The following is a 138,924-nucleotide window of genomic DNA, read 5'->3' as shown; positions in this document are numbered from 1 at the left end:
ACACTAGCCTTGAGCACAAAAGCTCAGGGACAGGGTCCAGCCCCTGAGGTTAAGCCCCAGGACTGGCATGCACATGTACACACGCACACACACACACACACACACACACACACACACACACAGCAAAACACAAATCTTTATTGACACCGATAGGCACCCATTTGTCATCCTTCTATTCTCCCACTCTCCACCCACCATCCACCCGCTCTCATTCATCCGTGCCGGTCACTGCGTTTCAACACACCTGCTCAGCTCCTGCTGTGCGCTGTGGGTCAGGTCCCAAGCGCATCCCTTGCTCTGTGTCCTCCGGTGTCTGTGATACAGTGAGGGGATGGCTCCCGGAGCCGGTGACCGGCTGCTCAGTGACCAGACTCAAGCCCAGAGCTGCCGAGCTGTCCCACGTCCCCTCCCCCCAGCGCACATCCATCCCAATGCCCGTGGGCACCTCTGGGCCCGTGCCCTCGAGGCCTGTGTTCCAAGCCACAGACCGATGCTCTCCCTCTGCAGGTGCTGGGCCGGGCAGGCCCTGCAGAGGTGTGCTGCCAGCGATGGCTGGAGGGAGCTGGGCACCGATCCCCACAGGAGCAGACCCACCCGGGACACGAGGAGGACCCCCCCAGGCAGGAGCGGGGCCAGAGGCCGTGGTGCGGCCCCCGCAGAGCCCTGAAAGTGAAGCCCGGCCACCCAGCCGCCTGCAGCCCCGCTCTGTTTACCTTGGAAGGCCCGGCCTCTTTTGTAACATTCTCCCATTGCTGCTGGGAGCTCAAAATACTTTTCTTCGTGGAAAAACAGGGATGGCTCTACAAAGCAATATTCTGGCCAGCGTGGAGGAGCTGGCCGAGGGCTCAGCACATCCTCAGGAAGCGCGGGCTTCATATCTGTCGGGAGGGGGGGGGGTTGGGAGGAGGGAGGGAGGGGGACAGGGCGCTCGGGGTGGCCCCACACGGCCGCAGCCTGCCCGTGGAGGCCTGCCGCAGGCTCGGCCCCTGGCCCTCGACCCCAATCCCCCCCAGGTTCTTTCATCGGTGATGAGGCCGGGGCTCGCAGGCTGTGGTTCTGGGCACCGGGGTGGGGGTGGGGCACTGGCATCCATCCGCTGGGCATGGGGGAGGCCGGGAGACTGGCGGGCCCTGGCGGGCTCTCCGTCAGCCCCAGCGCAAGTCAGGGTGGAGCCTGTGGTCCCCCTGCCTCAGCACCAGGCCCTTAGCATGGGCCTGGTGTAACACGCACGCATGCATGTTCACACCCATGGAGGTATGTGTGTATATGGGTGTGTGGTATGGGGGTATTGCGTGAGGGGTATGTGGGGGGAGTTTGTGTGTGTATGGGGAGATGTGCATATGTGTGCATGGGGGTGTGTGTACGGAGTATGTGTGTATAGGGGTATGCATGTATGCATGTGTGTGTATGTGTGTATATGGGTGTGTGTGGGATATGTGTATGGGGTGTGCATGTGTGTATGGGGTATTGTGTATGGGGTGTGCATATGTGTATGTGTTTGGGGGTATGTGTGTTTATGGGTGTGTGTATGTGGGTATGGGGTGTGCATGTGTGTATGTTTGTATGGGGGTATGGGTATGTCTGGTGTGTATGGGTGTGTATGGGGTGTGCATGTGTGTATGTTTGTATGGGGGTATGAGTGTGTATGGTGTATATGGGTACGTGTATGGGGTGTGCATGTGTGTATGTGTGTGGGAGGTGTGCATGTGTGTATATGTGTATGGGGGTATGTGTGTGTATGGTGTGTATGAGTGTGTATGGGGTGTGCATTTGTGTGGGGGTGTGCACGTGCATATGTGTGTATGGGGGATGGGTGTGGATGGGTGTGTGGGGTGTGCATGTGTATGTGTGTGTGTATGGGGGTATGGGTATGTATATGGGGGGTGTGCATGTATGTATGTGTGTGTATGAGTGTGTATGGGGTGTGCATTTGTGTGGGGGTGTGCACGTGTGCACGTGTGTATGGGGGATGGGTGTGTATGGGTGTGTGGGGTGTGCACGTGTGTATGTGTGTATGGAGGTATGGGTGTGTATGGGTGTGTGTGTGTATGGAGGTATGGGTGTGTATGGGTGTGTGTGTGTATGGAGGTATGGGTGTGTATGGGGGTGGGTGTGTATGGAGGTATGGGTGTGTATGGGTGTGTGTGTGTATGGAGGTATGGGTGTGTATGGGGGTGGGTGTGTATGGAGGTATGGGTGTGTATGGGGGGGTGTGTATGGAGGTATGGGTGTGTATGGGGGGTGTGTGTATGGAGGTATGGGTGTGTATGGGGGGGTGTGTATGGAGGTATGGGTGTGTATGGGGGGGTGTGTATGGAGGTATGGGTGTGTATGGGTGTGTGTGTGTATGGAGGTATGGGTGTGTATGGGTGTGTGTGTGTATGGAGGTATGGGTGTGTATGGGGGTGTGTGTGTATGGAGGTATGGGTGTGTATGGGTGTGTGTATAGGCGTTTGAACTCAAGGCTTTGCTTTTGCTTTTTTACTTGTCTTTCTCCAGGCTGGCAGTCTTCCTCTTGACCATCTCCACTTCTGGCTTTTTGGTGGTTCATTGGAGCTAAGAGTCTCAGACTTTCCTGCCTGGGCTGGCTTCCAACCACCATCCTCAGATCTCAGCCTCCCAAGTCGCTAGGACGACAGGTGTGCGCAGGGGTGCTGCGCGGTGCATTTGATTGTTAGAACAGGAGAGGGATTGCGTCTGGACGCATGCGTCCAGCTCCTGGCCGGGTGTGGGCCTCTGCCTCAGGCGTGGCTCCCAGGAGGCCGGTGAGCCCGGTCCATGTGCGTCTCACTGGGGAGAAAGCGGCCACGCGGCCGCGGGAGATGAGCGCCTGGGGCCGGCCGCTCTCCTCCACTCCCCTCCACGTCAGCGCCCCGCTCCGAGGACCCCCCCCCCCCACACACACACAGCCAGCAGCGGGCTGGCGCTCAGGGCGCCCGACTGGGCCGGCAGCCCGCGGCGGCGGCGGGAAGCCCGCTGTCAGCAGCCCCCGGAGTTGGCAGCGACGCGGCCGTCTCCGAGCCTGGCTGGGTCGCGAGCCAGCCCGGGGACCCTCGCGGCAGCCGGCGCGGGCCGGACCGGGAGGCGGCTGCACTCAGCACTTCTGAGCCGGAAAAAGGCAGGCTGCGGATTGTTTTGGGAAGAGCCGATCATGAGGATGCGGGAGCTGGAGGCGGAGCTCAAAGCGGAGCCGATCGCCCTGCCTGCCCGGCGAGGTCGGGTCGGGCCCTGCTCTCTCCCCAGGAGGCGAAGCCCCACCCCCTCTCCTCGCAGCCCCCCAGGGCCCACGCCCCCCTCGGTGGCTGGGGGTCACCACCCCGCCGTCAGTCATGCGCACGACAGACCAGGGCCCGGCCATCCCCGTTCCACTCTGCCACTTTCTGGGTGGCCGTCTTGAGCCCGTGCCTCCGTTTCCCCGCCTGCACACCAGAGGTGATGGCAGCCTTCATGTCAGCGTGCCCGTGGGGGACCGGAGGACCCCGCTGCTGACATCACAGACCCGAGGAAGACAGACGGGGCCTGTTTTCCTAGTCTAGTGGCGAGATGAGTCATGACCAAGTAAACCAAACAGATGAGACAATCCCCTCTTCGGTTATTCACTCAACAAACATTTTTGAGGTCCAGCCATAGGCCGGGCGGGGGTCCAGGCGTGGAGGACACCGCGGGGTACAGCAGCGCCCGGCCTGCGGTGCTGGGGCTGCAGTGGGAGGTGGAGTGCGATGCATGGGGTTCGAGGGGTCCCGTTGTGGCGGGTGGCAGACGCTGCAGGACGCCCCAGTGTGGTGGTTGTGGGGACTGGAGATGGGGCCACAGATCAGGGCAGAGGAGCCTGCCTCAGACACACGGCCCAAGAGAGGGGAGAAGCCAGCCACAGAGACGCGGGGTCGCGGGGTTCCAGACCGGGGGTGTGGACGCGCAAGGCCACGGGGAGCCGGCTGGGGGTGGGGGTCAGGCAGCAGGCCGTGGCGTTAAGCTTCTGTGGCTTCTGTGCGGTGGCCATGGGCGGCCATCGGAGAGGCGCTGGCCTCGCGGGCGGGCTGGGGGTGGGGGCCTCAGCCCACCGGGAGGGGTGAGGGATGGGAGAGAGCGTGGCTGAAGCCTGGGAAATCCACATGGCCCCGCAGTGTTCTTGTTCCGCGGACACCCGGGCGGGGCAGGAGCGGCGCAGAGGCCGAGGGGCTGGGGCTGGCTGGGGCGGGCTGGCCGCAGGTACGCCAGGATGCCGGGCCTCATGGCCACCCACCCCTGTTGGGCACCTGCTGGATACTGGGTGCTGTGCTTGGTGAGCAAGGCAGCCCCATTTCCAAGCATGAGAAAGCCGTCCCTCCCGAGGGCATGCACCCCAAGGCCAGCGCAGAGGCTGCGGGGTGACCCATGTTGGGAGGGGAAAGAGAGGTGGCCGCAGAGAGAGCAGCCTGGCCAAAGGCCAGCAGCCAGGGAGGACAGGGAGGACATGAGTCCGAGGGTTCCAAATGTTTCAAGGTCATTAGAGGTTGCTGCGGCCAACAGCCGCTGGTTGGGGAGAGGCATGTCACCCCATAACTTGTCAGCCCAGATCTTTTGCAGTTAGTTATTTTTCTGATAGGGTCTCATGCTTTTGCACAAGCCTTGAACTCGGTCCTCCTATATCAGCCTCTCAAATAGCTGGGACTACAGGCTGCCACCACGACACTCGGCCTACGTAGGACTTTTATGCCTTTGAAACCCAGTGCAGGGGACAGTGGGGCTGCGAGGTGTAGGTGTCCCCGAGGACCTGGTAATGCGAGGGCTGCGCCGGCATGCAGCTGAGCACAGCCCTCGGGGACAGAGGTCGCCATGGAGATGCCCCAGTGGGTGGGATGGGCCCTGGCAAGGTGGGCACGCAGGACGGAGCAGATGGATTGAAGAGAAAAGACACGGTAACGAGAGAGGATGAACATTCAGTCCACGCCGGGACCCACGCCCGGCCGTGTCCTCAGCAGACACAAGCCGCCATGCGTGCGACTTCTCTGCTCACCAACATGCCACAGCGTCCTCACCAACAGACGAGGAGCTGTGTGTGACGTGTCTCCCCTGCCCTCCCTCTCCACCCCCGCGGCCCCCGTGCCCACCACGCAGCCACAGGCAGGCCAGCAGAAGGAGCGCGCTCAAGGAGCAGATCTGCCAGGCACGTGTCCCAGAGAGGGGGAAAATGCTTGGGAGTGGTGAGGTCTTGTGGGCCAGAACCTGTGGGTTCTAGACATCAGCGGCCGGGGTTCAAATCCCACCTCTGCCACTGACTGGCTGTGCAATCTTGGGCATGCTACCTCACCTCTCTGGGCTGCGAGATTCTCATGCAGTAGTTGAAGCCACTCACTTACAAGGGCTCAGCACCTGAGGACGATCAACCTAGCCAGGTCCACCAGCCTTCAAGGTTTGCTCGCCTGCTCCTGACTCAGTTCTACTTGTGAGGTCCCAACTTCTGTCTACATGTCAGCCACATGAGGCTTGGGGCTCAACAGGCCGGGCAGGCACAAAGACACTCTCTGGAGATGGTGGCTGCGCAAAGCCGGGGGCAGGTCGGTGCTGTGAGCTGCCCACCCGTGTGCGAGGATCCTGGAGGCGGGGGTGGGGTCTCACCATCCTGGGGACCACGCTCCTTAGGCCGCCTAGACACTGTGTAGTGTGTGTGTGTGTGTGTGTGTGTGTGTGTGTGTGTGTGCCAGTCTTGGGGCTTGAACTCAAGGCCTGGGTGTCTGTCCCTGAGCTTTTTGGCTCAAGGCGTAGCGCTCTACCACTTGAGCCATAGCTCCACTTCCGGCTTTTTGGTGATCCATGGAACACAAGCGTCTCGGGGACTTTTCCTGCCCTGGCTGGCTTCGCAGCGCAGTCCTCAGCTCTCAGCCTCCCGAGGAGCTGGGGTGACAGGCGTGACCCCCCCCCCCGGCGTGGCTCGCGCCGCGTGGACTTGGGTTCCGCGCCTCCCCTGCCTCTTCCTCACGTGCAGCCAGCTCCGCTCCAGCTGAGCGCGTCTATTTTGGGGAGCGTTGGTGGATAATTTAGTGGGCGGAAGCCCCTCGCCCACTCCCTTCGGAGCAGCCCTGAACTAGGGCGAGAACTCCCCTGAAGTGCAGAGCCGTGGGTGGTTCGGTTCAAAAGGACAAAATATTTCTTGCCCTGGCAGTGGGAAAGGAAAGAAACTGTCTGAGGAACAGCTCAGCGAAGCGCCCCGCGCTCCAGCTCTGAGGGCAGCCTGGGTGACTCAGCCGCGGCCGGCCGTCTAGCATTCATGGGCTTTAAGAGGGAAAAACACTTAACTGTGACACCGGGCTCCATAAAAATGTGGTCGAGGCGCATTCTACCCAGATGCGGAAGACGCCCCGGGCTCAGCAGGCCGGGGCACCTGTGGCGCTGGGGCCGGAGCCTGGGTGGGATGGACAGAGGCTAAAATTATCCCCAATCATGAGCTGGCCAGGCAGGCTGGGGTTGTGCTCCGGCCTGGCCCCGGCCTCCGAGGCTGGGCCTCCTAGGGAGGCCTCGGCAGGGCTGCGGGCCAAGGACACGGGCTTTGCTGCCAGAGTTGGGTTCAACTCAGGGCCGGTTGTGTGAACCTGAACTCGGTCTGATCAGCCATAAAATGGGAGCCGCCCCCCCATCCCCCACTCCCACCCCTGCATCCCCACTCCCACCCCCGCCCCCCATCCCCCACTCCCACCGCTGCCCCTCCATCTCCCACTCCCACCCCTGCCCCCCCATCCTGCCCTGCTGCAGAATCGAAGCAGCGCCTCGTGCATGTCGAGCCAGGGCTCTACCACCAAGCTGCAGCCCAGCCCGGGAACTAGAGCTTGCAAGGAAGGGTTTCCTTAGCTCCACGCCCGGCCCCGGCGGCCGCGTCCTCGCTCTGTCTCTCGTGACTCATGCCTGCACCGTGGGAAGGTGGGATCTTTTTTTTAAAGATATATATTTTTAGCATTTATTATAGGTCTCATTGTTCTTAACACTTTAATTAAATAAGCTCGTTTGATCCTTCTCCCAACTGGGTCCCCGTTTTATGGAGGGGGGAAGGGGAGACAGGGCAGAGCAGCATTCTGCTGGTCCGGCCCAGTGCGTGAGGTCAGTGCCACAGGTCGGCCCGGCCAGTGTCGCTCAGGAGAACTTTCTGGAATGCCTGTTTTCTTTGGTCTTGTTTGTGTGCCGCATTGTTCGGTTTGGTAGCTAGCTGCCACCTGTGGCTTTCTGAGCACTTGAAATGTGGATTGGGTAGTCGAAGAGCTTGACTGACATTTTAATTAGGAATTGCTTTAAACTTGACCGGCCCTGGGGGAGCCATGGCCGCCATGTTGGACCGCAGAAGAGCAAGCTCCTCCCAGCCTGGGTGTATGGATTGGCCAGGGGAATGATGGGCAGGAATTCCAGGGCCTGGTACCTAGCCAGGTGCTGAGTGAGGGGCTGCTATTGAGGGCATGATGCTGTGTCGTCACAACTATCTTTGGAAGTCATTTGTTTGTGGCAAAAGGAAGGTGGCTTTCTTTCCTAACTAGGATGAGCAACTGGTGCCAACTTGTCCTGGACTTCTTTGGCTTGAAAACAAAATGTCCTATGCTAGCTGCTGCGGCTCACACCTCTATTCCCAGCCACTGGAGAGGTAGATTGGGAGTGTCACAGTTCAAGGCCAGCTAAAGTTAAAAAAAAAAGTGAGATCCCATCTCAACCAACAAGTAGGCATGGTAGTTCATGTCTATAATCCCAGCTATATAGGAGACTTAGGTAGGAGAATCATGGTCTGAGGCCCACAATGGGCAAAATAAATAAAATGCTGGAGTTGTGGCCTAGGTGGTAGAGCTTCTGCCTACCAAGGCCCTGAGGTCAAACCCAGCGCCTGCAAAAAAATCAAACAACTCCTCCCTCCCAACCCCCTAAAGCCCCCCCCCCCCCAGCCAGTCCTGGGGCTTGACCTTAGGGTCTGGGCGCTGTCCCTGAGCTTCTTTTTGCTCAAGCAAGGCTAACAATCTACCACTTGAGCCACAACACCACTTCTGCCTTTTTCTGTGTATGTGGTGCTGAGGAGTCGAACCCAGGGATTCATGCATACGAAGCAAGCACTCTACCACTAAACCACATTCCCAGGTTCCCCCCCCCCACACACACCGAAAGTCTTTTTTTTTTTTTTTTGCTGGTCGTGGAGCTTGAACTCTGGGCCTGGGCACTGTCCTGAGCTCTTCAGCTCAAGGCTAGCACTCTACCACTTGAGCCATAGCACCCACTTCCAGCTTTTTCTGTGTATGTGGTGCTGAGGAATTGAACCCAGGGCCTCATGCATGCAAGGCAGCACTCTACCCCTGAGCCACGTTCCCAGCCCGACACTGAAAGTCTTGAATGCTGGGAAGTGCTGGCACCCTGAGCAGCCCTGGGTGATTGGGTGAAGAGGCCTTGGGGAGTGTCTCCTTCCATGCCCCACCCTAGGATACGGCAACCCACCCAGAGGGGAGCTCCCTGCCCACTGCGTGCCTCAGTTTCCCTCTTGGAAACCAGGAAGAAGATCCCAGCTTGTAGGGTGGCTGCCCTGAATTCGGCGGTGCATCCCTTCACCTGGCGTGGAGTGGGGGTGGGGGGAGGTGGCGGCCTTCCTCATCTTGAGCTCTTTGGCTCTGACTATGCTGTTCTTTGGGGTTCAAAGTCTCCGGCTGAGGGCCACCCTGGTTGAGATGCGCCGGGTGGGGTGGGCGGGGCTTTCTCAGGCCCTCGGCCTTCCCGGGGCCTCTCTCTCTGGGCCCAGTCTGGGAGTGGCGTGGAGAGGCCACTGCGGGGTGAGGCGTGGGAAACCGGTCCCACGCAGTGAGCCAGCTGCCTCTCGGTGCCTCTTGAAGTTCAAATCCCCGTGGGGGAGCGCGTGGGGCGGGATGAGTCACTGGCTTTTGGTGGCTGCCCACGGTTTTGACCAGGGTTCACGGTAGCATCTGCAGTGGCCGTTTTCAGAGACGGCGTTTGATCAGTGTGTCCAGGAACTCGGGACACGTGTGCTGAAGATGTGAACTGCAGTGGAGGCGGCCCACGCCCCGCAGGCTTTCCAGGGCTGGCGGCCGTGGACGGGGAACCACGTGTGGCACCCCACAGATCTGGACGCTGCAGGTCCGGGGCATCCCTGGCCTTTATTTTCCTGTTTATGGGGAGCACGCATAAACACAGGGTTGCCTGGTTCCTGGCTTTCCCTGGCCATCTCGCTACTGCTGGAAGGTCTGAGCGTCTCTGGAAACCTCGGGTTTTCTAAATGAATCTAAAAATAAACCCTGCAGAAAAAAAAGAAAAAGCTTTTAGTTGGAGAGTTGACACAGGCACTATTATTTATTCCTTTTCCTTCCTCCTCCTCTTCCTCCTCCCTCCATCCCTGGACACACGGGCATCTGGGCAGCAGCAGTGGCCAGGCGGGGCCCCTGGGCACGCATCCAGGGCTACCCCAGACCTGGGGTGCTGGTGTGAACCCCCGGACAGCTTTCTCTGAGGGGTGTGTGCTTGAGAAATGGGGGTGTGGGGGGGACCCTGGGACCTGAGGGATTCGAGGCTGGGGTGCAGGGAGCGCCTGCGGGGCCCTGGGTACTGGAGCCCCCACCCCTTCGGCCAGCGCCTGCCTTGCGCTCCCCCCTCTCCCCTCTCCCCCTCTCTCTCTCTCCCTCGCTCTCTGACTTTTCCTCCCGAACAATCAGGGACTTGTGCTGGCGGCGGGGCCGCGGCGCTGGCCGGCCGCGCGGCGACGTCATGGATTCCTGAGCTGGAGGTTTGCAGGAAAGCCCTGGGTTCTGGCGATGGCGGCGCTCCAGCGGTTTCCATGGCGCTGGGTAAACAGGAGGAAACAGTGAGGGAATCCCGATATTTTACTGCATTGAAAGCCTATAAACACGGAGCGCGGGGAAGGAAGTCGCGCTGCCTCTGGAGTAAGCGGACCGCGGAGCCACCGAGCCGCCGCCGCCGCCGCCGCCGCCGCGCCGCGCCGCGCCGGGAGGGAGGGAGGAGGCGCAGCCCGGCCCGCGCCCCGCGCGCCCCCCGGCCGCCCCGCGCCCCGCCGCCGCCGCCGCCGCCAGATGCAGACGCACGCCGCGCTCCCGCGTGGCCCCTGCCCACCCCTGCGCGCCATGGGGGCTGCGGACCAAGGTAACCGGGGCGCCCGCCCCGCCCCGGCGCGGCGCCCCCTCCCCACCCCGCCCCCCGGGCGCGCCGGCCCGGGCGCACCGCTCCGCGCGGACGGGACCCCGCGCAGCCCCGCTGCTCACCGCTGGCCGCTTGACCTCTCCGGCGCTCGCTCTCGCTCGCTCGCTCGCTCGCTGCCGGCAGCCGCAGGGCCCGCGGCACCGCCACCGCCACCTCCGTCCTGCTCGCCGTCTCCACCCGCAGCCTCGCCGCCGCTGATCCACGCGCTTTCCTGCGGAGAGCCCGCCGGGCGCGTGCCGCGTGCTGCTCCAGCGGGGACGACTCTGCGTCCGGGCCGAGCCGGGGCGCCGCGGCCCCGCGGCCCCGGGGCCGATTTCTGTCCCGGTCTGTTCCCGTGTGTCCGATGGACATCGGACGGAAACCTCCGCCCTCGCCGGCCCCGCGCGCCGGTCCGTCCGTCCCGCTACCCGTCCGATGCGCCCCCCCCCCCCGCCCCGGCTTCCCGCCCCCTCCTCCGGGGTCGCGTTCCGGAGTCCCGCGGAGGGAGGAGGGCCGCGCGTGGGAACTCCGCGGAAGACGGCCCACGGCCGGGCACGGCGGCGCGGGCGGGGCGGCCGGGGCGAACCGGGCTTTAAAGTGGAAAGGCGGCGCCAGGCAGCGCGGGGCGCGCGGCCGGCCGGGCCTGCGGGGCGCGGGAGGGCTGCGCCCGCGCCTCCAGCGGGGCTGAATGTCGGTTTGGTGTCCCGCGTGGCTGATCACAGCTCTGGGGCTGGGAGGTGCGTGTGTGCGCGTGCGTGTGCATGCGTGTGTGCGCGCGCGTGAGTGTGTGTGCATGTGTGCGTGTGCGTGTGTGTGTGCGTGTGCACGTGTGTGTAGTGAGGGACACAGTGACAGTTTCAGTAAATAAATCCGAGGGGCTCCGGGGAAAGCCAGCTCTGAGAGGCAGGCCGGGGCCAGGTGAGGGGCTTGTGTGCGTGTGCGCGTGCATGTGTGTGTGCGTGCGTGTGCGTGTGTCGCCCACTGCCAGCCGAGTAGCGTAGTTTTAGCTGAGTTGCACTTTTGGAAGCCAGATCCTGCCAGCGCGTTCTCTCTCTCTCTCTCTCTCTCTCTCTCTCTCTCTCTCTCCTGAATGTTTTAAAATTGGTACCAGTTTGTCCTGTCGGTGCCAGTGGTCAGGCAGCAGAGGTGTGATGACATAATGACAAGGGAGGGAAAAAAAACCCAAACCTTACACTGTGTCATCCGCAGAAGCGACGTCTTCAGACGGCGACACACAAATTAAGGACGTGGGATTTTTATTTTTTTATTTTTACTGTCATAAAAACTGAAACCCCAGCTGGGTGCTGTGGCTCACGCCTGTAATTCTAGCTACTCAGGAGGCTCAGATCTGAGGATCCCAGGTTCAAAGCCAGCTGGAGGAAGGAAACGTCTCCAATTAAACACCCCCCTCCAAAGAAGCTGGACGTGGAGGGAGCAGTGGCTCAAGGGGTAGAGTGCTAGCCTTGAGCACAAAAGCTCAGGGACAGGCTGGGAAGGTGGCTCAGTGGTAGAGCGCTTGCCTCGTATGCATGAGGCCCCAGGTTCGATTCCTCAGCACCACATAAGCAGAAAAAGCCAGAAATGGCACTGTGGCTCAAGTGGTAGAGCGCTAGCCTTGAGCTGAAGAGCTGAGGGACAGCGCCCAGGCCCAGAGTTCAGGCCCCAAGACTGGCATAAAAACCAAACCAAACTATACCAAAGAGGCCCGAAATTCAGCAGGGCTGTAAATGTGCCTAGCGTCAGCTCAGCGGTGTTGGGGGAAGACAGCTTGCAGAGGGGACACTGCACGTTTGTGCTTGTGGGCTCTAACCCTGGCCACATGCCTTCCTGGTCCAGGTGGAGTTCCCTGGGGGAACTCTGGTCTGGGAGGGCGCAGATTTTGCACGCAAAGTCCACGGCCGCCCTCTCCAGTCTGCATGTGTGAGGATCTGGAGCTCATGCACACTCGTGTGGGTTCCAATGTGGGAGCCAAGGGCCCCAGATTGTTCCAGCAAACCACATTTAGCATGCCAAGGCAACTGGGTACGGAGAATACAATTCTAGTCATCAGAGACAGCTGCCTCCAAACAGGCCGAGCCAAACGCATCAACTGTGCTTTGGGGAAGGGGTGGGAGGTGGGGGGGGGGGTCTCAAGAGAGGAAGATCAATGCTACTTTTAACTAAGGTGCTGACTAGATCTAAGAGGGACTCCAGCCCCACTCTGCTCCTTTGCAGGGGTGAAGTGGAAAGCACAGGATAGAAATGTTTGCATGGTGAGAAAATTCCAAACTTGCCGTGCGGCTTTGGAGCCCTGAAATCCTGCAAGAGGTGTGCGCAGTGTTATCTGAACGGAGATGATGGAAAGTATTTCAGGAATAAACAAACCCACAGGGCTTTGCTCACACCCAGCCCCAAGCTCCCTAACTTCCGTTTGGATTAGGATTTCTCCTTGGCCACCTCCCAACTGTGTGATCTCAAGCCAGTGACTTAACCTCTCTGTGCCTCCATGTCCTTATCTCTGCCACCAATCCTGCGCTGTCCTTTCAGGGTCCTTGTGAGATTCTGTGAGCCCCTAAAATGTCTTGTTCCTCACTGACACTCCATCTATGACCATCACAACTCCTGTGAGATTCAACATGCAAAATAATCAGTGTCCCGGCACTGGTAGCTTATACCTGTAATCCCAGCTCCTCAAGAGGCTCAGGGCTGAGGATCCTGGTGGTTCAATGCCAGTCTGGGCAGACAAATATGACAGAGTCTTATCTCTAATTAACCATCAAAAAGTCAGAGATGGGTCTGGAAGTTGGCTCAGTGGTAGAGCGCTTGCCTTGCATGTATGAGGCCCTGAGTTTGATTCCTCAGCACCACATAAGCAGAAAAAAGCTGTAAGTGGCACCGTGGCTCAAGTGGTAGGGTGCTAGCCTTGAGCTGAAATGCTGAGGGACGGCTTCCAGGACTAGAGTTCAGCCCCCACAACCGACAAAAAAAGTCAGATGGAGGCAGAGCTCAAATGGTAGAGCACCAGCCTTGAGTGAAAAAGCTTAGGGAGACAGAGCGTGAGGCCATGAGTTCAAGCCCCAGGACTGACACCAAAAACAGAAATGCAAACCCCAACCCTGATAGCGAATAGACGTTAGGTTTCACAATGAGACTTTTTCTTTTTTTGAATGGACAAGATATTTTCTACAACCCAAGGTGCTCTTTGACTGGAGCCCCAGAATGACAGATTAGGGTAAGATCGCGGCTTGCGTTAAGATCTCATTAGTTTACCCACGTCAAGGTGGGGATGGCAGCGTGGCTCCACAGCGTGGTTGTGGGCGCTGGTGAAATCCTGCCCCGAAGATGCTCCGCTCTGGGCTTTGCCTGCGGTATTGTCTGGCAGTGAGGATCGGGACTCCAGCCTGGCCTGGTGTCACCGGCAGAGGCCCAGTCCAGTGCGGGCCCACAGCGGGCCCCGGGTCCCAGTCCCAGATGGCACGCATGCCGAGAGCCTGGCTCAGAGTCGCCCGGGGCCATGCCTCCTGCGAATTCAGCCTTCATCCTCCGGCCCACTGGCTCCAATAGGGACTGCCACCCTTGCCCCCTTGGGGGGGGGGTAGGAGGAGGAAGAGGGGTGTGGCAGGAGTCGTCCAGCAGTGGGGCCTTCCTTTGAACCCTGCTTCTTGACCAGATGCTCTGCTACGTTTGATTTTCTTGCTCCATTTTCTGGAGTTCATTATTATTATTATTATTATCGGTCACGGGGCCTGAACTCTGGGCCTTGGCGCTGTCCCTCAGCTCTTCAGCTCAAGGAGAGTGTTCCACCACTTGAGCCACAGCGCCATTTCTGGTTTTTCTGAGTGGTTTATTGAGACAAGTCTCACGGACTTTCCTGTCTGGGCTGGCTTTGAACCGTGATCCTCAGCTCTCAGCCTCCTGAGTAGCGAGGATGACAGCGTGAGCCACCGGCGCCGGCGAGAAATATTATGTTCTATGATCAGAGGCACAGAGCACTGCACCTTCATGGCCCCCCCAAGAGTCTCTTCCGAAGGTCTTACTGTGTGTGGGTGCCTAGAGTCCTGCATCATTAATTGATGGAGTCCCAGTGTATTTTTGACCTAGCTTCCTTTTTTCTTTTCCCTCCCTCCCTCCCTTCCTCCATTCCCCCTTCCCCCCCTCCCCTTCCCAGTCCTGGGCTTGACCTCAGGGCCTGCACACTGTCCCTGAGCTGCTGCTGCTTCTTTTTTTTTTTTTTTGCCGGTCGTGGGGCTTGAACTCTGGGCCTGGTGTTGTCCTCAGCTCTACAGCTCAAGGCAAGCGCTCTACCACTTGAGCCGCAGCACCACTTCCGATTTTCTAGTGTTTTATTGGAGATAAGAGTCTCACGGACTTTCCTGCCTGGGCTGGCTTTGAACCGAGATCCTCAGACCTCATCCTCCTGAGTAGCTAGGATTACAGGCGTGAGCCACTGGCACCCGGCTTCCCTGAGCTTCTTTTGCTCAAGGCTAGCGCTCTACCACTTGAGCCACAGCACCGCTTCTGGCTTTTTCTGTGTATGTGGTGCTGAGGAATGGAACCCAGGGCTTCATGCATGCAAGGCGAGCGCTCTACCACTGAGCCACCTTCCCAGTCCCTCTTTTCATTTTGTACTAACATGATTCTAATTTCTTTTTTTTTTTTTTTTTTTTTTTGGGTCCGGTCGTGGGGCCTGAACTCTGGGCCAGGGCCCTGTCCCTCAGCTCTTCAGATCAAGGCTAACACTCTACCTCTCGAGCCACAGTGCCACTTCTGGCTTTTTTTTTTTCTGCTTATGTGGTGCTGAGGAATCAAACCCAGGGCCTCAAGCATGCAAGGCAAGCACTCTACCACAGAGCCACCTTCCCAGCCCCATGATTCTAATTTCTATAATGCCATGTGGCAGGTGAGGTAACTAAGTGTGTGTGGGGGGGGCCCAAGTTGGTTAGAGATGGGGAAACTGAGGCAGGCAGGGAGTCTTGCTTGGCCTTGCCTCAGAGAGATGAAGGCAAGGTTCCTTCCGCCATGAGGGGAAGGCCATCCTGTGAGAAGGCCTTTGCTGGCCCCCACAGCGCCCCCTGCAGGACGCCCTTCCTGGGGTCAGAAGGGCAGAGAGAGTCAGGCCAGCCAAGAGCTTTCTTTCCTTCTTTCCTTTGCTTGGTTCTAAGCTCCTGGAGGGCAGGGGCCAGGCCTCCTATCTGCTCTCAATGACACTTCTGCTACCCCGGGGGCGGGCAGCTGGAGCGCTAAGTCAGAGGCTCAGATCCTCTGTCTACCACGCAGCTTGCTGGCTGCGAGACCTGGTACAAGTCACCGAATTCAAGTGACTCTGTTTCCCCGCAGGTAAGAGAGGAGCTGTCAAGTGGGAGCCCAGCTCCATTTACCGTCCAGATTGCTGGGATGGGACAGGGAGCTGGGCAGTCGCAGCCTGCATGGGGCTTGTGTGTGCCCTCCGGGGCCGGGGTGCTAGGAGGTGGCCACACGTTGCCTTAGATGGGTTAAATGTGAGAGCCTGGAGGGGGAGAGGGCGCTGTGAGCCGCGGGTGTGTGGGAGCTTGCTGGCTGACCACGGACCCGGCAGCTTAAAGCAGCAGCGTTCACTCTGCAGTTCTGGGGTGGAAGTGTGGGGCAGGGCCTGGCTGGGGGGTGGGGGCTGCGGTGGTGTATCCCGTGCAGCTTTAGCTCCTGTGCTCAGTCCTGGGCCTCCCCGTCTGCTCTGCCTCCTGCCTGCTGCAGGTTCAAATCCGTGCTCGCTCTTCATCTCAGGCCCCAGTGGTGGGCTTAGAACCCCCACTGCCAGTCCTCCCCGCTTCCCTGGGTCCCAGCTGGGAAGATCTGATTCCCAGTGAGGTCCTGTTTGCAGATAAGCTGGGGTAGGGCTTGAGCGGAGTTACCCTGTGGGGTGGGGGTACCAGTTCACAGGGTGAAGTGGGCTCGGGACAGCTGTAGGGGCCAGCAGCCCGGTGCCAGCAGCCGGGATCTCTGCGGTGGCCCCTCCCACCCAGCCCAGCCCACACAGAGCTGGCTCCTGTGGGGTTCTCAAACTGTGTCCCCCTGGGCACTGGGGTTCCGCAGAGAATCCTCCCTCCCCTCCCCCTCTGTCCCTGTCTTTGAAGCATGTGACTCTGCGGACACAGGACACCCGCACCCAGCGTCTTCCTCGGGGCCCCACCTAGATTTTCCATGTCGCTCCTCTTTCACCCTCTGCTTTCCGTGTCCACTGAAAGTCATTCAGCTTGGCCCAGAAATGTCCGGTGTCGGATCCACTCTCTGCCACAACCCAGGATGAGACCCGGCCGCCAGTGCCAGTCATGCATGGGACAAGACCCGCGTGGTAGCATGGGCAGCACACACAACCCGAGCCTGCCTCAGTTTCCTTAACTGAAAACTAGGGTACCAAACATTTTCACGTGTATGAGGGGTACTTGGGGGTCTCACTCAGACTCTGTCAGAAGTGTTTGGAGGAAACTCATGCTAGTTGTCATTTGTACTGTTACTTATCATCCACCCCCCCCCACCCACTCACCTACCCACACAGCCATTCATCTATTCCCTCCTCCCTCCCTTCCTCCTCCTCCCTCTTCACCCATGGGTCTGTATTCAGCTGCAAATCCACTCCCGGGAAGCTGTGAAGGGGGGAAGCGCCCACTGGCCTCTGCCTTGCCACCTCTCAGGCTAGTGGAGGCCCAGGCCTCTGATTGGCTGGCCCGGGTCTTTCAGTCACTTCTTTGCTCTAGCAGTGGACACTTGTCTGACCAGGGTCCCGGGGCTGGAGCTGAGGTTCAGTGGTCCATCACGTGCCTAACATGCGCAGGCTGGGGGTTGGGGGGGGGAAAGGAGAGGAAGAAGGGGAAGCAGAAAGGAAAGGTGTTCTCTTTCCTTTCTTTCTTTCTTTCTTTCTTTCTTTCTTTCTTTCTTTCTTTCTTTCTTTCTTTCTTTCTTTCTTTCTTTCTTTCTTTCTTTCTTTCTTTCTTTCTTTCTTTCTTTCTTTCGCCAGTCCTGGGCCTGAAACTCAGGGCCTGCGCGCTGTCCCTGAGCCTCTCTGTGCTCAAGGCTAACACTCTACCACTTGAGCCATAGCACCACTTCTGGCTTTTTCTGTGTATGTGGTACTGAGGACTCAAACCCATGCGCACAAGGCAAGCACTCTACCACTGAGCCACCTTCCAGCCCATTGGAAAGGTGCTTGTTAAAGGAACACCCCGGTGCTATTAGCAGAGGAGGAAGGAACAATTCTGAGCTGGCCCGGTGCACACATGCGTGCTAGATTAGAAGCTTTGTGTTGTTAGGAGGTTGAGGGATTGAAAGGATTGGGGCGGGTTGTTGTCACCGGCTTTCTCCTGCTGTTGCTGGCATGGCCCCTGGCCTGTCCTGCAGACCCGAGGACCCCACTTCCTCCTGGGACCTGGCTTCAGTGTCCTGGCTGGGCCATCACGTCCCATCCCCCCATCCAGACTCATCTGCTGCCCCCAGAGTGCTTGCTGAATACACAGTGAGCAGTATGGAGGGAACAGAGAGACACCAGGACTTGCTTCCCAGGCCACCCTGTGCCTGGAGCTGGGCCTGTGGCTCTGGGTTGCCACCCTGGGAGCACCCAGCAGGGATTTAGGGTCCCACACCCAAAGACTGTTTAAATCAGAAGTCATCTGTTGGGGCTCAGATAGTAGACCGTTTGCCTATCTCCCCACGGAGTGCTCAGGTGGGGCCCGGGCACAGAGCTCCGTCCCAGTGCGGTGGGAACCCCCTTCACAGAGGGGTCCCTGGCTCCCGAGGCAGAAGCCTGCCAGGGGTGGGGCTGCGCCCCGCGAATGGCTGCGTTCCCAGCCCCCGCCGCGGTGCAGGTGCCTGGCAGCTGTTCAGGAAGTGCACGTGGGACAGGCTGCCCGGCCCGGGGCAGACAGACCCCTTGCTGCAGCTGCCGTCCCAATCAGTGCTCCCGACTCATGAGACTAGCCACAGTGCTCGGGGTCTCCAGGATCCCCCCATCACCCTAGAACTGAGATGAAGCTGGAGCGGCTTGCCCATCCAAACCACGCCCTCAGCCCTGTGCGAAGCGCCAGCGTGGGCGCTGCCTCCGCGTCCCGACCACAGTACAGGCTGCACGCTTGGGCTGGGCGCCGGTGGCTCGCGCCTGTCATCCAGGCTGCTCAGGAGGCTGAGACCCGAGGATCGCGGTTCAAAGCCAGCCCGGGCAGGAAAGCCCTTGAGATCTGATCTCCAATGAACCGCCAGAAACCCGGAAGTGGCGCTGTGGCAGAGCGCTGGCCTGGAGCTGAAGAGCCGAGGGGCAGCGCCCAGGCCCAGAGTTCAAGCCCCACGACCGACCAAAAAAGAAAAGGCCACTGGGCTGGGCCTGAGCCCAGGTGTCAGGAGGACGGGCGTCTGGGGGGAGCGGGCGGAGCTCTGCCCCGGCTCCCCGGTGCCGGGCAGCCGACGGCACTGCGGGAGCACGTGTCTCTTTCCCACGCCGGGAAGCCGCGGGGCCCCGGGGTCCGGCGGGCGGGAGGCCGGGTGGGGGGGGGGGTCCCACCGAGCCCCGGGCCCGGGTCTAACCCAGACCCGGGGGGGCGGGGCCGGCGCGCGGCGCCCCCTCCCCGCCCCCCGCGCGCGCCCCGCCCGCCGCCCGCCCCGCCTCCCCGCCCCCCGCGCCCGCCGCCCGCCCGGCCGCGCGCCCCGCCTCCCCGCCCCCTCGGCGGGCGGCAACAGGTGGCTGCGGAGCAGGAAGCCCGCGCCGCCGCCGCCGCCGCCGCCGCTCGGCTCCGGGCGCGCCCAGGACCCGCTGCGCCTCCCCCGGGAGGAACGCGACCCCCGGCCGCCCCCTCCGCGGTCCCCGGACCCGCTCACCGCACCGCCCCGCGCCATGGACGCCCCGGGGCCGCAGCCCGACCCCGACGCGGGCGGCGGCGGGGACGCCGCGGGCCTCGAGCCCGGGGGAGACCCCCAGGACGAGCTGGACTTCTCCATCCTCTTCGACTACGACTACTTGCCCGGCGAAGGTCGGTGCCGGCGCCCCGCCTGGCGCCCGGGCCGGGACCGGGGCCTGGGGCGCGCGGGGGCCTGGGGGGGGCACTGCCCGGGAGGGAAGGGCGGGGGGAGCCGGCCTGGGGGGGCACTGCCCGGGAGGGAAGGGCGGGGGGGAGCCGCCCTTGGGGGGGCTCTGCCCGGGAGGGAAGGGTAGGGCGGGGGGGGGGGGGGGGGAGCCGGCCCTTGGGGGGGGCTCTGCCCGGGAGGGAAGGGTAGGGCTGGGGGGGGGGGAGCCGGCCTGGGGCCACTGCCCCCCTCCCAGGGCCTGGGGGGGGGCTTTGCCCCGGGAAGGAAGGGCTCGGGGGAGCCACAGGTGCGCCCCCCATCTCCCCATGGGGGCGTGCAGTCCGTGACCTCCCAGGTGGAGGTGCTGTTAGCCGGTTGGGAGAGGCCCTGCGTTCTCCGCCTGTGCAGGGAGGAGGCGAGGGGAGCTAGGCTGGGATCCCAGGAGCCGGGCCTCGTGGTCCTGCAGGGAGAGGCCTCGGCTCTCCTCCCCGGGCCTCGGGTGCCCGGGCCGGCCACGGCCGCCCGGCAGGGCCTGGCGAGCGGGTGGGTGGGGACTCGGTGTTGAAACTGAAGGAAGCAGCCGCGCGCCGGTGCGCGGGTGGCTTGGCTTTGGCACCGGGAGCCAGTTTCCTCTGTGGGCTGCTGCTGGGAGGACACACCCACAGGGGACCTGTCAGGGCTGCTCTGTGAGTGATGAGCCCGGTCATGGTCGGTGTCGGGGCGCGGGGGGCCGGGGGAGCAGGCGCGGCTGACCCAGCTCCTTCTGTCCGCCCGGGTGGGGAGGGGGGGCGCGGGACTTCCCCAGGCCTGGCCAGGGTTCCTCTGACATTTCACGTGTTCAGCAGGAGGGAGGAGGAGCCAGCGGCCAGGAGGGAGGGGGAGGAGAGTGGGGAGGGCCGCAGGAGGATGAGGAGGGTGGGAGGAAGTCCTGCACACAGCCCCACTGTATTTTTTTTTTTTTTATGGTTAGCAGGTTGTCTTGGAAAAAAAAACAGAGAAAAGCAAAACAAAAACCCAACCAGGCTTCCTGATTTTGACAACCCAGCCCAGGGGCTGGCTCGGGGCAGCCTGTTCCTGCCTCCCAGAAGCCCCTGGCCTGGCCGCGCCTGGCACCCGCTGTGCCCCGTGCCCGCTGTGCCCAGCTGAGTTAGAAGTATTAGCTGTCTCCTGATTGGTTTCCTGGCTGCCCATCTTTGGGGAGGGGCTGGCTTTGACTTTGGGCATCACCTTCACTGGGCTTCCCGGGAGAGGGCAATTAGTCACAATTCTGTGTTTTGGCTGGAGATGGAAATAATTAGCCAACAAAAGAGCGGGGTGTTGGAGGATTGCAATCCTGGCTTTGAAAAGATACAATTAGGAATCTGTAACTCATCCCTGCCACCATGTCAGTGGTGTTTCTCTCAGACAAGATGAAAGTCCCCTCGGCCCAGGATTAACACAGCCTTCCCAGATTCACCATCAGCTAACTTTTTTTCTTCTCTTTTTTTGAGGGGCAGGGGCGGAGGGCAAGGATTTTGGGGAGAAATAGTTTCCAAGCCCAGTCTCATGGGAGGTACTTTTTACAGTTGTTTTTGGCAAGTGGACATCAGGTGGTATCTTAACGATCAGCCACGATGGAAGCACAGAGCTTTTTCTTTGTCTTTTAAAAAATAAACTTTAGTTTTGGAACGGTTTCAGATTTATAGAAACATGGTAAAAATAACAGAGTTATCATGCACACAGGCAGGGGTTTCTTCCTGTTTGCAATGTCTTACCTTAGTATGGTACATTTTTTTTATACGTGATGAATCAATATTGTTATTAACTGAAGTCCATACATTTTCACATTTAGAATGATTTTGATTTTCTATGACCTTGACAGTTTTGGTTAGCTATAAAGTGACCCTCAATTAATTCTTTCTTTCTCTCTCTTTCTTTCTTTTTCCCTTCTTTCCTTCCTTCCTTCCTCCCTCCCTCTCTCCCTCCCTCCCTCCCTTCCTCCCTCCCTCCCCCCTCCCTCCTCTTTCTTTCTTTGGAGAAAGCATCTATCTCCTTGTGTGGCTCAGGCTGGCCTTGAATTACCATCCTTCTGTCTCAGCCCTACTGAGACAGGCGTGCATACAGGCATGTACCCAGCTACAATCTGTGCAAGTTGTGTCTTCCCCCATGTTTTTTCCTCATATTACAGTGGAGCCATGGGTCTTGGGGAGGAAGCCCACAAAGGTAAAGTGCCCTTCTCACCCGACGATGCTAAGAGTTCCTGGGAACGTCATGTGACTGGCCACTGCTGGTGTTTAGGGCGCATGCCTGCGTCACGTGATTGGCCCCTGGTGTTCACTTTGACACCCGGCTGGGAAGCTTTCATGGGGTTTCTTAGTCCTGAGCTTTCGGAAGGAGGCGACTGTGTGAGGCCTACACGTAGGAAATGGAGATTTGTGCTCTAGGATCTGCTGGCCAAGCGATGCCCCTTGGTGGAGATCCTGGCAGCACAGAAGACGTGGCCCCTTGGAGGGGGAGAGGGCACAGGGCGAGCTGTGAGCAGCCTGGTGCAGGCCTGGGCCTGGCAGCCACCCTCTGCGCTCCTGCGCCAGTGCACCCCTGAGGGACAACACCTGCCTTTGTTTTGCATTTAGTGACACGCGTGTGGCATTAGCTTCATCCTGGGCATGGGCTTGGGAAAGCCACGGAAGGGAAATGTAGCCACTGCGCAGACGGCGCAGTCAGAGCAGGCACAGGATTTAGGGCAGTCTGGAGGTTGGCTTTTTTGTTGTTGTTATTGGTCGTGGGGCTTGAACTCTGGACCTAGGCACTGTCCCTCAGCTCTCCAGCTTAAGGGAAGCACTCTACCGCTTGAGTCACAGCACCATTTCTGGTTTTCTACTGATTAATTATTAGAGATTAGAGTCTCATGGACTTTCCTGCCTGGGCTGGCTTTGAAGCGTGATCCTTAGATCTCAGCCTCCTGAGTAGCTAGGATGACAGGCGTGAGCCACTGGCACTGGCTGAGGTCAGCTTTTCTCCTGGGTGGTGCGCCCTGTGTAGTGCCCGCCCCCCAATCAGAGAGATCAAATGGCTTTCTCAAGAATGCAGAGCAGGTAGCTAATGGGGCTGAGCTTGGGCCTGGATTCCTCTAGGGTCTCCTCTAGCCCCTGTTGGCTGAGACATGTGGGCAGCGGTTGGCAGGGGCTGGGGCCACGGTAGACAGAAGGGAACAGGAGCAGGCAGGCCTTGAGCGCTGCTTCACACTGGGCCTGGACACTTGCAGGATTCACGTCAAAGCCATTGACAAGGCTGTAATTTGTCACTGGTATTTTACTAAGCTCTCGCTTTTTTTTTTTTAAATGGAAGTGATGAGTTAATATTCATTGGCTCATCCAACTCTTGTGTACCCGATGATCTTCTTAGATCATGGAGGGGGGGTTCCACAGAGGGTCAGGCCCAGCTCTGCCCTCCCTGAGCTAGGGAGGGACTTCCTGGGGCTTCGGGATTGAGGTGCCTGTCTTCTATTACGTTCAGGATGTGTCCATCGTTCCTGTGCCCTGCGAGCTTTATTGGGAACAGAAGCTGAGTTACATCAAAGGCTTTGAGCACGTATGCCAGAGAAGGCTTCATTATCCCTAAGTCTGCTCCCTCCTGGCTGTGGTCGTGGACTTCCGGTGTGGTGTAAGATCTCATTTTCCTTAGGCCGGCCCCACGTTGGCTGTAGGGATACCCTGCTGTAAGCCTGTTCCCTGCTGGCTGTAGCTGCAGACTTCCAGTACAAGGGGCACCCTGTGGCTGTGCATGATTGTCTGTGGTGGTGACATTTCCTTGATAGTGTTTAGGAGGATTTTTTGGCCACATTCACGTGTGATCTTGGCCTGTCCTGTGTGCGTGTGTGTGTATGTGTGTGTGTGTGTGTGTGCGCGTGTGCATCGTAGGTTTTGACTCCTTTTCTCCACAGAGGAACAACTTCTGGTTGCCAGGCCACTTTCCAAAGCTGAGGGGGGCCCTGTGAAGCCCGGGGGCCCCAGTGGTTCTCAGCTGCCCCCACGGCCACTGGGCTCTTTATGCTTTCCACTTCTACCATGATCAGTTTTGATAAGCTGCGTCTTCCTAAGAAACGATCCATCTGCCTGTGTAGAGGGAGCGGCTGCTGGCTGTTGGGGGCCGGGCCTGCGTGCCATTTAGAAATGGCACACCTTTGTAGTCTGCATGCATTCAGTGGATTCTTGCTTGAGAGAGGAAGGTGGGCCTGGGTCTCCCTGGTGGCCTCCAGCAGGGCCAGGATTCCCCTCCTGCCTCCCCCCCATACACTGTGTGAGGACAGACAGGCGGTGGGAGCTCACTGCAGGAGGGCCTTCGCTGGTCAGAGCTGACCCTCCTGCAGTTCCTGGCTGCCTAAGCCCTGGCGCTCACCTCTACAAAGGCCAACAGGCTGTCTCATCACGGCTCGCTGCCCCGTGAGCCACCAGCCACCGCGGTCACCGCCCCTCGAGGAGCTGGTGCAAGTCACAGATGACGCACAGGGATGACACGACCCTGCACACCATGTGTACGTGCAGTGCACACATGGTCACGTGTGTGCACATAGGCACACAGGGCTCCCATGTACAGAAGCTTGCACAAGTACATGCTCCAATGCACACAGATGAACGTGTATGGCACATAGTCACATACAAGTACACACGCGCCCACAGCATGTATGCACTCCAGGGGAGAGCACATGCACACCTCACACATATGCCCAGGGCCCAAGTTCGCCCCTCCCCCGGGGCACTGCCCCTGCCCTCTTCCCAGGCATTCCAGACCATTCTAAGGGGGAGCTGCAGACTCCTCTGGGGCCCACCACTCACGGGATGGTGTGACCTCCCTCCTCTAGCACGCACCCCAGGGGAGTGCTGGCTTGGGCCAGGCCTGTAGGTAGAGAATGGGCCAGTGCAGGCCCCGCCCCCGCCCTGTGGGCACAGCCTGGCAGCCGGCTGGGCAGTAGGGTGCTGGGACACACCGGCTGGTGACAACTAAAAATCAGGTTCTGTAGCAAGAGCAAGAGCCACTGTCCCGGGTTGACCCGAAGGCCGGGCCTGGCCGGGCCTGGGGAGAGTGCTGCGGGGGCAGGGTCAGGCAGGGGGGTGGAGGAAGTGGGGTACAGCATGAGGTCAGGCAGGGGCGCGGAGGAAGTGGGGTGCAGCGGCCCCAGGCACTGACACACATGTCACTCGGCTTCCAAACTCTAGTTCCCTTGTCCTTTAGCTGGCCTCCGGCTTCAATTCGGAAAAGAGGTTCCTCTTGAACCCTTGAAGTGTGTCATTTTGGGGGGTTTCCCAGGGCTCGCACTTTGTAAGATGGTAGGCAGAGCGAGGGGGGTAAACGGTGGTGCTCAGGAAGTGGGGCTCTGCGCTGAGCCACGCACCGCACCGTGCATCGGAAGCGCGGGGCAGACCTGGGCCGTCAGCCCCGCACCCACAGACAGAGCAGCCCCCCACAGCAGCGGGCTGCGTTCGCGGACTGCGTGACTGCGCCATCACAAGCCCGGCACCCGCTCTGCCGGGAGCTCCCCGCGGGAGGGAAGCGGGGTTGTGCAGGCTTCCTCTTCCTCAGCCCCAGGGCAGGCGGGCAGGCCTGCTGGGCGCGTTGTGCTGAAGGCACCGGCACTGAGCCTTGCTGGCTGTCTACCCGTGCCCTGGTGTAGGGCAGCCAGCAGTAACTACTCAGGAGCTCGCGCGGCAGGGGTTCTGTCCTCTGGGAGATGGGCTGCTGCTGGTGATCTGGTCCCTGCCCCGGCTAAGTGAAGTCTCTGCCATGCGATGCCCCGTGGTTCTCACACAAGCTGCGGGGGCTTTGGCCCTGCAGGGAGCACTGATTTGCGGAGCTGCCCTGGTCCCCTGGTGTCCTGGGTCCCCGGGGAACCCACTGGCTCTGGGCAGCGGCGGGAGGGGGGGTGGTGGTGATGGGGGGGGAGGGGGAGAGGAGCGGTTGTGTTGGGCCAATAAGTGAGGGCAGCTGATGGCTGCCTGCTGCCTGCTCTGGACCTGAATTTCTGGACTTGGCTGGCTACAGAGGCTTCGGTGATGGTGCCCACTCGGGAAGGTTCCCCATCCCCACTGCCTTTCCCCAGCTTGGCCCCTCCCCCCAGGGAAGGTGGGAGCCAGGAAGAGGCCACCCTGACAGTGCACTCTGCCCCCAAGGGACGCCCTCCTCCTCCCCACTCCCCCAGGAAATCACCCCAGGCTGTGGGCTGCCATTGCCCCCGGCCCCCCCCCCCCCCCAGCCCCCTCAACCTTAGCCGTAGGTTTGTGATTCTCAACGCGCTGCACGTGCCCTGTAGGGAGTTTGCTGCTGTTTTGCTTAAGGAATAATAAAGGGGAAAAGCATTTCCACTCATTCAGTACAGTGTTTGTTGTGTGGTGCCAGGGTTTGAACTCGAGGCTTTGTGCTTGCTAGGCTAGCAGTCTTCTGCTTGAGCCATGCCTCCAGCCCTTTGAGCTCTGGAAGTTTTGACAGAATCTTGCCTTTCCCCCCCAGTGTGGTCTAGAACCTCGCTCCTCCTGATTTCATCCTGCAGCTGGGATAGCAGGTATTCGCACTGCATCCAGCGACTGATGGAGATGAGGTCTCATGGATATGTTTTACTGACTGGCCTCAAGCCTCCATCCTCCATCTCTGTGCCTCCTAAGTACCTAGGATTACAGGCCACTATCACTTGGCTCCCCGAATATTATTGTCAAACCGGTGTTTGAATCTACAAGTGCAGAACTCAAGTAGGCAGGGAATAATCGCTATCAAGGGTCCAATGGTCAGTTTTTCTCCTAAGTGCCTGTTTTCAGTTGATTCATTTGGCCCGACATCCAAACAGGAACTGGTGCTGTGACCGGGTGACACACCTCTGCATCCTTTCGTCTATGAAGATCCTCACCCGTCAGTTTTGTGGCCATGAAACCACGTCACCCATCTTCCCTGGGCAGCCTCCCCCGTGCGGGTGTGTTCAGGTGCTGTCCTGGGCCCTGGGCCCGTCCTGTTTTCTGGTTGCTGTTTGGACCTCTCCCTTTAGCGCTGAGCTGAGAGCCTGAGGGAAGGGGAGTCCCTTTTCCTGAGCTGGCTCTGCCGCCCGCCCTGCTTTCTAATCAGAGGATTTGGGAAAGAGCCTTTTTCTCTTTTGCAGCTGGGCCTGTTTTAGTTAATAAAATGCACTTCTTGGAGCCAGCCCTGCCCTCCCCTGCCCTCCCCTCCCCTCCCCTCCCCTCCTCTGTGAATTTGAATGGAGCCGTGCCCGGCTGGGCTGCAGGGCCGGGATTTGCAAAGGTTCTTCTGGAAGCAGACCTGCTTGGAAATGCCCGCAGAGGGGGAGCTGTGAAGGGGGAGGGGTGACGGGGGAGGGGAGAGAGCAGGGGAGGTCGCCTGAGCAGTCCTCAAGGCGGGAGGTGGGGTGTTTATGGGGGGGTGTTCATCCTTAAGGGGTCCAAACCCAGGGCAGGTGAGCCCCCCTCTCGTGGGGGGGGGTTGAAGGCGGAGGGCGCTGGCACCGGGGCTCACAAAGTATGCCCGCCTCTGGAAATGTGGCACCGCCATAAAAGCTCTCAGGGAAGAGGAGACGCAAGGACCCGCCAGGGAATAAGGGATTCATTTTAAACCCGAGTCCCTGGCCCGGGCCATGCCAGCCCCGCGGCCTCCAAGGGGAAGTTTCCACTTGGATTTTCAGTTGAGCTGAGAAAGCGAAAAAAAAAATCAGAACTCCAGGCTTTGCCCCCGGAGTGGGGAGCATTCGGGGCACAGCTGCTGCCTGGCAGCTCCCTGCCACGCCCCTTCCGGCCGGCCCGCCACCCTGGGGGAGGGGTGCGCCTCCAGCCCGCGCTCGCTGGCCGCGGCGGTGATGGCTGTGATCTGAGCTCTTCTATTTCGGTGACTTCTCCTGACCAGATCTTTCCTTCTCCTTTTGCTGAGGAAGCTCTCAGAGCCTTGTGCTCTGCATGCCTGCACAGAAGATAGACAGACTGACTGACCTTAGAGTCATAAACTTGACCTCTAGAGGCCCACTCCCTTTTTAAAACCAGGGGAGGGGCTGGGAAGGTGGCTCAGTGGTAGAGCGCTTGCCTTGCATGCATGAGGCCCTGGGTTCGATTCCTCAGCACCACATAAGCAGAAAAAGCCAGAAGTGGCACTGTGGCTCAAGTGGTAGGGCACTAGCCTTCAGCTGAAGAGCTGAGGGACAGAGCCCAGGCCCAGAGTTCAGGCCCATGACTGACCCCCTCCAAAAATAAATAAAACAGGGGAGTCCAGTTAGGCAGCTGGTAAAGAAACTGGGGGCCTCCACAAGGTGCCCCTTCCCCTCCCCCACAGCAGAAAAGGAACTCAGCCAGCTCAGGATGGGCAGAAAGGGGGCAGCAGAGGCCTGGGGCGGGACCCTTCCTTGTCTGGAGCAGAGTGTGTGCACGTGTGTGAAAAGCAGGGTACAAGCCGGCCGTGGTGGCTCACGCCTGTCATCCCAGCTACTCAGGAGATCTGAGATGTGAGGATCGCCATTCAAAGCCAGCCGGGGCAGAAAAGACCATGAGACTCTTTATCTCTAATAAACGCTGTGGCTCAAGTGGTAGAGCACTTGTCTTGAGCTGAAGAGCTGAGGGACAGCGCCCAGGCCCAGAGTTCAAGCCCCACCACTGGCAAAAAAAACCCCAAAAAACAAAAAAGCAGGGTGCAGCCAGTCAGCACTGTGTGCGCCACCGCCCTTGGACACCCTGCCATTCCAATCCCAGTTCCTATTTTTGTGACCTTGGGGGTCGCTCTTGGGTCAGCCTAAGCCTCAGTCTCTGCCTCTGGAGCTCAGAGATGTAGGTAGCACTGAGCTCCTAGGGTGTGCATGAGTGGAGCCTGAACCTGAGCTTTATCCTTTGAATCTGGTGCTCTACCACTTGATCCGTAGCTCTCCTTCAGGCTGTGTGTGTGTGTGTGTGTGTGTGTGTGTGTGCAGGTGCTGGTAAATTGAAGATCAGGATCTCACAGACATTCCTGCCCAGGCTGACTGTGAACCTTGATTCTCAGATCTCTGCCTCCTGAGTCGCTGGGGTTACCTGCATGAGCCCCTGACACCCGGCTTTGCCTAGTCTCATAGGCCACAGGGAGGTAATGCACTCAGAAACTTCTCCAGGCTTCTGAGGAAGGACAGGGAACAGGAGAGGACTCGGCCACCGCTGGCCCCGACATTGTCCCCGTCCTGTGTCCCCCCGGCCTGGTCTGCTGGCAGCCGGGTGGGGACTCACTGCCCAGTGCTCCTCTCGGGCGTCTGGTGGAGGCAGACGGTTGTGTTTACTGTGCATGTCAGCAGCGGCCCGCGCGTTCTGGTTCACCTTTTCCAGAGGTGCCACCGACCGGACGGGGCCGCCTTTCCGGTGCTTTTGGACCTGATGCTGGGGTGGAATTTCTCGGCTTTCGGGGTCTGAGTCTGTGGCTCCTCCGGGTGGAGGGCGTGGTGGCCGATCTTCCTTGTGAGCACACTTGACGCCCTGCGTGTGCGTGTGTGCGAGAGTGTGCGCGTGGCAGGGGAGGCGTGGGGGGCTGCGTGGAAAGTGCACCGAGTGTCACATTGTTTTCTTTCTCGCTTTTGACAGTGGCTTTTCCCCACAGGCTGGCCAGGTGCCGCCGGCCGCCGCCTTCTGGGCTGGAGCTGGCCGGGCCGCGGTGGGGGCCCTTCTCCTGTGCCTTGAATTGCTCAGGTGCCAGGCTGTGGCCTCCCGAGCGTTGCCACGGTGACAGACCGAGGTGTGCTGAGCCCCAGGCCGGGGGGGGGCTGTGTCTGCGGCCTGCGGGCATCCTGCCCCCACCTCGGTGCCCCCCCCCCCCCCCCCCCCGCGCCCAGGGCAGGCGCCTCACCGAGGCTCCCCAGCCGCCTTTCTATTTTGGTCATCCCGTTCTGCTTCCGGAAAGTTCTGCCCACCCGCACTTCCAGACAGAGCGGCTGCTCCTTGCCACCCTTCCTTTTTTCAGAAGCATCCATTAGCCGGTGGGTGGGCTGGCACCACACGGCCCCCGGGCCTGGCTGAGGGTCGTGGTGGGCAGGGGGAGCGGGGGCAGCGGGCTGGCAGAGGCGGTGGAGGGGAGGCCATGGCTGAGTGCCATTTCACTGACGGTCCTGGGGCTTCTGCCCCAGGAGCTGTGTGGGGTTGACAACCCCATCCAGGAAGTAGCCCTTTTCATTGGAAGTGGGGTGCAGTGCTGGGGAGAGGGTGGAGTGAGCAGCCAGGTTGCCTGAGCCTGAGTTCCCGTGCTGGTGCTGCTGCCACTGCTGCTGAGAAGCTGTGTGACTGTGGGGTAATGACTTAGCCTCTCTGAGCCTCGTTTCCCCTACTGGAAAAATGAGACAGCTGCTTTACTGCACTGTAGGGCTCTTGCAACATAAACATATTCCTACAGACGGTAGGATACAGTGCATGTTGGGTAAAGCACATAGTGCAGACGTGTTGGCTATTACTACCTTGCTTATGATGAGTAGCTCACTGAGTCATTCACACTTCAGTAAGACTTAGTTGATCTAGATAGACAGGATGCAGAATATGTAGCCGGGGAAGGGAGGGTGGTGGGATAGGACTCCATCTTCCTCTGATCTCAGCACCCCGGCCAGCAGAACAAACACCCAAGGGCTGGTCATTTTATTTTCATTAAAAAAAAAATCTTGGAAGTGGCACTGTGGCTCAAGTGGTAGAGCGCTCGCCTTGAGCTGAAGAGCTGAGGGACAGCGCCCAGGCCCCGAGTTCAAGCTCCAGGACTGAACAACAACAACAAAAAAATCATCCTTACGAAAGAAATGTTTTTGGAACCTGGGAGTCCGTGGCTCGCTCTTGTCGTCTGGCTGAGGTCTGAGAATGGCAGTTCAAAGCCAGCCCGGGCAGGACAGTCCGGAGCGGGCGTGGGGTGCTCGTCCGAGCGCTCGCGCCCACGTCCACGGCGCGTGTCTTCTGTGTGTTGGGTTTTACGTGGACAAGCGCAAGGCCCTGCGTTCCTCACTGTCCCCCGTGGGGCTGTGGTATCCCCCCCATCTCCAAGTCACAGCGGGGCCGAGGCTGAGGCTGAGGCCGAGGCCGGCACAGTCCGGCCCCCCGGGGTCCGCGTGTGGGCCTCTGATGGGGAGCGCTGGACCCGCCCCTGTGGGCGTGGCCGCGGGGCTCCCCACACCCTCATAGGCCAGTGCCATCCTGGAGCCGGGACGCAGCAGGCCGCGTGGTGGCCCAGGAGGACCCGTCTGTGGGTCTGCGTCTCAGGTTCCCATCGGTGCGGGAGGGGAGCACGTGCCCGGCGCCCGCACGTGTGCTCGGCGGTGGGACGGCCCAGCTGTGGGCCGGGGGCTTCGGCAGGGTCTCCTCGCACGCAGGGCCTACGGGAGGCACCTGTGCGGCCCGGTCACGCAGGTACGGCTGGGGAGGGGAAGGGCAGCAAGGGGAACCGCGTGTGCGAAGCCTAGAGGTGCTGAGGATCTTGATCCCCCCCCCACGGTCCCCCCTCCCCCCTGCTTCTGCCCCGCCCTCCTTTTTGGTCCTGAGGCCCCCAGGGCCGGCCGGCGCCCCTGAGGCGCTGTCCCGAGCTGCCGCCCTGAGCTGGTCAGGTGTGTGGTGTGGAATCTGTCCTATGCCTTCATTTCCAAGTCTCTGCCCTCCTCCCATGTGGGCACACAGACGGACAGACAGACTGTGGGGTCAGATGGAATGTCGGATGCGTTCCATTTGAAGGGATGTATCCCGCTTGGGCTCAACATCGGGGAGCATGAGTTCTATCTCAGTTAAAAGAAAAAGTAGCCCAGCGGGGACAGGATGGGAAGAAGGCCGGCTGGGCTCGGGGCCCTGCACCTCGCTTGAGTTTCGCCATTTCTAGTGCCACGGTGATTTCTTTGCCCTCACCATCCGCTCGTGGGGGTGACCAGGATTTTCCATTCCAGCCGGCAGCGGTGCAGCAGCGTTCCCTTGGAAAAGAAAACGCCGGATAATGGGAGCAGGTTGGGATGGAGATCTAAGGGGACCCCTGGCGTGTCCCTGGGTGCAGGGCCGGTAGAGGCCAGGCAGGTGGTAGAAGGAGCTTCGGGGAATCTTCCCCGAGAAAGTTGGGTGGCTCTGGGATGCGGTGACATCAGCCCCGCCGTGGGGGGCCCTGGGGAGGGGCGCCAGCGCCCCCTCCCCCCCCCCGCCCCTTCCCGGGCTTCTGAAACAGCAAGGCATTTTCAGCCTTGCGAAACTGGCCGTCAGATGCGCAGCACGACAGCTCCCGGTCACCTCCCCAGCGGGCAGAGGGACCCGGCCACGGGCATCTCCCCAGCGGGCAGAGGAGCCGGCCACGGGCACCTCCCCAGCCCGGCAGAGGACCCGGCCACGGGCAGACGTTGGGCGGGGAAGTGGGAAAAGGAGCGTGAGAGCGGATTCATGAAAGGCAGCGTCCACCGCCGCCGCCCAGCCCGTGGGCCCGGCTGTCCCCGCAGCTCCCATGGCTGGATTTCCGGATCTTTCCCAGCCCAAGACGCAGCTTTCCTGCTAAAGTTAGGTATTTTTTCCTTTGGTTGGAGCTGGGGTGGGGTGGGGCGGGAGGCTTTGCCCCAGAGCTAGGCAGAGGAGGGGCAGCCGAGCATCTCAGCCCCCCGTTGGGTCGAGGAGCCCGCGGTTCGCTGTCCTGTGCCGCGTGGTGCTCCCCCCCACGCCCCACGTCAAATCCACAAAACGAGGAACCGTGTTTCTTTTCTCCATATCACACCCCATCTCCCAGCTCCTCAGTCCCTCTTCCTGAGGGAAGCTGCTGTTCCAGAAGGTTCTGGAGAGAGCCTGCCCCGGGCCATGGTAGCCAACCGCTCCCGTGCCCTCCTCCCACCCCCCTCTGCTCCCCACAGCCCGGCCGCCGCCCTCACCCTATGTGACTTCCCACCCTGGGCAAAGCAGCCGCAGGCCACGCACCCCCCCCCCCCCCCCGCTGCTTCCAGGCTTCACGGGACATGGGACGCCGGTGGGCACCCGCCCCCCTCCGCTTTGCAGCCTGGGCCTGGGCAGCGGTGTGGGATGGCGATGGCCGGGAGCGGCTCCCGAGATGCCATGGTGCTGCTGGCATCTTGGAGGATGCGTTCGCTCCACGCCGGCTTTTCTGCCCTTGAATGATGCCCTTCCCCCCGCCCGCTACCCCAGTGGCGTTTGAGCGCCTGCTTGGTTTGGCCCTAGACGGGTACTGTGTGGCATTTACTCATGAGCTAGGAGAGAGGCGGCCGGCCATAAGCTGATCATTCCACGGTCCCTTAATTAAAATAGTAAGAAGTACCAAGCACAGGGCGGATACGCCCGGGAGGGCCCTGAGCTAGGCAGGGAGGTCAGGAAGGCTCTAGAAGCAGGTGGCGTCTTAGCTGGGCTTGTGGGCCTGAGAGGTTTTCAGTCATGGAGAGGTGGGGGGTGGTGGGAGGAATTGATGACATGGTGGGAACAGCAAGTACAAAGGTCCTGGGGCGGGCAGGGATGGGATGCGCTCCCTCAGCTGCAGTCTGAGGAGAGGGAGGTTAGGTAGGCTCAGCCTGGAAAAGGCCACCTAGCCTCGGCGACCATACTTGCCATTAAGAGCTGTGAGAAGCTCTCGTCTCTTGTGGGGACTCTTGCTGGAATGGGGGGACATCTAGACATGGCGAGGTCTGTGGTCAGCTCCGTGCGGCCTCTAGGGCGGCCCAGGAAGGGCATAGGGAGGTGGAGGATAGCCCGGGGGTCCGCCCGGCTTCCAGGACAGGAGCTGACCCTGGCAGAGCTTGGAGTGCACACGGGGTCATCGGAGGCTGTCCAGGGCCCCGAGTGGATGTTTCAGGTCGTGGGCCCTGTGGGCCAGGCCACAGCTCCCCGCCCTGAGTGAGCCAATAGGCAGGGCTGGATTTCATTAAAACGCCGCCCCTGGCCTGGCAGGACGGGTCCCCGGAGCAGGGAGTGAGCTGCTGTGGGGTGAGCTGGGGCAGAGATGGGCTTTGGAGGGGGCAGCGTGGAGGTGCCGGCAGGGCAGGCATGGAGGGAGTTTTGGGGGAGTAGCTGGGGGTCTCTGAAGGAGAGAGGACACACGAAGCTGCCGTCGGGCTGTGGCTGAGCCGCTGGGGGCAGGGGGTCGCCGGACGCCCCGGGTTCCATCCGCACCGGCAGGGCCGGCGCCGGTGGCTCCCGCCTGTCATCCTGGCTACACAGGAGGCCCAGGTCAGAGGATCCGGGTTCAAAGCCAGCCCGGGCAGGACAGTCCACACGTGAGGCTCTTACCTGGGAGCAATCCCAGAAAGCTGGGAGTGAGGTCGCGCGTGGCTCAAGTGGCAGAGCACGGGCCTTGAGCGCCAGCGCTCGGGGACGGGCGCCCAGGTCCTGAGCTCGAGCCCGGCGCAGGTGTGTGTGTGTGTGCACACGCGCGTGTGTGTGTGAGGGGTCCCCCCGCCCCCGCGAGCCCCGCACCCCGGCGTGGCCCGTGCGGAGCCTTAAAGCGCCCTTGTCTTTGCAGAGGAGCCCAGCGCCCGGCAGGCGGCCAGCCCGCTGTCCCGACTCTCCGGCCCCGACGCCCGCCTGGACTATGGCCTCCAGCCCGGGCGGGAGCCCGCCGGGGGGGCGCCCCCCGACTTCCTGAGCGCGGCCAGGCCGGCGGGGGCGTCGGGCCCGAGCCCGCGCATCGAGATCACGCCGTCCCACGAGCTGCTGCAGGCGGGCGCCGCGCGGCCCGGCGGCCCGGACCCGCCGCCCGAGCAGGGCCCCGCCGCGCCCCGGTTCACGCTGCCCGTGCCCGGCTTCGAGGGCTACCGCGAGCCGCTTTGCTTGAGCCCCGCCAGCAGCGGCTCGTCCGCCAGCTTCCTGTCCGACTCCTTCTCCCCCTACACCTCGCCCTGCGTCTCCCCGAACGGCGGCGGGGGGCCCGACGAGCTGTGCCCGCAGCTCCAAAGCCTCCCCGCCCGTTATTCCTCCAGAGCCTCGCCCGTAATGTCGCCGCGGACGGGCCTCGCCGAGGACAGCTGCCTGGGCCGCCGCTCGCCGGCGCCGCGCGCCGCCTCCCGCTCCTCCTCCCCGGGCGCCAAGCGCCCGCACCCCTGCGCCCCGGCCGCGGGCGCCGCGCCGCCCGGCCCGGCCCCGCGCGCGCCCAGCCCCTCGCCCCGGGACCCCGCGGGCGGCCCGGCCGCCGCCGGCCTCATGGACGCCCTCAGCAGCCTGGCCGCCGACTCGCCGCCCTGTGGCACCCCGTCCAAGATGTGGAAGATCGGCCCCGAGCCCGCCAAGGCCGGCCCGCCCCGGCCTCTCTACCCCTCCGACTTCCTCGGCCCCTGCGAGCAGGAGGAGCGGGGGAACCCGCCCCCCGAGTCCATCCTGCTGGTGCCCCCCGCCTGGCCCAAGCAGCTGGTGCCCGCCATCCCCATCTGCAGGTGAGTGGGCCGGTCCTCGGGCCGTCCAGGCCGGGGCCGGGCACGGGGTGCACGCCTCCCATCCCTGCCGCTTGACCCAGAGGATCCAGGTTGGAGGCCAGCCTGGGTGAGAAGTCCGTGAGCCTCTCCCGGCCGGGTGTGGCTGTGCACACCTGCCATCTGGGCTTTCTGACCAGAGAGGGCCTTGGGAAGGAAGGGCAGCAGCCACGCCTCTCCAGTCTCCTCTCCCTTCTGATTGGTTGCTCTCTGGGTCCCCCAGTGAGAGACCACGGACACAATGACTTTGGGGAGGGGGGGTCACACTAACACGTAGGCCACCAGGAAGCTGTGGGTGGCTCAGACACAGGGCGTGGGCAGCCTTGGGGTGTGCTCCAGGGGACCGCATCTCCATACCCCGCCCCTACGGCAGACAACTGAGACCTTCACCTGGTGCTCGGCCATCTCAGCCAGGCCTCTGCTCACCGGAAGGCTTTGAGTCTTTTATATTTTTATTTTACTTTTTGTTGGTCGTGGGCCTTGAACTCAGGGCCCGGGCACTGTCCCTGACCTTTTTCACTCAAGGCAAGCGCTCTCCCACTTGAGCCACAGCACCACTTCTGGTTTTCTGGTGGTTTATTGGAGATGAGTCTCACAGACATTCCCGCCTGGGCTGGCTTCAAACCGCAATCCTCAGATCTCAGCCTCTTGAGTGGCTGGGATGACAGGCAGAGCCACCGATGTCCGGCAAGGCTTTGATTCTGTTTGATGTGCTGTGGCGTGGCAGACAGGGTCGCTTGGCTTTATATTGCAAACTTTGAATTTAGCACAGTTTCCAACATGCACAAATGATAGAAGGAATAGAATCCCACGCACGCACGGCTCACTGGCCCCACGCAGCAGCTTAGGAGACTCCTGGGCGGCCACTGAGGTGGAGATCGAGGCTGAGGGCGGCTTGGGAGGCAGTGGCAGGCAGGTGGGCTCGAGGTTTTCTGGCAGGCGAGGCTGTAGTTGGAAGCTGGGTCCTGGCACTGATGGGGTGGGGACGGGCTCCTCACCTCTGCCTCTTCCCCTGCATCAGGATAGGAGGGGGCAGAAGTAGCCCCTTCCTACCTGCTCCATCGAGTCTTTGCAAGTGCTTAACCAAGTTTCACAAGTGCTTAACCGAGTCTTCCTAAGTGCTTAACCGAATCTGCCTAAGTGCTTAACTACATCTGGCTGAAATACCACTACAAGAAAGGTCTGCGTGTGATACACACATGTGCATAGGATACATACTGCATTACAGGAAATAGAGCACTTTCACTTTCCTTGTGTGTGCGCAGGCTAGTCCTGGGGCTTGAACTCGGGGCCTCACGCTCTTGCCTAGCCTTTTACTGCATCAGCCCCACTTCCCTCCTTTTCCTGGCAGTTAATTGGAGACCAGAGGGTCATGCTCTCTCCTGCTGGCCTCTGAGCGCATCCTCAGATCTCCCGAGTAGCTAGGATTACAGGAGTGAGCACCAGTGCCCAGAGCAGGTTTTCTTGAGAGGGAGGTAGGAGGTATAGCTTGTCACCATCCCCCGAGTATCCATGGCGGCTAGAAACACGCTAGAGCTGGCCCAGAGTGGCATTAGCTTCCCGTGTCCTGTCTTTGTCAGGATGAAAGAGGAAGCAGAGATCACGCGAGTGGGGGCTGGGAAGGCGGCTCATCGGTAGAGCGCTTGCCTAGCATGCTGCCTAGCATGCGTGAGGCCCAGGTTCAATTCCACAGCACCACGTACACAGAAACCAAAAAGGCTTTGGAGAAACAGTGTAGGTGAAACATAAGTAAAAACATTATGGTTTAAAGAATTACATTGTGGATCTAAAATTAAACCAAATACGATTGAAAAAAAAAAGAGCTCAGGTATCTGCTCAGCAACCCAGCATTGATATGCAGAAAAGGGGCCATTTACGTTTGGTGTAGTGGAGGGCTGGTGGTGCGCCCTCCACTGACCTCCCGTCTCCCTCCAGCATCCCGGTGACGGCCTCCCTCCCGCCGCTGGAGTGGCCGCTGTCCAGCCAGGCGGGCTCCTACGAGCTGCGGATCGAGGTGCAGCCCAAGCCCCACCACCGCGCCCACTACGAGACCGAGGGCAGCCGAGGCGCCGTGAAGGCTCCCACCGGGGGCCACCCCGTGGTTCAGGTATGGACTGGGCCGCCGGGGCCCCTGCCCAGGCCCACCCCACGCTTCAGGGCTGTACGCGGGGCCTTCTTCCCTTGGTGCTGGGTGTTCGCCGCGGGGCTTTCACAGCTGGGACGCAGGGAGTTTGCTCTTGGCGCTCTTGGAGGGTTGGTGGGCCCATGCACGTGTGAGAGAGCGGCGCCCGCCATCCTGCTGTTTTATCCGCTTCCTCTCCATTCCTCCATATTTAAATACGTGATGCTATATGGAGCGTGGCCTTGGTACTCGGTTTCAGCTGCAGGCTCAGGAGTGTTTCTTTCTGTTTTCCACCCCTAATCAATGTCCTTTATGTCTATGGATTTCTATCTAACTTGAAAAATTTCCCCCCAAATAAGCAGATGAAAACCTCTAAATAATTACAGTAGAAACATGGATGGTCAGCCGCGCGTGGTGGCTCACGCCTGTCATCCTAGCTACTCAGGAGGCTGAGATCTGAGGATCTCGGTTCAAAGCCAGCCAGGCAAGACAAGACGGTCCCTGAGATTCTTATCTCCCATGAACCACCAGAAAACTGGAAGTGGCGCTGTGGCTCTGGTGGTAGAGCACTAGCCTTGAGCTGAAGAGCTGCGGGACAGCGCCCAGGCCCAAAGTTCAAGACCCATGACCAACATACACACACGCACAAATTGATTGTTGGGTACGATTAACGGGGTGCCCGCCTGTTACCCAGAATGTTTGGCAGGGCAGATTTAAATGAATGTCACTGTTTGTTTGCCTGAAGTGGAATTGCTCCATGATAGGGGCTTGGTGCTCAGCTCAGTGTTCATGACACGCCCAGATTCACTCCTTCACTGGAAACTGAATGATGTGCGCGCAGCCCATGCCCCTCCGCTGAGGTTCAGCCGCCGGGGCTGTAGGACTGCGCCCCGTGCCCCGCTTCCTTCAGCCCTGGTGTTCCCTGCACCCCCGGAGCCATGGCTAGGGCAGGGCTTTGCTGGCGCCCGTTTGTGAGGATGGGGATGCGCTGGGGCCTCAGGGGGTGGGGAGGGATGAAGTGGGGGGCTGGAGGAGGCCTGCGGGGCCTCGGGGTGGGGAGGGATGAAGTGGGGGCCTGGTGGAGGCCTGCGGGGCCTGGGGGCAGTTGAGGGTCGAAGGCTCGCTCGTGGCTGGAGTGGAGATCTTCACCGAGACTCCGTCTTGTGTGAGGCGCACAGCCAAAGCCGGCACGCAGTGGCCCTTCCGAGCATCTAGGGGGGCCAGACCACGCTGCATCCAGGGATAGGAAAACTCAACCTGGTGGAGGGGGGACCGGGAAAGGGTCCTAGTGAAGAGAGAGGGCGTGGCCCAGACACCCTGGGGACTGGGGCTGGGCTGGGCTGTGTCTGGCTGTGTCTGAGGCTGTGTCTGGCTGAGTCTGGGGCTGTGTCTGGCTGTGTCTGGGGCTGTGTCTGGGGCTGTGACTAGGGCTGTGACTAGGGCTGTGTCTGGCTGTGTCTAGGACTGTGTCTGGGGCTGTGACTAGGGCTGTGTCTAGGGCTGTGTCTGGCTGTGTCTAGGGCTGTGTCTAGGGCTGTGTCTGTGGCGATGCCTGGGGCTGTGTCTGGCTGTGTCTAGGGCTGTGTCTAGGGCTGTGTCTGGCTGTGTCTAGGGCTGTGTCTGTGGCGATGTCTGGGGCTGTGTCTGGCTGTGATTAGGGCTGTGCCTGGCTGTGTCTGGGGCTGTGTCTGGCTGTGACTAGGGCTGTGTCTAGGGCTGGGGCTGTGTCTGGGACTGTGTCTTGGGCTGTGTCTAGGGCTGTGTCTATGGCGGTGTCTGGCTGTGTCTGGGGCTGCTTCTCCTCACGTCCAGGTGTCGCTCAGTGTGACAGGGTTAGCCTGTAGTCCCAGCATGACGGGAGGAGGCTGAGTCCCAGGCCCGGGTTCATATGAGAACCCCATCTCCAAACACCCGAGCCGAGGAGAGAGACAAGTGGCAGGGGCCACTCCCCTTGCATGTTGGCTGTGTGCCGGAAGCTTCCAGAATGTGGGAGAGCCGGCGTTCCTGCAGCTGGTGGGTCAGAGGGCCTCGGCGGGCCCCTGTCTGTGCCGGGGGCCGTGGTGGGCGTCACTGGGTCCCTTCCGGGGTGACCTGCTTGCCACTTGACCTCTGCATTCTTCGGGGTCATCCTGATGACAGCAAGGGGCGGGGCTGGTGAAGGTCACGTGGTGCTGGGGACGGGGTGCACAGGGCCAGGTCCCCGGTCCTGGAGGCCCAGAGAAGTTAGGTGACCGTGTGAGGTCACACAGTCGAGCCCGGGGGCCTAGCTCGTGTTTACTGCCTCCCAGACCTGTTTCCAAAGGCTCTGGGCCCCCCCCCCCCCCTTCTGTGGCTGTTGCTAGAACTCAGAGCCGCACGCTCGCTCGGCTTGCTCACAGCTGGTGCTCAACCCCATCAGCCATGCCTCCAGGCCACCTTTGTGCTGGCTCACTGGAGATACAGTGTCTTGGGGATTTTTTTTCCTGCCGGGGCTGGCTCCCCATGGCCGTCCTCCAGGACTCAGCCTCCTCCATAGCTAGGATTACAGGTGTGCGTCAGTAGTAGCGTCAGCTAGAGTATGCTAAGAAGCTGAGCTGCTTGATTCCGTCCAGGGATGACCTTGGGAGTGTGCTGCGATGGCAGGATTCAGGTCTCATGGCTGCTTCCTGAGGCAGCCTCTGTGTGTGGCTCTCAGGCAGTTTGTGTGGATGTTGGGCTCTTCCAAGCCCCTGCCCTAGACACCCCAAGGCCCTGGGGGCCCCAAGTGTTCACGATCTTGTCCAGAGATACAGATGGGCTGGGCAGAACACACTCTCCTGTGGTTTTCAGATAGCATCCAGCTCTACATTCTGCTGTGTGGTTAAAACACAAAACAGAACATGCAGCAGGAGGGGTGCAGTAGGGGCGGAGGTGACCGCAGGTGGCAGAGGGCTGTTTGGGTGACGGGGAGCTGTTCCGAGGAGAACTTCCCAAAGGGGTGGGAGTTGAGGAGAGTTCTGCGTGCCCGTATCTTGGGGCAGAGGGGAAACAGCCAGTGCAAAGGCCCTGGGGCCGGAGCTTGCTTGAAGGTGGGCCTGGCCTCAGAACACAGGCCGCGGCAGCAGCGCAGAGTTCAGTGTTGACAGCCAGTGTGGTTTTTAGGTTTCCCAGGGGGTTTGCCATGACCTAAGACCGGGAAACCAAGCTGGAGCCATGGGCCAGGCCAGGCCAGCGTCCCTGCCTCCACCTCTGACAGGAGGGGGAGGGGGAGGGGGAGGGGAAGAAGAGGAGGGAGAGGGGCCTCCTGCAGTCTGCACCACAGCGGAGGTCAGCAGGCAGTGACCCCCGAGTTGTGTAAAAGAGTGGGAACACCCCCCAAACATCTGCCTTGGTCTTTCCGTAGGAACGCAGTCCCTCAGCCTTTGCCCAGCTGTCCACCTGCTCCTCAGCCCCCGCCAAGCCCTCCCTCCCCTCCCCCGACTCTGGGGCAGACGGAGGACGGCAGGGAGGGAGAGGGGAAAGAAGCCTCGTGCCTTCCCCCCTCCCTTCTCCCCCGCCCGTGCCCTTTGACCTCACCTCCTGGGGTCCGGGCAGCTGGGGGGTCCGGGCAGCTTGGGGGGGGCCAGGCAGCTCGGGGGGCCAGGGTGGGCTGCATGCGTTTGGGGCTCAGTGTGCAGTGCTTTCCCGGGGAGGGGAGGAGCGTTCCCAGGGCTCGAACCCAGGGCCCGGGCACCATCTAGGAGCTGTGTGGCGCTCTACCCCTTGAGCCACAGCTGGGCCGGAGCAGGCCGGATGGGGCTGGTCGTACTGTGCACAGCCCGCAGCAGCCGGCCTCCAGTCTCACGCCGTCCCCTGGCCGACACCCTGGCGTGCGTGGGGCTTCCAGCGTGGGCTGCCCCTGCCTGGGGTCCCAGGTCCGCCTGGGCCTCCCCGGTAGGAAGTAGGGTCCAGACCCCTGCCTCGGGCAGCCTGGCTGGGTTTCCTGTTGTGCTGGGCACCCCGGGCAGCCTCCTTGACCTCTCTGATCCCGTGTATGCAAAGGCCAGGGCCGGGCTCTGTCCCCAGCGCCCGGGGCCGAGCTGCCCAGGTGCCCGGATGCGGCCGGCCTGAGCAGGCCTTGGCCTCGGGGGGTCACGTGGGTCCTCGACCCCCGAGGGGCCGCACCGCCAGCCCCCTCCCCCCACGCCGGCCGCACAGACGCTGCCCGCTCCGCCAGCCGCCGCCGCGGCCTCTCCACGGCTGCCAGGCCTGGCGCCTTGGCACGAGGAAAAAGCCATTCGGAAGCCAGACAGACGGTGAGCAGAGATTTTATTTCTAGCAAGTTCCATCGTCACCCCCCGGGGAGAGTCAGACTGCGGCGGCTTCTCCCCGCTTCCCCGCCCCTCGGGCACGGTCCTTCAGCACCCACAGAGGCCCGTGTGCAGCCGGGAGCCGGCCAGTGTGCAGCCGGGAGCCGGCCAGTGTGCAGCCGGGAGCCGGCCCGCCTCTCTGAGCCTCTCCACGCTTGCCTCTGCCGGATGCCCTCCCCAGGGGCCTCGGTAGCACCAACGTGACGCCGAGGCTCCGGAGCTCTGGCTGCCGGGAGCGTAGAGGTGTCGGCCTGGGGACCTCAGGGCCACGAGCCGTTGCTGGAGCTCCAGCCAGCACACCTGCATCTCAGGCAGTGGGATTTGAGGAAGGGAGACGGAGGGGGGGGGGGGCCTCTGCCTCGCTGGGCGAGCGTCTCCCCCCCCCCCCCCGAACTCCCTGAAGCTCTGCCACGGCTCCTTGGCTGAATGCAGGGCAAAGGGGTCCAGATGCCGCTGGGGTCAGGGTGCTGCTTGGAAGGGGAAAGGCCGTGGGGAGCGCGGGGTGGGAAGGCTCCGTGGCCCACACCCATCCCAGGGAGCCGGGGAGGGGGAGCTGCAGGCCGGTGGGGAGCTGGGGGGCTCCGTGGCCCACACCCATCCCAGGGAGCCGGGGAGGGGGAGCGGCAGGTCGCCTGCGACGCCCCTTACGCAGACCTCCAGGTCCTCAGGTCGCTCACACGCAGAGCGGCCACCGCTGGAGCCACATCGTGTGGCATGGGGCTGGCGCACCGGTCTTCATGCGGGGGGAGTCTGTGCCCTGTACCTCCGCTGAGGGCTGTGCTGGGGGGGGCAGAGGCCTGGGGGGGAGGGGAGGCCCAGAGGCCCAGACCAGCACTGCGGGCATCTGGAGCAATGAGGCTTTCAGGAAGGAGCCTAGCGGGTCGGCAGCCATGCGCGTGCAAAGTCCTGAGGCAGAGGGAGCTGACTGGGTATAAGGAAAGTAGCAGACAGAGAGGAGGTGGAGTCCTGGGAGACAGGGCTGGGCAGGCTGCGTGTTTGAGCTAAGTTCTTCATGCATGTGGAGGCCATGGTGGGGTTGGATCCGAGAAGTTGGATCTTAGGATCCCGGAGTGGGGCCGGGAAGGGGTTCTTGGGGCGGCCATGGCCGAGCTCTCGGGCGGCTCTGGGGGAGGGGGCTCAGTCCTGCCCCCCCCCAGCCCCTTCCAGGTGTGGGCGGCGTGAAAGGCCAGAGGCCGGAGCCTGGGCCTTGTCCAGATGTGCCCAGATGTGCCCGCCTCCGGAGGGGCGTGGCCGAGCAGCTGCCGTTTCCGGCTGGCTGGGTCAGCCCGTGTGCCAAGCCCCTGGGGACCGCCCCCCCCCCCCACGTCTCCCCATCCCGGCCAGTATCCAGAGGCCAGTGGCGCGTCTGTGTCTCGCTTTCCTCATGGCCCCCAGAGGCTGCCAAGTCACTGTCCTTTCGACTCAGACTCAGGGCTGTAAAATTCATTTGGCCAGGCCCCGGGGTGTCCCCTGCCCGGGCATGCGCATTCCTGCCGCCACCTCACATCGCAGGGTATGCCGCCGCTTCCTCCTCTCTCTGTCCTCTCTCCTTTCTCTGTCCTCTCTCTGTCCTGTCTGTCTGTCTGTCTCTCTCTTTCTGGCGCGGGGAATGAGTCAGCCTCCGAACGCCAGGCCGTGGAGAACCTGCCCTCCGTCTACCCATTTATTTAGCCAGCAAATATTTACTGAGCCCCTACTGCCTGCCAGGAACCATTCACGGTGCCGCCTCGGTGAGGAAGAGGCCGCCCGCCTTGGGGAGGGGAAACAGACCGCAAGCAAATAATGCGGAGCTTACACTCAGCCTTGTCAGGAAGGAAACAAACAGGAAGCCACTGGGAGCCGCGACGCAGAGAAGGCCCCGCACTGAGGCCGAGACCTGAGGGATCGGGAGGAAGTGGTCAGGGAAAGACCTAGTGGAAGAATGCTTGTAGGCTGTGGGAGCAGCACATGCAAAGGGCCTGGGGTAGGAAGCACCCCTGGCCTGTTTCTAAGGCACGGAAGCCAGGTGGCTGGACCCAGTGGAGTTGGTAAGGTAGGCACAGGCCAGATGGTGCTGGATTCTGTCACCTGCAGTGAGGGGTTGGAGCTGGGTGAGAAGGTCTCTGTATACAGTTAACCGACCCTCTGTAGCATTATCTCTGCCACAGGCCAAGGGCGGGCAAGAGGGACTTTGCTGCCCGGAGTCCCCCAGCCCCAGGGGGCCACAGAGCCGTCACTGCCCACGTGAGGAGGAGCCCAGGAAGCTGAGGGGGGGATGGGCGATTGTGTGTGTGTGTGTGTGTGTGTGTGCGTGTGTGTGTGTGTGTGTGTGTGTGTTCACAGACCCCGGGCTGGGCACAGGGGTCCGGCCCCTCTGTCCGCAGGCCCAGCGCTGGCCCTGCTGGCTTCCTCGGTCTCCTGTGGTGGCTATGGCCATTGGAACTAAATCTGGTGTGGTTTGGACACCGTGGTGGGCGTGTGTGCGTGCGTGCATGCATGCGTGTGTGTGTACATGTGCGTGCCAGCGGGCCGCCTGGTTTTCATCACCGACGCGAGAGGTGGAGGATGGCGAGGCTCCTCATTGCGAACACGGAGGGAGGCCCAGGCAGCAGGAGCTGGGCCACCCGGGGCGGTGAGGTGGGATCGAAGGCGGAGACAGGAAGCCGTTCGCGGGGCACGCTCCCCGGCGCCCGGCACGCTCCCCGGCGCCCGGCTCCCTCGGTGCCGCTGTTCTGTGTCCTCTGCGAGCTTTCTGCTGGCCGGCTCAAGGCTGCCCTCCCTTTCTTCAGGCCTTTTATTTTAGTTGTTAATTTATTTAGTCGGTCGTGGGGCCTGAGCTCTGGGCCTGGGCGCTGTCCCTCAGCTCTTCAGCTCAAGGCAAGTGTTCTACCACTTGAGCCACAGCGCCACTTCCAGTGTTCTGGTGGTTCATGGGAGATAAGAGTCTCATGGACTTTCCTGCCCAGGCTGGCTTTGAACCGCGATCCTCAGATCTCAGCCTCCTGAGTAGCTAGGATGACAGGCGTGAGCCACTGGCGCGCGGCTGTAGATGATTGAGCTGTGGCCTAGCTCTTTTTTCCTTAATGGTCCAGTGGACCCTGGTTAATTGCTGTATTGTCCTGTCGACTCTTGCGTATTTAGCCTCTCGTTTGCAGACGTGTGGTTTTATCTGGCCGGAGGTGCGTGCGCGGGCACTGGGCCCTGTGTTTCTCCCCCAAGTGTCCTCTTCGGGTGTCGCTGTGCGTGACTCTCCCTGACGCTCCCCGGGCTCCCACCTGCTTCCAGATCCTTTTTCAGTTGTCGGGACTGTGCGGCTCCACGCCCTGACCCTCAGTTGCCAGCGACAAGCCACTAACGGCTATTTCTCCCTCTGTGCAATTCAAATCCCATATTTTCTTTTTTTCCTGGCTACCTAATATTCCACATTGGGGAGGATCCTGCGGGTTACCCATGGTCCCCGGTGCCGGTGAGCCACCAAGCTGTTTGCAGTGGCTGTGTTGCAGCCACGCGGCCGGTTCTCTCCTCTGATCTCGGTGGTCAGAACACAGCCAGCGCACTGGCTACCCCAACGATTCCGTCCTGTCCCCTCCTCTCAGCTGCATGGCTACATGGACTCCAAGCCTCTGGGGCTGCAGATCTTCATCGGGACGGCAGACGAACGCATCCTGAAGCCGCACGCCTTCTACCAGGTGCACCGGATAACGGGGAAGACCGTCACCACCACCAGCTACGAGAAGATCGTGGGCAACACCAAAGTCCTGGAGATCCCCTTGGAGCCCAAGAACAACATGAGGGCCACGTAAGTCCTGGGGGCGGGCCTGGGGGTGGGGCTAGGGTCCTGAGGGTGGGGCCAGAGCCCTGGGGGCGTGGTCAGGGGCTCTGGGGAGGGTCAGACCTGGGGACTGGCCTTGTTCAGGTTAGGACTGCCCAGAGGGGAAGGACACAGCCATGCTTGGGGTCCTAGGGTCTGAGCCTTGTGGACAGAGCTGTCGTGAGCCGGCTTCTGTGGGAGAATGTCTCCATGCATCTTAGCGGGGAGAGTACTTAGGAATCTTTGAAGCAGGTCACTTGGCGTGAGGTCTTATTGGTAGGTGTGTGAATCATAGATTTGATACGGATGCAGCGGGTAGACACTGTCCCGTGTGGCACTAGGAGGTGAAGCTTGCAGAGCTTGCTTTGTCTAGAAGCAGGGGAGCAATGCAGGCATGAGTTGGAGTTAAAAACAAACAAAAACAAACCAAAAACTCTTTCCTGAGAAAATGCATGAAAGCGTCAGGAAAACAGAAGGGCGCGAGGAGGCCGGGCTGGCTCAGAGCCTGCAATCGCTTTGTGTGATTATGCCCGCCCCGCCCTTTGTCCACACTCCCGGGGCTGCTTTGAGCTGAGTGCACACGTGCTGGGTCTCTTATCTTTGAACAACTGGGCGCGTCTCCTAACCCCAGGCTGCTCTTCTCTACCACAGTGGCACAGTGACGGCAGTTCTCGGTTTGGGGGCACTTGTTTGTAGGTGTGTGTAGGTCTTGGGCCTCGAACTGGGCCTGAGTGCTGTCCCAGAGCTTTCTTGTTCAAGGCTGGTGCTCTACCACTTGAACCACAGCTCCATTTCTTTTTGCTGGTTAATTGCAGATAAGAGTCTCATAGACTAAGATCCTCAGATCTCAGCCTCTAAGTGGCCAGGATTACAGGCGTGAGCAGCAGGCTCGTTTTGGGGGGAACTTGTGAGAATGGGACAATTTAGCACGGAAGATTTCCCCGGAGAACTGATTGGCGCTGGGGAGCTTCTCTGGGCGCTGCAGCGGTTTTGTGTTTAACGGGACACTTGGTGTGCGCCTGGGACTGGGGCTTGCAGGGAGGGGTATGTGGCAGCCCCGGCAGCCTCCCTGGCTGGCCGGCCGCCCGTCCTTGTGGCAGGGACAGTTGTTTTTGGTGGGTGACGGTGGTGTGTGACCCCGGCCCGCCCCCCGCCCGCAGCATCGACTGTGCGGGCATCCTGAAGCTGCGGAATGCGGACATCGAGCTGCGGAAGGGCGAGACGGACATCGGCAGGAAGAACACGCGCGTGCGTCTGGTGTTCCGCGTGCACATCCCCGAGGCCAGCGGCCGCATCGTCTCGCTGCAGACTGCGTCCAACCCCATCGAGTGCTGTGAGTGGGGCCCGGGGCTGGCCACGGCCGAGGGGGCCGCGCGGGACGGAGCTCGGCTCCTGTTTACTGTGGGAACAATAAAAAACCAGCGTGGGTGACTGGGTAGCCCAGGGCTTGGTTTAGCAGAGTGGAAAGGCGTAAATATTCTGGTTCTAGAAAAGGTAGATGCGGGGGTGGGGGGTGAGTTGGGGGCACACGGTGTCCCCTTGCTCCCGAGCTCCGGGCACGCAGCCTGGGCAGGGCGCTGAGGCCCCCTCAGCTCCAGAAAGCTCTTCAGGGCTTTGTACCCACGAGGGGGTGGAGCTCCCAGGGCCCGCCCCAAAGACGGAGAGCTGGGATTTGAACCAGGGCCTCTGCTCCGCCCACTGTGGCCCGGTGGTGGTGGTGGTGGTGGTGGGGTCTGCCCAGGGTCAGGTGCAGGCCGGGGGAGGGGCGGCGGGGGTCCACAGGGACGCCAATGCTCGCTCGCTCGCCGCTGAGGACCAGGCTCACCCGCAACATAGAAATGGTCATCAGTTGTTTCAGTACCAGGGTTTGAATTCGGGGCCTCACACTTGCCTGTCTTACTTGCTAAAGGCTGGCGCTCTACCACCTGAGCCATGCCTCCAACCCACTTTTTTGCTGGTTCATTTGAAGAGGACATTTTAGAACACTTTCATTCCTGGACTGGCTTTGAACCACAGTTCTTCAGATCTCAGCCTCTTGGGTAGCTAGAGTTGTAAGGTGGGAGCTATCAGCACCCTGCAGACCCCGGAATGATTTACCACAAGCTGCCATTTATAAAGACACTCCTCCACCCCACCCCCACCCTCCACCCCCAGTTCAGCCAGGTTTCTGGAGACCCAGTCCAGCTTCCTCACTGGCTCTTTTCAGGAGAATTTTGCTCTTAGGTTCGTTTTGGTTTGGTTTGGTTTTTTGAGCCGTATTTTGCCATGAGCTTCTGCCTGGCGTTGAGACATCACACCGCTTCCTCTCTGTTGGCTTTTTGCAGGTTTGGAAATTATTGGGGAAAACATAAAGACAAAAATAAACATCAGCTGAGCACCGGTGGCTCATGCCTGTCATCCTAGCTACTCAGGAGGCTGAGATCTGAGGATCACGGTTCAAAGCCAGCAAGAGAGTCCATGAGACTTTTTTTTTTTTTTGATCCAGTCGTGGGGCCTGAACTCTGGGCCTGGGTGCTGTCCCTCAGCTCTTCAGCTCAAAGCTAGCACTCTACCACTTGAGCCACAGCGCCACTTCTGGCTTTTTTCTTTTTGTTTATGTGGTGCTGAGGAATCGAACCCAGGGCCTCATGCATGCAAGGCAAGCGCTCTACCACTGAGCCACCTTCCCAGCCCCTCCATGAGACTCTTATCTCCACTAAACTACTCAGAAAAAAAAGCCAGAAGGGGTACTGTGGGTCAAATGGTAGAGTGCTAGCCTTGAGTACACACAGGCTCAGAGACAGCACCTGGGCCCTGAGTTCGAGGCCCCCAAACAAACAAACAAACATGGCTTCAGACATGAAATGTGCTTATGTAATGTCTTTAGCCTTCTAAGGATATTTTATGTTGTTACAGTCGTGTTTCATGTTCCAGTATGCTTCCAGGCTTTCCTCTTTTCATTCGACATTTTCCATGCCCAGCTGACACAGGGATTCCCTGCAGAGGTGGGGCCAGGGTGGGAAGGAGAGCAGGTGATGGCAGCAGGGAGCAGTGGAGACCTCTCAGCGTCTCTGGGGATTGATTACAGGCATTTAATTTTTTTTTAATTAAAGATGGTCGTTGGTTGGAAGTGGTAGAATACATACTGAGCCTGGGTTCCGGCGTCAGCACACACACACACACACACACACACACACACACACACACACGCACACATGCGCGCGCGTGCGGTGGTAGTGATCAGAGGCGATCTCCAGCAGAGGTGAAGCGGGAGGAGCACAGCATGGTGGTCTGCCGCAGGAAGGGCAGAGGAACCCCGGCCTTGGGTTGAAGCCAGCGAGGAGAGAGGGCGGGAGCCCGGCTGTGGGCAGCAGCGCCGCTGGGCTCTGGGTGGCCTTTGGAAGTGAACCCAGGCCTCTGTCTAGGCCAGGTGGGGCTGGGCTGCGGCAGTGATGAGTTTGTGCTGAGCTGGGAGAGAGAAACCTAGGATGGCCAGGGAAGGCAGGTGTTACCCACATCCTTCTAGAAACCTCTACCCCCTCTCCTCCATAGACCCCCTCCCCGGTCCTCACCCCTGCCCCCTTGGCGTTCCCCTCCCACCCCACCTTGAGGTTTTGACCGCTTGGGGCTGGTGCGCAGGCCTGGGTGGAGGAGGATGGGGAGCAGAGAAGGCCTCTCCTTCTGGAAGCCGACTCTGTGGCCTGCGGGGGGTGGGGAGGGGGGGGGAGGGGGGGAGGCCACAGCAGTCCCCCCCCCCCCCCATCAAGCCCTCTGCTGTCACTCAGAGGCTCTGCAGCTCACCCATGGCCACCAGGCTGCCCTCCAGAGAGTCCCCTAACCTTGCTCTGGCAGAGGAGGAAACCAAGCGTTTCTTGGTAAAGGGCTCTGTTTCCCTCTGTAGGTAGCAGTCTCCAGCTTTCAAGTTTCTTCTAGTTCTGTGAAACTTCGTGGTCTCCATAACAACCCCATCTTTGCGGTCCCCCTGCCCCCCCCCCCCCCCATCGTCTGTTACTTTTTATTTCCTCGTTTGCTCCATTTCCCTAGACCAGGGCCTGGCAGTCCCATAAATATTTATTGGCTGATCGCCTTACTATATAATCTGTAGGGAGCTAGGCAGTAAATATTTATTGACAGTGGGAGAGTAACACGTCCTGACCCAGTTTGTGTGGAATACGTATCTGCTGATGACGGCGTGGGCCCGCGGGGGAGGAGGTGTTTACTATGAGAACGTGGAGTTGCATCCTTACTCGGGAACTGAGTTACGTTTTGGGGCACAGAATGAGTTCTCAGGTTCTATTAGATAAGACACGACCCAGCCACAGCGGCCACGGGTGCTCTGTGTCCCCGGTGTGTTTCCTAGGCCATTACAAGGCGTGGATGACTGGCCTGAGTTCTGTGCTGGGAGCCGGAGCCAGGCAGGCAGGGTACTCCCTGGAGTAGTATTACTGGGACCGCACCCCAGAATCACCTGTGAACACGCACACACCCCCCCCACAGACATGTGCACACACACACGTGTGTGTGTGTGTGTGTGTGTGTGTACTGATGCCCGGAGACTCTGGTTCCGCTGGTCTGGGCGGCAGCCCAGGTGTGGAGCTAGTGAGTTTGGGAAGCGCTGGCTTCGAGCCTCCCCTCCCATCCCTCAGTCCCGGGGCTTGAACTCAGGGCCTGGGTGCTGTGCCCGAGCCCTCCCCCCTCCTGGCTGCCACTCTGTCCCTCCAGCCACAGCTCTCCCTTAACCAGAGAACAGTCTCAGGGACTTTCCTGCCGGGGCTGGCTTTGAACTGCCATCCTCCATTCTTAGCCTCCTGAGTAGCTGGGATGACAGCTACCCAGCCATCCTTCCTCCCCGAGAGCCCGCTTAGGGGGGCGGCGCTGGCTCTCCTGGGGTGATGGCGGTCACGGCTCCTGCCCACACCCCTCCCGTGATCCGTGTCTGCAGGGCCCAGAGCTCAGGGCAGGAAGAAGGTTCTCTTACTTCCTAGAGGGAGAGAGGGACAAAAGGCAGCCAGGAAAGAGAAAGGAGAGGTCCTGGGGGTGGGGGGTACCCTGTCTGGAGAACCTTCTAGAAGCTTTCTACCCATGACTTACTCCAGCTAAACCCTGTAGATTCCCCCCCCCCCCCCCCCCCCCCCCCAGCTTCTCAGTGCCTTGTGCTTCAAGAAAATCCTACAGCAGTTTCACAGCGGGTCCTCTCAGAGCTCAGGGTGTGCAGCTACTCTGTTCCTTGTGGTGCGGGATGCATTTCCTCCCCTCTTCTCAGCCACCACCGCCCTCCTCCCCTCCCTCCCTCCTCCCCTCCCTCCCGCCTCTCTCCCCGCCCTCTGCCACACACCTTTTCACTGGGGTGTAATTAAGGCTGTAGATCGGGTGGGTGTGGCGGGAGCCCCAGCCTTCTGCAGCCGCCATTCAGAGCCACGCGGGAGGAAGTCTGTCCTTCCTGCTGGTCCCCTGGGGTCTGCCCCGCGGGCTGCTGTCCCCTCCCCACTGCCCTGTGGTTCTCGGGGGTTGGAGCTCTGGGCCTTCCTAGCCGGGGACTGCACTGGGCACATGCTGCCGGTGTAGGTGGTGACTCCGTGGTTCCTTCCCACGCGTGGCTGAGCTGTGGAAGGTGACCGCTGCCTGCCCAGGGAGCCTGTGGAAAGGCAGATGACCGGGAATGCGGGGGGGGGGGCTCTCCTGTCCTCTACACACTGCTCAAGAAAGCAGGGTCCTGGCCTCTTGAGCTGTCTGTCTGTCCTTCCAAGCCCGGCCACCCTAGGGAGGGAAAGGAGTCTCCTTGTGGAACTCGTGTGTGTGGCTCTGATGGCTCAGCATCCAGGCTTGTGGGCTGTTTTTCTTCTTTGGTGAGAGGTCTGCTCAAGTAATTTGCCCATTCTTTTTATTTGGGTTACTGGTATTTTTTGTTGTTGTTAACGCATAGGTGTGTGTGTGTATTGGGGCTTGAACTGTGCTTAGTTGCTTTTGTTTTCTTAAGGCTGGTGCTTACCACTTGAGCCACAGTCCCACTGCCTGCTCTTTTGTTGGTTACTTGGAGATGAGAGTCTCTTGGATTTCTCTGTTGGCTCTGAATTCTAGATCCTTAGATCTCAGCTTCCTGAGTAACTAGGATTACAGGTGTGAGCACCAGTGCCCGGCTCCTTTTCCTTCCTTCCTTCCTTCCTTCCTTCCTTCCTTCCTTCCTTCCTTCCTTCCTTCCTTCCTTCCTTCCTTCCTTCCTTTCTGTCTTTCTTCCTCCTCCTCCTCCTCCTCCTCCTTTTTTTGGTTGATCATGGGTCTTGAACGTGTATGAAGCAGTATTATCAGGGTTGTAAACTTAAAAGGAAGCAGGTTGTGTGAGGCCCTTTCTCCCTCTCCCCTCAGCCCCGCCCGAGGTCTGGCTCTGCTGCCTCAGTATCCCAGGTACTGGGATTACAGGTGCCTACTGCACAGACAGCCCACTTTTGTTGGTTTTTGTTTTGTTGGTCATGGGGCTTGAACTCACTGCCTGGGCGCTGTCCCTCAGCTCTTCAGCTCAAGGCGAGCGCTCTACCACTTGAGCCACAGCACCACTTCGGGTTTTCTGGTGGTTCATTGGAGATAAGAGTCTCACGGACTTTCCTGCCCAGGCTGGCTTTGAACCGTGACCCTCAGATCTCAGCTTCCTGAGCATCTAGGATGACAGGCGTGAGCTGACGGTGCCTGGCATCCTTTTTCTTTTCCTGTCTGAAGGCAGCAGGGAGATTGTGTCAGGTTTTCTTCTGGGGGTGGGGGTAGGGGAGGAGGGGTGGGGCTCCTGGCGTCGGCTTGTGGAGTGAGTGTCCCCGGGCTGGGGCGTCTCGCTGGAGCATGCGTGCTGCACGCACCGTGCCGTCAGGCGGTGTAGCCAAGAACGCCTGCACTTTCAAAGCGGAGAAAATATGAGAGGCCCTCCTCCTGCCCCCAGCCACATTCTGATGCGCCAGGAGGGGGGGGGGGCACGCTGCCAGGCCACCGCAGAGCTTAGGCAGGAGCTGGGCTGCAGACATCCGCACACGTCCCAGCCAGACTGCCAAGCCCAGGGCTGAGCGAGGAAACTTCCGGAATCCCCACACGCTTGCAGAGCTGGGCCGGACTGAGGGGGAGGGGTGGGAGTAGGCCTGGCCCTCCCCCAGGCCCTGGCCTGTCTCCTGAATCAGCAGCCATAGGTGGTAGAAGTTGCTTCAGACAGACCCTGGGGCTGCCCTGCCCCCTCCCGGGTTCCTCTTCCAGGGGCTTCATGGACCCGCTGGCTTTGCCTCCAGGCTGAGGAATGGGGGACCTGCCCAGGGCCATGTCCGGGGACAGGAACCCTGGATAGCTCGGGATCCCTGGGATCCCTGAGAAGCGCAGCCAGCAGGGGCCAAGGGCGTGGGCTCTAAGAAGGAAGCCAGCTTCCAGAGGGGCGACCAGGCCCAGGCACCGCCAGCGGGGTGTCACCAACTAGCAGATCCTTTTTTGTAAACCATGTCAGAAAACACACCACACAACTGACCATTTGATCCACCTGAATGTGTGGAATTCAGCAGCACCAAGTACCATCACTAATTCTAGAACATTTTCATCACCATAAACAGAAACCCACTTATCCCTCCGAGGGTGTTTGTGTTGACGTTAGAGCTGATCATAGCCGCATTTTGACCTGTGACCATCCAGGACTGTGTGGAGCAGACTCTGGTACAATTGCAGTTTTAACAGAGGAGACATATAACTGAGAAGTGAAGCGACTTTTCCAGGGTCACACAGCAAGCTCTGGAAACCATGGCCTTTTGATCCCATGGGTGTCTCCTGCTCCCTGTGTCCCTGCGTGGTACCACCCTTCAATCATGGAGCCAGACTCCAGGCTGCCCGTGGCCCCCACGAACCATCCAAACTGCTTTTCCTAAAAAAAAAAAAAAAAAGCCCGCCCCTCAGACCCTTTCAGAATCACTTGACTTTGGCTGCCAGCTAGGGTGACTGGGTGTGTACTCTCCTCCTCGGGGACATCTGGGCATGTTTGGTGGTCACGGCTGGGGGCCGTGGGGGGGGGGGCCGTGCTGTTGAACCTGGAGGGTAGAGACCAGGCACAAAGCACTATGGTCCCACGCCAAAGTGAAGAACCGGGCCCCGTGGAGGGCCTGGGCTGCGTGTGTGTATGTGTGTGTGTGTGTGTGTGTGTGTGTGTGTTGAGTGTGGAGTGGTCAGGGCTTTGCAGCTCCCCCTCTGGTTCTGCTGGGCAGAAGGGCAGGGGGCAGAGGGGCAGGGGGCAGAGGGCAGGAGGCAGAGGGGCAGGGGGCAGAGGGGCAGGGGGCAGAGGGGCAAGGGGCAGGGGGCAGAGGGCAGGGGGCAGAGGGCAGGAGGCAGAGGGCAGGAGGCAGAGGGGCAGGGGGCAGAGGGGCAGGGGGCAGAGGAGCAGAGGGGCAGGGGGCAGAGGGGCAGGGGGGCAGGGGGCAGAGGGCAGGAGGCAGAGGGGCAGGGGGCAGAGGGGCAGAGGGGCAGGGGGCAGAGGGCAGGAGGCAGAGGGGCAGGGGGGCAGGGGGCAGAGGGGTAGGGGGCAGAGGGGCAAGGGGCAGGGGGCAGAGGGCAGGGGGCAGAGGGCAGGAGGCAGAGGGCAGGAGGCAGGGGGGCAGGGGGCAGAGGGGCAGGGGGCAGAGGGGTAGGGGGCAGAGGGGCAAGGGGCAGGGGGCAGAGGGCAGGGGGCAGAGGGCAGGAGGCAGAGGGCAGGAGGCAGGGGGCAGAGGGCAGGGGGCAGGAGGTAGCGGGGCAGAGGGGGCGCAGGCGCACCTGGCTGCCCGCAGGTCCACAGCTGCCTGGGGTGCGGGAATGAGGCCGAGGCTCTGCCTGTCTCCCAGGGCCCCACATGGCTGCTTCTGCCCACACTCGCATGCAAACGTGGATGAGGCGTAGGGGAAGCGGGCCCGGGCTTTGCGGCTTTTCCCCTTTAAGTCTGCATTACCCCCCTTCCCGCAGCCCCGTTTCCGGTCAGGTAGCAGGTGCAGCGCGCGGGGCTGCGGGGAGGAGGGCGGGGCCGGCCCCGCCCAGTGACTCCCGGCCCCGCCCCGCCGGCCCCGCCCAGTGACTCTCGGCCCCGCCCCGCCGGCCCCGCCCCGTGACTCCCGGCCCCGCCCCGCCCAGTGACTCCCGGCCCCGCCCCGCCCAGTGACTCCCGGCCCCGCCCCGCCGGCCCCGCCCCGCCGGCCCCGCCCCCGCCGTGACTCAGGTTTTCCACCTGTAGCACGTGGTGGCCGGAGCCGGGCCCCGACTCCATCGCAGGCGGCCTTGGGGCCCCCCGCCGCTTGCCCTGCCGCCAAGCCTCCGCCGGCGGCAGCTCAGTTAGGAAGCCGGCGCGGAGGGAGGACGGCGGGGCTCCCGCGGAGGGCCCCGGAGCCGGCAGCGGCTGCGAGCCGCGGGGAGGGGGGGCTCCGGGAGCAGAGCCGGGTCGGGCGTGTGCGTGCGCACGCATCCGCCGGCTCTGCAAGGTGGAGAAGCATCTGGAAGCCTCGGGCTCCCGCAAGCGGCTCAGCGGCGGGGCAGAGGGGAGAGCCCATCAGGGAAGGGTTAAGGCTGGGTCCCGGGGGCCTCGCGCGGCTGCCGCTGGGCTCCCGGATGGGGCGGTGCGCGGGCGCTGGCACGGAGAGGCTGGCGCCCGGCCCGGCTCCGGGAGGAGCGCCGAGGCGCGGAGCCGGCTGACTCACGGCGAGCGCGCGGCAGGCCGGCCGGGGCGGGCCGGGGGCGGGGCCGAGGGAAGAGGCGCGGTCTGGACTGGCCAGGCTGAGGAGAGAAGGCGGGGCTTGGAGGGGACGTGGCAGGAACGGGCGTGGCCTGGGCAAGTGGGGGTTAATGAGAGGGTGTGGCTTGGAGAGGGGGCGTGGCGTGAGGAACGGCCTTGGGGCGGGGCCGAGGAGGCCGGAAGAGGCGTGGTCTGGGAGGTGGGGTCCAGGAGAGCAGGGTGGTCTGTAGGGGCGGGGCCTGCTACTCACCTGTCCAGGGAGGCAGCTGTCTGACCTTCCTGCCCACGGCCCCGTGCGGCTGGCCTTGGGAGTGAGACGAAGCCTGGCCACAGACCTGGCTCCTTTAGCTTCAGTTTTCTTCCCAGTCAAGCGTGAGTGACTTTACTGCTTCTTTCCTCAGAGGCTGCTGTGGTGTTCAAGCATCTTCTGCCCAGTGCTTAGCAAAGGCCTCTGCCATTCCTCCATCTTTCAGTCACTGTAGGTGTGGATGTACAGACCTGGGGGGAGCTAGCTATAGCGCATGCGGGCGCACACACGCACACACCTACACACCTACCCTCTCCCAGCCTGGCCTAGGCTCACCCACACAGACTTGCACAAAGGCCAGGCCCTCCCCTCCCTAATGGAGGGAGAGAAGTTCAAGCAAAGCTCTGGGCAGTGTATCAAAAGGGGAAGAAGCAGCCAGGGAGGGCATATACTCAAGACAAAGCCTGAGCGGAGTGTCAAGTGAGCATGTTCTGGAATTCTGGTGGGTTATGGTGCAGATTCCGTGGCTTCCAGACCCCATTGAGGGCTACGCGGTGGCACGGCAAGGGCATGTGATCTTGCAGCAATGGCTCTGAAGTTTACCGTGCATGGTGCCTGCATGTGTGGGCAGACAAGTGCCAACTGTAACAGAGGCAGCCTTGACCGGAGGATGGAGGCTTGAGGCCAGCTCAAGCAGGAAAGTCCATGAGACTCTTCTCTCTCATGAACCTCCCAAAAGTCAGAAGTAGAGCTGTGGTTCAAGTAATAAAGTACTAACCTTGAGAGAGAAGCTCAGGGATAGCGCCCAGGCCCCAAGTTCAAGCCCCAGGACCAGCAGGAGCAGGATCCCTCCTTCTCCCCACTTGGGATGATGGAGGACAAGGGGACAGAGCAGGTGTGCCTCGGTAGTGAGCTCAGGCTGCCTCTGTGAGCAGGGGGTGACTCTCTCTCTCTCTCTCTCTCTCTCTCTCTCTCTCTCTCTCTCTCTCGGCCTCAGCCCAGCGGTCTGCCCATGAGCTGCCCATGGTGGAGAGACAGGACATGGATGGCTGCCTGGTCTACGGTGGCCAGCAGATGATCCTCACGGGGCAGAACTTCACGGCCGAGTCCAAAGTGGTGTTCACGGAGAAGACCACAGGTGAGTGGCATTTCGAGATCTTTTCCAGTCTGTCTACTGGAGTTGCACGCGGGTGCCAGTGGCAGAGCCGGGGTGTGGTCTTGCACCCACTCTTGTTTTCTTACTGGGCAGCGACTCGTGGCCTGTCAGCTCAGCGCCGGCAGCCGTGCTGCAGTGTGTGTTCATGGAGGACTCTGCTTGGTAGGGGGTGCTGAAGCTGTCCTCCTCCTTAACTTTGTGTCTTGTAGTTATTCTTTTTCTACACAGGAAAACTTCTAAACCTTTTTCCTATGGTGAACAAGAGAAGTCAGCCGGGTGTTGGTGGCTCACGTCTGTAATCATAGCTACTCAGGATGTGCAGATCTGAGGATCACAGTTCAAAGCCAGCCAGAGCAGGAAAGTCTGTGTGATTCTTATCTCCAATGAACCACCAGTAAAACCACAAGTGGTGCTGTGCCTCAAATGGTAGAGCGCTGGCTTTGAACAGTAGAGCTCAGGGGCAGCATCCAGGTTTTGAGTTCAAGAGAGAGGAATCAAATAGCCTAATGGTTAAGCATGCTCTCATTCTGAACAGCCTGGGTTCAAATCCTGGCTGTGCCGTTAGTTTAACTTTTCTTTCTGTGTCTGTGTCCTCACTGTGGAAATCTTACCCTGCCGTGTTGTCTTGCGGGTTCAATGAGTTACATGTTGAGTAATTGTAAGAGCATAGAGAACACTGTGCACCCATACACTTTGCTTCTGATGCACTTTTGGTGGTTTGATTGTTTTCTGTGGTGCTGGGGATGGAACCCCAGCCCTCCTGAATGCTAGGCAAGCACTCCATGGCGTGTGCCACAACCCTAGCCCTTTTGTTTATAATTTTGGTTGGTTGGTTGGTTGTTGTTTATGTTTTGTGGGTTGTTTTTTTTTTTCCAATGTCAGGGCTTGAATTCAGGATCTCACACTTGATCCATACCTTCACTCCCAGCTTTTTGCTGGTTAATTAGAAATAAGAGTTTTGCAAACTTGCCTGCTTCAAACCTGGATCCTCAGACTTCAGCCTTTTGAGTAGCTGGGATTACAAGCGTGAGCCACTGGCACCCAGCTGTATATTTTGTCTTTGAGATGGCATTTGCTAACATTCACTGGCGTGGCCCTGAGCCTGTGATCTTCCTGTCTCTACCCCCTGAGTAGCTGGGATTGCAAGTGCAAGCCATAAACCTGGCACCACTTGTGTTTTTATTATAAGCAGTTCTGCAATCAGTCTTCTTACACTTTTGGGATTCACTAGTCTTGTGAAGCGCGCATCTGTATTTGTACTTTTTTGCTTATGCAGGGTTGATTCCTAGCAGTAGAATTCTAGTCACTTGGAGGCTTTAGGAATGTTGGACTAAACTCTTCTCCAGAATCTGCAGCTGAAACTTCCACCATGGCTCATCTCATTCCAGAAATGCCGTGTTTGTTTGTTTTTCCCCCGTAAAACAGTCCTGGGCTGGGAAGGTAGCTCAGTGGTAGAGCGCTTGCCTTGCATGCCTGAGGCCCTGGGTTCGATTCTTCAGCACCATATAAGCAAAAAGAAAAAAAGCCGGAAGTGGTGCTGTGGCTAAGTGGTAGAGCGCTAGCCTTCAGCTGAAGAGCTCAGGGACAGCGCCCAGGCCCAGAGTTCAGGCCCCATGACCGGACCCCCCCCCAAAAAAAAAAAAACAATCCTGGCGAAATGCAGTATTAATCAATACTTCACATTTCTCTGCCATGGAAAGAGGTTCCCAGTTCCGGCTACGGGCCAGGCAGCGAGGGCAGGCGCTGCTGCAGCATTCTGGCACTTGGAGGCGGGAGCTGAGTGTCAAGGTTTGCCCTTGTCATTCATGTCAACCACTGAGCGTTGCAGTGCAGGGGAAGTGGTGTGGGTGCAGAGGGGCTGGGCAGGATGGGGCCACCCTCCTACACCGAGGCGCTCAGGTGGTAGTCGCTGTACCACCTGGGGCAGGTCACTGCCCCTCTCTGAGCCCACGCTCCCTCCGGTTCAATGCAGAGATGGGCCGCACAGGTGCAGGCTGGCTTTTCACACGGACAGGGTTTGGCACGTGGAAAATGCCCGCACGTGTTTGCTTTCTGCGGCAGTGTTGTGCTTGTGAGTGTGGAAGTGCAGCGTCAGCCCCATGGCGCCAGGCGAGCTTACAACGTAATAACCAGCCCAGGCACAGAGACTGCGTGTCCAGGACCGTGCGTGGGGTCCCCTGTGGGGAGGGGCACACCCAGACCCGGGCGTGGAGCCCCTCTACCGCTCCACCCTCCCCCCCTTTGGGGGAGGACATTCTTGTTTTTTCCCTCCTAGTTTCTCTCTCTTAATAAATAAGCCTTTGCTAAGAACTTTTAAAAAAAATGAAATAAAAGGCCATCACACAAAAAATAAACCACGGGCCCAGCCCTCTCTCTGAGCGCCTTATACGCGGGAAAGAATCTGACGCCCCGCACAGCAGATGGTCAGTTTGCCTGTGTGGCTCCACTCCCGCAGCGCAGCGTGGCCGCCGTGGGAGTCTGCGCTGGGCCTTCGCCGTTCTGCCCCCTCCAAGAAGCTCAGAATCAGGCACATGTGCCTGATGCCCTCTGGCTCTGTGAGTTCCAGAGAGGTCTCAGGTGGGCACCGAGGGGGTCTCCCCGAGGATGCTCCCCTGTGACACGGGACTGCCCGGAGCTCCGCCCAGGCCCCCCTTGGGTTTATAGGGTGCTCAGCCTGCTCTTTTGACCCCACGGGCTCCCTCCCGCCCTCCACAGGGAACCCCCATAGCTCAACTTCGTTTTTTTCCAAAACGCAGCCTGTGCCCATCGGGTCTCCATGGACACTTGGCCTGGGGCCGGGGCTGCAGGCGGGGCAGCACAGCCCGTCCTCCGCCGGGGAATCCCAGCTGCTCTTCCCATTAGGAGGGCGAGGCCCGCCCAGCAGCTAATCTTAGCCCGGGGTTTGCTCATCACCACTAGCTCTGCTGCTCTTTTTATAGCATCTACTAAAACGGGCTTGGCACCTTCGGCCCAGCACCATGACAGGCCGGGGAAGGTGGAAAAAACGGGAGGAGAGCCACAGCTGCACTTAGAAAGGCTCCGTGTTTTGGAAAGTGGTGTCTTATTTATAGCAGCGGTAATAATCATGATTCTGTTATTTTTATTCCTATTTTAAGTTGTTTTTTTTTTTTACCACTCACAAGGACCTGGGTGATCTGGCCCTTGCCCAGCCTGCTCACCGCGGCCTCTACCTTCTCCCTGCTGACCGCGGCCTCTACCTTCTCCCTGCCGACCGCGGCCTCTACCTTCTCCCTGCTGACCGCGGCCTCTACCTTCTCCCTGCTGACCCCGGCCTCTGCCTTCTCCCTGCTCACCGCGGCCTCTACCTTCTCCCTGCCGACCGCGGCCTCTACCTTCTCCCTGCTCACCCCGGCCTCTGCCTTCTCCCTGCTCACCGCAGCCTCTACCTTCTCCCTGCCGACCGCGGCCTCTACCTTCTCCCTGCTGACCGCGGCCTCTGCCTTCTCCCTGCTCACCGCGGCCTCTGCCTTCTCCCTGCTCACCGCGGCCTCTACCTTCTCCCTGCTCACCGCGGCCTCTGCCTTCTCCCTGCTCACCGCGGCCTCTACCTTCTCCCTGCTGACCGCGGCCTCTACCTTCTCCCTGCTGACCCCGGCCTCTGCCTTCTCCCTGCTCACCGCGGCCTCTACCTTCTCCCTGCCGACCGCGGCCTCTACCTTCTCCCTGCTGACCCCGGCCTCTGCCTTCTCCCTGCTCACCGCAGCCTCTACCTTCTCCCTGCCGACCGCGGCCTCTACCTTCTCCCTGCTGACCCCGGCCTCTGCCTTCTCCCTGCTCACCGCGGCCTCTACCTTCTCCCTGCCGACCGCGGCCTCTACCTTCTCCCTGCTGACCCCGGCCTCTGCCTTCTCCCTGCTCACCGCGGCCTCTACCTTCTCCCTGCTGACCCCGGCCTCTGCCTTCTCCCTGCTCACCGCGGCCTCTACCTTCTCCCTGCTCACCGCGGCCTCTACCTTCTCCCTGCTCACCGCGGCCTCTACCTTCTCCCTGCTCACCGCGGCCTCTACCTTCTCCCTGCTCACCGCGGCCTCTACCTTCTCCCTGCTCACCGCGGCCTCTGCCTTCTCCCTGCTCACCGCGGCCTCTACCTTCTCCCTGCTGACCCCGGCCTCTGCCTTCTCCCTGCTCACCGCGGCCTCTACCTTCTCCCTGCTGACCCCGGCCTCTGCCTTCTCCCTGCTCACCGCGGCCTCTACCTTCTCCCTGCTCACCGCGGCCTCTACCTTCTCCCTGCTCACCGCGGCCTCTACCTTCTCCCTGCTCACCGCGGCCTCTACCTTCTCCCTGCTCACCGCGGCCTCTACCTTCTCCCTGCTCACCGCGGCCTCTACCTTCTCCCTGCTCACCGCGGCCTCTGCCTTCTCCCTGCTCACCGCGGCCTCTACCTTCTCCCTGCTCACCGCGGCCTCTGCCTTCTCCCTGCTGACCGCGGCCTCTGCCTTCTCCCTGCTCACCGCGGCCTCTACCTTCTCCCTGCTGACCGCGGCCTCTACCTTCTCCCTGCCGACCGCGGCCTCTACCTTCTCCCTGCTGACCGCGGCCTCTACCTTCTCCCTGCTGACCCCGGCCTCTGCCTTCTCCCTGCTCACCGCGGCCTCTACCTTCTCCCTGCCGACCGCGGCCTCTACCTTCTCCCTGCTGACCCCGGCCTCTGCCTTCTCCCTGCTCACCGCAGCCTCTACCTTCTCCCTGCCGACCGCGGCCTCTACCTTCTCCCTGCTGACCGCGGCCTCTGCCTTCTCCCTGCTCACCGCGGCCTCTGCCTTCTCCCTGCTCACCGCGGCCTCTACCTTCTCCCTGCTCACCGCGGCCTCTGCCTTCTCCCTGCTCACCGCGGCCTCTACCTTCTCCCTGCTGACCCCGGCCTCTGCCTTCTCCCTGCTCACCGCGGCCTCTACCTTCTCCCTGCTCACCGCGGCCTCTACCTTCTCCCTGCTCACCGCGGCCTCTACCTTCTCCCTGCTCACCGCGGCCTCTACCTTCTCCCTGCTCACCGCGGCCTCTACCTTCTCCCTGCTCACCGCGGCCTCTACCTTCTCCCTGCTCACCGCGGCCTCTACCTTCTCCCTGCTCACCGCGGCCTCTGCCTTCTCCCTGCTGACCCCGGCCTCTACCTTCTCCCTGCTCACCGCGGCCTCTACCTTCTCCCTGCTGACCCCGGCCTCTACCTTCTCCCTGCTGACCCCGGCCTCTGCCTTCTCCCTGCTCACCGCGGCCTCTACCTTCTCCCTGCTGACCCCGGCCTCTGCCTTCTCCCTGCTCACCGCGGCCTCTACCTTCTCCCTGCTCACCGCGGCCTCTACCTTCTCCCTGCTCACCGCGGCCTCTACCTTCTCCCTGCTCACCGCGGCCTCTACCTTCTCCCTGCTCACCGCGGCCTCTACCTTCTCCCTGCTCACCGCGGCCTCTACCTTCTCCCTGCTCACCGCGGCCTCTACCTTCTCCCTGCTCACCGCGGCCTCTACCTTCTCCCTGCTCACCGCGGCCTCTACCTTCTCCCTGCTCACCGCGGCCTCTGCCTTCTCCCTGCTGACCCCGGCCTCTACCTTCTCCCTGCTCACCGCGGCCTCTACCTTCTCCCTGCTCACCGCGGCCTCTGCCTTCTCCCTGCTGACCGCGGCCTCTGCCTTCTCCCTGCTCACCGCGGCCTCTACCTTCTCCCTGCTCACCGCGGCCTCTACCTTCTCCCTGCTCACCGCGGCCTCTACCTTCTCCCTGCTCACCGCGGCCTCTACCTTCTCCCTGCTCACCGCGGCCTCTACCTTCTCCCTGCTCACCGCGGCCTCTACCTTCTCCCTGCTCACCGCGGCCTCTACCTTCTCCCTGCTCACCGCGGCCTCTACCTTCTCCCTGCATGCCTGCTTCCCTGCCTGTAGTAAACACTCTCCTTCTGTCCTTAAGCATCCCTGGCTCCTTTCTGCCTCAGGATCTTTGCACTCGCTCTGGACTCTTGGGACATTTTTCCACCCCATGGCTTTGGTTCCTTCAAGTCTCTGCTCAGAGACTCCTGGACCATTGCTTTCGTTGCTCAACCTCCCCCCCAACCAGCCATCTCCTGTCCCTGAGCTCTGCTTGTTGTTTTTGTTTTTTTGGTGGGGGCCTGTTTAACTTTGGGTGTGGGGTGTGGGGCGGAGGGAGAGTGCGTGTGTGCATGGTGCATGTGTGCGTGTGAGCCTATACCAGGGTTTGGACTCAGAGCCTCATGTTTGCTCACTCTCTTGCTCGCAGCTGACCCTCTACCACTTGAGCCATGCCTCCAGCCCAACATTTTGTGGGTTAATTGGAGATGGAGTCTCACAGACTATTCTACTCAGGATGGCTTTGAACCATGATCCTCCAGGTCTCAGCCACTGCATAGCTAGGATGCCAGCCACCGATGCCTTTCTGTGGATGGTACTCAGCCCTCTGCGGGCCATCTTGCCTGAGTTGTCTGCCATCTTGCAGAACACGTTTAGATCCTTTTTTTGTTTGTTTGTTTGTTTTGGTCAGTCATGGGGCTTGAGCTCTGGGCCTGGGCGCTGTCCCTCAGCTCTTCAGCTCAAGGCGAGTGCTCTACCTACCACTTGAGCCACAGCGCCACTTCCTGTTTTTCCGCTTCTGTGGTGCTGAGGCATTGAACTCAGGCCCTCATGCAAGCGAGGCAAGCACTCTACCACGGAGCCACCTTCCCAGCCCCCAGGCTTAGATCCTTGAGGGTAGGGGCTCAGAGTTTGCTAAGGGGCAGCCCCAAGCCTCTGACTCCAGTCTGGACTTCTAGAATAGTCCTTATACACAGTGGGTGCTCGTGCATCCTGTGCAATGAATGAAGGCAGCGGCTGTTCATTTCCCGCTGGCCTTAAGAGGCGGCACACCCGCACCTGCTTTACAAAGGAGCGGCTGAGGGTCCCCAGCGGCCCACCTCAGAGGACAGACCTGGACCCCAGGGTGGCGTTGGGGTCCGGTCTGTGCTCCTGCCCACAACAGCCTCACAGGGCCCGGGCTTTCCCTTTGGCTCCTTCTCGGGGAAAGGCATTTGTGTGTGGTGCCATGTGAGTGTGGCCCGTGTAACCCGGCCCAAGGAGTTCAGGCCGGGCAGGCTGGGCCGTGCCCGCCCTCCTGGCCCCTGCCCCAGGCCGAGTCCGGGGGTCCCAGCAAAACATTGCAAAACAGGAAAGAATCTAAGGACGCGAGAATACAAGTGCCCAAGTGCTTGGGGGGGGGGGGGAGAGAGAGAGAGAGCCAGGGTTGCCATGGCGACAAGCGACTCGCTCTCCGCGCCCAGCTGGGCGGGATCCAGTGTTCCTGCGCAGGACAGGACAGAGCCTCCCCCCCCCCCCCCGCCCCCGCGGGGGCCGCCCGCCCGCATTACTCAGCCTCCACACGCCAAGGGCTTGGGGAGGAGCGTTGCTTGGCTGGCGGCGCCTGATGGCAGAAGCTCGGTCACCTGTCACAGGGGCACGTTGCCTTTTGCTTTTTTTCTTCTTGGTTTTGTTTTGTTTTTTTCCAAGAGGCCACGTGGGCGGCGGAATTCCCTTTCCCACTGAGTCAGCCTGTCCTGACGTGACTCACGCTCCCTGGAAGCGGCCCAGGCGGCTGCAGCTTTGCCTAATAAACAGAAACGCATGGGCTTCGCATACTTTTGGAAAACTCCTCTCCCCCTCCTCCCCTCCTCCCCCTCCCCCTCCTCCTCTTCTCTTCTTCTCCGCCTCCTCCTCCCTCCACCTCCCCCCACCCCCTTCTCCTCATGGCAGGAGAAGGGAGCACCTTGGAGAGCCCGCTCCTTCCGGCCTCTGTCTGCCCCTGGGTCAGGCTGCTGTCCACACGGCCTGCTGTGTGTCGGGGTCTCTGTGTGGGAATGTCAGACCCAGGCGGGCTGTGTGCCGGGGTGGGTGTGGGAATGTCAGACCCAGGCAGGGCGAGGCTGTGACTAAGACGCAGCAGACCTTTGACCTCTGTGACTCAGGGCTGCCATCCTGTCCTGTGCCCCTTGGCTTCCGAAATCTGAAGCCGGAAGGCGATTCTGAAGCCCAAGGGGACAGAGCAAGCGCCGCCCTCTGCAGGCGCTAGGGTCGGCGGCGCTGCTCTGCCGTCGGCTCTGCAGCAGCCTGGAGTTTGGGTCATCACCGGGGCAGGGGGGGGGGCTGCATCCTCCAGACTCAGTTTCCCCACCTCTAAAATGGGGTCAGAGGTTTTGGAGCAATAACAAGGTTAAGGAACGGAAAGTGCGGGCACACAGTAGGTGGTCGGGAAAGCCTCAAGCATCCGCCCTAAAGGGCCAAGTGGCTTCATGTCTGGCAGGCGCTCCTCCCCTGCACCCCCAAAACTGACAGCATCCTGGTATCCTGGCCCTCGGAGGGACTAGGGCTGCTCCCCCTCCTTGTTGGCGTCCAGATGGCGACACTGAGGCACACCGGTGGTACCCGGATGTCCTGCAGTGATGGGACTGGGAGATGGCCCCAGAGGGGTTCCCGCCGGGCAGGGCGAGTCAGCAGCAACAGCCTCGACATAGTTGCTGGCTCATCCATCCCTGAGTATTAATTGGGCATCTACAGTATGCAGCACCGCACCGGGCACAAGATGTGTCAAGTGAGTCCCTGCCTTCTGTGTGGACACTTCTAGAAGAGCAAAGAAGAGTGGGTGGAAGAGGGAGCTGCTGGCCCAGTTGTGGGGACAGGCTCTCCCCGCCCCCCCCCCCCCCCAGCCCAAAGCTTGGTGATGAGACTCCAGGTGCTTCCTGGCCCTCAGCCCATCTGGGCAGCATCAACACTGGGGCCAGCTGGGGAAGCCCAAAGCTGAGGGGGTTCTCCTGGTCCCCCAACTCTGCTGGGACGTTTCCCTGCAAGCTAGCAGCCACAGAAAGCAGGCCCTGCTGACCCCGCGACTGCGCGACTGCTTGTGCGGAGTCTCAAAAGCAGAGCCAGGCCAGGAGGCCGGCTGACACTTTGATTTCCTCGCTCAGCTGCAGCCCAGTGTAGACGCCCAGCCCCGTGTGATGAGCAAACCCGGGGTAAGATTAGCTGCTGGGGCGGGCCCTCCTGAAGGGAGATGGGGTCCACATCCCAGTTCCCTGTCTCTCCTGGCCAGGGGTGAGACCCCTGGCCTACCTCCCCATTCAGGGACCCCATGAGGACAGGAAGGGGGCGTGGCCTGTCCTCAGCCCCATCTGCCCCTGGTCAGGGTATGACCTCTGCGAGGCTGACAGTCAGGATCCTACATTTTTGCTTTGTTTCCTTCATTTGAAACAACAACAAAAACACCCCATACTGGCCTGAAACTCTCAATCCTCCTGCCTCAGCCTCCTGAGTGCCGAGATTGCAGGTGTACACTACTACACCCAGTGTCCCTTACATTTAAACAGGCAAGGTGGCATCTCACTGGTCTTCTGTATGTTAAGGCAGAGTTTTTTCTTTTTTGTTTGTTGGTTGTGGGGCTTGAACTCAAGGCCTGGTTGCTGTCCCTGAGCTCTTTTGCTCAAGTTGAGTGCTCTACCACTTTGAGCCATAGCACCACTTCCACTTTTCTGGCAGATAATTGGAGATAACAGTCTCACAGACTTTCCTGCCCAGGCTGGCTTCAAACCTTAATCCTCAGATCTCAGCCTCTTCAGTAGCTAAGATTACAGGCGTGAGCCAACAGTGCCCAGCTTAAAGCAGATTTTAATATCATAGAAGAATGTGTCCTGGCTAGAACTCGTATAGGTAGACCTTATTGTCAGGACTGCTTGGTCTTTTCATGCCGGATACAGTGATATTCCTGAAGATTATGCAGGGTTGTAATTAATTCAACCAGTCCCATCCATGGATGCGTGCTGTGGCTGTTTTATTTCTTTGTGATCAAGAATGTAATGCCAGGAAACAAAAGCCCGGAGAGCTCCTGAGCCAGGATGGCTGGAGATTGATACTCTTTCCCTAGAGGACCAACAGGAGACCCCAAATTACAAATTACAGTGGTTGTAAAAGAGCAGTGGCCAGCGGGAGCGGGGAGGGCAAAGGAGGAGCAATTGATTCTGGGGCTTTGTACACATGAGTGGACGTGCTGAACTGACACGCCTCTCTACAACTAATCGATGCTAAGCAAAGGAACTACATATGCATATGCACATGAGCGCATATGTGTATTATATATATGTGTATATATACGCCTCTGTGCGTACACACGTGTGTATACATGTGCTCTGGAGTAGAAGGAGGTTTAAGCTGCACAGGTAGTACATGGCGACCACAGGACTTGAACCTGGACAGAGGGTGGTCAGTGTGAGCGACCTGCCGGTATTTCTTTGGCAGTCCCCGTCCCAAGAGAAGGAGGGAGGGTGACTCGTGGGAGTACCGTGTCCCCCCTCTCCCAGGACTGTGCACAGGTGTGGGCTCAGGGTGTAGGGAGAGGAGAAAAGGTCAGGGAAATGACCTTGAGTCACTTTCAAACCACACACTTCCTCCGAGACCAGCACAGTGAGCCAGCTCCCACGTGGGGGGAATCTGTATTGACAAGTCGGCTGGCTGCTTTCATGTCCTGCTGGGGACTTGTTAGCTGAGACTCCCTCCTCCTCCCCTCCCTTCCCTCCCGCCCTTCTCCTTCATCTCCCCTCCTTTCTATTTTACCTTGTTTCTTTTTTTTTTTTTTTGTTGGCCGTGGGGCTTGAACTCTGGGCTTGGGCACTATCCCTCAGCTCTTCAGCTCAAGGCGAATGCTCTACCGCTTGAGCTACAAGGCCACTCCTCCTTTCTATTTTAAAGTTAGGATCACAGACTCTTGAGGGGCCTCCTGTTTCAGTCTCTGAGCGCTGGGATTATCATACTCAGCTTGAAAAGAGCCTTTTTGGTTTTGTTGGTAATGGGGCTTGAACTCTGGGCTTGGGCACTGTTCCTCAGCTCTTCAGCTCAAGGTGAGCCTCTACCGCTTGAGCCACATCGCCACTTGCGGTTTTCTGGTGGTTCATTAGAGATAAGAGTCTCACGGACTTTCCTGCCCCAGCTGGCTTTGAACTATGATCCTTAGATCTCAGCCTCCTGAGTAGCTAGGATGACAGGCGTGAGCCTCCGGTGCTTCTTGAAAAGACCCATTTTTGGAAGGGAAGACAATCAAGTACTACATCTCCTCCCAGTACAGCAGACACTGACGGTCTCTGTAAATCCCCTCCAGCCTAGTCTTCAGATTGATGTTAATCATTGCAATCAGACAATGCTTAATAGAGTCTTGTTTAAAAATACTCACTTTTTTCAACACAAATGCCTGCTGGAATGTGCACCAAGAAACCATAAAGGAAGCCTGGCCTTTCTCCCTCTGCTCACAAGCTCCCTCCCTGGTCCCTTCAGGAATTGCACTCCATAGAACTTAAAAGCCCAGCTGTGGGCTGGGGGGGGGGGGGGGGGGGGGGGGGGACTCTTGTCTGACCTGTCACAGGACACGCAGACAAGCTGTGCTCCAGGAAGGGACGGGGCTCTGAGCTGGAATGCTGGGGCCCCTGCAGGTGAACATAGGGAAGGCTGCAGGAGTCCTGGGGTCCAGAGCCCCGTGTGACTTTGTTCTGACTCAGCATTTCCCAGCTGCTCATAAAACCATTTCCTAATCCTGCATAACCCGAGTTCCACCCCCACCCCGCCTCAAAACCCTGGTGGAAAGGGTTTGTTTCAGCTGCAAATGGCCCAGTGGCCCATGGTGGCTGTCAACAAGAAGAAATCTATAATTTGCAAATGCGGAGTTTTGTTTGGCCCAGGGTCTTGGCCCCAGCCTGAGCCTGAGCAGTGAGCAAGCACGCATGCTCTGGGCCCTGGGAAGTGGAGGCTGTGGGTGAAGACGCTCCTGGGGTCCAGGCTGAGGAGGCGGGGGGGGGGGGGGGTGGCCTCTGGCGTCCCCCGTGCCCCACAGATGTGTGAGCCTGGGCACTGCCCCACTGACTTAGGACAGAATATCTAAACCACCTATGCCCTGACAACGGGGCCTGGCGTGACCAGGACAGTCTGGGACCTGTCATGAGCTCCCAGGCCAGTCTTAGCCTGTTCAGGACCCTTGGAAATGGCTTTGGGTTGAACGAAGCCTGTAATCAAGTGTTGTGTGTAACAATACATTTTTTTTTTTTCCAAAAAGAAGAAATGGACATTGAGGTACAGAGGAAGAAGATAGTGATGATAGAATTCTGAGCAATTTTTGCTTTTCCTTATTTTTTTCTTCTGCTGATCAGCCGCCACCTCCTCCACCTCCACCACCACCCCCTCCTCCTCCTCCTCTTCCTCCTCCTGCTCCTCCTCCTGCTCCTCCTCCTCCTCCTCCTGCTCATTCTCTTTTTGGAGGTATTGGGTTTGAACTTGGGACCTTGTTGTTTGCTAGGCAAGCACTCTACCTGCTTGAGTCATGTCCCCCCCCCCCCCCGCCCCTTTGCTTCTAGTTTACTGTTCAGATAGGGTTTCACGCTTTTTCCCAGTCCAGCCTTAGACCATCATCTTCCTATTGCCATGTTCCAAGTAACTGGGGTTACAAGTGTGCACCACCACTCCTGGCTTGTTTTTGGGATGAGTGTGGCTAACTTGTCCACGCATCACACTATGATCCTCTCGATGTCTACCACCTGGAGTTTGCTGTCCAGTTTTCTACTGTCAGCATCTTTCCCTTTGGGTAAAGGGAATATTTGAATACATATACAGGTACCCATACACACACACACACACACACATCTTATTGAAATAATATAGTAAAGTTTGTAAGAGTCTTTTTTTTTGCTTGTTTTCCAGATGGGCAGCAAATTTGGGAGATGGAGGCTACGGTGGACAAAGACAAGAGCCAGCCTGTAAGCCCAGATGGAGACAGCTCAGTGTTCACAAGTGCCTGCCCTCCCTCCCTCCCTGCCTCCCTTCCTTCCTTTTCTTCCTTCCTTCCTTCCTCCTTTTCTTTCTTTCTTCCTTCTTTTCCCCCTTTCTCCCCTTCTCCTATTTCTCCCATTCTTCCCCACCTTCCTTCCCTTCCTTCCTTCCTTCCTTCCTCCTTCTCCCCCTTTCTCCCCCTCCTCCTACTTCTCCCTCCCCCCTTCCTGAGTGTCTCTCGTTGCTGCTCTCCCTGGAACATATGCCATGCAGCAGACCCGCTGCTTTGCAGCTGTGCCATCTTAACACCTTTTCTTTGCCAGAGAGATAGAGACTGAAACCTCCTTTAACCAAAACTCTGCCTCTATTATAAGGCTCTCCCTGCTGTCATGTGGGCTGGCTGAGTGTGCTTAGGGTCCAGGTAGGAATAGAGTCAAGCTCACGATAACTGCTTCCTTCTAGAACATGCTTTTTGTGGAGATCCCTGAGTACCGGAGCAAGCACATCCGCATCCCTGTAAAGGTCAACTTCCACGTCATCAACGGGAAAAGAAAACGGAGTCAGCCCCAGCACTTCACCTACCACCCAGGTGAGGCCTTCCCCCCGGGGTGTGCGGCTTCCCCCCGGGGTGTGAGGCTTCTCCCTGGGGTGTGCGGCTTCTCAGGCAGCGTGCACGGCTGTTCTGAGCCTGGGCTCCCTGTCTGCCTGTGGCGCCTGCGAAGAGTAATAGAAATCAGATGCATATACAGCCCTCCTCCCAGAGCACGGCAGCTGGTGTCAGGCTGGCTCTTACTGTCTTGTCTGTAGACAGAGAGGATGGTAAGCAGAGGGTTCAGGTCCTGCATTAGATTGCAGGGTCAAAGGTGAGCATGCCCTCAAACCTGCAGGATCCTAGGTTCGCCTAGGAAGTGGGCAGCGATTGCTGGCTGGCCAGTCCTGTGTCTGAGGACTCCTTGAGTGCCCCACTGCTGTTTGGGGACAGAGGACTCAGCCCTGATGGGGAGCTGCCATCCAGGGAGGTGATGGCAGGGACGGTGCTGGAGGAAGGAGAGCAAGCAGGGACCGGGACTGGAAGCCGGCTGTAGGATGTGAGCTCAGGCAGACTAACCAGCTGCCTTCCTAGTACTGGTAGTTGTTGTCAGAATTAACTATACAAGGAGCCTGCAGCCCAGGGCTGGGGAGTGACAGGGCCAGACAATGCTCTCAGCCTTTGGGACCCCTGAGGCCGGAGGTCCTCACCTGTTGCCCTGCCCTTTATCCTCCATGCGCATGCGCACCTTCTGTGAGCATGGGGCGGCCATGTGCGCTTCTCTCCTTGCGCATGCGCAGTTGCTGTGAGCGTGGGGCGGCCAGCGCGCTTCTCCTTGCGCATGCGCAGTTGCTGTGAGCGTGGGGCGGCCACGTGCTCTTCTCTCCTGGCGCATAGAGTGGTATCTTTGGTGAGATTGGTGCAGCTTGCATGCTCACCTCTCCTTGCACACACGCAACTTCTGTGAGTTTGGGGCAGCCACGTGCACTCGCCTCTTTGTCCACGTTCAGCTTCGACGAAGCCGGGGCAGCTGCGTGCGCTTCTCTCTTTGCGCATGCGCAGCTTCGATGACGCTGGGACAGCCGTGGGGGGTTTCTTGTCCTTGCGCATGTGCTGCCCATCTCCTTGCGCATGCGCAACTTTGGCGGGGTCATGCAGCCAGGGGCTCTTCTCTCCCCGCAGTCCCGGCCATCAAGACGGAGCCCACGGACGAGTACGACCCCTCCCTGATCTGCAGCCCGGCCCACGGAGGCCTGGGGAGCCAGCCCTATTACCCACAGCACCCGATGCTGGCCGAGTCCCCGTCCTGCCTGGTGGCCACCATGGCTCCCTGCCAGCAGTTCCGCTCGGGGCTGTCGTCCCCCGATGCCCGCTACCAGCAGCAGAGCCCCGCGGCCGTGCTCTACCAGAGGAGCAAGAGCCTGAGCCCCAGCCTGCTGGGCTGCCAGCAGCCGGCCCTGATGGCGTCGCCCCTGGCCCTGGCCGACGCCCACCGCTCGGTGCTGGTGCACGCGGGCGCCCAGGGCCAGGGCTCGGCCCTGCCGCCCCCGGGCCCCGCCGGCCCGCAGGCCTCGCCCGTCATCCACTATTCGCCCACCAGCCAGCCGCTGCGCTGCGGGGCCCACCAGGAGTTCCAGCACATCATGTACTGCGAGAACTTCGCCCCGGGCCCCGCCAGGCCCGGCCCGCCCCCCGGCGGCCAGGGCCAGCGGCTGAGCCCCGGCTCCTACCCCACGGTCATCCAGCAGCAGAGTGCCCCCAGCCAAAGGGCCCCCAAAAACGGACCCCCGGCCAGTGACCAAAAGGAAGTATTGCCCACCGGAGTGACGATCAAACAGGAGCAGAACTTGGACCAAACCTACTTGGATGACGGTAAGACTTCCCTGCCTTCCCCCCAAGTCCACCTCTTTCAGCCTCGTTGCCCCTGTTTTCATTTGAGGGCCTCAGGTAGGGTGACCTGTCATCTGTGCGCAGAGCATCGTCTCCCCGCAGGAGTTGGGGAGGGGAGGTCACAGTTTTAGGTGTCTCCTCTCTACTCAAGCCAGGGCAGTTATGGCCACAGGGTGTCCCCAGGGTCACGAACCGAGTCTGTTTAATTGCTTCCACTCTCTTTCCAATGGCCAAATTTAGATTGAGGACAGGAAAGCAGAAAGGAAGGAAAGCCAATCTCTTTTGTGGCTGTAGAGAAAATTATTTCCCACTGTGTAGCTCTCTTTTGTGCAGGGGTAGGGGGAGAAGGGGGGAAGGAGAGCGGCTGTTGAAAAGCCACTCTATGAGAGCAGCATGAATGGGGGCTGGGGCACGCTGTGGGCTGCCTGTGCCATGGGCTGCCAAAACACAGGGTACATTGATAGGAGGCAGCCTCGGTTTCCGCCGTGGTGAGCCAGCTGATGGGGTGGCCAGGCCAAGGAGAAGATGCAAGAAGGCTTTGTGTGCATCAGGAGGTGCCCCAGCTTGTTGGCAGAGGCCCTTACTAGAGACACATCTTGTCAGAGCAGCCGAGATCTGGCATGGGTTCATATCTTGGGGAGGGGCCGGTGACATGGTCCAGCTCACCTGAGCCCTTGCAGCAAGGTGACAGTGACATCCCTTTAGAAAGTAAAAAATAAGTAGAAATTCTCAAAACCAAAACAGAACTAGGAAGGAATCCCTGAATGGTGGGCTCCCACTCTGTCTTGGGCAATACGTATTATCTGACTCACAGGTGAGCATCCCTTGTTAAAAAATGCCTGGGACCAGGGTGCTTTTAGAGTTTGGCATTTTTACATAAGACTTTTCCAGTTGAGTATGCTTCATCCCCAAATATGAAATCCAAAGTCTGAAACTTAAAAATAATTTTTTTTGGCATCCCGGGGGTTTGAACTCAGGGCTTCATGCATGCTAGGCAGGGGCTCTACCACTGAGCCACACTTCCGTTCCTCTTTTGCTGGTTATTATCTTTGAGATGGGGTCTCACTTCCTGTCTGGGTTTATACCTGTACCACTAGCCGCCTATTTTACACTTCCCACTTTAGCTGAAGGTTCAGGCAGTCACCACTCCCAGCTTCTTTGAGAGGGGGTCTCTGAGAGTCTTTTTGAGATTGGGTCTCTCAAACTTTGCTAAAGCTGACCTCAAACCACTATCCTCTAGGGGTCAGCCTACTATAGAGCTAGGATGACAGGCATGTGCCACGATGTCCAGTTGTTTGAGAAGGGGTCTCTTGTGAATTCTTCTGCCCAAGCTGGCCTTGAACCATGGACATCTTCCCAATCTTGGCTTCCCCACTCCCTGGGGTTACAGGCCCAAGGCACCCCTACCTGACCAACATCCTGAAACCTTTGGAACCTCTGAAAGGTTTAGGATTTGGGAACCTTTTTAAGTTTCTGCTTAGGGATGCTTCCTCTCTACCCTGTGAAGTCCATTCTTCAGGGGAATGTACTATCAGGAACCCAGCCAAGGGTCTTCACAAAAGTTAGGTGCTTCTTAAGACTTGCAGGTGCTACATAGTACACATTTCAGTGTCAGGAAACATCCCCTGTGCTGTTGGCTTGTATTTTATATGAAGTCTTGATACAGATTTTCTTGAGATGCTATGACTTCTAGTACTTTCTATGCCCATTTCTCTGTAAACTTCAACCAAGAATATCCACTGATGCAGCAAAGACCTCGGGCCCATGTGCAGCCGGTGCCTGCTTCTGCGTGCTGTGCGGGCAGCCAAAGCTGACAGTGTTTCTGCATGAGTCGTTGGCGGGTGGGGCCTAAGTTCTCCAGTTCCGGCGGAGTTGGGCCTGCGTGCCCTTCGTCCTGGCATGATTGACGGACGCCCAGAACAGCCACGTCTTGTTGCTTCTTTTCCAAGGGTTTCTCAGCTTTGAGCAGTTACCTAGTGCCCATACTGGGTGGCCATGGGTCCCAGGGCAGGGGTGTACCCGGACTCCCTGTGTGAACTAGGGTCGGTATTTATGAATGAGTGAGGACCGAGCCAGGCAGGAGATGGTGTTGGCTTGGGGTCCAGAGTGACAAATATGAGCCCTTCCACCCGCACCCCAGCGCTCATTCTACATGGAGGAGCCAGGTAGACCCACGGAGGTCACCAGTGCGTGCCACAGCCCAGTCTGTAGCCAGGTTCGCTGGTGCTAGACGGGAAGCAGCCCCCTTGGGGTTTCCTGAGGTGTCTTTTGGCTGCGTGGCTCCTGTCCTTTTCTCTGAGCTGTGCAAAGGCGCCCGTGCTGGGGGCATGCACTGCGGGCCTTTCTGCCTGCTCCCATGCCCCGTCTCCCTTCCGTGATGTCTCCCCTCCCGCTTGTGTAGGCCCCCTCCCCCTTCTGTGATGTCTCCCCTCCCCCTTCTATGACGTCCCTGTCCTATAGCCCCAGGCGCGGGCCAGGCTGCACCACATCTCCAAGCAATAGCGGATCTTGTGCAAAATCTCCTCCCTCCTTCCCTCCTCTGTCCACCACCCCTCAGCTCCCCCCAGCCCCATTAGTGTGCGCTGGCTGCCTGTGGCACGTGTGGCCTGGGACTCGGGGAGTGCCTGGTGAGCAGGGCAGGCGAGGCCCTTGCTCTTGTAGGGTGATGCTTTTTGTAAGAGGTCGATGTTCAGGGGTGCTCTCATGGCTGGGCGGGGGGTTCCCTGTGCAGACCCAGAGGATGGAAAGAGCCAGGCTCCAGAGGCTGAGGGGACCGTGTGTGGGGGGAGGGAAGGGGAGGTGGTGGAGTCATACGTTCTGTAGTGGGGTGCCGCTGGATTGTCCGTGTGAGGACGGCTCCGGTGTCTGACCGATGCAGGACAGTAGGGAGGCCTGTTAGAAGGAGACCCAAGTTAATCTGGCATCTTTTTTTTTTTTTTTGTCGGTTGTGGGGCTTGAACTCTGGGCCTGGGCGCTATCTCTGTGCTCTTCATCTCAAGGCTAGCGCTCTACCGCTTGAACCGTTTTCTAGTGGTTTATTGGAGATAAGAGTCTCACGGACTTTCCTGCCCGGGCTGGCTTTGAACTGTGATCCTCAGATCTCAGCCTCCTGAGTAGCTAGGATTATAGATGTAAGCCACTGGAGTCCGGCTTAATCTGGCGTCTTTAGAGCAGCAGAGGTTCGCATCCTTATATGTGGGGTTTCTTTTTTTGGGCGGGGTGTGGGGGGAGATTTTAACCTCAGTCCAGAATCAAATGGAAATGTCTAGAAACAGTTCATGGATTTTCCCCAATGTTATTACAGTGTATTGTTACAATGGGTCTATTTTATCACTAGTTAGTGCTAATTTCCTCCCAGGCCTAATTTCTAAGTTGGGCTTTATGGGAGCCTCTGTTTTCTCACCCACGAAAAGTTAGCGCTCACGCACTGTGAACAGGCACAAAGAAGCTAGAGTTGCCAGCGGTGGGCGTGTGGTCGGCCACAATGCATAATCATCATGAGAACCCTCCAGGACTACCTTTGTTTTTACCGCTTGTGCACTTTGACCTTGTTTGGTTTGACCAGAATAGTCCACAGGGAAAGCAGATGGGGAAAAGCCAGGAGCGAGGACAGCTGTGTGTCCCCCCCCCCCCCCAGCTGCTTCTGGGGGAGGGGCCCTGTGTGAGGATCACCTCCAGCAGAGGCGGGCCCCACGGCCCGCACGTGCCAGGCAGCTTTCTCCCTGCCCTTGGCAGAACCGCTTGGCACCTGGGGAAGAGTGGGCTGCCTACCTGGTGGGTGCAGCCCGGGGCGGGGCTGCCTGGCAGCTGGGCCAGGCATATAAAGGCTCTGCGGCAGTGACGGCCCTGTTCTCTTGTTCCTTTCTCCTTCCTTACTCTCACTATTTACTCTGCACAAACCAAGCCAGCTTTTGAACTGTGTTTTGTTTGGTTGTTTAGTTGGATGTTTTGGCAGTACTGGGGTTTGAACTCAGGGCCTTGCCCTTGCTAGGTAGGTATTCTACAGTTTGAGCCACGCCTCCAGCCTCATTGGCTGTCATTACTTTTGGGGGTCAGGTCTTATGCTCACTTTTGCCCGTCAGGCCTCAGATCTCAATCCTTCTACCTCCATCCTTTCCAATAGCTGGAATTGCAGGTCAGCACAACGGCACCTAACTTTGCACTTGGGCTGGCCTTGAACTATAGTCCTTATGACCTCTGTCTCCACAGTGGCTGGGATTATAGGCACATGCCACTGTGCCCATCCACTCAGATGCTAGTTGTGAGTGCCAGCCAACTGTGTGACCGTGGGCAGGTGGTGGCCTCCTTGTGCCTCCATTTCCCCATCTGGGGAAATGTCCTCGGCTCTGCTGAGAATACAGCTCCTTCAAGCCAGCCGTCCCCGCAGGAAGAGCTCAGCACGGGGCAGGCTTCAGTGAATGAGCTGTCACCTGCCCGGAGTCCTTAGAGGACACATTTGGAGATGCTGGTTGTGGAGGAGGAAAGAAAGCTCGGGCCGGCGTGGTCGTGGGGTGAGCTCCACCTGCAAGGCCCGTCTCTGCCTTGTGGACAGATAGGTGGGCAGGGCACAGGGTGTGCCTAGGGCTCTGGCCTCCTGGGGACATTTGTCTGCAGAGAGAGGTGGGGGGAGGATGCCCACTGCCCTGGAGCCCCTGCAGTGGGGGCCCTGGGGGGGGGCAGGGAGAGGGGGCCAGGGCTGGGGCCTGACAGACAGTAGAGCCTGTGGGAAGGGGGCTGAGGGTGTTAACTGAGGAAGCTCTGTCCCCAGGGGCTGGGTGTGCCGGCACGCGTGCGAGTGGACAGGCGTGGACACAGGCACCCTGCAGGGGAGGAAGCAGAAGGAAGGGCGGGTGGAGGCGTGGCCTGTGCTAGCCGCGCTTCCTTTCGAGGCTCAGCGATCTTCCCCTGCGCCGCGCGGTGCCCACGGCAAGCCTCTGGCAAAGCGGGTGCTGTGTGGTGAGCGCGCACCGCCAGCGCCTGCCCTGTGGGCACTGGCCAGGCCTCTGGGCACTGGCGGGGGTGGGGGTGTGTTCTGGTGAGAAGCTGACCAGGTGGGGCCTGGCAGAGTCCCCAGAGGCCGGGGTGTCAGGAGGACCATGCTGGGTGTCAGGTCTGGAGGCGTGCCGAGCACCAGGAGTGGCCAACACCTGGTTAAATCACACGCACAAGATTGTGTTCCTTTAACGCCCGTGCACAGCGTCCGTGGGGAACAACACAGAAAGACAGCCAGACAGAGGTTGCCTCTCACTCCTGCTCTGCCCCGAGACCCTGGCTCACTGGCTTTCTAGACCATTGTTTTTCAACCCTTTCTCATTGTCATTATTGACACACTCCTTCCCCAAGGAGAAGCCAGCGCCACAAATATATTGCACACCTGGCCTTGCACCGCCTGAGTGATATGTGATAAGGTATTAATAGGTACTGGCTATTCACACGTAGTAAGCAGTACCCAAGATTGCCCCCTTCCTAGAGCCAGTTTTGCCCCCATTTTCTTTTTTTTTTTTTTTTTGGTCCAGTCGTGGGCCTGAACTCTGGGCCTGGGCGCTGTCCCTCAGCTCTTCAGCTCAAGGCTAGCGCTCTACCACTTGAGCCACAGCGCCACTTCCGGCTTTTTTCTTTTTGCTTATGTGGCGCTGAAGAATCGAACCCAGGGCCTCATGCATGCAAGGCAAGCGCTCTACCACTGAGCCACCTTCCCAGCCCCTGCCCCCATTTTCTTGAGAGCGGGCATTTTGGGGTGGCTCTGTGTCTTTGTGTCCTGAAAGGCAGATGCAGACACACGTCCCTTGTATGTAACAGAGAAATACCCCATTCAGCAAAGCGAACCCCCTCTTCCTTGTAAAGAGGCTCTGTGATGCGTGTGTGCTTGGAGGTTTCTCGCCTTCCACGTTAATTCTCGGGGCTCTCCAACGTTTTTGTTGGCTTTTTACCCTTGCAGAGAATAAAAGAGACGCTCTAGTCTGGAGAATCGATGAAGCCAGGCATCTGGGCCTTCCCCGCTGCATTTCTGACACCTCTTTAGTTTTTTACTGACATGGGGTCTGGTCAAGGGGCGACTGTAAAGAGAGGGCCGGGCCTGTTTTGCCCATTGGATGGGCCACAGCCTGTGGGGACGGTGGGGGGTGGTGGGGACGGTGCCTTGGGGGTGGGGTGCCTCTTCTGCTCCTCAGCCATGAATCCTGCCACTTGGCACGTCTGGGGATGACATCTCTGTCCTCCTTTTAAACTGCTATGAAGCTGCATCTCCGCCGGGCCGTTAGAGCGCAGGCCTCCCAGGCTCTTCCACAGTGAGCGGGGGCCGCGGCTGGGTGTCATGGCCGCAGGGCCGGGCGTTGGGCAGAGCAGTGAAGGGCCGTGCAGCGGGGGAGGGCAGCGGGGAGGCTCGTGCCATCACTCCCCCAAGCTCCAGACAAAGCGATGCCCTGCGGCTTGCGCCTAAGCCGAGGCCGTGGAGGGCGTAGCAGTTCTGTGGATTTCTGGAAGTTCTTGGTATCCTTTGAGTTCTCAGCTTTGTTGGATGCCTAAAAAAGAATGGGAAATGAATGAAAGCACCTTCCCGTTCTCTTCCGGATGGACAGCTTGGGGAAGGGCAGCCAGCTAGTGCTCTGGGGGCTGCTTGGCCCACCCGCATTGGTTTGTATATCATTATTCTTTCGTTTAGATGCCAACGTTTGAAGCATCAGGGGGTTGCATGTAAACACACAGATTGCTCGCTCTCCTTAGAAAATCCAAACGTAGCTGGGCATCGGTGGCTCACACCTGTCATCCTAGCTACTCAGGAGGCTGAGATCTGAGGATCGCAATTCAAAGACAGCCCTGGCAGGAAAGTCTGCGAGACTCTTATCTCCAATAAACCACTCAGAAAGCCAGAAGTGGCGCTGTGGCTCAAGTGGTAGAGTGCTCACCTTGAGCTGAAAAGCTGAGGGACAGCGCCCAGGCCCAGAATCCAAGCCCCATGACCACCACCACCAACAACAACAAAACAAGTGCCTGGCACCTTGGGCCCCACATTCTGCAGCGATCTGGAGTCACAGCCAAGGCAGGCCCAGAGTAGAGACCCCTTCCTCCGGACAGAGAACACGTGTCCCCGTAGACCACCGGCCCTCCTACCCTGAGATGGTAGCTCATCAGTCGGTTTTTGTTCGCGTGTGCCAGTACCAGGCTTGAACTCATTGCTCAAGGCTAGTGCTCTACCCCTTGAGCCACAACTCCACTTTTGGCTTTTAGGTAGTTAATTGGAGAAAAGAGTCACATAGGCTTTTCTGCCCAGGCTGGCTTTGAACCATGTGCTTAGATCTCAGTCTCCCTAGTGGCTGGGGTTATAGGTGTACGCCTCTGGGTGTGTTATCACTTTGCTGTCCTGTTCCCCTCGGGCTTGGCTGGCCTGGGTGAAGTTCCTGTTAGGGAGTGGATCGGGCTGCCCAAACGTTTGCTCTTCCTGCCTGCCTTCCTTTGCCCCTCGTGGCTGTGGAGGGGGTTTTTGTTTGTTTGTTTTTTGTCCAGTGGTGGAGCCTGAACTCTGGGCCTGGGCGCTGTCCCTCAGCTCTTCAGCTCAAGGCTAGCGCTCTACCACTTGAGCCACAGCACCACTTCTGGCTTTTTTCTTTTTGCTTATGTGGTGCTGAGGAATCGAACCCAGGGCCTCAGGCATGCAAGGCAAGCGCTCTACCACCGAGCCACCTTCCCAGCCCCAGCGGAGGGTTTTAAATTGGAGTAAGATTCCTCCAACTTTACTGAAAACATCCCATCTGTGAAAGGAGATAGCAAAATGAAACTCACTGAAGCTGTTGAATAACAGGGGAACGGGGATGGGATCATGAGTCAGCAGCCAGGGCCCAAGTGTGACTGAGGTGCTGTAGATTCCTGTGTGAAATACCACAGGGAAACCCCAGAGGACAGTTAGCACATGCTGAAACAGATGAGTGACAGGGATGCAAAACAGGTCCTGTGAGGGTGTAGGAGGCAGGCGTGGTCCAGTGCTTTATGTACGTATGAAGATGGAACAGCTCAGCTTGCTGAGGGAGGTCTGGGAAGGGGGAGGCGCCGAGGGAGAGACTGATCAAGGTACATCGTATGCATGGATGGACATGTCAGATGAAACCCCCTGATGCTAAAAATGTAAAGACTGGGGGGCGGGGAGCAGACAGAGAATACAGAATCTCTGGAAACCTATAGGGACACAGTGTACCCCAGCCCTTAACATCAACTAGTATGGGCTGGTGGAGGTCTGATTTATCTCCACTTCTCCCCACCCCCAACTTGGGACCAGCTGGGAGCATTTCCTAAGCATCGTATCCATTCACGACTCTTAAGTGAGTCTCCCAAAGAAAGCAGGCACCTGAGGCCCCGAAACCGCCCACAGGCATGTTTCCACGCCTCACGAGTCCTGGGGAGTTTCTGCGCTTGGCTTTGTGATGTCGCAGGTTCCCCGTCTAGGTTAAATAGTAAAAGAGTTTGAACGCAAAGCCTTGCCCTTGTGTGGCAGGTGCTCTGCTATTTGCGCTATACCTCAGTCCCCATCCCCATCCCCCCCCATCCTCCCCCATCCTCCCCCCCCCAGTGAGTGCCTCGTGCTGACTGTATGCCATCCCACAAAGACCTGACCCTCCCATCTGCGCTGCCCGTACTGCTGGGATGAAAGGGTCACACTACACACCCAGGTCCTAACTGGTTGAGGTGAAGTCTCCTCGTGAACTTCTTGCCTGGGTTGGCCTTCGAAGCATGATGCTCCAGATTTCTACCTCCCAAATCGCTAGAATTATAGCCATGAGCCACCTCAGCCCATAGCAAAACTCTGCTGTTATTATCACTAGCAGTACTTAATCATTTGCTTGTTGAAAGGAACTTGATCATTGCTCCTGAGCGATGCCTCTGAGCCTGGGTTTTGCTGCCTATGCCCCCACCATGAGCTGTCACCGGTCCTCTCTCTTCTGTGTCCTGTATGATGGTGGTCAGCTGGGAAGGTGTAACTGATTCAGGTGCAGCTGATGGCTTCGTAGGGGGCCATGCCCCTGTCAGGAGGTATGTGCCACCAGTGGTCTCTCTTTGGTGACATTAAGGACCCCAGTGATTTATGGGTGCACTGACTGCTCATCCTGCTTCCTCCGTGAGCTGGGAAACTTCAGTAAAAGGGAGCCCTCCCTGTACCCACAATGGCAGGATTCATATAGGGAGAGCGGCATGAATGCCCAATTCTTCCCTTTTATTTGCCATTTTTAAAAATAATGAGTTGGTTCATTAACATCCCCTGTGGTGATCAGTTTGGGTTGTTTGTGGGACTTAGGGGTTTTTTTGATAGCATTATGAACTCATGGCTGTAAGCATAAGTGATGCCTTAAGAATCAAATGCGCTTTTTTGAGCAGTGCCTTTGTCCTTATCACTTGATGGCTGTGAGTAATGGCTTCCTCTCCTTTCTTCCTCTGGCTCAGCAGTGGCTGGCATGGGGCAGGACCCTGGGGACCCCGCCCTCCTCTCGTGTGTGCAGGGAGATCTCGCGTGCTGGCTGGCAGAGCCCTTCCGGTCCTTGGGCCTGCTGGCATCCGTTAGGTGTGACCTCACAGCAGCTAGAGTTGGCAGCTCGGGAAGGTTATGTGCCGACTTGGGTTCCAGGCCCCAGAAACTGACACCCAAAGAAGACAAGACAGATGGTTCTCCTCTCATAGAACAGGACAGGCACCCACAGCTCCTGGCTGGTAGCTGGCACCATGGGGCCAGGAACCCAGGCTCATCTGTCTTACCTTAGTACCATCCTTAGGGTGACATCTTTGGCTACATTATCCCAAATGGTTCCCAGATGGAAGAAGAGGGTGGGAGGAGGAGTTGTACTCCCTCTTTTAATGGCATAGCCCCTAATTCCCTTGGCTAATACCTCATTGGCTAGAGCATTGTCATCTGTCCACGCTGCGTCTCAGGAGTTGATGGGAAATGTAGTTGTTTAATATTTGCATCACCCTGTCCTATGCACGGTGATCACCAGTCAGCACAGTAGTCAGAAAGAGTGGATCAGCGTCTCCGCGCTTCGTAGCCTCTCATGTTTTCAAGCATTTCGTCATCTATTGCTGAAGTATTGATTGAAGGCTTCCTGTGTACTAAGTACCATTTTGGGGCCAAAAGATGTAGCCGGGAGCACAAACAGTAGATGAACCCACCTCGTCACGTCAGCAGCAGTGAGTCCTAAGAAGAAAACGAAGGCAGAACGAGGAAAGAGGACTTCGGTGTCCCTCATCCAGGGCAACGCTGCTCGTTAGGCTCAGTCTTGGAATTCTAAAACCTTTCTTCATATCCTTTGGCCTGAGACAAGTGCTCTGACTTGGCATGTGACATTGGCGATTAGACGGCTCTGGGCTTGGGGACTGCCCTGTGTGCCACAGGGAGTTCAGGTGCGGCTCAGCCATCTCCTACCCCTCCCAGCCAGGCCAGGACAACCGAAGATGTCCAGTGCACGTGCAGCCGCTGAGCTGGGCAGAGGCTGTTACTGGGGAGCCTCAGGAGCCAGGGTCTCACCCCCCACCTCTGCTCCTTCATGCCATAGGGGGACATCTTCTGGGGAAGATGTCATGGAGCGGCTCCTGTTAAAGGAAGCCTGGCTCCGAGCCTCTCCCTTGCTCTTAGTACTGGGGGTGGCGTGTGTGAAAAGCCATATCGCATGCCTACAGACACCTGAAACTGCGCCTGCCAGCTGACTGCGGGAGGAACTGCCCGGCGCCGCCTTCCTGGTTAGCGGGTCCTTCCCCCCCCCCCCCCCCCCGCTTCCTTTCCCCTTCTCCCCTTCCCTTTTTTCCCCTTCCTCTCCACTCCCTTTTACCACACTTTCTGTGTGCAGTACAGAGTACGGACCCTGTGATGGATTTTGTGCCAGGCACTAGGACATAGCAGGGCCCCCCCGCCCCCGGTGCGTGGGGGAGCTGTTCCCTGGGACACAGCCCACCCGTCATGGAACTGAGTGTGGGTGTCACACACAGCGTGTTAGAGATTCAGGTTCTGGGCCCCACCCAGACCTGCTGGAGTAGAGAGGCCACCGGGCGTCCTGCGTGGGGGGCCTTTGTCCCCCACACAGCTCAGTGATCTGCACGTCTCCCCTTCCGGCCTGAGTGGGTGAAGCGCTTGCAAGCAGCGTGGGGGGGCGAGCGCGAGCCAGGCCTTAAGTGTTCACGTCCACGCCTCTCTGGAACATCCTTCCTTCCCTGCAGCCTAGATCCACCCTGATGTCAGTGGCTGGTGCCCGCTGTGGCCTCTTCCCGGTCCTCGCTGGGTCTGGCTGCCTAGGTCACTTGGTGTGTCTAGAGCAGTAGTAGTTGTTACTCAGTGACAGGTCCTGCGTACTCAGGCAGGGCTCGGCGGCGGAGCACCGGCTTGCTCTGCTGCCTGCTCCCCGAGTCAGCCATCAGCCTCTGTAGATGGCACAGGACGGCGGAGCTGCCTCTGATGGCCGTGTTTCTAGTGCATCTAGGGACCGTGGACATTGCCAGTGTGGAGTTTCTGCAGGTTTTTTTTCCTTCCAAAGCCTGCTCAAGGCTGTCTTTATGACAGATGTGTGGGAACCCAGTCGTCTCCTTGTGTCCTGGTCCTGTGGACCCCGATGACACAGCCTGCAGCCCAGCCTCCTGCTCCAGGCAGGTGGCCGCGGGGCCTCAGCCACGGATCCACGGGAAAGCTCCTCTTCCTGGGCCTAAGCCTCCCACTTCCTGCTGTGGTATCGTCATGGGCAGTTTCTCTCCTGGCCTGCAAAGTGGGCTCAGGACACAGAGGGTCATCAGTGGGGGGCCCGAATCTCGCCCTTCACAGTGGGCCTTGTAGAAAGGGAGCTGGCGGGGGCAGTGGGCCCTGTGTTTGCCTGGCGCTCGTGTGACCCAAAGTGCAGGGGCCGCGCCCCAGCCTTCTGACCACGCGGCCCGCACTGCTGCTCCCCTGGGCGCCGCCTCTGATGCCCGCAGCTCCCTGTTGCCAGCACCGTTCCCGCTTTCCCACTTGCTCCTTTCTGCCTCACATTGCCTTCATCCCCCAGCTCTTCCTGGTGCTCCACTGGGGTTGCACACTGCACAAGAAGTCTGAAAGCCCCTCTGCCCTCCACTGATGTCAGCTCAGGCCTCACAGCGCTCCTTCAGGGTTTCACTCAGCTCCCGGAGCCCCTGAGAAGCCAGGCCTGAATGGGGGGATTCGGGCTCAGCCCAGCCAACCAGGAGGCTTCCTTCACATAGCCATTCCTTCTTGCTGAGTTTGCTGAGCACATGTTCTGTGCCTGGCTGTGCCCTAGGTGTGGGGGATGGGGCAGAGGGGAGGGATGGGGCCCCTGCCTTTGTGAGCCTCTTATAGCCACCAGGGGCTGGTGTCCACATGCCACCTGCTTCAAGGCCCAGGGCCTTGTGACCCAGGCCATGCCATTCCCTTCCCAAAGGTTAGGACCTCTCCATGCCCATGGGGCATGCTCCGATCTAACCAGACAGCCTAGGCCTGCGTGGTTCGATCCTGTGCTCTGCACTCAACTTGGCTACCTGCTGCCAGTCTTTCCCGGCAGCATTGCTTGGCCAGTCCACAGGTGCCAGTTCGGCTTGGAGCAGGAAATGGACAAAGAGGACACTGGGATTCGGCCCCAGGAAGGTGGGCGGGGGCGCCATGTCACCCAACCACAGCCCACTGGGGGGGAGGGGGAGGCACTGCAGGTGGCTCAGCTGCAGACAGACCTGCCCTCCCCACCTGCTAGCAGCTTAGCTCCAGCAAGTTAGCACCTTGGCCTCTTACTCGAAACTAGAGTCATAGAAGTGCTACATTTACTCATCCCGAGAACTGGGGACGGTTTGGGACAAAGCTCGGTGAAGCGTTTTTCCTGTCAGCCCCAGGTCCTTGCTCAGAAAGGGCTGCCCGGGGGCTTCCGGGGCCTCTGGCTCCTGGGTGACTCAGCGGCGGCAGCCAGGGCTCGCAGAGAAGGGGGCAGGGTAGAAGCGCTGAGCGCAGGCTGACCTGGACACACACGCAGCCCCCAAGGTGAAAGTGGTTTGCAGGAAGAGGGCGGGCTGACGTGAAATCAGTTCAGTGTGTTAAACCACGCAGCCTCCATACCTCAGGCCAACACGCAGCGCTGATGAGAGCAGAAATGGCGGCCGGCACTTCTGGCTGCTTTTTTCTGTTAGCTCTGCATCCGGCCCACCACACAGATGGGAGCACTGAGCCCGGGGACTCAGCCGGTTATGAGTTAGGCACCAAGTGCACGCTGGGGCCCAGGCACTGTCGGATGCATCAAGCTCACCATTCACAGAGGCTCAGGAAAGTCCCACGAAGGGACCCCGCGGGCTGGGATCCCAGCAGCCTGGCTCCCAACAGCGTCCCAAACCCTGTGTGTCTGTCTGCAGCTCAGCGCCGTCTGCCCTTCCCAGGAGCACAGTGACTGCACTGAGATGGCGGGAGGAACCCGAGGCACGAGAGTCGGTCAGGGGCAGAGGAAGACTCGGGTGCAGGGACGGGACGGGTTGTGGTGTGCAGTCAGACCACAGGAAGGCGAGGTGGCGGCGACACGCGCTGCGGAAGGCTGGCCGAGTGACGTGACCCGGCCACCCTGATGGCAGATGCCTGCCACGTGACCAGGGCCATGCCAGAGCAAAGTGCTTTGGAGGGTTGTAGCAGTCAGCTTAGGCTGGGTAACAAAATGCCCTGAACTAGATCTGGGGACTCAGAAGCCATGGTTATTTCTCATGTTTTGGAGGCTGGCTGGCAGCCCAAGTTCAAGGCGCTGGCCTGGGCAGGGTCCGCAGAGGACATGCTGCCTGTCTTACAGATGGCCACCTTCTTATTGTGTCTGCACATGAGACAGCACTTGGGGTCTCTTCCAAGAGTGCTGTCTTACCGGGAGCCCCACCTGCGTGGACACCGGACTCCTGGTCATTGGCAGGCCCTGTCTCTGGCTTTGGGAGGGATAGCGTGCAGCCCCGCACGCACAGTCCAGGACTGCTGCAGGGCAGAGGGCTGCGGGGATGAGCCTGGAGTCCAGGCTCTGTCCTGGACACTGGTGCGCTGAGCTGCCAGGACTGGCCGGGCCAGCGGCTCTCACTAGGAGACACTGAGGGCAGGTGTGAGCCTGGACGGCGTCTCCGGGCCGCCGGTGGCTCGGCCTGAGTCTGGAAGGTGAGAGGCAGCGGCGTGGCTGAAGTATCTGGTGGGATCTAAGTTTTTCTAAAGCGCCCTGACAGACAAGCAGGAATTGGGAGCGGGTGGTGGTGAGGCCACCGTGCCAGCCCGGGGGTGGGAAGTCTAAGGGCGTGCCTCTGTGGGTGTCCTGTGATGGGGGCTGTACGGGGAGCAGGACATGGCACATGAGTAAAGATAAAGAATGATCTAGAAGGTGGATTTCTGGTAGGGTGAGGCTGGGCCGGAAGAGTGAAAAACTGGAGGCAAGTGCTCATGAGAGCAGGCTGGGGGTCGCCTGTCCACCGCCCCCAGGAGTCCACCTGCTTCTCCACCTAGAGGTCGGAGGGCCTCCCCTCCCCCAGCCCGATACCCAAGGAATTAGGTGCCTCCCCGGGAGGAAGGGCCTCCTTGACGACTGGGGTTTGTTTACCCGTCATCTCAGCCGAGGTCCAGGCCGCTCTGTAGTTTGCACGGCCAGATCTCCGCCTCGCAGAGGGCCGCGTGCTTCCCGTGGCCTCTGTGGGCACGCCGCAGCGCTGGCACGGGGTCACACGCGGTGCACACATCCAGGTCAGCCCCATGAGCCGCCCAAGGCGGGAGAGACTGGGCGTGGCACCCCGGGCCAGGCCTCTCACGTGGCGTCCTCCCTCCCCGGCTGACGGCCCACCACACTGGGAGGAGTTCCTCTCTCCAGACTGAGAGTTGAAGGACACTTGTCAGAAAGGGCCCAGGAGCACCCCAGCCCAGGCCTCCCACACCCACGGGCCTCCGCCTCACTTCGCATCTCCAGAGCCGGCGGGTCTGCCTCTGTTGACCTTGTGTTTTTGTTCCTGTCAAGGGTTGACAAGCCAACCCCCCATCCCCCACCCCGAGGGCGACGGAGCCCAGGGACTGAGGGCAGTGTGGGGGCACGCAGGCTGCGCCGGGTGGTAGAAGGGAGTGTCACTGTGGGCCGCAGCCTTGGAGGAGACCCCAAAATGGGGCAGTGAGTCTCAGACCAGCGCTGCGCGCCGCCCTGGATTTGGGCCCTGGGGCCGGGCTTGAGCCTCTCTCCATCTTTGCAGTAGCAACTGCCTGTGACTCACTGACCAGTGGAACTGTGTGTGTGTGTGTGTGTGTGTGTGTGTGTGTGTGTGAGTGTGAGTGTGTGACAGTACTGAGGCTAGAACTCAGAGCCTCGGTGCTGTTCCTTAGCTTTTTTTGCTCTACCACTCAAGCCACAGCTCCACTTGTAGCTTTTTGGTGGTTCATTGGAGATAAAACTCTTACTGACTTTTCTGCCCTGGTTGGCTTTGAACCTCAATTCCCAGCCTCCTGAGTAGCTGGGATTACAGGCCTGAGCCCCTGGGGCCCCTCTGCCCTCCTGTGTTTGTTTTGTGTTGTGCTTTGTGTGCGAGGTTCGGCTGCTGGGCAGGGCGCTTCCCCCCCCAGCCACACCCCCAGTCCTTCAGCTTTGAGTTTCACTCTCAGCTAGGGTCTCACACTAACTCTGCCAGCGATCCTCCTTCTTCTGCCTCCTGGGTAGCTGAGATTCCGAAGTGCGGCCCTGCACCCCAGCCCATGGCTGTTTAAACACGTGCGCAGATGCGTGCGCACACTGTAGCTCCAGAAACTTCTGAAGTTAGTCTGCATTTTATCAGTGCTCCCAAGACCTCTTGAGAACCTTCCACACTTGGAGATCCTACCCAGAGAGTTGGAGCCGCATCTGGTTCCCACTTGGTGCTGAGGGCCCGTTCCCGGACAGCCCCCCTCTCCTCCCGCAGTAGCGGCCTAGGAGCAGGGCTCCCTGGAGCCCACAGAGAGGCAGCGCCGGCAGCCGCATGCACAGGCGTGCGTGGTGGTGCTGGTCAGGTTGAGTTGGGTTGGGAGAAGCTCTTGGTTAGGCCCCGGGTCTGTCCCCACCAGGAGCAAGGGGTGCAACTCTGCACCCTGACAGGAAGCTGCGTGCTCACTGCCACAGGAAGCCAGCCATCTGTGGGTGGGGCCTGCGTCCTTCTGGATTGGATCTGCTCCCTGCGGGGCGGCCTGGGCCTGGGGTGCAGCCTCAGGACACACAGAGTGTGCACCGAGGTCACGGCCCCCAGGCAGCACCCCAGGGCTGGCTCTTTCTTGGGGAGCCCTGTGCTCTGGCAGAGGCCCCCCCCAGGCCCCGGGGGTGGGGGACTGGCCGCGTTGGGACGGTCGTGGAGGGTGGATGGATTCAGGACGTGGCCAGGTGGCCCTGGGAAGTGGGGGTCCACTTAACTCCAGCGGAAACAAGCAGAGCAGGCCGGGTGGGAGAGCCAGTCCCTCCCCCCCTCGCCCCACCTCCTGAGCCCGGAGTTTGGGGGTGCTGGTCTGGGCCACAGCGAGGCTGCCGTCAGCAGGGGGGGCATCTCACAGCCTCTGCTCTGCGTTTGGAACAAGCCCGTCTGCAGCAGAGCATGGCACCGGAGGGCAGCGAGGGGGTGCTGACCCCACAGGGGTGGGGTCACATGCGCCCCGGGGGCTGGGCTGACAGCTGGGGTTCCCATTGCAGAAGAGGGAGTGGGCAGGCGTCCCCGGACTCCCAGAGCCCTGCAGAACTGCTAGAAAGATCTCCTGATGGCATGTCCCCCCCCCCTCCCCCCCCCCCCCGCCAAAAGGTGAGGCTTAGGGGTGCTCTCTAGTCTCCTTGAAAGATACTCTAGTTTACTGACAGCACTAACGATGGTCCATCCCTTCCAGGAAGAGACAGAAACAGAGCACATTCCTCTTCCTTGGCAGCACTGGGACTTGACCTCAGCCTTGTCACTTCCGGGCGGGCACTTTGCTTAGCTGATTTCACACGTCCTGCTGCAGCTGCGGTGACAGACACACGCCACCAGGCTTGGTTTTTTCTGTCCTTAAGGGAGCTCATGAACAGTTTTGCCCAGGCTGACCTCTAACTGCAGTCCTCTCCATCTCAGCCTCCCATGTAGCTAGATTACAGGGATGAGCCGCCGTGCCTGGCTGGGACTCTGGCCTTACAGCATAGCCCTTATAGCACAGGTCAGTGGAGAAGAAGACTTGGGAAGAAACGGGCACAATGCAGGGAGAGAGCGTTCTGCCACCATTTAAAATGGAGACAGGATGATGGGAGGATTTCTGGCACAACAACTCGGGCCTCTTCTTCTCAGGGGATTCGTTGCTCTAACTCCATAGAGGCTACAGGAGAAGTAATTTTGTTATCATGAAAATGGGAAAACAGCATGTAGCCTGAGGAGCGTGCCTGGCCACCCAGGGCCACCACCCTTGCTGGGCGCTGGTGGCTCACGCCTGTCATCCCAGCTACTCAGGAGGCTGAGATCTGAGAATCTCGGTTCAAAGCCAGCCCGGGCAGGAAACTCCATGAGACTCTTATCTCCAATGAACCACCAAAAGGCCGGAAGTAGAGCTGTGGCTCAAGCAGTAGAGCACTAGCCCTGAGCAAAAAAAAAAAAATCTCTGGGGCAGTGGCCAGTCCCTGAATTCACAGCCCTGGGCCAGTACAGGGAAAGGAGGCATGCCCTCTGGCCTCAGAGACCCCCAGTTCTCTGCCCTGCATCTTGGGGACCCTTAGTCCGCTCACTGGGTTGTCTGGCTTCCATGTTAAGGTGCTCCAGCATGCGGGGTGCAGGGAGCGCTGAGGTGCGTGTGGCGAGTGTGGAGGGGTAGCGGCCCCGGGAAGCCGGTGGCGCGGCCCCGGGAAGCCGGTGGCGCGGCCCCGAGGAGTTGGGAGAACAGCAGAACAGCTCAACGGTGATTTTCTTCTTCTCAAAACTGGTTTTGCACGTCTTTTTCAGAGCTGATAGACACACACCTTAGCTGGATACAAAACATATTATGAAACAGAAAGACTGTGATCTTTGATCCATGCAATCAAAGTGAAAGGTAATCGATATCTTCTGCTTCTCCTTTGTCTGCTGGCTGTGAGTTTGCTTGCCCTCAGCTTACTTCCAGGAACAGGAGTACGTCCAGCCTGCAGGCCAGCCTCACAGACCGGCCCCTCCCAGGGCCTGGCTCCCCCGCCCCAACCCCGCCTCCCTGCCGGGCATTTCCGGGGCCATCTGTGGGGCTGAGCCCCAGGTTTGGGGGTGGGTGAGGCCTGGGGATTTGCATGCTAATCTGGGGGTCCCATCGCTCCACCCCAGCACTGGCCTGCAGGAACGAATGCAGGCAAGGCCTCCCCCAGCCCTCGTGGTTTTGGTTTTGGATGGTGCTCTGGGTAGCTGGCCCCATGGTGGCTGTCTTGAGCGGGGGGGGGGGGGTGCCCCCTCGACTTGGGGTCTCTTGCATTGTAGTTCTGATAGTGTTGATTGGCTCCTTGCTTTCTGGATTTGCGTTGAGACTGGTTTTCCCACAATGCTTCGCTGTGTTGATTGACATGGGCCACGGTACAGATGCAGAAGTCAGGGGGTGAAGCTGACTGGCCACGGGAGCATCTTGTGCTCTTGTGGGAAAAGGTCCAGGTGGGACCTTCCTGGGCCTTAGCTTCTTAGACTCTGATGCTGTTCTAGAACGTTCTCCACATCCTAATCAGAGCATCCTAGCCTCCCAGTGTCCAGCACAGAGGGAGTCCTGGCCAGCCAGCGTTGGTGTGGGGTCTGGGACCGCTGCCTTGCTCCGTCCCTCAGTCAGTGAGGCCAGGCCCCGAGGCCCTTGGCCGATGGACACGGGAAGGCCCCGTAATAATGTGGCGAGGATTCATGCCCCGCCCCCCACCCCCCAGGATGCAGCCACACTCCCCATGTGCGGAGGACCCATTCTGGGGCTCAGTCCCCCAAAGCTAACAATCACACAGCGGGCCTTGGCCTGGTACTCGCCTGCCCTGCCCAAGGGTCCAGAGGCCGCACGGCAGGAGTCGTAGGTGCCCATGAAATACCTGGGCTGGGTGGAAGCCCTGGGGGTGGGGGAGGGGGGAGTCCCCCCCCCCCCCCCCCCCGCAGCCAGTGCTGTGCTGACCCAGCCTGTCAGGTCTACAGCCCCGGGCCTGCCACAGGACAGCTACTTTCTGCAGAATCTGTGAGGTCAGGTCCAGCTGGCTTTTCTGGAAAGTTCTTTCCCTGTGGTCCCAAGTGTCCAGAAAACGGAAGTTTCTTACCAAGTAAAAGCAAAGCCTGAGAGCTCAGATGTTTTGGGGGATGTGAGCAGACGTCACAGGAAGCCCCCTCAGGCTCCTCAGCCCTCCGGCGGCCTCCCTGTCAGGGGAGGGGCTGAGGCAGGGCCTTGCCCGGCCTCCACAGGAGAGCCCCCTCCAGCAGTCAGAACAGAAAGAGACTGAAGGGCATCGTCAGACATCACCTTGTCCAGGCCCAACTCTGGGGGCCCTGGGAGTGGGTTTGGCGGGACGGGGGTCCCTAAGCCGCTCTAGGCACTCCGATACTGTGGTTTGGCCTAGAATGCGGCCCCGGCCCCCATTCCCACCCCGGCTGGAAGACTCTCCTGCTGGCCCTGGGCTCTGGCGGGCAGCCACAGAAAACAGGTGAGGCTTGGAAAAGAAGGCCCACTCCCTCGACTGGCCCCTACTGTCACTGCAGAGGCTGCGTGGCCTTCTCCCAGCCACGAGCAAGGGGCCCCAGAAGCAAGGTGGTCAATCACAGAACATGAGGCTCAACACAGTGGGCACTGGGTTCAAATCCCCATTCTCCTTTCTAGTGACAAGAGTAGTCTGCCTCTGCTTCCCGGCTGTCACAGGAGCATGGTAACTAGATTGTTGTCAGGTGGAGAAATGAGATATCCTCAGTCCAGCTCAGGGCTCAGACCTGCAGCAAGAATGTCACCAGGGACCATCCCGCTGTCACTCAAGCAGCAGGAAGCCCTGCTGATGGTGCAAGGCCCTGTGGCAGGCCCCTGCGGTGTGCACAGTGCAGAGCCCCACGCGGCCCGTGCACCTGAGGCCCCTGCGGTGTGCACAGTGCAGAGCCCCACGCGGCCCGTGCACCTGAGGCCCCTGCGGTGTGCACAGTCACGCGGCCCGTGCACCTGAGGCCCCTGCGGTGTGCACAGTGCAGAGCCCCACGCGGCCCGTGCACCTGAGGCCCCTGCGGTGTGCACAGTCACGCGGCCCGTGCACCTGAGGATCCTGCGGTGTGCACGGTGCAGAGCGCCACGGCTGGTGCACCTGAGGCCCCTGTGGTGTGCACGGTGCAGAGCCCCACGCGGCCCGTGCACCTGAGGCCCCTGCGCTGTACATGGTGCAGAGCCCCACGCGGCCCGTGCACCTGAGGCCCCTGCGCTGTACATGGTGCGGAGCCCCACGCGGCCCGTGCACCTGAGGGTCCTGCGCTGTACATGGTGCAGAGCCCCACGCGGCCCATGCACCTGAGGATCCTGCGCTGTACATGGTGCAGAGCCCCACGCGGCCCGTGCACCTGAGGATCCTGCGTTGTACATGGTGCAGAGCCACACGGCTGGTGCACCTGAGGATCCTGCGCTGTACATGGTGCGGAGCCCCACGCGGCCCGTGCACCTGAGGGTCCTGCGGTGTGCACGGTGCAGAGCGCCACCCGGCCGGTGCACCTGAGGGTCCTGCGGTGTGCACGGTGCAGAGCGCCACGGCTGGTGCACCTGAGGATCCTGCGCTGTACATGGTGCGGAGCCCCACGCGGCCCATGCACCTGAGGCCCCTGCGCTGTACATGGTGCGGAGCCCCACGCGGCCCATGCACCTGAGGATCCTGCGCTGTACATGGTGCGGAGCCCCACGCGGCCCATGCACCTGAGGATCCTGCGCTGTACATGGTGCAGAGCCCCACGCGGCCCATGCACCTGAGGATCCTGCGCTGTACATGGTGCAGAGCCCCACGCGGCCCGTGCACCTGAGGATCCTGCGTTGTACATGGTGCAGAGCCACACGGCTGGTGCACCTGAGGATCCTGCGCTGTACATGGTGCGGAGCCCCACGCGGCCCATGCACCTGAGGATCCTGCGCTGTACATGGTGTGGAGCCCCACGCGGCCCGTGCACCTGAGGCCCCTGCGCTGTGTACAGTGCGGAGCCCCACGCGGCTGGTGCACCTGAGGATCCTGTGGTGTGCACGGTGCAGAGCCCCACGCGGCCCGTGCACCTGAGGTCCCTGCGCTGTACATGGTGCGGAGCCCCACGCGGCCCGTGCACCTGAGGATCCTGCGGTTGCAGAGCGCCACGGCTGGTGCACCTGAGGCCCCTGCAGTGTGCACGGTGCGGAGCCCCACACGGCCGGTGCACCTGAGGGTCCTGTGCTGGCTTCTGGGGGAGGTGAGGGCAGGATTAGGTGGTGCTGGAGGGGTGGCAGGAAGGAGGGGTGGCAGGAAGGACCCTTAGACAGAGGGCATGAGGGTCCCTGCTGTGGGGGTCCAGCCGCTGGTGGAAGACAGCCGCTGGCTCCAAGCTCTCACTGGGTTCGTGGTCCACATTGCACGTCTGAGTCACACTTGATGGCCGCACCGGCGCCCACAGTGATGTAGGCAAGGCCAGGGCTCTCTGAATATTTCCCCTGTGAGGGGCAGAGGGGTGTCTACAGGACATTAGCCTGGGAAGGGGGGTTCACAGGTCCCACAGGGGCTCTGGGGGGAGGTGCAGAGCAGCCACTGCACTGCAGGACACAGGGGAGAAGGGGGGAGAGGAGGTGACCAGGTCAGCACCCTGGGGCGTCGTGAGCAGTGGAGCCCAGGGCCACCCCCCTCCCCGTTCCCTGCGTGGGGTCCGAACCTCAGGGCGTCATGATGGTGAGACATTCCCGGAAGGTTCCAGGTGGCCCGGCTTCTCCCGGCCTCCGGGAAGGGAACCGAGCAGGCGAGGTCTCCCTCGGTGCCCACAGCCCTGCCCACGGGTTATTTTTAGGAAGCCAGGGCTGTAGGAAACGGGAAGGCCTTCAGAATCTCGGCTCTGAAAAGCTTGGCTAGCCCCTCTCTCCTCCCCCTGCCCGGGCAGGGTGGGGGCGGGGCGGCCGGGGCCGATTTCTCCGTTGAGCTTCCCGCTAGGGCTCCAGGTAGCCTGCTGGTTGGTGCCCAGTGTGCTGGTGAGCGGAATGGCGGGGTTCGCGCCCCAGGTTCCCTGCAGAGCCCCATCTACCCCCGTAGGGTCTTGTGGTGGTGGCTCTGCGCCTGTGCTGACATCCAGCCCCCCATCAACCCACTCCTAAAACCCAAGCAGCCCCAGTTCTCCACTAGTGTAATCCCGTGCGGGCTGCGCCCCAGCCCCGAGGAGGGCAGCCATGTACAATGGGGAAACGGAGGCAGGGAACAGCCACGACACTAAGGGTCCACAGCAAGGGACCCTCCCTCTCCCTTCCCCTCCCCCTCCCCCCAGCATGCATTCGGCATGCGCCTGGTGTGCAAAGCCCCGGGGGTGCTGGGGCCTGTCAGTCACTCACCGCTGCAGCCGTGCAATCGTACGCACCATGCACGAGTCCCAGGCCACGTCCCGTGAGCTTCCTTCCCACCCAGCAGCCTCCCCACGGGCCTAGAAGGAGGTGTGGGGAGGTCGGGCACACAGCCACCGGTGAGGGGCTGAGTGTTAGATTTCATAGCTTGCTCTTGAAGGCTACCTGTCATGGGTGTCCAGACCTGGGAGCAGGGGTGGGGCTGGGCAGCAGCGTCAGCCCTCGGCGCTCACCGCTGGCTTCCCACCACCAGGACTTCAAGATGTGGGAGCAGGTCAGCGTCAGAACCAGGAAAGGGCGGGGGACCTGGTGTGGGGGGACGCCAGAGGGTCTTGTGCCACCCCAGCACAGGACCAGGCATTCAGACCCCGCCGAGACTGGCCGGCTGGAGCTGAGGGCATCCAGGCAGCCCAGAGTCTGCGCACCATGCACAGGAGCACAGCCCAGGACCTCCCTGCCCGTCCGTAACAGCCCATGCATACACCAGAGCCAGCGGGCTACCAGAGGCCAGGCCAGGCTGGCGGGGGGGTCTCAGCTCCTGCCCAGGTGCTTACCAGCTGAGGGAGGTAGGCCCCGCCCACAGCACCGGCCACTTTGCATCTCCCTGGAGAGGCTGAAAGTGTGGGTCAGTTCGTAGAGCAAGGGCCGAGCCCTGAGTTCAAACCCTAGTGCTGCCAAAAAGAAAACCAAAAACGAAGGGAGGGAGGGGAATGGTTGCTCGCGTGAGTGGCTGGTTCACACTGCGCTCCCGCTGGCTTTCCACGGGTCCCTGTAGTGTTGCAGGCACCAGTGGGTGTCAGGTACATTCTGGAGTACTAATCGCTTCTGAAAGTCTGGTAGACACAAAACCAAAAAGACAGAGCAGAGAGCTACCCCAGACCCACCCAGCTGGGCCACAAAGAGCAGAAAAAGCAGCGGGGTCATTCTCATGAGCAGACTGCAGTGCTGCGTCTGGGTCTGGAAAAAAAGGAACTTAAAATAGTTCTGGCGTATGGGGCTGGGAAGGCGGCTCAGTGGTAGAGCGCTTGCCTTGCATGCCTGAGGCCCTGGGTTCGATGCCTCAACACCACAGACACAGAAAAAGCCAGACAGTGGCGCTGTGGCTCAAGTGGTAGAGCGCTCGCCTTGAGCTGAAGAGCTGAGGGACAGCGCCCAGGCCCAGAGTTCAAGCCCCACAACTGACCCCCTACTCCCCCCCCCCAAAAAAAAAGATAGTTCTGGTGTTACGAATTCTCAGATGTGAAAGCCTGATCAAGGTTCTAGAACGCTCACCTGGGATGTGGTTTTGCTGTCCAATTACCCCTCTTAATCTCTCTCTCTTTTCATTTTTAGTTAATGAAATTATCAGGAAAGAGTTTTCAGGACCTCCCGCCAGAAATCAGACGTAGAGCAGCCATCACACAAGACCAGACGCCTTGGACCCCGGCCCCTCCCTGTCCTCGCTCCTGGTCCCCCTCTGCTGGAGGCCACACCTGGACCTGGGTGTGGTCGGCCCGCGTAGGGCCACGCCCCTCAACACCGCACGGCCCCTCCTCCACTGAGCGCCCTGGGTGGTGCATGAAGATCTGTCCAGCGGCAAGTGCCTGCTGCCCAAAGCCGTCCTGAGAGCCACCGGATGAGGACCGCACGGGAGACGGAGGAGACAGCCGTGGGCTCTGACGGGACACCGCGCCCCCCTCCCCGTGCATTGGTCCAGGCCACAGAGATGGCGCCTGTCCCCTTTGGAGGATGAGGGCCTCGCCTGCAGGCAGCCTCGGGACCCTCCCCTCCCCTCCCCCACGCCCGCCGTGCAGCCTGCTTCCACCACAGCTGGCCACAGTGAACGCTCCTTTCCCCGTGTTCTGCCTTCTCCAGACAGAGCCACTGTCCCCACTCCTCGGCGTTAAGTTAGGTTATCTCTTCTCATTTTCCCTCCGCTTCAAAGAGCCGGCCAGGGAGGCTGGCGATGGCGCCCTCTCGGCCGCCTCCCTGTACCCTGCGGCCTGCAGCTGCAGCTCACGCAGCATGAGGCTTGGGGAGCCTCCTGCGACTCTTCCCGCCGAGGCCCCTCCAGGTAGGAAGGAACACAGGGGCGTCAGAGGTTGAGACCAGTGGCCAAAGGGCTAGCGCAGCCAAAGCCCAAGCAAAAGGAGGCGTCGCTGCAATCACCCAAGGGCTTCTGGGAGCGGATGCCCACCAGATCCTTCTCTGGAAGAGCTTTCACCCAAGTGCCTTAAGCTCTGCCTGATTCCGTGGCAGCCTCAGCCGCCCCCTCCCCCTGGCCTCCACAGCCCCCTCTGCTGGCGCAGTGTGGCACTGCACGCATGGCAGACAGGGTGAGTGAACCAGAGGTGCGTTTTCAGCCCTGCAGCCGTTTATGTCCCTCATCACCAAGAGCACCGTGGAGATGATGTCCTGTGCGCCTCACTAAGGCTGTGCTAGTGGATTCTTGGCCAGCAGCCTCAGCAGAAAGCCAAGGCCACCAAATGCCCACCACCCAAGGGAAACCTGCCTTCAGTCGTGCCTCGCGTGTATGCCCTCTCAGGAGAAAGTCCTTCCTCACCCAGGCTGGACCCCGTGGAGTAAGATTCTCCTTTGGACATACAGCAGGTCAACAGGAAGCTAGGTACTACTGCAGAGTTCTCCACGCTCAGTACCTCCTCCTCCACAAGCCCTTGCACCGCCAGCAGCTTTACCCACAACTTTCTCTCCAGCAAAGCAGCCGCCTTGGGGAGGGAGCGGGGAGGATCTCCCGCAGGACTTTCCTCACTGGCCCCGGCACAGGGCCATCTTTTGCTCATGAGGGAACGTGGCCTTTCCTCAGTTACCTGAATGTTTTCCTAAGTGCCTTTCTGATACCATAGCAAAGCAGTCCAGCCTCCTTGTCCGCGGGGTGCACAGGGTTCATGCGTTCTGTCTGCCTCCTAACCATGCTGGGACTGCATGCACACGTGTGTGTAACGCACACTAAGCCTCTCCATTTCTCTCCTACACTGTCACAGCTGGATAGTGTCAGAAATCCTTCCATAAACAGCAATACCAAATAGCACAGGAAAGAAACGGCATTCATTAAGACAGAAACCAGCAAGCCGAAGTGTGTCAGACACAGACGGCTACTAAGGACATTTTCTCAGCAGGAAGTTTTGCCGAGAGTAATCCCTTATGGAGCATGTCCAGGGTGGGGACGCGCAGTGGGTCCTGTCGGTGAAGGAGAAGCAAGGGGCCCGGCGGGTGAGGATGGGAGCGTGGGACACGCGTGTGCGCGTGCGTGAGGCGTTTCTCGGATAAGGCAGCCTGTGCTTTGTCCGTGGAAATGGAGATCTGGAACGGGCTGAACTGCTGTGTTGCTGAACATAGTGTAACGTACAGGTTTTTCAGTCTTCCTGCCTCGTGCGCGCGCGCTGCTGCTTGACGATGTATTTATATATACACACAGCAGTCCAGATTAGCTAGTACGCTGTTAAATTTTATTTTCTTACCTGTATTTTTATGCGTTTCATCTGCCTCCACCTATGGCATCCCGTTGTTGGAATTAGAAAATATTTATAACAGAAATCTTTTTAAGGGTCTCTTTTTGCATATATGCTTTTCCTTTCAGAGAAATGATATATTCTTGAAGTTTTTTGTTTTTGTTCATAATGCCAGGAAATTCCCACCCCACCCCACCCCCCAAATGCCCCAGCTCCGAGGCTGCGCAGCACGTGACTGTCGGAGCCGCTGCGGCCGAGAAGGCTCGGGCCGGGGCTTTGTGGGAAAAGACCCCATCTTCGTCTCTTTCCAGCCCTGCGCCTGGCTTCCGCCACTGAGGAGAGCGGGTGGAACTGAAGGACCTCGTAGGTGATCTTGATCTGAGATGAGGAGAGCGTGGAAACACATTCCGAGTGGGTGTGTGTGGGAGCCTTCGCGCAGGCTCGGGGAGGAGAGCCGCGGGGCGCGGGAGCCGCGGGCGGCGCCGCTTGGCCGCACAGGCTCCTCGGGCTCTCCCGGGAGCCCGGAGGCTCTGCCGGGGCCTGGTGCGCTCACACAGGCCACAGCACCGGAGCCGGAGCCGGAGCGCCCCCGTCCCGGGCAGTCGGGAAGCTGACGTGTTCCGGCTGTCACTTGGAACTGTTTTCACACCACAAGCACTTCCTGTCGTCCAGCATGGGGAAGCCTGACCCTAACAATCGCACAGACGGGGCGCGGGTTCTCACAAGCTGGGGGAACCAGCCCTGTGGGGCCCCGGCACGTCTCAGTAGGACCTGGGCATTTGTGCGCGTGCGCACAGAGCAGCCAGCGGAACCCAGGGGTTTTCCTTCAGTCCAGCCAAGTGCTGGCAGAAAACAGCGCTGCAAACACCAGCCCCCTCGGCCTCGCTGCTGGCTCCGGTTACAGCCAGCATGGCTGTCTTAATGCAGTTTGTTCCAGAACAATCTGGCAACCGGTGTGGAGGTGCTTCCCTGAGCAGGCCCCCGCTAAGCCACAGTGGGGCACAGGGAGCAAAAGGGTCTCCACGGAGCTGCAGGCAGGCTGGGTCACCCCCGCCCGCCCCCCGCGGTGGGTTCAGGGTTTGAGTGGGGTGGGTGCAGGCATGCGGTTTCCATGACAACAGGTATGCCCAGCATCCTGATTGGCCTGAGCAGATATGGCCAGCATGGCACCCGCCTTGCCGGAGGCCCGCACGCACCTGCAGCCCTGCGAGGGGAGAGGGAGCCCGGGCTGAGGCTTACACTACAGGTAGTCCCCGCGTGGGGCACGAAGGAAGGCTGGAGCTGTGGGAAATCTCGACTGTTAAGGACTCTGGATCCGTCACATTCCTATGCAAAGCGTTGTTACTCTCCCGTTGACTGTAGTTTATTTTTGCTATATGTAAAGTATTTTTATACAGCTTGTATTCTGACACTTCAGCAATAAACCTTGGAAAGCAACCGCTACCTGGGTGTGTCTGCCTTGCTCCTCTAGCTGGGGTGCTGGCGCTTGGGGTTCACGCAGCAGGGGCGTTTTGTGGGCGTGTGTCCTCTGCTCCTTTGCCTGGAAGTCAGGCACCGTCCCTTCCACGCAGGACCTGTTCAGAACCAGGAGGTCAGGCTGCTTCGGTGAGGTGCTGACTGAGCACCCCTGAAAACACTAGGCCTCATCCAGCATCGGGGACACCTGTGGGGTGCTGCTTGGGAACCATTGAATGCCACCGGGCTCAGCTTGAGGAGAGTGTGTTCACACTGCGTGTGCCAGTGACACAGGGGGTACCCATAGCTCCACTCCCCATTCCCAGGAACCTCCCTCCCCCTCCCCCAGCCTAGGCTGCCCTCCCCACCCAGCGCCCCCCCCCCCCGAATCTGAAGCATCATGCTGGCCTGTGCCCTCACCTTCTTGGATGACAGGATAGCCCCTTGGCTCCCCCCACCACACAGTCCACACACAAGCCAGCCTGAGCTTAAAGACAACGCACATCCCAGCGTGCCAGAGCCGAGCATGCGCGGGCCCTCCAGTGCGGCCTTCAGTTGGCATTTAGAAAGATCCTTGTTCCAGGCCTTCCCCAAGTGCTCTCTATCCCTCCTCCCTCCAGACCCTCAAGTCCCCTCCCCTCCCCCTCTCTAACCTCTCAAGAGGTCCTGGAACCCTTTCTCCGCACCCCTCCCTTCCCAAAATGCTGTGGTTTGGGTCCCTGCCTGTCATAGCCCATCACAAAGAGGCCCCGCCCCTCCTGTCCCCCCAGAGCCCAGGGGCCCCCAGGGCCTCCACCCCTGCAAACCTCCCTGGCAACCATAGTAAATATCACATGTGCACACGTGTGCACACACACATGCACGTGCACACAAGCATGCCATGGTCCTGGAACACAGGTTCACACTGAGGCACCGGCCAGTCCCAGAGCTCATGGGAAGCAGCCCCTTCCTGCCTTTCCCAGATTTTTCTAGAGCTCCCCCCCCATTTCCCCGCTCTGACCCCCGCCTCGCAGAGCCTCATTGGCACAACTTGAGAACCCCAGGAGCTCATGTCAGAGGAGCTGTGACCGCAGGCAGCCCAGCGGATGCCACCTACGGGCTGGAAAGTCTCTCCTGGGCCTCTAGGGGTACACGGCCTGTCTACCTTGACCTGGGGCTCTGAGCTCCAGAAATGAAGAGTTACATTGGTGGCATCAGGACCACGGTGGGAAGCAGAGTGGAGCGCCCACCACCGCACCCCACCAGCCAGCCGAGGCTCCCCTGTGTCCCCTCTACCCACTGGACAGTGACACTCCTGGGGGGGGGGGAATGGGGCTACCAGGTCCTCCAGGCCCAGGTGCATCTCGGGTTCCATCGGCTCCACCTGTCACCCAAACAGAGTTGACGAGGCCGGGGGGGGGCGCTCTTGGTGGGCGCTGAGCTCAAGGCAGAGCCCTGTTTGCTCTCTGCAGTGGGACTTCTCGGAGATGCTGGAGATCCCCGGGGAGCTCCCTCAGGGAGGGGACAGCCAGGCAGCCTTTCCCGGCCTCTCCCCCTGCCAGGCCACTGGGTTCCAGAACATTCGCTCAGAGCTTGTGGGTCCCCCGGATTCGACGGTGCCGGCCTCCACGGGCAGGTCTGAGCCTGGCCTGCATCTTGCCAAATTCTGTTGGTGCCAGCGAGGCCCAGCGACGCGCTCTCGGGGCTGCTCAGCTCCCGGACCCATTGACCCATCCCTTCTCTGAGGTGAAGAATGGCACTCATTTTGATTCTCAGGGACTCCATGCCACGGGTTCAAAGCCCGGGAGTGCCTCCGGGCTAAGACTGAGCCGTCCACCGGCCGTGTTCTCTCTGAAGCCTGCAAGGGAGACGTGTTGTCGGCTGTCTCGGCTGCCAGCGTCAGCTGCTTCCCTTGGCTTGTGGCCCCTTCAGCAGCCCCGGGGCCAGCAGCCCCTGTCCCTCTGCTACCCCTCCATAGAAGGCCCGTGGTCCCCACGGACCCGCCCCTAACCTCTCTAATCACGGTCAGGGCTGCCTCTGTCCTGTCCTCAACATGACTAGTCACGTCGCCAGTCCTGGGGTGAGCCTGCGGTGTTGGGGTGGGGGCACCGTTCTAATGACCACAGCTTCTTCACCACATCCAGAGCCCAGTGTGAGGCCCCTTTATCTGCCTCTCCAGGGGGACAGGCCCAGCACCCCCTCTACTTTGAGGGGAAACTGAGGCTAGGAGGGGTGACGTCACTTGCTCAGAGCCAGAGACTCACCTAGGCTCCTCGGGAGCCCTTGCGCTTGTCACGGGGGGGGGGGGAGGAAGGGGGGCCCGCTGGCATCACAGGGGGCCTGGCACCTCACCCACTGCGTCTACCTCTCACGGTGGAGTCTCAGGGCGGCGCGGTGCTGTGCACGCGCAGAGCTAATGCACTGAAAACGCACCTGCTTCCTCATCTTCCTGCCTGGTGCCCGGAGGCTCCCTGGTGTGTGTGTGTGCGGCTGGGACCTGGGTGGCACAGCAGGCAGACTAGCTTGTTGTTGTTGTTGTTTTGCCAGTCCTGGGGCTTGAACTCAGGGCCTGGGCGCTGTCCCTGAGCTGCTTCTGCTCAAGGCGAGCGCTCTACCGCTGGAGCCACAGCGCCACTTCCAGCTTTTTCTGTGTATGTGGTGCTGGGAAATTGAGCCCAGGTCTTCATGCATGCTAGGCAAGCGCTCTACCCCTGAGCCACGTGCCCAGCCCCCAGGCTAGCTTTTGGAGAAGCTGCCATCGCGAGAGCCTTCCCCAGCGTGGCTGGGGCATCCTCCTGCCAGGCCCAGAGCTCCAGGCTCCTACCAGAAAGAGGACGGGCCTAGGCCTCTGGGGCATGGAGGAGCAAAGACAAAGACTAGTGGAGCCACACTGCCCCCTACAGGAGACATCCCAGAGCCACATGCACGAGGGAGGGGGGGGGGAGAGAGAGAGAGAGAGAGAGAGAATGAGAATGAGAGTGTGTGTTTTCCAGTCCTGGGGTTTGAACTCAGGGCCTGTGTGCCGCACTTTTCTACTTGAGCCTTGGTTCCGCTTACGTACCTCAGGATAAATCTCGTCAACTTTCCTGCTTCCAAACCTTAATTCTCACATCTCAGCTTCCTGGTGATCTGGGATGATGTGGGATGATCTGAGGATCTGGATGATTGGATGATCTGGATGGTCTGGTGATCTGGGATGGCCGGTGTGAGCTCCTGGGCCCTGTTTGCTTTCAAAAGTAAATTCCTCTCCAATGATAATCCAAATTTCAGGGAGCAGCCTCACATGTGGTGGAGGGTCGGGGGTGTCTGGTGAGCAGTTCTGAACCCGCTAGAGAACAAGAGACCGGCTGCTTTGGAACCATGCCCAAAGCAGTGGAACAGTGTACCCTGAAATTTGGAGACGCCGCCCCCGGTCATCAGACGCAGGATCCTCACTGGGAGCCAACCCAGGAAGGAATGCTGCCCAGCTGGACGGGGCCCTCCTCACCCTGTGCTCTGGGGTTGTGGGGTGTCTCCCTGGGCCTCAGTTTCCCTCTACCTGTGTCCCTGGAGCCACCTCTGCCCTCCCTGCCTGGAGCTGGAACTCACACAAGTTGATGAATGAATGAATGAATGAATTTAGACAAAACACAGCAGAAGCTTCAAAGAGAGAGAGCACCTGGCTGCGGTGGGAGGAGGGGGTCCCGGGAGGGCGGGGGAAGTGGCTTCCGGGGTTAGATGCGCTGTCAGGGGGTGGAGCAGGTGTGAGGAAGGCGGGGGCGGGCCTGGGCACCCCATCCCAGGAAGACGGCCCTGGGGCACGAGCCTGCCGAGACCCTGCCAGTGAGCTGCGTCCTGGCTCCCAGCCCGTCTTCCCGCCGGCTGCCCCTTCGTGAGACAGCAGAGCTGCGGCCCTGTCCAAGCTGCCCACGGGCGGCGTGGGCTTCTTTTCTCCCCAGAGTGTTTGTTGTTATTGTTGTTGTACGCTTTCTTTTTGCTGGTCCTGGGGCTTGAACTCAGGGCCTGGGCGCTGACCCTCAGCTCTTCAGCTCAAGGCGAGCACTCTACTACTTGAGCCATAGCACAAGTGGTGGTTCCCTGGAGACAAGAGTGTCCCAGACTGTCCTGCCCGGGCTGGCTTTGAACCACGGTCCTCAGACCTTGGCCTCCTGAGGCGCTGGATGATGGGTGCGGGTGATGGGTGCCCGCGCGGGCTTTCAGGCCTGGCTGCTCTCCACAGAGCACTGAAGGCCGCCGCCGCAGCCACGGTGTCTTTGAGAACGGCTCTGGGCTCTGAGGCTCGCAGGACGGTGGCCACGCTGCCCTCGCTCCGCCCGGCGATGGCGACGCTGGCCGCGGCCCCGCCTGGCTGACCCGGCAGGAGCAGCGTCTCGCGGGAGGAACTGCCCCTGCTCTCAGGCCGCGTCCACGAGAACCGTCCAGGGCTCTGCATTCACTACCAGACACGCACAGAGGCTCTGGCTCCAGGGCCACAGCCCAAGGAGGCCAGGGGCCGCTATTAGAAGCTTCTGGAAGGAATTGAACAGCTAGAGACACATCATCTTTCTTGCATAGCTGACACACGTAGTCCAAAGATACTATTCTTATTTAAATCGGCTTACCTTAGTTCTATGGCGGCGGGGAGATTTCCACGCGTGTACAGCGAGCTGACTCCAGTCAACGCCTCCCCCCATCACCCCACCCTGCTCCCCCCCCATCCCCCCAGGCCGCGCTTCGCCGGCTCCTCCCCCTGACAAGAGTGGGGACCCCCCCGCCCCCACAGAGATAGCTTATAAAGCAGCTGCAGTCACTGTGTGCGCGGAATGTTTCCTGGCGTGGGATTTCCCACGGGTGAGGTCACGTGGGCTCCGGACCTTCCCGGTGTCCCCGCCGCGCTCCGGGCGCGGGAGGTCCGCACCCCATCGCCCCCGTGGGCAGCGCCGGGTGAGGCTGCGGCCCGTGGGCAGGCTCCCGGTGGTGGCCGCCGCGAGGTCCACGCCGTCTACGAGTCGGCAGGGCTGTGACGGAGACAAACGCGGCCTCACGGCGCAGCCCGGCCTCGGCTCTCTGGTCCTCTCCGCCAACCTCAGGCCAGCGCGGCGTCCCGTGGAGTCCCCGGGGAGCCAGGTCCGCAGGGCCTGCCCACTGACCCCCCACACCCCTCACCAGGGCACGGCCACGACCCCCTCCCGTCGCCCCTTCCCAGGTACGCGACCTCTGAGCTCCGTCCGTGGGTCAGAGCTTCCGTTGGGGGCTGAGCAGCCCCACCCGGGGCTCCTTTGGGCTCCTAGGGCTAGACAGTCCCATGCCCCGGGCGCCGAGGCCCTGAGCACCCCCCCCCCCCCCGCGCCAGGGCACAGGCAAAGGCCCTGCGGTCCACACGTGGGGAGACTCAGTGGGGACCGTGATGTGACAGGGTGGGTCCCTGTGAGGTGCGGGCCAGGGGTCCCGCTCCCCGGGGGACAGGCCTGTCCCCAGCAGCGCCTGCCACTGGCCACTGGGAGCTCCGCGTCTCCGTCCCAGGGGATTCCTGCGGTGCTGGAGATGCCGGGCGGGTGACGCGCGTATTTCTGAGGTCACCCGTAATGGAGAGCGGCTCTGGCCCAGACGGCGGCCGCTGGGCTGGTGTAGAAAGCTGGGAAGGGGAGGCTGAGTCATCTGCCAAAGCATTTGAATGAAACAAAGACACAACAACCCCCCCCCCCCCATGACCTCAGCCCCAGACGCAGCTGGAGGGAATTAAAGGGATGAGCTGCCCGCCCAGCCCAGCCGCGGTGACTCACCGTGAGCGCGGAGAGGCTCACTGGCAGACCAGACCCTGCCGGGGAGACAGGGCAGCAGATGCGACCCCGGGCTGGGGGCCAGCCCCACGGGGCCTGGGGTACACCTCAGGCGGGTCTGCCCATCTCCAGCACCCCAGTCCTCCTTGACCCCACGCCCTGGTCCTCGGGGACGGGAGGGCATCTGGGGTCCCCTTGGAAATACTCTGTCCGCTGAGGTCCTGGGTCAGGAGGACTTCGTGCGACCACAGACCCGAAGGCTCCCGCGGTCCCCCACAGGTGGAGAGGCCGGCAGCCTGATTTCCGTTCAGGGCTGTCGCGGGGACCGGACGGCTAGGGAAGTAACTGGAGGGGGCGGGGGCGTGTCCACACCGGAGGCTCACGCCTGTCATCCCGGCCCTCAGGAGGCTGAGAGCGGAGGATCGCGGTTCAAAGCCAGCCTGGGCAAGAACGTCCGTGAGACTCTCATCTCCAATAAACCACCAGAAAACTGGAAGTGGCGCTGTGGCTCACGGGGTAGAGCGCTAGCCTTGAGCTGAAGAGCTGAGGGACAGCGCCCAGGCCCAGAGTTCAGGCCCCATGACCGACCAAAAACAACCGCCACCGCCACCGCCACCACTGCAGCCTGCAGGAGCCTCTGGCACCCGAACCCCCAAACTCTTCCGTTCTGGTTTCGTGTGTGCGGGGATTTGTCTGGGCAACAACAGAACACGCTTCCTCTGGGAAGGGGCAGTGGCCATTGATGGGGTATCCTGTGCCCGGCAGGCGTAGGGCTCCCCGCCTCCCCCGCTCTCCTGGGACCAGCCCATCGCCCCCACTACACAGGAGACAGGACCGAGGCTCAGTGGGGGTACATCAGCCGTCCCAGGGTGCACAGCGGCACCCCCCAAACCCCTCAAGGCGGGGGGGGGGGGGGACAGCATCTGGGAAAGCGGGCCTGGGGCGTCCTGCGAGACGGCACCCCGCTCTTCCCCTCTGTCGGGCCACCCGCCCACCTGCAACCCTGGCTCCGGGGTGAAAACAGCCGGGCGGGCCGGGCAGCGCGGGCCTCCTCTGCGGCCGCCCAGCGCTCGCCGCAGGCCTCGCGTGGGACAAGTCTTCCTGAGACGGCAGCAGCCGGGGTCAGGGGTGCCGAGGGGGGCCTGGGGGTCCCCAAGAACTGCTGAGCTCAGGACTCCTGGCGCAAGGCCCCAGCCAGACCTCCAGAGTCCCACCTCAACCCCTGAGCCCCTCTCCTGCCGGCCTCCGCGGACGCCCGGGGCCCGGGACCTCCCACGAGCCAGGGTGCCCGCGCCCCCGCCCCTCTCCACGACCCGGGGCCCCCACAGCCCGTGCATCCTTCATGCTCTCTGCCGCGGGCCTCTGCAGACGCAGCGCGGCGTTTGGTGGCCGCCCATGGGCAGCGCCTCGGCCTCTCCCGCCATGGAGAACAGTGGGGGCCCGGGCCGCACCCCGCACCCCAAGGGAGCAGGCACCGTCCTGCAGGGCCAAGGGACGGGACCAGGCCTCTCCTCTGCGGGGACTGCCTCCTGCCTCCTCCTCCTGCCTTACCACCACCGCCGCCACCATCAAGGACCTGCCTCCTGCTCCTTCCTTACCACCACCAGCACCACCACCGAGGACCTGCCTCCTCCTCCTGCTCCCCCCCCCAACGAGGACCTGCCTCCTGCCTCCTCCTCCTGCTCCCCCCCCAACGAGGACCTGCCTCCTGCCCCCACCACTGTCACACCACCACAGGGATAGAGTGGCACAGCCTGACCAAGCTGCTCAGAGCAGCAGTGCTCAGACACGCCATCACCACCACCCACACCCAACCACCACCCCCCACACCCAACCACCACCACCCACACCCAACCACCACCACCCACACCCAACCACCACCACCATCCACACCCAACCACCACCACCCACACCCAACCACCACCCCCCACACCCAACCACCACCCCCCACACCCAACCACCACCATCCACACACAACCACCACCATCCACATCCAACCACCACCACCATCCACACCCAACCACCACCACCCACACCTAACCACCACCACCCACACCCAATCACCACCATCCACACATAACCACCACCATCCACACCCAACCACCACCACCATCCACACCCAACCACCACCACACACACCCAACCACCACCACACACACCCAACCACCACCACCCACACCCAACCACCACCATCCACACCCAACCACCACCACCCACACCCAACCACCACCACCATCCACACCCTCACCACCCACACCCAACCACCACCACCATCCACACCCAACCACCACCACCCACACCCAACCACCACCACCCACACCCAACCACCACCACCCACACCCAACCACCACCATCCACACATAACCACCACCATCCACATCCAACCACCACCACCATCCACACCCAACCACCACCATCCACACCCAACCACCACCACACCCAACCCTTACCACCCACACCCAACCACCACCATCCACACCCAACCACCACCACCATCCACATCCAACCACCACCACCATCCACACCCAACCACCACCACCCACACCCAACCACCACCACCATCCACACCCTCACCACCCACACCCAACCACCACCACCATCCACACCCAACCACCACCACCATCCACACCCAACCACCACCACCCACACCTAACCACCACCACCCACACCCAACCACCACCATCCACACACAACCACCACCATCCACATCCAACCACCACCACCATCCACACCCAACCACCACCACCCACACCCAACCACCACCACCATCCACACCCTCACCACCCACACCCAACCACCACCACCATCCACACCCAACCACCACCACCATCCACACCCAACCACCACCATCCACACCCAACCACCACCACCATCCACACCCAACCGCCACCATCCACATCCAACCACCACCACCATCCACACCCAACCGCCACCATCCACACCCAACCACCACCACCTACACCCAACCACCACCACCATCCACACCCAACCGCCACCATCCACATCCAACCACCACCACCTACACCCAACCACCACCACCATCCACACCCAACTGCCACCATCCACATCCAACCACCACCACCTACACCCAACCACCACCATCCACACCCAACCACCACCACCATCCACACCCAACCACCACCACCCACACCCAACCACCACCACCTACACTCAACCTGTCACCACCAATCACACACGCCCGTTTGTATTCAACACTCCCCTGTGGATGTTTCCTTGTGTCTATTCCCTATTAATGCCATGCACCTGTTTACCGAGCATTCCATCCCATCAGATACGACTGGCCATCAAGAGTGACTTAAAGTTACACAAGAGGATACTAGAAGGTTCTTTGCAAACACTGCACCATTTCACATACTGACTTGGGCATGTGTGTGTGTGTGTGAGTGTGTGTGTGTGCATGTGCACATGCACACGCGCAGGCCAGTCCTGGAGCTCGAATTCAGGGCTTAGACCCTGTCCCTCAGCTTTTCTGCTCCAGGCTGACACTCTACCACTGAGCCACAACTCCACCTCTAGTATTCCAGCAGCTAGTTGGACTTTCCTGACTAGGCTGGCTTTGAACTGGGATCCTTGGGTCTCAGCCTCCTTGGTGGCTAGGGTCAGCGGCGTGAGCCACCGTGCCCAGCTGGCACCGCGGATGCGCGCCCGGGGTCCTGGTGCCATCCCTGTGGGCACCGGGTCAGCCTGCCCTGGCCGAGGGATGGACATGCCGCATACTTCCCAGCATGCTTTTCTCTTGGGTGGGAGTAAGAGCCGTGCTGGGCATCTGAGCTCTAAGGAGACAGTGACGTATCAAAGGGACTGCTGTGATTGCCAGAACCTTCCATGGCCCCCATTGGAGGAGGGTGTCCAGGCCGGGGCCCAGTGTCTGCGCTGTGGGGATACCTCGCTCAGGCACTCTGGTGCCCGCCACCCTCTACCAACTCTATTTCCACAGAGGGGAAACCGAGGCTCGGGGAGATCTAGGGCCGCCAGTGCGACTGGCGGAGCTGGCGTTCGGGCTCACGGAGTGGTGAGGGCCGGGCTCCCCCAGCCCTGCCTCAACCAGGGAAGCTGGAGATGGCCCGAGGGGCCATGGCCTCGCCCCGCACCCCCGCACCTCGAGAGAGACACAGCCGCTCCCGGAGCCGGCCCGGCCCACGGCTCACCCCCGCCCAGGGGTCCCGGGAAGCACGGAGCCACACAGCCCGCCGCTCTACACCGAGCGCAAAACGGACACATGAGCAAGGGAAGGGCCCGACTGGCTTTAAGAGCAGCAGCACAGGCTTCTGTGCCGCGGCCTCCGGCGGGACTAGCCCCGCGCAGCCGCCGCCATGCTCAGCCTCACCTTCCAGACGGGGCCTGGAGCCAAGGCAAACGCCGAGCGCGGTGGGCAGAAGTGGCTGTGGAGGGAGCGGAGGCCGCTTCGGACCGAGGGCGCGGATCGCAGCCTTCCGCTAGGGGGGGGGGGTGGGGGGGGGCGGGGGGGGGAGGGTGAGGGGTGGGGGGCCGGGGCCGGGCCGGGGCCAGTCCTCACCCAGGGTCCTGCTCGCTGCCCCGCTGCACAGCTCCTCTGCCCCGCCGTCCCCCCAGGCCCACGCCACCCAAGCCCACCCCAGATCTGAGGCGAGCTGTGGAGGACAGAAGCCACCCAGGGTGGGTGCGTGGGGAGGAGCGGGGGCTGGGCACCCGAGGGCCTCAGGGGAGGAGCGCGGGCTGGGCACCCGAGGGCCTCAGGGAGCCCCGGCCATCCCGAGAGCGCGGCAGAGGCTGAGCGACAGCTCAGGTCCGCAGACTTCACGCCTGAGCATCCTTTGCAGTCAGGTTGGGAAGTTTCATGATCACGTGACCAGGCCTGGCCTATGACTATAAAGGGAACTTTCTTTGGGTGCTGGGGGAAAATGTTGGATGGAAGGGAGGCTTTGAGGGCCCTTTGGCTCCTCGTTTGGTTTGATTGTCAGCCTGGTTATGTGGATGTGATGGCAGGAGCTCTAGCAGCCCCCTGGCACCATGAGAGGACCTGGAGGAAGGAGCCAGCGCTGAGAGGGAGACTGGGAAGACGACGGGCCTGTGAGTCTCTGTCAGGCTGCTGCTCTTCAGGTTTAAAGTCAGGTTATAGTTAGTTGACTCCAACCCCATCTGACAGAAGCGGTCATCGGTGGGGACCGGGACCGTCCTGGAGGAGTGCGAAGGGACAGGTCCCTGAGGCACGCACGGGCGGAGCGGGGAGTGGGGGGCGTCTGTGACGGAGACTGAGGGGGGCGAGGTCCGCGGCCGGGGCGGGGTCGAGGGGCCGCGTCACGCCTGGCTGTGGAGTCAGATGTGGTCGGCGGCCACCGCTTTTCAGAGCCCTGCTCGGACCCACGCGAGAACACGCACCGGCCCGGGCCTCAGTGTCCCCTCTGTGAATGGGCTCCATCCCGCACCCGGCGCTCGCGGACGCGGTGCCGGCCCGGCCGGCTCATGGGACGCGGCTGGCTGGAGCCGGCCGGGGCACGGGGTGCGGGGCGCGGGGCGCGTGGTGAGGGGCGCGGGGCGCGTGGCTCTGCGTGGGAAGCAGCCCCGCAGGGGGTGGAGCTCTGTCACCACAGCGGGCGCTGCCCATGCACCCCATTAAAAATGGAATGCAAGGCCGGGTGCGGGGGCTCCCTCCTGTCATCCCAGCTGCTCAGGAGGCTGAGATCTGAGGATCGCCGTTCAAAGCCAGCCCGGGCAGGAAAGTCCGTGAGACTCTGATCTCCAATAAACCACCACTAAGCCGGAAGAGGGGCTGTGGCTCAAGCGGTAGAGCACCAGCCTTGAGCAAAGAAAGCTCTGGGACGGCGCCCAGGCCCCGAGTTCAAGCCCCAGGACCCCAGCAACAACACCGGGCCACCTCTGCTGCAGCGTGAGCGCAGCAGACGGGGCGGGCCTGCTGCGGCCAGGGTCAGCGGGGGTCGCATTCCTCTGCCCTCCACCCAGACAGCTCGCTCTCCCGGCTGCGCGGTGGCTTCTGCCACCGTGGCCATGGGCCAGGCCTCAAGGACACGTCTAGTGGAAAATCCTGCTGCCACAAGCCTGTGGCCAGACGGGAGGAGGCAGCGGCCCGAGGGGTGACGTGAGACCCGGGGGGGGGGGGGGGCACGGAGACCATTCCAGCCTTACGAGCTTTGCCAGACCTCGGGCAGAACGCACGCGGCTTTATCTTCACGACCACAAATAGCACATTCCTGAGTGGGCGCGTGGGAACGTGCCCCAGGGCATTGGCACAGGCCAGAGCGCGGCCGGGGGAATCTGCAAGCCGGCCTCGCTGCCCGGACTGGGGGTGACCGCTGGCCAGTGCCCCCAGAGAGGGGGTTCAGCGACACACCTGTGTGTGCACGGCCGCGAGGCAGAGGAGGAGGAGGAGTCCTTCACAGCGCGGCCTCCTTGCCGTGGAGGGTGGGAGATGGGCCTCTGCGCCTCGGCCGAGGGCTGCGCGGGGCCGTGTTTGGAGATAAAGCTTCACTGGACGCAGCTGCTGGCCTGCGCCTGCGCAGTGATAAAGCTTCGCTGGACGCAGCCCTGCTGGCCTGCGCCTGCGCAGTGATAAAGCTTCACTGGATGCAGCTGCTGGCCTGCGCCTGCGCAGTGATAAAGCTTCGCTGGACGCAGCCCTGCTGGCCTGCGCCTGCGCAGTGCTATGGGACCAGAGCTGCGAGGAAGGAGAGCCAGACGCCGCGTGGCTGCGAGGAAAGCTGATTCTAGAAGCTTCAGTTGGGTGCCGGGCCGAGGCCTGGGCTCCGTCCCCAGCACTAAAACCAGAATGGGGGAAGGCATTTGCTCCCTCTGTACCAGTCCTGGGACTTGAACTCAGGGCCTGGGCGCTGTCCCTCAGCTTTTTCTTGCTCAAGGCTGGTTCTCTACCGTGTGGGTCACAGCTTCCGGCTCTTTGGTGGTTCATTAGAGATCAGAGTCTCACGGACTTTCCTGCCCGGGCTGGCTTTGAACGGCGAGCCTCAGATCTCAGCCTCCCGAGCAGCCAGGATGGCGGGCGTGAGCCGCAGAGAGCTCATGGGAGCCGCTGACCGGGAGCCGCGTCTTCTAGATGCGACTCCACACACGGCCGTGACCATCTGCGCACCCCACCCCGCCCCAGCCAGCAGCACGCCTCCACGCCACCCGTGACCCCAGGAGCTCTGAGCCGGGCCTCGGCCCAGCTGCGAGGAGCTGGTGATGGGATCCGGGGCAGAGCCTCCAAACGGCAGCATGAGTGGGGGGAGTGTCTCCCCTCTGGCTCTCCCTCCTGCACCCCTCCCTGTCCCCCCCAGGCTCCCCACTTTACAGCTCACCACCCTCCATGGCTGTGAGTGGAAACCATCAGCTCCCAGGCCCTGAGTTCAAGCCCAGGACTAGCAAACGAAGTCTACGCGTGACAGTAAAGGATGCTTTGGAAGCCGGGCACTGCGGCTCACACCTGTCACCCCAGCTGCTCAGGAGGCTGAGATCTGAGGATCGCGGTTCAAAGCCAGCCCAGGCAGGAAAGTCTGTGACTCTTATCTCCAATAAACCACCAGAAAACCAGAAGTGGCGCTGTGGCTCAAGTGGTAGAGCACTTGTCTTAGGCCGAAGAACTAAGGGACAGTGCCCAGGGCCAGAGTTCAAGCCCCAGGACTGGCCCCTCACAAAAAGAATGCTTTGGAAGTACAGCTGCTCCCCAGAAAAATTTCAAGTACGGCCTAAGTAGGAGCACATTCGGGTCTCATGCCTGGCTGGGTCCTGGGGGAGGGGAAGAGGCACAAATAAGTGGCTCTTTCCCAGGCCTGACCCTGGCCTCGTTCCTCACTTGACTTCCGAAACTCCCGCAGCTCAGAGAGGCTGAGCAAGCTGCCCTACGTGGCACAGCAGGTTGTCGGTGCAGAATGTGGCTGCAGAACATGGCTAGAATCAACTCGGCAGCGCCCCCGGCGCCGCCCATCGGCCCGCTGGCCGTTCCCGGCGCTCAGGGAGGGCCAGACGAGCCTCCAGTGTCCTCACACATCTGTGAGCGTGTGTGCCTGTGTGCACACACGCATGTTCAAAGGCCGAGCGCGGAGCATGCGGGTGCCATGTGGTCTCCTGGTCACGGCCGGGATGTCTGCTGTCTGTAACAGCCCCCCCCACCCCCCAGCCCAGTTGCTTTTACAGCGGTTACTGTAACCAGAGCCCCAGCTCAAAACCCTGACCCGAGCCAGACACCACAGCAGACACCAGGGTCCGGGACAGACGCGTCCCCACCCCGGCCTCAGACACAGAAGGAGCCTCCGCCAGGACCAGGCCTGGTCCTGGACACTGGCGCGGCTTCCCCGCCTGCCCCGCCCCGCTGCCGCTCGAAGCCAGGCTGTGTGCGGAGTGGGGGGGGGGGTGCAGGGCCGAGGAGGCGGGCTGCGTCCTCACCACCACGGCCGGGGGAAACACACGGAAGGCTGAAGCCCCTACATTTGCACAGCCAGGGGCTGTGTGGGGCGGGGCCTCTCCCCGCAGCCAGTGTGCAGACTCCTGTGAGCAAACGGGGTTCAACCTGCACACAGGTAAACACGGTACACACACACACGTGCAGAAACACACGGCCCATCTCCACCCGTCCCCCACTATTTCCCCACATTCCCTCCTTCCCTCCCTTCCATTTCCCTTCCTTTTCTAAGTGCCAGTCCTGGGGCTTGAACTCAGGATCTGGGCACTGTTCTGGAGCCTTTTCACTCAAGGCTGGTGCTCTGCCACTTGGGCCACAGCTCCACTTCTGGCTTTTTGCTGGGTAACTGGAGATATGAGTCTCACAGACTTTCCTATCTGGGCTGGCTTTGAACTGTGATCCTCAGGTCTCAGCCTGAGTAGCTGGGATGACAGGCGTGAGCCGCCAGTGCCCGGCCACATGTTTCCATTTTCTAGGATCTGAAATGCTCCCACAAGGACTTCTGAGTCTGCCTGGCGCACCTCAAGATGACAGAGAAGCTTCTGGATGGAAGGTGCTGGTGGGCAGAGGTCAGCACCTGACTCTCAACTCTGAGGCCTAGCTTCGAGTCCCGCCTCTGCTCTTTCCGGCCTGGCTGCCGCCCGTGGGTGTCGGAACTGCCTGAGCTTGCTCTAACGTCCTCCTGGAAGGGAGCGGACTTCAACCTTTCCCTCTGTTTCCGGGCGGGACAGGCGAGTTTCGGCCATGGAGTCTCAGTTCCAGCGACGGCGCGCATCGACCGTGACCTCCCAGGCTCCAGCTCGCCTCCCACGCATGGTGTGGCCTGGGGCTCGCGTGGCTTCCTGAGGGCCGTGCTGGCCGCTGCGCCGGGCACGCAGGGGAGAACCCCAAGCCCGCCCCGCGGCCCGGCCAGACGAACTGCGCTCAAGACGGCAGACCGTCACCTCTAACAGCACGCCTGCAGCCCGACAGCGGGGCTGTGTGCGGGACGTGCGCGTCTGTGTCTGTGTCCATGTGTCTGTGTCTGTATGTCTGTCTGTGTCTCTGTGTCCATGTGACCATGTGTCTCTGTGTCTGTACGTGTGTGTCTGCGTGTGTCCATGTGTCCTTGTGGCCATGTGTCTGTGTGTCTGTGTCTGTGTGTCTCTGTGTCCAGTGTGTCTGTGCGTGTCTGTGTATCTGTGTCTGTGTGTCTCTGTGTCCACGTGTCCTTGTGTCCATGTGTCTGTGTATCTGTGTCTGTGTCCAGTGTGTCTGTGCGTGTGTCTGTGTGTGTCTGAGCACGTCTGTGTGCCTCTCAGGTCTCGGGGTGCGTGGTGAGGACCCACGCCCTGGCGGCTGCTCGCAGGCAGAGATTCCCGTGGGTTGGCGTCTCTGACAGCCTCTCCTAGCCCAAGCTTTTGGGTGTCCTCTGGGGTTTGGGGGAGTCATCTGGGGTTTTGGGTGTCATTTGGGGTTTTGGGGTATCATCTGGGGTTTTGGGGTGTCATCTGGGGTTTGGGGGAGTCATCTGGGGTTTTGGGGTATCCTCTGGGGTGGCCTCCTCCTGTCTCATGCACAAAGAAGTGGCGGCTGGAAAAGGTGTGGCCCGGGCCTCCAGCGCCCGGCCAGGGCTGGGGAGACGGTGGGGACCCACCGAGCCACACGCAGCCTGAACGAGCCGCCCGCAGCCTGGTGGCTCCCGGAACATCCTGACCAATCTTTTCAGATCTCAGGGAAGACTGGAGAACCAGCGCCGTGCACCGTGACTCCACGCGTGCGCAGAGACGTCACCGGGACACCAGTGTGGCAGACTGTGGGGGGACAGCACTTCCAAGCCCTGAGTACCCACAGCTCATGGTGTGTGTGTGTGTGTGTGTGTGTGTGTGTGTGTGTGTGTGTATGACAGAGAGAGCGAGAGAAAGAGAGAGAGAATGACAGAGACAGAGAGAACAGGGGCGTGAGCCCAGGGCCCGGGCGCTGCCCCTGAGCTGTTTTTACTCAAGGCTGGTGCTCTACCATGTGAGCCACAGCGCCACATCTGGCATTTTGATGGTTAACTGGAGATGAGTCTCATGGCTGGCTTCGAGCCACAACCCTCAGATCTCAGCCTGCCAGGCCTCCTGTGCCCTCCACCGCCCGCCCAGCCTGCTGGGATCTTGGAATCCCAGGATTGTTTTCGACTCAGGAATCCCAAACTGGGAGAGTGTCAATGGCTTTCTGTCCAAAAGCCACAAACCCTCAGCCACGGAGCCGGAAATGGCTCCCTAATATTTGAATGAGTCAATATTTACAAAGAAAGTGGGAAGGCCTCACAGAAAACCCCGATCCGGCTGGCCACCCGCGCTCACACCCGTCACTCAGGAGGCTGATCTGAGGATCACGGTTCAAAGCCCAGGCAGGAAAGTCCATGAGACTCTTATCTCCACTAAACTAGAAAAGAACAAAAGCCAGAAGTTCTACTGTGGCTCCAGTGGTAGAGTGTCAGCCTGGAGCAAAAAATCCCAGGGACAGCGCCAAGGTCAAGGTCCTGAGTTCAAGCCCCAGAAATGGCACAAAACAACAGATTCGTAGTCTTAGGTGAGCTGTGGGAATGCGGGGGATTAGGGCTCAGACTGAATTTTAAATAAAACAATTTCTACACAGTAGGCCGGCATTCTCCCACTAAGCCCCTCCCCCAAAACACTACTACCCCAGTACCCACCAAAGGTACTGAACTCAGTACCTATGGTTTGAACTCAGAGTTTCCCACTTCCTAGTCAGGCACTCTACCCTTGAGCCACACCTCCAGCCCTTTTGCTTTCTTTACTCTAGTTCTCACGTTTCCCCTAGAATGGCCTGGACTTTGATCCTCCTGTTTTCACTTCCTGCCAAAGCAGGGTGAGTCACCACACCTGTTGTTGGTGGAGACAGGGTTTCAGGCCTTGAACGGCTCGTCTCCTGCATGCTGGGATTACAGGCGTGAGGCACCAGCTGCATTCCCCTTTTAACACGTCCAAAAATGTCCATTAAAGTGAAGGTGGCGTGGGCCTCCTCAGCCCCTGAGAAGCTCCAATCCGGTGTCAGAGCCAAGATGTCTCCAGCGCTAAACCCAGGCTGGCTTACGCTCCGTCTGACGTCATCATGCGGCGACGGCGGGACGAGCCTCCTAGGCAGGCTCTCTACCACTTGGGCCACTCCAGCAGTCTCCTTTTGCACTGGTTCCTTTCAAGACAGGGTCTTATTGGATGCCCAGGTCAGCCTGGACAGTGACCCTCTGCACGAGGGCTCAGGCCAGATGCAGCATGACTAGACAAATGACCCCATCATCCCAGGGAGCGTGGGAATGGGGCCGACCCGGCGAGAGGCCAAAGGGCTGAGGTAGCATCTGTGAGGAGCACTCAAGGTCATCCTGGCATGTGATGCAGAGGCCAGGTCAGACCCAGCCTCCCCCTGGGCCCAGCCTCCACTCCAGGCCCAGCCTCCACTCCAGGCCCAGCCTCCCCCTGGGCACAGCTTCCCCCTGGGCACAGCCTCCAATCCAGGCCCCACCTCCCCCTGGGCACAGCCTCCCCCTAGTTGCAGTCTTCCCTCCAGCTCCGTCCAGCATGGCTGGCCAGGATCTGCCTCCATCGGGACCTCTGGGCCCAGTGCGAGCTTTCTCCAGGTGGCCACAAGAGGGCGCCCATGCCTTTCCTACGAGGCCCTGCTAGGCTCCCTTTCCCCGGCCTCCACCGGGACCTGACCAGGACCTCAGCCCCCATGAGTCACAGCCCTGCAGGGAGGGAGGGTCCCCCTCCCCCTCTCCCCTCCCCCCAGATCTCCTCAGGATATCTGACGGACACCCCTGACTGTCTGCAGGGCCCGGGGCCTGGCCCTGCAGTGGGCGCCCACGGGCAGGGCTTCCGGAAAGGGCCGCTGCTGCCGGCCAGGGCACAGGTCTCCCGCCCCCATCCCATCCTCTCAGCTGCCTGCAGCAGCCTGCTGGGCTGTCTGAGGGCTCTGCACCCAAATCTACAGCACCCCCCCCCCCCCAGCTCTCACAGCCATCCTGCCGCGCCCCATGCGACCCACGCCCTCACCAGCAGCCACCTTCCTTAGTCACCGCCAAACCCAGTTTCTGAAAGGTGCGGGTGGCCCACAGGGCCTTCACTGGCCCGGCCTGGCCCGGCCTGGGCCTCTCCTCTCTGCTGGTCTCCAAAGCAGGAGCCGCACAGCGACCAGGCTCATGACCAGGGTCACAGGTGAGGAAGTCCCCCAACCCATCAGCCCCCCACCCCACTCCCGCGGAGGAGTTCAGGCAGGGCGGGTGAAGGTGTCCTCGCTCCTTCCCACCACACATACACACACACACACACACTCACCCCAGACGCCTCCCTTCATCCTGAGACAGCAGTTCAAGTCCAGAGACCCCTTCTCAACCTAACAGCCGAGCATCGTGGCTCCCACGGTGTGTGCGAGGCGCAGGCCAAGATCACAGTTGCGGGCTAGACAGTGCAGGGAAGTTCCTGAGACCCCATCTCATGGTGAGAAGCAGCACGCGCCTCCTCACGTGTTTTGCCAGGTTTTGCCCGGGGCTCACCGTGAGGGGGTCCCGCACCTCCACAGCCCACCCCGCCAAGGCCGGAGCCCCGCAGGGTTGAGAACTGTTCCTCCATGGGCCCGGGCGGCCGAGCGCATCTAACGATCTAACGCCTGGGCCGGGGCGGCGGGCGCACGAGTCAGCGTGACGCTGCGCCACGCGCTGAGGAGCGGGTCCCACGCGGAAAACGGCGAACGCGGCACTCAGGTGACGCACCAGGTCCTAGCGAGAGCGCGCAGCAGATGCCTCGGCGCGGGCCGCGTCACTCCGGAGTCATTTTCCCCCGTGGACGTGTTGCTAGCACCACACCCCCCCCCCACGTCAGAGCGAGACCCACCTGCTGCTGCTCCACGCCGCCTTCCGCCACAGCGCGGATGTCCCAGCTTCGTGACGGCGCGTGGCTTCCACCTGGTAAACGACACGGCTCCACAGGCCTGGCGCTGAGCTACGAGCAAGACGGCGGGCAGGACGCGGGAGGGACGTCCCGTCCCGTCCCACGAAGGTGCTCAGCAGTGGCCATTTCTGCTCCACCATCCAGCCTGGTCACGGAGGGGAATTGCCTGCGGGGGGGGGGGGCGGGGGGCACAGAGGAAGGGGGGGTGATTGCCGGAGTCTCAGCAGTGACTTTGGCCACATGTAAGGCTGGCGAACAAAATCTACAGAAGCATCTTGGTCCATTTTCCGTTTCTGTAACCAAGTGCCCGAGGCTGCCGCTTTAGAAAGCAGAGCGGGGCGGGGCTCCCGGTGTTGGGGTGTCCAGCCTCTGAGGTGGACTCAGGGAGGACAGCACCAGAGCCAGAGCTATGCTGAAGAGCTGTGGAGGGCAAGGTGGGGAGTGGGCAGCTTCCTAATGACCTACCCGCCTCCCCCAGGGCCTTCCTCTTAAAGGGCCCCTGGAACCCGGCCTGCGGGACAGCCCGAGCTCCTGAACTGCTGCAGCTGCCCTTCGTGCGTGCCCTCCCCCCGGGCTGCTCTACTGGGAAGGAGAAAGGCGCCCCTCACTTAGCTCAAAGCCCAAGGCCTCCCAATGACTCGGGCTCCGACCGGCCAGCTCTGACTGCCGGGACTGCCCTGCACCACCCGGCTGTCCCCACAGAAAGGCTGGCGTGAAGCCGCGCACTGCGCGCTCTGGTCAGCGGCCTTTGAGCCTGTGGGGCCTTCACCCGGAGGAAGACGCCAACTCTTCCTATCAAGGACCAGAGTGTATTTTACTCTTGGTAGGCCTCTGTTAAAATGACTCTGTTCCACTTTCCCACAATACAAGCAAGCATGGAAAATTCAGAATGAACGTTTGCGGCTATGTACCGATAAAACTATTTAACAAAACTAACAGTGGGCCAGGCACCGGTGGCTCACACCTGTCATCCCAGCTACTCAGGAGGCTGAGGATCGTGGTTGAAATCAGGAAAGTCCCTGAGGCCCTTATCTCCCATTAACCACCAAGAAGTTGGAGGTGGCGCTGGGCTCAAGTGGGAGAGCACTAGCCTTGATCAAAAAAGCTCAAGGACAGCACCCGGCCCTGAGTTCAAGCCCCAGCGCCAGTACAAAACCAAACCACAACCACAGAATCACCACCTCTGCAGTGAGTGAACAGAAGCTCTGTACTGCTCCTGTTGCTTGTGTGACAAATGGGCTGTCACACAACTTCACTGCTGGGATGGCCACGGTGCTGGCAGCCCACGGGCTCCCGCATCCCACCTGAGAATTTCTTCCTCCCGTCTCCTCTGACCCCAACGATACCGTGTCCTTCTCACAAGTCCCAGGGGCCACGTGTGGCCCTCCTGCCCACAGCCACCCACAGCATGTGTGGTCATCCTCCCCACCCCCCGCCCGTGGCAGTGCACAGCCACCCCAGCCCCCCGTGGCACATGTGGGCCACCCCAGCCCCCCATGGCACCCCTAGCACCCAGCCCCCCGTGGCTGTGCACGGCCACCCCAGCCCCCCGTGACACATGTGGGCCACCCCAGCCCCCCGTGGCACATGTGGGCCACCCCAGCCCCCCATGGCACCCCTAGCACCCAGCCCCCCGTGGCTGTGCACGGCCACCCCAGCCCCCCGTGGCACATGTGGGCCACCCCAGCCCCCCGTGGCATCCCTAGCACCCAGCCCCCCGTGGCTGTGCACGGCCACCCCAGCCCCCCGTGACACATGTGGCCACCCCAGCCCCCCGTGGCACCCAGCCCCCCGTGGCTGTGCACGGCCACCCCAGCCTCCCGTGACACATGTGGCCACCCCAGCCCCCCATGGCATCCCTAGCACCCAGCCCCCCGTGGCTGTGCATGGCCACCCCACCCCCCCATGGCACCCAGCCCCCCGTGGCTGTGCACGGCCACCCCACCCCCCCATGGCACCCAGCCCCTCGTGGTACCCCTAGCACCCAGCCCCCCGTGGCGGTGCATGGCCACTCCAGCCCTGCAGGGCTCAGACGCCACCGGGCTGTGGCGGTGGGGACAGCGCGCCACGAGGCCGAGGCGGGCAGCCCGTGTGCCATCTGTGGCGCCATCTGGAGATGCGGGTGCCTAGGAGATGGCGGCCCCTCTGCCTTCGCGTGGATAAAAAAGGAAGGCGCCAAGGAAACTGACGTTCACGGCTCCACCCCACCCAGGACCAGGGACCTGGGCGGGCCCCAGACTGCTCCCCAGCCCCGACCTCCCCTGGGGGCCGCCCCGCCTTTCTCTGGGCCCGCCTTCTCCCTGGAGCCACGCCTCCTCCCTGGGCTCCGCCTTCTCCCTGGGGCCAAGCCTCCTCCCTGGGACCACACTTTCTCCCTGGAGCCACGCCTCCTCCCTGGGGCCACGCCTCCTCCCTGGGGCCAAGCCTCCTCCCTGGGACCACACTTTCTCCCTGGAGCCACGCCTCCTCCCTGGGGCCACGCCTTCTCTCTGGGCCCCGCCTCCTCCCTGGGACCACGCCTCCTCCCTGGTACCACGCCTTCTCTCTGGGCCCCGCCTTCTCCCTGGGACCATGCCTCCTCCCTGGGGCCACGCCTCCTCCCCGGGGCCACGCCTCCTCCCTGGTACCACGCCTCCTCCTTGGTACCACGCCTTCTCTCTGGGCCCCGCCTTCTCCCTGGGACCACGCCTCCTCCCCGGGGCCGCGCCTTCTCTCTGGGCCCCGCCTCCTCCCCGGGGCCCCGCCTCCTCCCCGGAGCCACGCCTCCTCCCCGGGGCCACGCCTTCTCTCTGGGCCCCGCCTCCTCCCCGGAGCCACGCCTCCTCCCCGGGGCCACGCCCCTCCCCGGAGCCACGCCCCTCCCCGGAGCCACGCCTCCTCCCCGGGGCCGCGCCTCCTCCCCAGGGCCGCGCCTCCTCCCCGGGGCCGCGCCTCCTCCCCGGGGCCACGCCCCCTCCCCGGGGCCGCGCCTCCTCCCCGGGGCCACGCCCCCTCCCCGGGGCCGCGCCTCCTCCCCGGGGCCGCGCCTCCTCCTTGGTACCACGCCTCCTCCCCGGGGCCGCGCCTCCTCCCCGGGGCCACGCCCCCTCCCCGGGGCCACGCCTCCTCCTGGGGCCGCGCCTCCTCCTGGGGCCGCGCCTCCTCCCCGGGGCCATGCCTCCTCCCCGGGGCCATGCCTCCTCCCCGGGGCCGCGCCTCCTCCCCGGGGCCGCGCCTCCTCCCCGGGGCCGCGCCTCCTCCCCGGGGCCGCGCCTCCTCCTTGGTACCACGCCTCCTCCCCGGAGCCACGCCTCCTCCCTGGGGCCACGCCTCCTCCCGGGGCCACGCCTCCTCCCCGGGGCCGCGCCTCCTCCCCGGGGCCGCGCCCCCTCCCCGGGGCCGCGCCTGGGCCGCTCCCCAGCGCAGGCTTCAGGGCGTCCTGGGGCCCAGGCTCGTGGGGCCCGGGGCCGCTGTCCGCCGGGGCAGACGGGCCGGGCCGCCCGCACTGGGGCCTCGCTTCAGAGCGGAGGCCGCGTCCCTGGCCCCGGGCACAGCAGCCGAGCGGAGCGGCCCTGGCCACGGGCCTCGTCCCGCGTGTGACGCCACGAGCTCACGCCCCGCGTGTGACGCCACGAGCTCACGCCCCGCCCTGTGACGCCACGCACGCCGCGCCTCGCTGTGGACGACCTAGCCCAGCACCTCTTTACAGCCCTCACGGCCTCGGAGGAAGATTCCAGAAAGATCTTCCCCAAAGGCCGCGTGTCTGCCGGGAGCTCCTTCCCCCGGGCTGATCAAGACTCCCCGGACCAGATCAGTCCAGATCAGACCAGATGCTGCAGTCCTCCAGCCGGCCCTGCCCTCCCCTCCCCCTCCTCCCTCCCCTCCTCATTCCCTCCTCCTCCCTCCTCCCCCTCTCTCCTCCTCCCTCCCCCTCCCTTCTCCCCCCCCTCCCCCCTCCTTCTCCAAGACCAAATCACTGCCGAGTCCTCCAGCTCACCCTGCTCTCCCTTCCTCCCTCCTCCTTTCCCTCCCCCCTCCTCAACTCCCCTCCCTTGCTGTCTCTCCCCCCCCCCAAGCAGAACAGCAAACTGTCCACAGACTCAGGGCTCACTCTGGAGACAGAGGCTTCTTCCAGAAGCTTCTGGGAGTTATTTTCCTCCCTGAAGAGAGGCCACACCCAAAGAACATCTCCTCCCTGCCCCTGAACAATATCAGAGATGTCTGGCAATGTCCAGCGGGAGGGGAGGCAGGGAGTGGGGACGGTCACCGTCCGCTGTCCTGAAGGGACTACAGCCAGGGGGGCTGCGAGACGCCCCGCAGAGCCCAGCCAGCCCCACGTGCCCACCGTGCTGAGGTGAAGGTGAACAGCTATGAAGGCTGGAGCTGTGGCAGCTGTTTTGAGATCCTGGGGAAAAGGCTAAGAGAATCCCGGTGTTCATGTGGCCCCGACACACACTTCAGACTTGTCAAGAGTCACAACCAAACCCGTTACGTAGATTGTATTGCTGCGTGGCCATTCCTCTTGCTTGGGCCGTTGGTTTACTCCTGCACTCACAGCTCCAAATGCCTCAGTATCATCCATTTTGGTCCAGGTTTTGCGCTCATAAAATAACCACACACCTGTGATGCACAAGTGAGGGCTGGCACCTGGCAGCCACCGTGAGTGGGGGAGGAGAGGGAGCTCTGCCCAGTACTTTTCATGGAATGTTTTATGCACACAGTAAGTACAGAAAATCATCTCATGAGCACCTAAAACTTCATCGGGCACAGGCTTCAAGTAAAAAGCACTCCGGCCAAATATTCATCTCCCAGCCTTGGTTCTTCTCTATCCTTTTGGAAGCAGACCCCTCAAATCCCAGCCAGAATTACTAGAAGTTATGTGTGTGGCTTTTGGATCTGCCTGTGAAAGGAAATGCATGCCCTTTCCCCTTGACCACTGGCCCACTATGGAAATGGTTGGGATGCAGATGTGGTGGCAGGAGCTAGAGCAGCAACACTGGGCCATGAGACAGACACAAGCTAGCAGACAAACAAGAGACGAAGCACCCTGGGCTCCAGACGGTTCTGATCCTGCCCCACTAGCCTCCATATGCTTGCAGAGAGCGTCTCCCCAAAGAGGAAACTCCGTGGGCACCACTATTTTGGGACTGCCTCGGCAGCTAAGCCGCTTGCTGAATATACACAGTTTCCAGGCGTCTGTGTGGAGGTTTCGTCCAGGTTTAGACTTAGCCGAGTTGGACAGCGTTCATTCATCCAGCACTGTCCCGCCTGGCCTGGGGGCTGGGCCGGGCCCTGGGGTCTCAGCTTTCTTGGTGCTGGGGTGAGATCGCCTCCTCCCTCCGTGGCTTTGCCGCGCCTTCTTTCCCCGGTCACACCGTGGCTGGGCACAGGGTGGGGGGCAGAGCTGGGCTTGAACCTGAGGGACAAACCATGGGCTGGGACCCCTGGGGCCCCGGCAGCCGCCGGCCCCTCCCTCTGGGGTACAGCAGCCCCCCAAGTCTCCACCCTTCCACCGGGGCACTGGAAGGGCCCCGCGTCCGGGGGCCGAGCGGCCCGGAACCCCAGTCCCCGTCTCGCTTTGGCTGTTTTGTGTTTTGGTGCCAGTCCTGGGGTTGAACTCGGAGCCCGGCACGGCCTCTTGGCTGCTCCTGCCTCGCACAGCCGGTGCGGCTTCCTCTGAGTCGGAGCTCGAGGCCTCGCGCTCGCCGCGAGGACGGCGAGGCCGCAGGGCCAGCGCGGGCGAGGCCGCAGGGTCAGCGCGGGCGAGGCCGCAGGGTCAGCGCGGGAAGGGCCAGCGCGGGCGAGGCCGCAGGGCCAGTGCGGGAAGGGTCAGCGCGGGCGAGGCCGCAGGGCCAGCGCGGGCGAGGCCGCAGGGCCAGTGCGGGAAGGGTCAGCGCGGGCGAGGCCGCAGGGCCAGCGCGGGCGAGGCCGCAGGGCGAGGCCGCAGGGCCAGCGCGGGAAGGGCCAGCGCGGGCGAGGGGAGGACGAGGCGAGGCGGGAGCAGGCGAGGCGGAGGGCGGCGCGACGGAGTGGGCGCAGGCGTCGGCTCTGGAGCTCACCCTCCAGCTCCGCCAGAGCCCGCAGCCTGCGGCCAGGCGGGCCGGGCCGGGGCTCCCGGGCCGGGGGAGCCTTGCGGCCCCGTCCGGCGGTCCTCGGCCCACGGCAGCCGCCCCGGCCCCGCGTGGCTCTCCCGTCCCGGGTCCCCGGCCCGGCCTGGCCGGGGTCCGTGCTGGGTCTGCTCAACCCCTGAGCGGCTCCCCAGAATGTTCCAAACCCAGCCCGTAACCAGTCCGCTCAGAAGCCGCCCCGGAGCCCACGACGACCCCAGCGCCCCGCGCGCTCGCAGGGCCCGCCACGCCGCGCGGGCGCGCTCAGGCCGGGGTCGCGGGTCGGGCGAGGCCCACGCTCCCTCCGCGCCCCGGGCGTCTCCGTGGGTGACTCCCGCGCCCACACGTGGGAGCGCCGCCTCCTCCCCGCCACCCCCTCGCGTCCAGCCCCGGCACCCCGCCAGGCGCCCACTCAGGTCGGGCTCCCTCCGCAGGCCCCGGAAGCATGAATAGCCGGGGAAAGCCGCGACCGCCGGATTCTGCACGTTTTCCAGCCTGTGCCGTATTTGGCCTCGCTCCTGCCACGCCTGCGCGTGCACGCCACGCCTGCCACCCGCGCCTGCGCACCACGCCACCCGCGCCTCCGCGTGCACGCCCACCTTCCACCCGCGCCTCCGCGTGCACGCCATGGTGCCACCCGCGCCTGCGCACCACGCCACCCGCCACACCTGCCGCGGAGCGCGTGCACGCCACGCCTGCCGCGCTGCCTTATTCACAGCCTGCGCCGCAGGCGCTCCGCCGTCCAAAACACACACAGCCCTGAACCCCCTGCCCTGCCTGGCGCCCCACGGGCCAACTGGACGAGGCTGACACGTGCACGACAAGTAGAACACGAAGCAGACACACGCACACACACAGAGTGTGGACATGCACTGCATCCTCGCTGGGAACGGTCACCCCACATGGAGAGGCCTGGTGATGGGAAAATGGGGGTCACAGCTAACCTTACAGTTTGTCCTCTCTGCTCAGGGGGTGGGGGGGATGGAAACTTCTGGGTGTGATCCTGGGGGCCGGGGCACGTGTCTTCACATACCTGCCTCTAATTACACCGTGCTAGAGCTAAGATTCAAAACCAGAGCCATCCCCTACTGCTCTTCTGCCATTAAAAAAGGCTAAATGTACACCAATACCAGTATAAGAAAACAGAATTTAGCCATAAGGTAGAATACCAGACAGCCATTAAAAACAGAGGTGGAGCTCTACAATACTTCTACAGAAGTTCTCCCGTGTACAGTGTCAGAGGAGTTGGAAAACCCTTCAGGTGATGTCAGTGAGATTATATATATATATATATATATATATATATATATATATATATATATATATATATTCATTGAGATATGTTAGTTACTAACTCTTCTCATCTGATGGGGGAAGGTAGGGTCGGCCGTGATGTTGCAATCTCTTCATACTTTCCCGAAGTCATCCACGCACACGCATGGCTATCTATGCCCAGGAGTTTCTCAGCCCTCCCAAGAGAAATCCCAGACAGCGCTGGGCGTCTTGCTGTCCGGCCTCATGGCTACGAGTGTCCGTCCATGCCGCTGCCCCCGTCTCACTGCTACGCGAGTGTCGGTGCCGTCCACTGGCTGTCCGTGCTCTGTCACCCGGGTGACCCCTGTGTGACCCCGGCCTGGGCACCGCCCCAGGGGCGCTTGGGGAAGGAGCAATGCCCGCTCCGCCCCAGAAGCCTGCCGGGCAGATCGGAGCCTGGCCAGCGGGGGGCCACGAGGGGTTCTGAGTGGTGATTGGTGTTGATCTGGTGAGGGGTTCTGAGTGGTGTTCGGTGTTGATCTGGTTATCCCTGTCTCAGCATCCTCAGGTCATCTGGAAGCTTCTGTGCCACTACTTATTTGAAACGTGGTTTTGGAGGCACCTCTGATGTTATGATCACACGTCTATAAAAGGAAAATCCACCCAAATCTGGTTTTGGGGGGGCTGCTGCCCATGGTGGGGCGGCCAGCGATCCGAGGATGCCGACGTCACCATCACCCTGGTCCTGCGCAGGCGCTGTGTGCTCCGACGGCCTGTGCAGGTCCTTACGCGCGACTCCAAGGTCCACACAGCCCGTCTGGGCAGATCTGACGTCTCGTGTGAAAAAGCAAATGGTTGATCATCTCTCAGCGTGGGTGTCCCGCATAGCACGTGCGTCCCACACCGCAGACGGCGTCAGCAAACCCACGCCACGGGTGTCCTGCCCCTCACCTCACCTCAGGAGGCTGCCAGGGGGCGGCGGCGGGCAGCGTGGTTGTGTTTTGTAGTCGTCTTGGTGAAACCTGGGAACAAAAGGAAAAAAGGGAAAGGCTGGGACGGCCTGCTGCTGCGAAAGAAGAAATAAAAAGGAAGTGACCGGTCCTCAAACGCAGGCCAGAGAAAGGAGCCTCGGCCCCCGCAGGGGGGGTGCGAGGGGAGCACCCCTGGTGGGCAGCCAGCGTCGGGGCTGAGGGTGAAATGCGGGGTCTCTCAGAATCACCCCCGCGCTGGGGGCAGGCAGCGTGGGGACGAGCCGTGCAGAGCTGCGTCAGTGAGTGTGCAAAGATGCTCTCCTTGTGACTCCAATGGGGCGTGGCTTTGTGGCTTGGGAGTGGCCACGGGGGCGTGGTCTTCCCGCTGGCTGGGATGACATCTTGGTAGTCTGTTCTCGGAATGGTGGCCAGCCTGGACCAGCCACATCTGAACTTCAGAGACGGGGGGTAGGGGGCACACACAAAGGGACAGTCATTGCCACCGCTGCTTTGAGCCCCAATACAGAAGACCCATCCCCACGCAGTGTCACAGGTCATGTGAGCTCAGAGCAGAGGGCGCCGGGGAGAATCTGGGTGACCCGGTCCTGACAGGCAGGCAAGGGATGAGGGGTTTCCTGGCACGAACCTCACCCAGACCTGGAGATTGGCAAACCAAACACGGGCCGGATTGCTGGGCAAGGGAGAGGTGACAGGCACAGGCGGGTGTGGGTCGGTCTCACTGGAAGCCCCATGCAGGCCCGGCTCAGGAGCAAGCCTCTGTCCAGCCTGGGCCCTGTCTTGCACGGCTGTGGGGTGCCCTGCGACCGAGGTACGCTAACGCCCTTCTGTGGCTTTTCCTGCGAGTTCACCTGCGGGCTCTGAGGTCCCGGCCATCGTCCCGTCAGGGGGCCCTGGCATCTCCTCTCACATCTACATCCTCCGCGGTGACTGCAGCCACGCATTCAGCCCCGCCACGCATGTGCGGGCCTCCAGAGAGCCACGCGCCCCCGCCGTGTCCGGGCAACGCCACTCTTCCACCTGCGATCTCCAGAGAGAGTTCTCCCTCTTTTAGAACGCTTGGATCCAAGCAAACACAAAGACTCCCCAGGAACAACATATACTGGGCCCCCTAAGAACAACGAAAATGGCCCAGGGAGGTGTCACATGGTGGTCCCAGCCAGGAGCGTGTCCTTTCGAAATGCGCTTATGGCACGCGCTCACCGGGAGCGTTGGCTCAGTTCCTGAAACTCGGCTCTAATTGTATATAATTTTTATAAGTACAGTAATTAGGACTTGCTATGCCTTGTAGCTTCAAGGCAATAGAACTCGCTGGGGGGTGGAGGAGGAGGAGAAGAAAGAAGAGGAGGAGGAGGAAGAGGGAGAGGAGGGGGGGGGGATGGGAGCCCTGGCATTTCTGGACTTGCTTGACCTCAGTCTTCACATGAACTCTTCGAGGACCACAGAGATGAATTCAGAAAGCCTTGTTCCCTGGGGGCCACTGAGAGCTGTCCCTCCTTCTCCAAGCCTTAGGAGTCCGAGAATGACAGTTCAGACGGTGACCCAGGGCTCCACAATGCTCCCTTGAGGCCACGCCCCCAGTGACCTCATTTCCTCCCACCAGCCCTGCCCCTTAAATGTTTGGTCACTTCCCAGTCCTGCCCCAGGCTGACACCAGGCCTTCCACACACAGCCTGCAGGGAGGGGACATTTAGACCCAAACCGAGGTAAAAGCCGTGGGGAGTCATGAGGCTCCCCTCACTCTACCCAGTAAAAGAAGCCATAAAACACAAGCAAGCACCTTCTCTCCAGATCACAGAATTCCAGAGAGGTTCGACAAAGGCTCCATCTTGTGTTTGGTTGTCAGGGTGCCTTTGAACATTGTCACACTGCTGGTGACCAACCCCAAAGTGGCCATCCTCACACGGAGGCAAACCCAGGGAGCTAGTGCATGCCTGCAGTGCTACCTCCTTCGGAAGCCCATGTTGAGAGAGGACGGGAGCTCAAGGCTAGCTTGGGAAGGAAAGTTTGCAAGACCTCATCTCAAACAATAAAGCTGGGCATGGTTGGGGTGCACATCTGACATCCTAGCTGTGCAGGAAGCATAAATATGAGGATCACAATCCAGGCTGGCCTGGGCCAAAAAAATGCAAGACTCCATGCAAAAAAAAAAAAAACTAAAGCAACAAGGACTAGGGGGTGTAGCTTAAGCTGTGGCGTGCCCATGTGGCAAGTACAAGGTCCTGAGTTCAAAACCCAGTGCTGCCAAAATCAAAACCAAATAAATCAGGAAAGAGAAGGGAATGCAATAGAAGAGAGAGAGAAAAAAAGGGGGGGGAGGAAGAGAGGGAAGGAGAGAGAAAGAGGAAGGGAGGAAGGGAGGAAAGGGGAGAGAGAGGGAGAGAGAGAGAGAGAGAGAGAGAGAGCGCGCCCTAGTCTGGATCTACCCATCCACGGGCACATGATGATGTGCACATATGATCAAGCCATACATGGAGGTTTGCATGGTTCAAAAGTATGAACTCCTGTCATCCTATCTATGCAGGAGGCTAAGGATTGAGATTCAAAGCCAACCCAGGTAGAAAGTCATCTCCATCTAATCACCCAAAAGCCAGAAGTCTAAGTGTGGCTCAAATGGTAGAGTGCCAGCTTTGAGCAAAAAAGCTCAGGGACAGCATGCAGGCCCCGAGTTCAAGCCTCAGTATGCCCTCACACAAGAATAGAAGGATATAAAGGAAACTTCCACAAGTGGTCTGTCCCCCACCAAGAGAGGGAAAGAGGCCTATTTTACTAGATTTTTTTTTAAATCTTGAATATTGCTAAGAACTGAAGCTTCCAACAGCTCAACCAGCTTTGTTCTGAAAGCCGTACCCTGTAAGACTTGAGCTTTTAAAAATGGATGAATTAGCTGACAATTATTTGCTCTGCTGAATTACTCCTGGTGGGGCTTCTTTCTACAGCAGCTCCCTTAGGTGCACTTGAGTAAAGAAAAAAAAAGAAAAGAACTAAATTGCCAAAGGTTATTTCTTCACAAATGTTAACAAATGCTAGCAGATGTACAAGTGATTGATGCTTTTCCTTGTGTGGGTGGGAAGGGGTGGATGGACGGTGAACTCAGACTTCATAAAAACCCAGGCGGAAGTCAAGAGGTCCTGCCCCAAACCCAGCCTTCCCAACTGCCCTGGGCTTCGCTTGTTTGGTGTGGGAGGAGGAAGAACACTAGGGCAGCCTCAGTGCACCTGGGAACTCTGCAGGGGCTGGCCAGGGGCTGGGGGGCAGGGCCTCCGTGAAGGTGTCCTCCAGTTCTCAGGTGAGGCTCTTAGTCCCCAGCCATGCTTGATCCTTAGCTTTGTCAGAGGCTGAGAGACAGTGGCTCATGCCTGCAATCCAAGCTACTCAGGAGGCTAAGATCTACGAAGCCAGGCCGGGCAGGAAAGTGTGTAAGACTCTTACCTTTAATAAACTGCTCAGAAAAGGCTGTAAGTGGTGCTGTGGCTCAGGTGGTAGAGTGCTAGCTCTGAGCAAAACAAGTTCAAGGACAGTGCCCAGACTCTGAGTTCAAGTCCCAGGAACAGCAATAAAAGAAACTGAGGCAGGGCGCAGGTGGGACAGCGCTCGGGCCTGCTACTACTCTTTACTGCCAGCACAATGAGGGTCAGAAGCAGCCAGGACCCCTCCTCCTGGGCCCCCCCCAGCACAATGCGGGTCAGAAGCGGCCAGGCCCCCCTCCTCCTGGGCCCAGCCCCCCCCCCCCCAGCACAATGCGGGTCAGAAGCGGCCAGGCCCCCCTCCTCCTGGGCCCAGCCCCCCCCCCAGCACAATGCGGGTCAGAAGCAGCCAGGCCCCCCTCCTCCTGGGTCCCCCCCCAGCACAATGCGGGTCAGAAGCAGCCAGGCCCCCCTCCTCCGTGGGCCCTGCCTCCCCCCCTCCCCCCCCCCCAGCACAATGCGGGTCAGAAGCGGCCAGGCCCCCTCCCCCTGGGTCCCCCCCAGCACAATGCGGGTCAGAAGCGGCCAGGCCCCCTCCCCCTGGGTCCCCCCCAGCACAATGCGGGTCAGAAGCAGCCAGGCCCCCCTCCTCCTGGGGCCCCCCCCAGCACAATGCGGGTCAGAAGCGGCCAGGCCCCCCTCCTCCTGGGGCCCTGCCTCCTCCCTCCAGCACAATGCGGGTCAGAAGCGGCCAGGCCCCCTCCTCCTGGCCCCCCCCAGCACAATGCGGGTCAGAAGCGGCCAGGCCCCCCTCCTCCTGGGCCCAGCCCCCCCCCAGCACAATGCGGGTCAGAAGCGGCCAGGCCCCCCTCCTCCTGGGTCCCCCCCAGCACAATGCGGGTCAGAAGCGGCCAGGCCCCCTCCTCCTGGCCCCCCCCAGCACAATGCGGGTCAGAAGCGGCCAGGCCCCCTCCTCCTGGCCCCCCCCAGCACAATGCGGGTCAGAAGCGGCCAGGCCCCCCTCCTCCTGGGTCCCCCCCAGCACAATGCGGGTCAGAAGCGGCCAGGCCCCCCTCCTCCTGGGCCCAGCCCCCATCCCCACTCCCACTGAAGGACTTGTCCCTCCTCGCTCGGCCTGTACTTCCTACGCACCCAAAGATAGAATCTGACGGACTGACTCCACCCTGTTTTCCCAGGGACACCCGGACCCCGGGCAACCCACAAAGACGCACAGACCGCCAGACCATCCCACCTGAGTCAGTGGTAGACACTCCACGTGGGCCTAGCCTGTGAGGCACTTCCGGCCCGTGCAGGGCGGGGCCTGGGCGACACTTCCGGTCCATGCTGGGCGGGGCCCTGGGAGCGAGGCGGCGGAGAGCATGTGCCAAAGGCAGGGGGCGTGGCAGAGGCAGGGGCGTGGCAGAGGCAGGGGCGTGGCAGAGGCAGGGGCGTGGCAAAGGCAGGGGCGTGGCAGAGGCAGGGGCGTGGCAGAGGCAGGGGCGTGGCAGAGGCAGGGGCGTGGCAAAGGCAGGGGGCGTGGCAAAGGCGCGCATCCTCCCGCAGGTAAAGGGGGTGCGGGGGCCCACATGTGCTCCCTGCGAGCGCGAGGCCCTGAGTGCGAACCCCAGGCCGTAGTTGTGCACATACGACCAGTACCCATCACAGCCTGACAACAAGAGCAGCCTTGCAGTCAGCCACGGGCCGGGCTCCAGCAGGACTCCACTGGAAACCGGGGGGGGGGGGGGGGGGGGGGGAACCGGGGGAGAACCGGGTCTGGACCCCCCCCCCCCCCCCCCCCCCCCCCGCCGCGCCTGCACCTGCGGCCCAGGAGGAAGGGGAAGCAGCCGGCAGGGCTTCTGCCTTCGCAGCCCACAGCACGAGAAGGAAATGAGGCCGGGAACAAGGGGAGCGTGGTAAGATCCAAGGCAGAAGCAGAAGCCACCCAACTGAGGGGAATGGAGATGAATGAGCAGAAGGCAGCCGCTGCTTGGAAGAGACGGATACTACAATTGATCAGGATCTAGCCAGACAGACTAGAGAAAGAGACACAAGAATCAGATCAGCCACAGGCGAAGCGCGGGACCTGGCGGCTGCGGCCCGCCACAAGGCCACCACACTCACCCCACGCGGATGAATATGTAGCTTAAAACCCTCCTGGTGGCTCTCGCCGGTAACCCTGGCTACTGGAGAGGCTGAGATCTGAGAATGGCAATTTGAAACCAGGCAGGGCAGAGAAGTCCATGAGACTCTTATCTCCAATTTGCAACCAAAAAAAGCTGGAAGTGGGGCTGTGGCTCAAGTGATTGAATGCCAGCCTTGAGTGGAAAAGCCAAGCAACAGGTGCAAGGCCCTGAGTTCAGGTCCTAGTACTGACACTCACACACGTGCGCGTGCACACACACAAATCTGTTCCTTCTGAGGGCAGTGAGCAGCTAAGCAGGGGAGAGGGGGACCCCAGCATGCTTTCAGCGTGTCTGGCACACCGCAGGGCCTGCACTCTTGGCTGCTGTTAGTCGGTATGGAGTACAGACACTAAACGTGAGCAGTGCTTACTGCACATGCACTGGGCACCGGCACGGGGTGGAGGGGTGGGGGACCAGGGCCCTTCAGCTCACTGCTTCCAAAGCATGTGTCTCCAGTGCAAGGCCTTCCTGTATGTTTACACTATGGTCTTAAGTTAGGGTCTTTAAAATTCAACAGACGAAACCAAGTCCCACGGGGCCAACAGCAGCTGCCTTTGGGCCGCAGGACAATGGATGGATTCTTTTCCCATTAGTGCCTTTCTGCATTTTGCCATTTTTTTCCTCCAAGTGTGTGTGTGGGAAATCCAAGTGACAGAAAGCATGGTGTTCCCAGAGCAAGGACCTGCAGGCACGTTCCTGCCACCTGCATAGTCCTTGGAGAGCCCAAGGGGCCACTGTCCCCAAAGTCCTGTCCCCACATCCAGGCTGAGCCGGTCCCTCCCGCCACATTCCATGCCCATGAATCCCTTTTCCTCCAGTTTCTCTCTCTCCTGACATTCAGTTTCATCCAGAAAAAGAATGAGGCCAGGGTTCTAAATTGGATGGAATAGATGACACTCCTATTCATTATTTAATCTGTCCCCAGATTGAACGAACACTTCCAAGGGGTAATTACCACATGGCTCCAAATTCATCTCTAGGAAGCAGTCACCAGCCTGGCAGAAGGTAACGACATAGTTCAATATTTATGAGGTAACGTTTCCCAAGCCTGTGGGGCCGGAAGGCGTCTGGAGACGACACCCAGGGAATAGGAATGATATTTGCTTGCTTTTCTCCTCTAGTGTTTCAGCAAAGAAAAGAACCTAGCTAGCTGGGCATGGGGGTGCACACCTGCAGCCTCAGCACTGTGGAGTCTAAAGCAGGAGGCTTGTGAGTTTGAGGCTAGCCTGGATTACATAACAAAACTCTGTTAAAAAAAAACAAAACAACTTGCACCAGCCTGATTCTTCTTTATTTTTTCTTGCCAGTCCTGGCGCTTGAACTCATGGCTTGGGCACTCTCCCTGAGCCTCTGTGTGCTCAAGGCTAGCACTCTACCACTTGAGCCACAGCACCACTTCCAGCTTTTTCTGTGTATGAGGTACTGAGGAATTGAACCCAGGGCTTCATGCATGCTAGGGGAGCACTCTACCACTAAGCCACTTTCTCAGCCCCCAGCCAGATTCTTGATTCTTGTTAAAGAATCAAGGTGGGGTTGGGGAAGCTGCCTCCCCAAAGGGCCGGGAGGTCGTGTCCCCACAGCTTGGCGACCTGCTGCTGTGCGCAGAGGGAATCTCCTAAGCGCCTACCCTGCAGGTGTGGAACATGTTTTAAATGTGACATGAAGAAGTGGCGCTGTGGCTCCTGTGGTAGAGCACCAGCCTTGAGCAGAAATAGCTCAGGGACAGCGTCTAGGCCCTGAGTTCAAATCCCAGGACTGACAGGCACAAAAAAAGCTTCTCTGCTCAATTTTTCAGCAACAGTGTCTGTGTCCATCCAAGTCAGTGGTTTCCAGCCTCAGGGCCTCTGACACCAACTTCTGCGAGACAGTCTCGCAGGCCTGAGCGCTGTGGGCTTCTCCTGTAGCTGCTCCGGGCTTCCAGCTGCAGGGGGGTTAGGGGGGTCAGGAGAGCAGCCAGCAACCATGACCCACACAAGGAGGTGTGGCTGTGTCTCAATAAAACTTTATTGACCAAGTCAGGTGGCAGGCCACAATGTCAAAATCCTGGGTCTGTACAGTGTCTTTTGTCTGCTCGGCTGGATCAAAATCTCCCTGGAGAGCCAGGTTTCCACACTTTATCATAAGTTGGACAAAGTTGATCAGATCATGACCAGAGCAGGCTTTGCGGACGCTTGACGGAGACAGTGATTGCTCTCTAAAGCCGAATAAGCGCTCATCCCCAGCCGGCTGCCCTCAGGGACTGCAGGGAGGGGACCGGCAAGGACCGGCTCTGTGAAGACAGAACCTCAGAGGGGGGAAGTGGGACAGCTGGTGGGCTCGGTCCCTGTGCTGGAGGAAACGGGGGGGGGCGGGGGGGGGGCAGGGACAAGGCCTCTGGGCTGTAGAAAAGCTTGCAACAACGAGCTTCAGGCCACAGAACCATTATCCTATGAATGAAAAAGACACGCTACCCAGGCACCTGAGTCTCCGGATGGCAGGGTGCTGATGCTGCCCCTCCCCTAGAGCAAGTGGAGCCGCTCCCAGCATGCAGCTGTGTCCACGGAGACTCGTTTCCTTCCCCTTCTTCTAGACCACAGGCGCCCTGGGGCCAGGCCCTCTGTCTCCCCTGCCCTCTGCTCAGTTCTTGAAGTCTAGCGCAGGCCCTGAGCTCATTTCTGCCCTCCAGATCTTGGCCCACAACTCCACCAATCACATCCCGCTGGTTAATTGGAGATCATAGTCTCTCAGAGTAGTCTGCCCAGGCTGACTTTGCTCGCCGATCCTCAGCTCTCAGCCTCCTGAGTAGCTAGGATTAGGGGCAATTGCCACACATCCAGCCAGAGAGCATTCTGTAGACAATCCTAAGTCTAAGTTGTGCTTTTTCTAGTGCCAGTCTTATTTACAGTGGTCTGGTGCGTAGACATTTTTGTGGATCATAGTTCTCATGTAAAACTATGCCAACATAAACACTCTCCCCAGGGAACTTAAAAGTTCTCTGAAGGGTTGTGCTGGGATCTTTAACATGGCCCTGAGCCAGCACTTGGTGCAGGGCAATACCTGGTGGGAAGTGGCTGGGGCCGAGGGGACTCACACCCCGGGGGGTTGGCACCTGCTCAGGCCAAGCCCACCACACCTGCCACCCACACCCAAGCCAGGACCTGCAATTCACCCTAACAGCCATGGCCCCGTGAGCACTGCAGAAGGCGGCCACGGGGGTGAACGTCCAGGCTGGACAGACCTGACGCTGATCTCTAGAACCATTTTCCTCTTTCAGAAATGTTGAGTCTACTCTGCTGGAGAGCATCACGACTCTTTCCAGCCCCCACCCTTTTCCTTACACAAGGTTTGGCATTTTATGATCACAAAACTGACGGCTTGTGAATCCAAAATGATTTCACCATGGAAATCTAGAAAGTCATAGGTACTCATTGAACTCAAATTTTTAATTGAAGCTGAGTACCTGTAGTGCATGCCTGTAATCCATGCTACCCACCAGACTGAAATCTGCAGATTGCAGTGCCAAGCCAAGTTCAGGCACACATACCTGAGAGACTCTTAGCTCCCATTCACCAGCAAAAAGTTGAAAGTGGAGGTGTGGCTCAAGTGGTAGAGCACCAGCCTTGAGCAAAATAGCCAAGTGAGAACTCAAGGCCCTGAGTTCAAGATTCTGTGTGGCTCCATCTTAAAAACAAAACAAAACAAAGCCGGGTGCTGGTAGCTCATGCCTGTAATCCTAGCTACTCAGGAGGCTGAGATCTGAGGATCAGGTTCAAAGCCAGCCCAAGCTAGAAAGTCTGTGAGACTCTTATCTCCAATAAACCACTAGAAAACCAGAGGTGGCGCTGTGGCTCAAGTGATAGAACGTTAACCTTGAGCTGAAGAGCTGAAGGACAGCACCCAGGCCCAGAGTTCAAGCCCCATGACCAACCAAACAAAGAAGGTGAAGTTTTCCAGCCTCCTCGTCAGCAGTCTGGCTGGGAACCGGCCCTGCAGGTCTCTCCCGAGTATCTGTATGGATAGAAAACCACGGTCCTTGTGCACACAGAACAACTCCAAACCACAGATTTCAAAACTCCATCGCTCCATTTCTGCGGGCCCTGGCTGCACGGTGCCTCTGTCCATTCCCCCTCACCCCCCAGAACTGGGACAGTGTTCTGTCCCATGTCCCATGGAGGCCCCCCAGGTTTGTTCAAGCAAATCTTTCTTAGGGTTGATTTCCATATGAGGACACACACACACACACACACACACACAGAGATGAGTTTAGCTGGTGTACTTCAGTAGCATAAGTTTCTTTTTGTCAGTACTGGGATTTGAATTCCAGGTCCTATGCTTGCTTAGGCTGGTGCTCTACCACCTGGGCCACACCTCTATCCTATCTTTTTGCTGATGGTTTTTGAGACGAGGATCTCAATTTCTTGGGGCAGAGTTTCTGGGTAAAGGAACAGGTGTTGTTCAGTGTGTGGGGCCTGTGAAAATGCCCTCTGCAGGCACCGCACAATCTAGTCCTGGTCTTCATCTTACCTTCACGGATTAATTGAGCACCTACTGTGTGCTTCCCCCTCCCCATTCCCTCAGGGAGCTCTCAGTCTGGGGAGGGAGGAGACCAGAAACGCAGGGACAAGACACTGCGGATGTCCCCGGGGGGACGAGAGCTCATGAGAAACAAACACAGGGTGGATGTTCCAGACACACAGAACAGCACCCCGCCGACCAAAGACACAGGCTCCCGCCCCCAGAGCTCACCCAGGCAGCATTCCTGGTCCCCCTACGCCCCTCCTGCCCTCCTCCCCCCATCTCGTTCCCTCTGTGTCTTCTGTATTATTCAGAATGAAGTCCTCTTCCTGTGTAGATCTGCCATTTGTCCCGCTTTCTCCAAGGATGGTTTGTTTTCCTTTAGTCCTGTTTGACTTTCCTACAGACATTCAAGAGCGCTTTATATTTAATTTCTGGGATAATAGGACTTTGTCAATTAGCATGAATTTTAGAATTCTAAAATTCATGCTAATTGATTCTCGTGGCATTTACCAGAGACGTTTAAAAAGTTCTGTGTAGGCAAAGGAATTCGTCCATCTAATGACATTTCAGATTCGGTGGCTTTCTTTTTTTTTTTTTTTTTGTCGGTCGTGGGGCTTGAACTCTAGGCCTGGGCGCTGTCCCTCAGCTCTTCAGCTCAAGGTGAGTGCTCTACCACTTGAGCTACAGCGCCACTTCTGGTTTTCTGGTGGTTTATTGGAGATAGGAGTCTCACGGTCTCTCCTGCCCGGGCTGGCTTTGAACCGCGATCCTCAGATCTCAGCCTCCTGAGTAGCTAGGATTACAGGCGTGAGCCACCAGTGCCCGGCTAGATTCGGCGGCTTTCTAGCGCCGTCATCTCAACCTTCAGTGACAAGAGTGTTTTCCAGAATGTCCTTCCGTGTTTTCAAATGCCGAGGAGGGGGGGTTGGAGTTTGGGGTGTGGACTGGGAAAGGTGACCCGCCCCCCCCCACGTATCAGGAGAGCTTAAGACCCAGATATCCCAGCACTGTTTATCAGAACAAACCTTGGTGGCCAGACTTGAATTCTGGAGTTGAATCACTCCAACCACCCACTTTTTGACAGTCCTAGGGTTTGAACTCAGGGCCCCAGGCCTGTGTAGCTAGCACCCTACCACTTGAGCTGGGCCTCCAGACTATTTTGCTTTTGTTTTTGGTATTTTTAGGAAGAGCCTATAGTTTTACCCTGGGACCTCAGAACTTGATCCTCCTACCTCTGCCTCCCGAGTAGCTGGGATTACAGGCACACACCACCACTCCCAGCCCAACTTGATCTCTTGTCCAAGAATTATCCTTGGTAAAATGCAGATACGAATGCTCGCTACTTCTTAGGTGGTGCCTGTCTGGAATAGATAGATCTATGAGGAAACCTCAGCACAAGGAGCCCTGTCCTGTCCAGCCTTCACCATGTGACACCATGCCTGTGAAATGGGCACCCTGGAGGGAGGGAAGGTTGAGGGCAGCCCCTCCCTGCCCCTTTCCCTTCCCAGCGGGGACGTGGCCAGTCCAGGGCAGGGCCACACGCCTTCTGGAAGCAGCCGTCTTAGCTCGGTTCCCATTTCCCTCTTCTGGTCAGTGCGATGCTTCCTTCCCCCCCCCCCCACCTCCTCCCCCACCCAGGGACAAGGTGGCGTGTGAGCCGTTTCCCATACAAGTTTAGGGCATGTGGATTTGCATTCTGAACTGGCATGACAGGAGAAATAGAGCTGTGAACAGGAAAATTCATGCTAATTTAAAATCTTTAAATTTAATTTGTCTTTATTTAGCACAGCATTAAATATCAAGTGCAAACTGAAAGAAAAAGGCCATAGGAGGGGAAAAGACTGAAAAAGAAGAAAGAAAGAAAAGAAAGAAAGAAAGAAAGAAAGAAAGAAAGAAAGAAAGAAAGAAAGAAAGAAAGAAAGAAAGAAAGAAAGAAAGAAAGTTAGTTCTCCTGTTTCTGTGCCTTTCGTGGTGCTTTTTTGTTCTCCTGGGCTCGTTGTTCTGGGGCTTGAACCCGCGCTTGGCTTTTTCACTCAAGGCTGGCGAGCGACCACTGGAGCCTCGGCTCCACTCCCCGTTTCTGCGGGTTCATCGGAGGCAGAGTCTCGCGGACCACCTGCGTGGACTGGCTTCCAACTGCGCTTCTCACATCTCAGCGCCTGGGAGGCTGGGATGACAGGCCTGAGCGGCGGGAGCCTGGCTGCTTCTTCAATCTCAGAGCTCCATCTTGGTTTGGACCAGGCCCCGGGCCGGATCATAGCAGGAACGTCCTGAGGGCCTCGTCCTCCCCAGCCAACGCTCCCTGCGCGCTTCCCAATGACTCTGTTCCCAAGATGGAAACCCGCGGCCCCGGCCTGGGTGCCAGGGCGCTCGCCTTGAGCAAAAGCAGCTCAGGGACAACGCCCGGGCCCCGAGTTCAAATCCAGGACTGGCTGAAACAAAAACAAATATCAACAACACCAAAGACCGCGGCTGGTCTCAGCCCAGCGGAGCGCGGGGAGCAGGGGGAGCAGGGGGAGCGCGGGGAGCAGGGGGAGCAGGGGGAGCAGGGGGAGCAGGGGGAGCAGGGGGAGCGCGGGGAGCAGGGGGAGCGAGGGGAGCAGGGGGAGCAGGGGGAGCAGGGGGAGCAGGGGGAGCAGTGGGAGCGCGGGGAGCGCGGGGAGCAGGGGGAGCAGGGGGAGCAGGGGGAGCAGGGGGAGCGCGGGGAGCAGGGGGAGCAGGGGGAGCAGGGGGAGCAGGGGGAGCAGGGGGAGCAGAGGAAGCGCGGGGAGCAGGGGGAGCAGGGGGAGCAGGGGGAGCGCGGGGAGCACGGGGAGCAGGAGGAGCGCGGGGAGCAGGGGGAGCAGGGGGAGCAGGGGGAGCAGGGGGAACAGGGGGAGCAGGGGGAGCAGGGGGAGCGCGGGGAGCAGGGGGAGCAGGGGGAGCGCGGGGAGCGCGGGGAGCAGGGGGAGCGCGGGGAGCAGGGGGAGCAGGGGGAGCAGGGGGAGCAGGGGGAGCAGGGGGAGCAGGGGGAGCAGGGGGAGCAGGGGG

The 138,924-nt window shown here is 60.4% G+C and overlaps 1 protein-coding gene across 2 annotated transcripts; it reads left to right on the top strand.

Annotated features, from left to right (window-relative positions):
• Positions 1–18,973: 18,973 nt before the first annotated feature.
• On the top strand, positions 18,974–98,384 carry Nfatc2 (nuclear factor of activated T cells 2). Of its 2 annotated transcripts, XM_042699311.1 has the most exons (11): positions 18,974–19,109; positions 33,571–34,477; positions 36,449–36,620; positions 44,518–44,720; positions 45,893–46,065; positions 55,662–55,802; positions 68,546–68,601; positions 69,077–69,203; positions 70,326–71,015; positions 88,935–89,022; positions 94,825–98,384. In XM_042699311.1, the coding sequence occupies exons 1-10, from the start codon at positions 18,974–18,976 to the stop codon at positions 88,976–88,978; spliced, it is 2,649 nt and encodes an 882-aa protein (XP_042555245.1). In that variant the 3' UTR covers positions 88,979–89,022; positions 94,825–98,384. The 2 variants fall into 2 exon arrangements, with proteins under 2 accessions (XP_042555245.1, XP_042555244.1); XM_042699310.1 differs by lacking the exon at positions 88,935–89,022.
• The last annotated feature ends 40,540 nt before the right edge of the window (positions 98,385–138,924 follow it).

The sequence above is a fragment of the Dipodomys spectabilis genome, unplaced genomic scaffold (genome assembly GCF_019054845.1).
Source record: "Dipodomys spectabilis isolate Male_0828 unplaced genomic scaffold, ASM1905484v1 ptg000240l, whole genome shotgun sequence".
NCBI classification, from domain to species: Eukaryota; Metazoa; Chordata; class Mammalia; order Rodentia; family Heteromyidae; genus Dipodomys; species Dipodomys spectabilis.
Note: the sequence above shows the minus strand (reverse complement) of the source record. Positions and strands in the feature narration are given on the sequence as shown.

Bases quoted from the DNA above. Each gene is read 5' to 3' on its own strand.
- Nfatc2 (XM_042699310.1), top strand. From the start codon at position 18,974: ATGGACGCCCCGGGGCCGCAGCCCGACCCCGACGCGGGCGGCGGCGGG. The intron at 34,478-36,448 runs GTGAGTGGGCCG...GTCTCCCTCCAG, and splicing joins CCCGCCATCCCCATCTGCAG to CATCCCGGTGACGGCCTCCC. The intron at 46,066-55,661 runs GTGAGTGGGGCC...TCTCGGCCTCAG, and splicing joins GTCCAACCCCATCGAGTGCT to CCCAGCGGTCTGCCCATGAG.